We start from the raw sequence: 144,179 nt of genomic DNA, 5'->3' as shown, positions 1-144,179 counted from the left end.
CACATTAGACTTTCTGCACATAAGTTGCTTGCAATTATAACAAGGTTATCTGGCAATTTTGGTTCTTATACAATAGTGATCTGTTATCACACTACAAACTCACATCAATCCAAGTGGTGCATGCTGCAAGCCCTCGAGTGTGTTAAAAGTGTTTCTGACATGCTGTAACACAGCTGCCCTCAGCAGCTGTGACAATCTGAACATTTCAGTAGCTCATGATCAGAACCTTTATTTTGAAAAGCATTTCAGCACAGCAGTGTTGAAAATGGCTCATCCCTTTCTGCTTATGTTTGGTTTTCACCAGCTACTGGTCACCTGGGTTTTTCAACTAGAAAATATTTTCTGCTGAATCATGACTCCTGTCACAATGTGTTAACTACCCAAATCTAGTCAACAAATACCACACTGAGAGGGGCTAGAAATAAATTTATACTGCTTGTATTAGAGGAATTACTTCCATATATATTACAACACTTATCTTTCAGCCAAACCAGGCTGCCACACAAAGGAAGGAGGTCAAAGGCTTCTCTTTTTTTTGGCTATGCTTTTCCTATTCTTTTTTTGCTTTCTTTTGTCCTTTTGTCCCATCACAAATCAATATGGAATGAGATCGGTTTGCTGGACAGAAAGCTGGCACCTGATGAAAATAAATTAAATGAATGTGGAAAGCAGAAAATGGAGTGAAATTTCTTACATGGTGAAATAATTCAGTGCTCATGAACTGCTATTTGACCACTTCAAAGAAAACAGCTAAAAAATTCACCACAGCTTTCAGAATCCATCATGATACCAGAGCAGAACATATAAAAACAAATAATGCAAAGAAAATATTGTTTTTCTTTGGCTGCATTAAACAAATGTTAGTGGTGGAACAGCAGTTACTGCATGAAGAGAGTTGTCATATCCACGTGATAAATAAAACACCCACCCACTCAGCCTGAAATACCCACAGGCCCACTTTTGAGCAACTGGTGCCATGTGCTCTGTATGCATGACTGCTCTGCAGTCAGGTTTCTTGTGTGCCATAATGATGCATATTAAAGATGGATATCATAAAAAGATTAAGGGGGTCTGTCATGTGCACTGTTTTGTGCCTGAGGGATTGGTTGGTGCAAACTGTTCAGGATCTCCACATTTTCCAGATGAGTCATTGAAAAGAAAGCTGTAATGAGAGCATCCAGCATGAAACTCAGAAACATGACTGAAGGCTGTGCTGACTTGCAAAGTGGATGGTGCTGGTTTGCACTGTTAAAAACTTCTTGTTCTGTGGAATCTTTTTTTTTTTTTTCCTGACAGTGAAGTCTGTCATTGCTGAGTAGCAACAGGCTCACACTTCCATAGCAAAAAGGTACCACCATAGCACCTGGATTCATTTCCACTCAATCACAGTCAATTTACATCTCACTAAGCCGTTTGAAAGCTTCCTTAAACACACATTTTTCATCTCATTGCAAACCTATAGTATTTGTTCAAATAATTTAACTTTGGAGACAGAAAGATTTAAAAGTGACCCTCACAGCTGATGTTCTTTAAGTTGCTTGGAGCTGGTTACTGCATAAAGCAAGCTGCTGAGCTGGATGTCAAGTCCCAATATCCCCAAAGATTAGTAGATGATCTGGGTCCCAAGTGCAAAATAAGCATTCAAATGTCATGTATTATTCAAAGCATCAGATATTTCAAGTATAAAAAGACATAGTTAGCTGCTTCTCTAACAAAAAGAATTTCCTATCTTATGAGCTGGAGATGATTTAAACAATTTAGAAGTGATTTATAAATCACTTGCAGTGATTTAAACAGAACTCTCCACAGCTCACCCACAGCCTTCTGAAATGTATAAACAGTATTTAATGTATGAGGCCATTTGTAAAGAAAAAAATCATTTCTTATGTTCAATAAAAAAAAATCATTTGTTCATCATTTATAAAAGTCATCCTAATTTCACAGAACAATGGAAGTAAAATCAGAACAATATGCTTCTATTTACAATGGAATATTTATAAATCCTTTCCCTGCTAAGTCATATTTGATGGGATTTTTTAGCTGTTTCACCTGTACTTTCAGAATGCAGTCTGCTCAGCATAGTGAGTGACTTTCTCCTAATTCAATAAGCTGTTCAACCAGAGCACTGACAACTGCCTTTGTGAAATCCAGTATGAATTGACTTGTGAAAGTCAATTAGAATTCAGTATTTGGTCAGAGATTCTTATGCACACAACATCCAGACACCTAGTCAGTCAGATTGTCTCAACATTGGTGCATGTAGATTTGTTTTACCTGCAATTTGTTTATTTACCTTATCACAGAATGAGATCCCTACCAACTTAGAGACAAATTAAATCCACTGCCCTTCAGCACCAGGGGTATATTATTCAGCCCTCTGCTACCATATTTTTAGCAGCCTGCTGGTTTCCTGCTTGTAGATAATTGTATTACAATGTGCCATAAACCCATAGCAGCAGAAGTGGTGTAAACCCACTGAAATATTTCTGTTTCCCTGCTTACTAAGGGATGAAAAATTAGTTTCTCCACTCCTCCTTGCAGTCCTTTGACATCAGCTACAGCCACTCCTTGTCACATCTTATGGACACACAATGAGCATGACATGGCTGGCACAGCTTCCAGAAGTGCAGACAAAAACTGCACAGGGGTTTTTGTTGTTTGGTAAGTAAATTACAGTGTAATTTACTTACCAGTCATGATGTGGATTACACAAAAAAACCAACTGAGGTGAAATTCTAGATTTCCATAGATAAGAAAAACAAAAACCAAACAAATGTAAAAAAAAAAAAAAAATTAAAAATAAAAATATATATATATATATGGATTGGAACTTAAAGTTATCAAGAGACTAGACAATTAAAAATAAGCAAACAACAAATCAATTCCAGGTACACCTTTGCAGGATTCGTGCCTGACAAGCTGTGAGACTGTATGTTCTTAGGCTATTCAAGTCTTCTTTTATTCTCTGGACTGCCCTGGTGAAGTCATCCCTATTACTGCCCTTGTCTTTTTTTGCTTTTGGGTTTGGCAATGGAAGTGCAGCCATTCTGACCACTGTGATAAACCCAAATCAGATGGAGATCCCTGAATGCACTGCTCGTGTGAGGGAGCAACAAGAGCAGCCCCACATTTGGACCATATTACCCAGGGTAGCTATAGAGGTTCTCCTGAAAGAACACCACAGCAAATGTTTCCTAAATACAGGGTTACTATCTGCAGGATTGTATCAATGATGTTCTTGAAACTCCATCTGTCTTCCTCTGGTGTCTCCTCCTCCTTTTGAGTCTGAGAGTGTAGTAGGAAACGCTGTATTATGTATTTTAACAGGATCTGGATACATGATATCTACCTGCAGAAATATGAATTACATGAAAGATGCGAAGAGCAGCTTTGGCACCTGCCTGAGAGTGTGGAGACTAACCCAAACCCCTGCAGCAGGGTGTGTTATTTGGGTTAGCTCTAATAAAAGTGCAGATAACCATGGCTTAAGGCTGTAGGAAAATCCCTCAATAGTGGTGGGTAAAAAACCACCCCCAGAATCCTCCAGTTCTAGTATGCTGATCATTGCCAGAAAGTTCTCTGCTTCCCTTGTTATCATTGGTTCCTTTCTGCTGCAATAATTTTGGTATTCTTAATCACCCTTCTTTACTGGATACCCTCCCTAAGTGAAGCAGCCTATCCTTCATAAATAATACCCAAGTGATACACTTGTAATCTGCAGGGAATCAGGACCAAGACCCCTCACTTATTACTGCATGTCTGATTATCCATGAACAAGGCCAACCAGCACCTTAAAGCTTGTGAGAGAATTGCAGAGACAGGTCCAGGAATCTGGTGTGCCTTCTGAAAATGCTATACCTTACTTACAGACCATAAGTGCTACCTATGTTTCCACACCTGATGCCAGAAAAATAATGAAATTATCATAAGTAGGACACACAGTATGGGGTTTGGTTCTCAGATTACTGTGAGTCCTGCATGGCTAAAGAATGTTTGAGTTGAATATTAAAGGAACAGCAATTGACTTTAAAGCCTAGAGTCAGTTTAGCTACCTCACTTTAGAGGAGCCAGCTATCAAAGCTGCAGGAGCTCCCAGGTACCCTCCAGGTGCCAGGGCAAAGCAGGGAGCTAAGTCACCTCAGCTGTTACTCAGGTGATTTAAATTATCATCACTTTTCACTACTTAGACCCAAACCACTCTCAGGTGGGGAGTTACCGGTTTACAAGGGTGTAGGTGGGGTCACTGGGATCTGATTAGAGACCAGGGCCAGCTGGGTCTGGCTCTCTGTGCCAGGTGCTCTATCTAGCTTTGATAAGCATAGACCTTTGTGGCTGTGGTGGGGTTTGTTTGTCCCCTCGAGAAGGCAGAGAAGTTGTGGAAGAATGCAGAGCTACCTTCATGCCCTTTGTCTTCCTTGTCTTGTGGCCAGTCCCATGCTGGTGTGGCTGGAATAGCTGCAGTGCAATGTGAGCCCCGGAGAGCTGAGCTGGAGTCGCTGCCACCCTTTGCTGTGTATGGAAAGCAGAAGGTAGGAGCATTAGTGTTCTGTTGTGTTTGATTTTGTTGTTGGTTAAGATTGTAGTAAATACTGAGCATGAGCTGGTATGCAGATTGTAACTTACAAAGATAGATGTGGATACTATTGCTCTGTGCCCTGTTTGTTTTTTCTAACTCACTAATTTACTGCAGTAGTTTTATAGTGTCTTTATTATTATTATAATATCTAAATATAGTGGGAGAACATATATGTTGTGGTTTTTTCCTTTTTTTTTTTTTTCTGATAATGAAATCATTGTTTTTAGTCTGCTGAAGTTGGTACCTCCTTCTGTTCTGGTATAGAACTATGGCTTTGTATACATAGCTTCTCTCTTTTCTGCTTAGGCTTTCTTATCTGCAGTTTTTGGTGGAAAAGCAACAAACATTTGAAAGGCTAAACCTCAATATAATTTTGACCCTCAATCCATATTTCCTTCTTCCAGTTTCTTAGTCTCTTTGTCCTGGGCACTCAGTGTACTTTTTTCCTCAAAGCTCTAATGGCTGTCTTGAATGCCTATGTTGTAAAAGGTAATCCCTGATCTATCTGCAATTCTCTGTCCAGTGGAAGGGAGGCAGGAATGGCACTGGAGACCTGGCAGTTTGTTCAGGAAGCAAATTTTATTGCAATAATGGTAATGTGGACAAGGCATGCAAGTCAAGGTGGAGCTCAAATATGCAAGTACTTGCAGTTTCCCTTCAGCACCTTAAAGGGTATGGTCTCTTCTTATTTCTGTCTCTTAATCCTCAGTCCTTGCCACACTCCTTCAAGATCTTTTGCATTGTAATCCTCTGTATTTTTTCCTCTCTTCTGCTTTCTGTGACTCTCTATACACAACAATTAGCTTGTCACATCCTGTCAGCTTGCTCACTCACCTGAGCAGTGATAATGATCTGTGGAAATTGTAGGTGCACAGTAGGCAAACGTGTCATGCTTCTGTGTGCCCTCTGCAGGCAGACCTGCTTCCCAAACCTTCAGTCAAACTTGGAAACGAGGCTTGTCACAATAATGCTTTGTTGTGGTTTATGCACTGATATAGCAACACTTCCATCTCAGCCTCCTGAAGCCACTGCTTAGCTGTGGTGAGAGAAGGAATAGGGAGAGGAGTGGGAAATGTGTGTTACACAAGCAGATGTAGGTGGGATTTAACTGGTTTAGGCACTGCATTTTGTTGACTTGATCATATTTTGAACATCTGAACATTTAACTATGAGATAGGACTATTTTGTTGCTACTTTAAATGATGTATTTACTAATATGTAATGCAGCCTCTTGGTGTTTTGCTCAGAAGCTGTCTCAAAAACACTGAAGTCCAATTGTAGCCTTCATAAACACAAGTTAATATCTTGCTTTTTGTTTAAAACAGAAGCTCCAAGAATCAATAAATTTTGTATTCAGTAATGTAGGCATTGTAAAAGAAGTGGTTCTCTCCTGTTGATGTGGCTAGCTTTTCTTGTCAAGCTGGAAAACATTTCTGGGAGCATTTCCCTGCTGCTCCTATATCTCTATCCTCTTGGAATCTGATGCTTCTACTATATTCTTCTAAAATTAGTCTTAAAACCTTCTCTAGGCCCTTTCATTTTGTAATTTAAACCTGTCACTTGGGGGGAGGGGCAAGTCTGATAAGGTTTATTTTCTTGTAGGACTCTCAAATTGCAGCCCTTTGTATTTAGCTGCGAAATCCTTAATCCCACCAACAAGATGCCTGAAGTGGACAATGGTAGAGAGTAAAAAGAAAAAAGTGATACACATACTATCAACTATTTTTAGTTCCTGACAGCCCAGTATTGCTCTTACCCAAGGTCTATTCATGTTTTTCTCTTTTTCTTGCAGCTCTCAGTTCTGTGATGACTGAGAAACAAAAATACAAAGTAAGGGTATCCAGAGTAGATGGACATGGTGAGAATTAAGGGGCAATTTGACCATACACTGCTCTGTATGATTGCCCTCCTCTGTGGAAGATTGTAGTGGTGTGATTGCAATCATTTCTGCTGGTCAGTGTTTTTAGTGTTAACATAGCTACCCAGGGAGCCAACCAGGTTTTATGACTGTCTTTGGAACTGAAAGAAAAAAAGAAAATGTATCTGATATTTTACTATAGCAGTTCCACATGCTATTGGTGGCATGTAACAACCAGATTTAATATCTTGTAGCTACTTGTGTTGCCATCTTAAGTTGTGCTAGTTGTGAGAGCTGTTTCTGTAGAAAGGTGATTTCTGTTATTGCTGTGTTGATTCTTCCTATAAAATGAAAAAAAAAAAGCAACAAAAACCCTAAGCTTCCCAGTTGCTTCTGGTTGTTTGTGTTTATATTTATACCCCTGTTCTGAAGATGCAATGTTAAGCAATACTGAGTAGATCTTGGATGTTTTAATTCTGTCGTCAAGATAGCCAAAAGATGCAAGAGCTCTATACAAGCAAGGGTGTGTTTGGATGGTGGACAGAGTATTCTTCTCTATAGTTAAAACTGGCCAAGTTCAAGCTTTTAAATTTACAGGCATTTTAAACTGGAAAAGCACAGTTTAGGGTTAGTCTTGAAATCCCCATACTACATTATGTTAACATCAAGGATATTTTACAAGCTCATTTTGGGAACTGGCTGCAATTAAATGTTGTGTGTCTTAAGAAGAGAAATAGGAGTTTATGTGAGAGGAAACAGAAGTCTAGAATTTTTCCACTACACGAGGTCCTGTACTGAAGCTGTTGTTGTGAAAAATGCAGCCAGGCCCATGAAACTTTTCAGTCTGAAGAAACTGCTGTGCAGCAGCAGGTGAATTTCAGTGTGCTTGAGCCAGTGCTGCTGCCAGCACTGCCTGTGCATCCTGGGACACCTCCCAGCTCCTGTCCCTTCACACTGCTTTCAGGTGGGGCTGGGCAAGGAGTTTGGGTCTATTAACTGGCTGCTGGTGAGAAACTGGCTCATTTTTGTGAGATGAGGTGATGGTGTGCACGTGTCTCCATGGCTTAGTCTCCTTTGTGAGCTTCTTACTTGAGCCAGAATTTGTGGAGTCTTTAAAGCTCTTTTTTTCCCTCTCTCCTATTAAGAGAAATGAGTTGTTGCAATCCCTGAAATGTTCAGTTTTCATCTTTATGCAAGATAGTGAGGAATACATTTTTTTTCATCCCTTAGGTAATTATTTGCTTTAGTATTGCACTACAGTGAGATAGGATTAATGTAGGTTACAAGTAGTAACAGAATATGAAATAAGACAACAATAAGCACAAGAGGAAAAGATAAAAATAGTCTCAGGAATTAACCTAATAGTTTGAGAATTGTGTGAATATATAAAATGCTTGCAAGTATGCTTAAATCTATTTTTCTTTATGACAAAGAATGTATTTTCAAGTATTATGCATACAGGATTCACCTGGGATGTAAGAACTTGAAGAATTTAAGTGTTGAGCATCAGGAATGAAATAATAAACTTTTGACTTAAGTTGTCAAGCTGAATAAACTATTAACTACCCCACAGCAATTACAATTATAGCTAATAGTGCAATGAAAACACAGTTGCCTTTTTTTTTTTTTCTCCTTAGCATTTTCTTCCTGGACCTGTCAAATTTTTCTGCCTTGTTCCTCAGTTTGCTTTCCAAACCATACTATGTCCTCAATAGATCTTGAGAACTGTCTCATGAGTAGATTTGAATAATCAGTTTCAAATAGAGGAAATTAAATGAAGAGTCACACTTCATCAGCTTGGGCTTCTTGATTGAAAGCTTTAGATATTCCAAGTAGACATTGCTGAATGTTTAACCTGGTCTGGCAGGCTCCAGGCTCTGAAAGGTGGGCAACTGAAACCTGTGTTTGCACAGAAAGGCAAGTTATGGGATAGCTAGGAATTGGCTCTGGCCAGCTTGTGTCCCAGGTGCCATCTTTAATAGTTGTTTTCTTCTTATATTACTAATAACCAGACTAATGGGCCAATCATATTTAGTGTTTGGGATTTTTTAATTTTTAGAATCATTTTAGTTTGTTTTTGCTTCTGTGTGGTTGTTTTAGTTTTGGCCACTTGTGCTGGCAGGTGGCTGTGAATGCATTGTAGTACCCTCAGCTGCTGCCAAGCTCTGCTTTGTGGGATCTTGGCCATACATAAGTGCTGCTTATAGTAAAAGAAATGTTACCATGACAAGAAAATGTACATCACAGTGTATTTGGCTCACATTGGTGATCAAGTGCTTATATAGCAGCAAAGCATAACTATGATCTAACCACATGTGAGGAGACATTTTTTACTTCTGCTATGTAAAACATTTGGGATTAAACTGATTTAAATAAATTGAGGGCAAATGCAGTGTGGGATCGTGCTATATTGAAAGCACTAGAATGTGTTCTGAGGCAGATACTGTGATGCTGACTGATAACTATAGGAGAATTTTCTCGATTAAGTATTTCTGTGTATCTTGGTTATATCTGATAAGCAGGGAAGTGCTGTCCCTAAATATAACCAAACTGTATTAACAAGAGGATTAGAATGATTTGATGTAGAAACTTTTCTCACTAAACTCTTAAAGAAGATTATGTTTGCTTAATCTTATAATTTAAGGGCTATGGAAATTTGGAAGAGATGAAATTGCCATTAATTTATTTAAATGCATATGTTGAGACAGAATGCATTATCAGAGAGGCTTAATATTGAAACTACTTCTAAAAGTCTGAATTTTCTATGTAGCATGGTCAAAGTATGATTTCTAATCTACAGTTCTTTGCAAAACACTCTGGATTGATCTGTTGAATTAGATGCATCACTAAATTCTTATCTTCCTCATTGACAGAAGGTTGGGGTGTGGGGGAAAAGGTCTTCAGAGACTTCTCTCTGCACAGAGTTTGCTTTCCATGTTGGGATTTATCTCTTGATGATTAACTGACTCTACAAATGAGCATGAGCAGTTACCAGAAATTGAGAACTACAGAGCTTCACAGTTTAGGGCTATCTCTGTCAATAGTACCATTTCAAAGAGATCACTTCAGTCAAAACATTGATATTTTTCATTTTTAGTCAAACATTGAGCTCTGTTGCTGTTCTGTTTGTTTTGTAAATAAATGGCATGCTCATTGCTGTAAATGCTCAGTTGTTTGATAGCTGTTTGTTAATCTTTTCACTGTTAATTTCAGTTCATGTGTCTCCATTAGAAGGGACTGCTGTACTGAGAACTGATCTCCTTGGCTTATTGAAAAGGTGCTTGACAGCACCCAGGCTCTCTTAGGGCATGAGGAGTGCCACTGGCTGGAGTCCACAGCCAGTTTGGGAGAGTGGAGCTTGACTCAAGCTGCCTATAGAGCTCAGGTTGGGTTCCCCTTAAATACTTCACTGGTTGGGGGTTTACAGCTGTAAAAACTGTGTTGATGGACTACTCAGATCCACAAACTAAGCAAATGGGAAACACTCCTACTTAGTTATGCCATCTTGTCCATTATAGGGAAAATTCACATTTTGTTTCAAACTGTTCCCATGCTTTGTTTCAGTGTATCAATCTTAGCATTTTGGGTTTGGGTCTACCCATTATTTAAATCAAGAGACACTATCAAAGTGTGAGGCAGTTACTTTCCTATATTTTATTTCTTTGTGTATCCTTGTTTTCTTCCTCAAACATGTCTTTATGAAATCTAGTAAAATAATTCAATTTAATTCAAGCAAAACCCCAATGGTTTATGCTGTACGCACTCCTTTGTGCTCAAGAACCTGTGAGATAGTATTTGTACAAAGCTGTAACTTGAGTTTTTCTGCCTGAGAGCAAAGATAGACTGGAATGTTTCCTGGGGAAGGGGGGACAAGTTACTCCATATAATTGAGGTCCTAATGCACTTCTATACCTGAGCAAGTCAAAACTGTTGTACTGGTGCTTAGTATTCTAGTAGCTTGATGAATCTAAGAATGTTTTAGGATTCTTCTCTTAAAATTACCTTGTTGTTGTTAGTAGCAAAAAAACCTGAAACCCAACACAAAAATCAAAAGCCATACCCCCCCAGCATAAGAACTCCCAGGTTTTTGTTGCAGACTTGTGTTCACCCTTCTCTTGGGATAAGCAGAAATTCTTGTTTGAGTACTGTAGGCACAGGATCTACAGTGTGCCTCTGGATGTTCTGGGGTGACTTTATGATCCTTGTATCCCCAAATTGTCTTTTCTGTTGGTGTTGAATACTGAATTCTGCAACTTTAAGACTGGTTTCAGTATACAAGCATCATAAAATTCCAATATTCCTTCTTGAGGTTTAACTCCTCTGCACCCTCCAAGCCTATCCAAGAAGTAAGTATGGGGTGGAGATTAAAAAAAAAAAAAAAAAAGACAGTAGTTGGATAGGAGCAGAGAGAGAAGAGTTTACTTTTTTAAGATGACAGACTTTGTTGTCTGTCTGCCCTTGTAGATCTCTTGAGGCTGTCAGTAAAGGAAGGGAAGTGATGGATTCAAGGAGAAAGAAATGGAGGAGCACCAGACCCTGCCAGAGCTTTGCCACACTCCTCTAGTGTAACTTCCAGTACAGGGCCATCAGCTAGTAGGGTTTTGAATACTTAGTTTGAAAGTGGCCGTAACAAACAACCTCCTCAGCAGAACACTGGCTCTTTAAAACCTTTATCTTATGAGTCTTTGAAGTAAATTCGGTGTAAACAAACTGGCAATGCAAAGCAAACCTGCAAAAACCCTTTACTGGGATGATGTGAGTTGTTTTGTTGTGGATTTTTTTTTTTTTTTACCCTCTGGCCATTAGCCACTGTAATCTCAAATCAGCTAAGGAGAATACAGAATACTCCTTTGGGGGAGTTGTGTTTGGCAAATTTACATCTTGGTGGCAAAGACTTTGAAAGTGAGCTCATAGGGTTTAAGTGGTCAAGTCTTGATGTCCTTTTCTGATTTTGTTTTGTGGGTTTTTTCTCTTTTGTTTTGTGATCTTTCTTTCCTTGAGCCTTTTATCATTAAATGACATGTTTTCAATGTATTTAAAATCTGCCTCTGGACTATGAATTTACCAGTAATCTCAACAGCAGTGTATGCAAAATGTCTTGATTTACAAATTTGAAAAATGTGACCTTTAGTCTCTTCCACATTTTCCTCTAAAATATGAATTTCATTGATTTTAAAAACTGTTTTCAGTAAGAATGAAAATAAGCATATCCCTGAACAATGAAAGATTATAAAAGGTTATAATGATTTTTTTATACAATTTTGAAACAGTTAAAAATATTCTAAGGCCATGTATCAAATTTTAGTTTGAGGCAATGCTTAATTGCTTGTAGCTTTCATCCAATTAGCACTTGTTTGCTCCTTGGTGTCTTCAATGGAATGACTGGCACTGCCAGTAGATGGTTTGGACATGCTGACAAAAAATGCTGCTTAAAAATATCTGAGTGAAATAATTTCTTATCCTTGTTGCAGGGCTTATGATTTTTTTGGCTTACAGGAAACAAAAGCAGCTTTGGGCTAAGTGCAATCTTTGTGTTTTAGAGAGAGCTCAGGAGATTGTCCTTTACAATTGAGGACAGGGAGAACATTGATTCTGAGGTGTTACACTCTTCTCAAGCTGTTGGTTTCTTTTTTGTAACAGCTCTCTCAAGTGAAATTTTTAATGAATTATTAATTTTGGAAGCTAGTACATCCTGACCTCTTCCTTTCTGTCTGTTTCAGTGCTGCCCTCATACAAAGACATCTGAGTGCAAAGCTGTTGGCTGTTTATTAGGAATGACTTCTCTTGCTCAGTGTTGTGAAGTCTGGAAAAACTCCCAGTTGCTTGTGTGCCACTTGAGTTTTTCTTTGGAAGCCTTGCTTACACTGGGGTAACCTTTGGTTTTACCAGGGGCACATCAAAACTGGGGAGGAATACGAGTTTTTAGATTTTACCATGTGTACTGTAAGGTTCACACTAATTGCCATCTAACTTAAAATAGTTTATTTAAAAGGCTTTCTTCCATCCTGACAGCTCATTAGTATATTGTGGTGGCTTGTTTTGTAAGCTGAAGAAAATGTTTCCCATAATATTCTTTCTCTGCTGACGGACCACATTTATTTCAAATTTATCCAGCGATGCCTTCATCTTTTTATATCTGAAATGTGGTCTCATCTAGGCCTGGAATATGACTATAAAATTTAAATAGATGTAGAAATTAAATCATCCAATTTTTAAGTAATGAGATAAGGAATAATTTACTCAAATGTGCAAAAAAGAAAAAAGTAACAGCAGTGATTTCTCTCAAAATTCTACTTATCAGGCCTCAATGCCTTGATGGGACACATTCCTGTGCTACCTTATTGGAGCCTCCATTTAAACATCTGTGACTGGGAAGATACATGGAATGGATGCTTGTAAGCAGAGAGATGCTCCATCAAAGGGTAAATCACAATTTTGAAGGCTTTTTTTATATCAGATTGGCTCCTGGTTTTTCCCAAACTCTCAGAAAGGCAAGTTCTGCATTTCCAACATGACTTTTCTGTGCTTGGATGTGAAAGGTCATTTGTCTCTCTTTTTCTCTCAATAAGTAAAAATGTATTCACATGTCAAATCTTTCATGTCAGGGAGAATTCAGATTGTGGACTCAAAAGCTTTTCTTGTCATGTTTCTAATTAGGTCTGTGACTCATTCTCATGAATAATATATCAAGCTGCATATTAACGTCTAATCCAGCTACATCATCAATTTACAGCAAACCTTGGCTGCAGTAGCTCCATAAAAGTCAGAGGCTGCAACATTTATCCAACAGCTGTTAGAACTTCTGCAATGTCTCTGGGTACTAAACTTGCAAAGCAAGTGATTAGATTCATGTTTGCAGTATGTGAGGGTGAATGAATTTGATTAAAATAATAAAAGTGGATTTCTAAAGAGGACTTTGAGGTTAAGGCCAAAAAAAGCCCTTTATCCTAGGTAAAAATTATTTTCCTTTATGATCTGAGGAGAGTATTTGTCCAAGTTCAGACCAAAGTGCTGTGTATGGTTAGATTAGATTGCTTTTCTTTGTAAGAAACTGATTTGTTTCCTATCTCTGAGTGAGGAAAAAAAAAAAAAAAAGCACCAGCTAATAAATTATTACAAAGGTTTTTAGCCTGAAATGAAATCACTTGTCACTTGACCTCAGTCTTGCAGAGTTTTTTGAAGGATTGTCCCAGCTCCCTCATTAATATGCTGGATGGGGCTGTTGTGGATGTAGCTGGTGGTTTTTGTTTGTGATCATGCTGACAGTTATTGTCAAACAGCCTCACTCCATCATGTGGTGCTCATCACCAATTAGTCATCTGACAGGTATAATTTCTCAGTGCTGTGGATCACTATTGTAACTGTAAATTATCTTTGAAAGTGTCTTTAAAATGTCATCTTTTCCTGCTGTCGTCTGGTTTCCATCACCTATTTCATGATAGGTTGCTGGCACTGGTGTGTGCTTCCTTCCCAGTTTATTTTATAGACAGAATGATCTATTCCTGCCACTCCCTTTCTGGCTTTGCCTGCTGCCCAACTCTTTTCTTCAATTTTTTACTGGGCTTACAGGAGGCTCCACTTGGTGACTGCTACTTTTGTGTCAGAGCAGGGAGAGAACACTTTTCATGCCTGGCTTCCAGTCTTTCCAAATGCTATTCCACTGCCACATCTGTTGACTTTGACACAGCAAGGGAGCCTTTGAAAAGGATACAGCTTGGATGGAGCTCCTGTCAGAGCACATCAGAACAATCAGCTTTGAGAGAGACAGGTACCATGTGCTCCACTCCTGGTGCATATGCATCCTCCCTGCTGCATCCATGCCACTGAGACAGGATGCTGTCTGTATCATGGCTCACACGGTCTGCACAGCCAGCAGGGATGGGACATGGCCATGCAGGAGGAGGATTTGGAACTTGGGCTGTTCCAGTTCATCTGGCCAGGCTGCTGGGTTTGATCTGAGTGTGTGTGTGTGTGTGGACAACTTCTAGTGAGCACTGGGTATGGCAATGGGAGATGTCAGGCTGAGCCTGCTTGTCTGCTTTGAATGGAGCAAAGCTGGCTTCCAGATAGCACCTGGCAGTAAATAGGAAATGCACAGCCAGCACAGGCTTAGTTAAAAAGTTTCTACGGGTATGACTTGACAATGGGCTGCTACCAAAAGACCATGGAACATGGAGGAGGATTTCTTGGAAGACAAAGTTCCTATGCATTTCAGAAACCAGAGAAATATTCCCCATAGAAATGGGCAAGTATTATGTCTGTGCCACAGGTTGCTACCTATGAGCATGTCTGGTATAAATAAACTTATAGTACTGCTTGGTTGTGCTAGACCAGGATTGCAAATTGCAGCAACTTTTAGTAGCTTTTAAATTTTTTTTTTCATTATGATTGCCTTATGTATTCTGAATAAGAGTGATTTCAGGGCATAATAAATGGGACAGTCATTTTTCTGTAGCTTTCTGTAAGATGCCCTTAAAATTTTATCTATTTCTAATGCAAGGTTAGGAAAAGAAAAAGGAGTGCAATCATGGACAAGGCATTTAGAATCAGAGCTTCACCTATGAAGCAAGGGTGAGATTTCTAATTTGCTAATGTGTTCTTGTCATAAGTATCAAAAATTAGAATATTCAGGTTGCATATGGTTTCACCCATCTGCATTGAAGTCTGACCTCCATCATGCTGTGCTTCTTCCTCTTCTGTCAATATTATTTAAAAGATTAGGTTAATTATGGGATTTCAACCTAAGAATCAGAGTGTTTTATACACCTGACAATGACCTCAGCATCACTGCAAAGTTGCAGTTAAGAACAAGGGTAACCATTTTAAGTTAAGGATCAAAAGTGGATAACAAAAAAATGTGCTGAAAAAATTGCTTCCTAAGTGTGAGGGAAAGCAGCACAACTTTGCAGCTTGTTTGCACACCTGTTCAGACTTGATACACCTTTAAAATGGGCCTATAATAAGCCCCAGGTGTTACACCTTATACAGTATGAGTTGAACTAATTAGCAAGCTGAAAGGTTTAGATTGTTCTTGCAATTAAAGACTTTCACATGGCTTTATGCTCCTCTCAACTTGTAGAGCTTGATGCAGTGGCTGTTTAGCAGATATAATTCTTTGCAGTAGAAATTTTGCATGAGCAGGGGTTGCTTCTTGAGTATTTTTATCTACTTATAAAAAAAATTCACATTGTTAGCTTGTTGTACTTTTAAACAAATGGGTGAATCAAGTTCATGAAGCTTAGGAAGAGAAATGACACTTTCAAGGTTGCCAGCAGTTCTGCATAAACAGCTGGTGATTTTAATTGATCAACAGCAAAGAAAAGAGTGCCTGTGTTTGACTCCCAGGAAAGGAACAGAATACACTGTCACATCCACAATTTAAATTAAAAACTGTGTGGCAGTTGAGTTTTCTATTTCAATGACATCTTAAACTGCATCATGTGTTATGTACTACACAGAAATTAGTAAATAAATTAGTTTAATGTGGTGCTGAACATGAAAGGTAAGATCAGTTTATTTTGACACAGTGATGATTACAAAATACAAATAAGTACTTTCCTTGGAACATTTAAGTAGAACTGCTTTGAATTGAGAACCACATCTTGCTGTGCCTTGTTGTCACTTCAGTTCTGAAATACATTTTGCTTACATCTTGCTGATTTCTGCCTGGCTCTATAGGCTGTGTTGATGCTTTTTTATTTTATTTATTTTTTTTTTTAAAACACAGTTTATTTTCTTGGTACCATTGTTATGTGTGCTGGGCTCTTTTTTCCTTATTCTGTCTCCATAAGCATTTTAGTCTCTTCACTTTGAGTGGCTGATTTAAGGAAATTGAGAGATTAGGATAGCAGACAACTGAGATGAATTGAAGTAGTTCATCTTTGTCAGAAAAATCCCATCTCTCTCAGCTGTCCCTCTTGCAAGAAAGAGGGGAACTGGACAGAGAGCTAAACTTCAGAGGCATACATTAGGAATAAGCAAAGTGAGAGTGTCTTGAACAAAGCTGGAAAAAAGGGGCACACTTTGGACTGAATTGATGAGAGAAGAGTGTTCTTCCTCAATAGAAATAACAAAAGCTGGTTTTGGAGAAAAAATGTGCTGAGTAGAGAAAGATCAGTATTTCAGTTTAAATGTTTCCAAATTGTTAAGCTGGGATTTGAAAAAAAAAGAATTGTGTAGGCTCAACTTGAGAGTTATTAAAATAGTTGAATACAAATAAACTAATGGGGGAAGCAGGAGAGTGAGAATATTATACTTGGTGTCTTTTTGCTTATTTCATACATTAATACAATAAAGAGATTTTCATCAGTATTGGTGCTACTAGGTAATGTATTTCAAAGAAGTATTGAGCTGGCCAGGATCAAAGTCACCTGTACATGCAGAGTTTCTAGCTAAGGAGCTATGGGAGGATATGGGTCTGATAGTCTGAAAAAGGCAGAATAACCTTCATTATCTGCAAGAGGCAGAACAGCCAGCATTGATCCCCCTTCAGCAGAAGGGGAAGGAACCAAGGTCATAACAAGGTGTGTTCTCTTGATCTGCTCAAAACTCAAGACTGGAAGAAATGATTGATAACATTAAAGGTAAAAGGTACTTGGTAGCTTGCTCCAGGAAAACCGAAGACTTGTAAGCATCGAAGGATAGGAGAATTTTTATCAGCTTATTCACTTTGAGGTCTTCAGAGGAACTGGGTGAGGTCATGTCCCAGCCCTGTGCAAACATGTCTCTCCTCAGAATGGCCTCTGAAGCAGCCTCTGGATGTCTTTGAGTCTAGCAGAGGGACAGTTTTGTAGGGGTGGGAAGGAGGAAGGACAGAGGGGAAGATGTTTCAGAGGTGTCTGACAGCTGCTCTGGGAGGGAGAGGAAAGCAAGCGATGGAAGTCGGGAATAGGCTTGTGGTCCAGCTTCTCCTTGGACTTGGAGTCACAAATGTGAACACCCAGACTTCCTCTGATGCAGCTCAGGAACAGCCTTTGAGCTGAATGTGGTGCCTAGAGGAGGTTTTACTTTGCCTGGGTGAAAGCAATACACTGTGGGGCATGTTCACCCACACTGCTCCCAGCCAGGCAAGGAAAGGTCCCAACCTCCTTGGGTACTGCACTTACACAAGGTACCTAAAACTAGGAAATTGAAGGGACAAACAAAAATCAGTTGATGATGTTTTTTAAATACAGCTGATCAGTTTTGCTAAGCTGTAGAAGCTTGAAATTTCTTTGGTTTAGAAAAGTACTGAACGCCCCATAATTCTACAATGCAGTGGGTATTGGTAGATGTTCTTGCCTGTTGTGGGGAAGATTGGAAGTAGGTGATTTTCAAGTCCTTTTCCAACTCAAACTGCTTTGTTCTGTGATGCGAAGCTTTATCTGTAACTCATTGTTCAGTGAGTAGTGCCTTAGCCGCAAACCCAAACTCGGAACATTTTGTTTTGCTGTTGTTGCACTGTTTCACTATGCAAGACCTGCAAGCCATCAGCATATGGCATGGCTATATTGTCCTATAAAGAAGGAAATAACTCTGTGAGACTTGTATTTGGATGGTGAAAGCTGGGGAAAAAAATAAAATCCCAGGAGTTACTCTTCTCAAACTAAAAGCCAAGGTGTTTGATATGATGTCAAAGGCTGTTGAAATATGTAATTCATTCCATCTGCTGCATGTGGTGCATGAGAACAGCACCTTGGTGCCAGCTGCATGTGCCTGAAACTGAGAGAGGAAAGCCTTGGCAATCATTCTGTTTGCTCTGCTGCTTGTGAGGGTGCAAGTGAGCCACAATTTTGCTTTTTAGTCCATGTGTCCTGGTTTGCCTGGCAGGCCAAGCTTAGGGGTATGTGTGCTGCTTGCACTTGAGCTTAGAAGGCTTTCCCTGCACTGCCAATATTGGACTTCTAAAAATTCATACCCATTCACCAAGCTTCTATTGCCATCTGTCTAGGAATTAGGTAGCTTTGGCTTTCTTATTCTGGGCTAAGTATAAGGATTTTTGCTCCTTTTGTTGTTGATTAGTTAGTCCAACCAAGTTCAGCTACTGGTTATTTAGAAGCTTTATTTAACAGTGAGTTTAGTGACCTAAACAAATATTTATGGAAAAAAGAGCTTGAACAACATAAATCCTCTAATGTTAGATTCCTAAATAAAGTACAAGGTTTACAAGCATAACCACCTAATCAAGCTTCAGCAGATCAATTAAAATAAATTATAATTTAGTCATTCCCCAGACTTTAGGGAAATTTACTCCGGTTTTCTGTAGTTCTTTACCATGTGTTACAGTGGCCCAAGAACAGTCAAATGGAAGTGAAACTTAGAATTTTCCCTCAATGTTTTATTGATATAAGTAGTAGCACTTTCCTGAGGGTTTATGTAAAACTTTCAAGTTACTGTTTAATAGAAGGATGAAAAGATTGAATATCAATAAAATGTTCCCTTTTTTCATTTATCAATCAATTATTAAGGAAATAGAAAATTAAACCCATAATAAATTATGTTCAGCCCACTTCCCCTTTCCTGTTATTTATGCAGAGTGGTGCCCGGAAGCTGTGCTGTCTTTAACCTGTAGCCAAATGGCTTTGTAGATAAGACAGTGAAAGATCATGTAGTGAGATACTAAAATAACTGTAAAAAACCCAACAGGATCAAAAATCAAAATGCCCAAATGCTTATAGACAACAAAATGATTGCATGTGATGGAGAGCAATGACTGCTGGTTTATTGTATCTTATTTATTTTCTTTTTCCCCCTGATCTTGTCCTCTACTGAGGAGAAATAAAAATTTAAATCTTAAACAATATTTGTACTCAAATATTGGCATAAAAATTGTCTCAAATCCATGTCTAATTTACAGGATTCAAGTTGCCTGCATCCTTTAATGTAGGAATCGAGGCCAAATCCATGTTAGTTGAATCTAAATTAGGAAGGAGGGTGTAATAGCACTTCATGGGTAATTGGGAGTTTTTAATCTGAAACCCTCAAAGGTATTTTGGATTTTGTCATTGAGGGGATGGCCACTAATTGTCATCTGGTGTTGTGACATCATGCATCCCAGTGTTGTTCAGTAGTGACTGACACAGCTGTCTGTGGGAATGGAGCTAACTGGAATGGAGAGTGGGACAATCCCACCTTCTTACAGAGAAGGCATCAACTGAAGGCCATGGGGGTCAGGCACAGATACTCCAATATCCAATTAGAATCCCTCTTATTTGTGCAATATTGAATTGGATATCCCTAACAGGTGGGGTGAGCAAAGTTAGAGAAGATGTTAGTGGATATGCTAAGAGGCCTGCCCATATGAGTTGTTCCCAAATTCTCTCTCCTGGTTGCTTGTTGTTTGCATATTCCTAATCCTGATTGGATCACTGCCCTCAGATCCACCCCCAGTTCTGCCATATATATTGTGGAATGCACCCATTTTTGAAGCCTTTTGTAGTTGACCCCCAGAAGCCCAAGGGTAAAGTGGGAATGAAAGGAAAACTGTACCACTGATGTTTATTTCATTGTTTAACTCCAGAGGCAATCTCTGGATTGCACATACTATGTTTATAATGTGGAATCCATTTTAACAAATTAGGAAACTATTACAGGTGGAGAGGTGAGGCTGTGTATCAGGAGGGAAGAATAATATTGAAGGAACATATGGATTGGTTTCCTCTTGTTTTTCCCCATTTAAAAAGCTTTAATTATCCATAGGCACAGAGTAAAAGACATTTGAAAACACCCCTTACAAGTACATAATTCTTGAATTATTTGGTTCCTATGATTTTAAAATTACATAGATTATTTCATAGAATAAGCAAATGCAGGTTGGCACACTGAAGATATAAGTAGACATAGTTTGAACCTATTTTTTTTGAGAAAACCCACCTTTACTGTTTACCCAGATCATATATATGTTATTCTTGGCTTATACTTACTGTGATTAGTGTAACATAGTGTTGAAATTTTGTGAACTTAATGTGTTATTAGAGTATGAAATTAGCTGCTTTGAAAAAAACAAAAACAAGAAACCACAAAAGTCAACTCTTTGCACCTGCAGTTTTGGGCTTCATAAACTCATGGCCTAGTAAAATACTGTGATTCTGAAGACAAAATTTTATCTAATGTTTCCTGTAAATAATTAGATTTACTTGGGTGTCTTGTTGCAACATCCTAGTCTCTTCCAAAATATAGAACACCCCACAATCTCCTTCCAGAATGGAAGGAAGTCAGGGAGTGAAGAAAGGTCTGTTTTCTGCTTGAATTGGTGAATTAGTATCCAAGTGCTTAAAAATTATAATATTTTTAAAAGATGGGAATAATGCTTTAAATTTTTTAGCTCAGGAAAATCATCCCACAGGGCCTCATTTAATTGCTAAGGGAGCACTGGAGTAAAAAAGAGAGAACCCCAGCAACCTATCTTTGGGAGGAAATTTCTTAATTCAGGTCTCTCCCTAATAGTGTGGATGGTAGGGAGACACTGGAACTGGCTCTAAAGGAACTGTGAGAACCTTTCATCACCTGCTTCCCTGTGATGGAGTGGGATAATTTTTTGGCCAGAACTTCCCTGGCTGCAGGATTCCCAAGGGCTGCCAGGGATGTGTGTAAGCAAATAGTGTGAATAATTTTAGCATTGTTTATGGTGGGGTGTGTATTTGTCTTTTTACCCTTGGGAATGTATCCATTATTTCAAATTAGTACATTGACTTATGAGCTGCAGATCTTTCTGTTTGCTGTTTGGTACAATGCTTACCAAATTATTTTCAGATCTTAAAAATAATCTACACAAAATGTCAATCTCTTCTAATATTTATCTAGCCTTACCCTTACTAGAACTATTTTTTGTGAAATAATAGACTTGAAATAGAAATCCCAGATGTATTTTCTGAATCCATAAATTGCTCATTGTGAAGAAAATGCTTTTTTTCTCTAAAAATGATGGATTGCTGGAACATAATGGCTTGTGCTGCTGTTATAGTTAAATTTTCTTTGAAATTACTGAATTTCATATGGTTTATAAGTAGGTACAGCCTCCATAAGGCTAGACAGACAAGAATAGTGCACATATACAGCTGAAATGGGGCAGCTGTAAAGAATTCTAATGTTACATAGCTCTTGTGCTTACTTTTATTCTTTTTATTCTGAAATGGAGTGAAAAATGCTGAATGCTCCCTTTTGCGGAGTATTAGACATAGTCATGATTAACAAACTTGAGCATTAACACTCTTTGCAGTTCTCTTCACATACACAAGTAAAAAATAATCAAAGTGCAGATGCTATTTTGTTTGCCTCCTACAATAAAGACTCAAAAATAGGATTGAATTGCAGTTATCTGCAATGACACGTGAGAAAAGGTGTTTGTCTTGAGCTAGACACTGAAAAGTCTGATTTTATAACAGTTGGAATTGTGACAATTGTAAATTGCAGAGACACTGGTTTCATCCTCTTCACAGGTAACATTGATTATTTTCATTTATTAAGAAATTGGATGGTTACTGAGCTGAACTGCTCCTGGCTCTTGCAAAGGAATTACTTGTTAATGGTCAGAGATTTCACTGCCAGGCAAATGAGCAGGGTGAAACATTCCATGACAGCTCCCAAGATCTGAGCTCATGCCCAACATGTGTGTGTTGGTAAAAGGTGAAGATTCTCACCTTTCTCTCACTGTTCAAGAGGTGTGGAATTTGGATTATTCATATGATGGTTTAAAAAATTTTCATCACACACTGCCTTGTACCAGCACCTTACAGAATCATTTATAGGGAACTCTACATCCACTGCAGCTTCATCCACTTTATTCTTATCAGAAAATATCAGTAAAACTCAAGTTGTCTTCATGTTTCTTCTGGGGGAATGTCTGATCTGGAGAGGTTGCAATGGAGATAATGGACACTGAACTGATCATAAGGTTGGTTTGGGCTGTGATGTCTACCACCAGTAGAGGTGGAAGCTTCATTTGTATGACCCACACAGTACAGTACAGGAATGCTGCACCTTGTAGTAACCTCTGAGGCATGTTGGTGTATATAACCCTTCACCCTTGGAGGGTGAATTATTAAAATGAATTTCTGATTTCAGGCATGCTTTGCCCTAAAATGCAAGATCTAGTTATTTCAAAGCAGGGCTTCTAGTCCCTTTGGAAAGGACTCAACTATTTATGGAGTAAATTCTAAAACCTCCAAGAACATAATTTAGTTATCACAGAAATCTGGTAGTAAACACTGAAGTTCTTTTTAGTGATGTTTTTAGTAATATAATTTATTGTCTCTCCTTTGTATATGAAGAGTTGTTCAGGATAGTAGCTACATATAAAAGTAGGGGAGGAGACAGAAATTGATTCTTGCATCTGTTTACCCCAGTAAATTTGGGGACTCAGCTTTGAGAACTGCTTATACTAAAGTGTAATGAAAAGTATTTAGCTTTCTTTGATTCCCATAAGACTGCTAATCTATGGTGATAGTGTGAATTTCACAAAAATAGTGTTACTTGGACGTATTTTTTCTCAGAATAGCTTTTGTATGTTACTTGTTATGTATCTATTTATCTAATGTAATTGAATTTCTGTGTATTTACCTTGTTTAGCATATGACAAATCATAACTGATTTCCAGTGTGTTCTGACAAGGAAAGCACTCATTATTGAAGAGTTTTGTAAGAGGAGTGTTTGCTGATGGACAATGATAAGAAAAAACCTGAAAATCAGTGCCTGGACTTTATCCATAAGTCAGAGTATAATCTTTGGGACATATTGTCAAAAGTAATTGGTTGTTTTTCTGTTTTAGGTGTTTCTTAACAAGAAGTACTGGCATCTTGAGGAAGATAATATTGATAAATGTAACTAGTGAGGGAGAGGTAGCTAAGTAAAAGGGCAGTGATTGGTAATGCACAGGAAATCAGATGACTTAGTGAAATTATCCCATTTCAATGCCCTAAATTTCTGCAGCTCTGAGGTCAAACACTTCAGCTCAAAAAAGTGTTCAAACATATTTTTATAAGTCTCTGACATATTTTTTAATATTTGAATGTTTGACTTAGTACTGCAATGTTGGCACTTGTGTTTTGGTGGGGTGCTGAGGGCAAATTCAAAAGACATGGAAACACACGAGGGTTTGTTAAGTCTGTTCTTCACCTTCTCCTGCATAGAATCATTTAGGTTGCAAAAGACTGAGCTCAATCATTAACCTGGAAGATCCATCACTAAACTAGGTCTATTAAATACCATAAATACATGTCTTTTACACACCTTGGCCCATGGAAAAGCATTCTTAAGGGCTTAGGAGAATCAAAAAGCACACTACTGTCTGCTGAGCTTTGCCTTGTATTTAAAAGGTCGTGTGGTCTCCTTTCACATTACAAGTTTGCCCTTTTGCAATCAGAGTTAATTGTTACACATAGTGGTGTATCTTTATCTTTTACATATGTTCTCATAATACTAAGTTAGTAGTTCTGTGGAAATACTATGCACAATCAGCTGTATGTCCCTTTGGAGTGTTGGAGAAATTAAGTAGGCAGAGTTAACCATGAAACCATCTTCCTTCTTGACATCATGTTTGTTTGACTCTGTCCTTGTCTCATTTCTGTTCAAGTGAAATATCCTGGAGCTGTTTCAGGGCAGCTTGTGCATTTTCTTCAGGATGTCATTCTTTCTATTGTTTAGTACCTGGCTTTGTGTTTCTTTTAGATTTTAATGTATCATCATAGCTCTTTCCTCCCCCTCTGCAGTCTTTCACAAATAATTGAAGCAAACGTGATAGGGTTTTGGCGAACCATCTGTTATGTTTGGTATCCATCCCCAGCAAAGACAGAGTGGTCTCATGATAAACAAGTAGACAGATTAAGGACTTTATGTTCTTAAACCTTGGAAAAAACAGCTTTTTCCTTTCTTTCCATTCCAAATGTGTTGGTTGGATAACATAATCACATTTAACATTTCAGTAATCGTGACAATTATGTCAGAAGTTCTGAGTAAATAAAATGTCTGATGATCAAAACCCCACAACCTCATGATAGTAGATATTCATAATGCAGGTCTTGGTGATTTAGTGACTTTTCTGGGTGAAGTGAAGCAGGAGAGTTTTTACAGTAAACAACAAACTTTTCTGCAATCAGCTTTAGCAGTGTTACCAGTTAGATGCAAGAGCAGGTATACTATCCAATTACTGTCTAAAATATTGTTTATTAATGCAAGTGGTACTCCTGGGGGGTTTGCATTTCAATCTTCTGTTATTGTTCAAGCTTTTAACACTATAAACAAAGACTGTTAAATCTTGGTGTTAAAAATTTTTTGATTTGTCAAAAAGAAAAATTCATATACTTTTAAATTGTTATGGCAAGCTTTTGAGTTTATTTTAACAGGTTGAGTTTGCATCATTAACTTCATCTTTCTCCTCAGCATCATTACATTACACACAGGGCAGTTGATCCCATGTCTGAAGGGATGATTGCTCAGGTAAGGAAATATTACATGGCATTTCCACAGGACTTGTAGCCAAGCCAGAAATGCAGCTTTAATCCACATGTTCCCCTGCTTGTGCTGGGAATCAGGCAAAGGGCAGGTTGTGCAGCTTTATCTCACCATGGAGGTAGAAGATAAGTTTGAAATTTCATTTCCAGTAATTTTTGTACTCTTCATCCTGAGTTTGTTTGTGCTCAACAACTTCATTTTACAGCCTGTAGATAAACATGACATTCTGTGTAAATAACTATGAGAGCCCAAGGGTGACAAATGGGAAAATCGCCACAGATTTTCACTCTAGATCTTCCTGCTCCCAGTTCTGATTGCTCTGCTGCTTCTGAATGCATTTTATGTTTCAAGGGAAGGGAAGTGGATGCCTGAAACTGGTGAAAATTACTCAATGGGTTGCATATTGTGTAAAACTTATGTTTGATATTATGTCATGAACCACAGATTTAGTAGCCAGCTGCAGGTTAGTAAAGCTAAAAAAGTACTTGTTAATTAGATATAAAGATCCCATGATATTTACAGTACCCTATGTGAAATGATGGGTCATTAGGAATGTCACCATAATTTAGATATTGGAAGGGAAAGCTTTCAAGTGTGACCTGCTGAGCATGTTATCCCTTTTTGCTTACATTTGTGTTTGTGATGATGCAGTATCTACTTCTCTCCTTGTAAAATGAGCTCCATTCCTGAGGTCTGCTCTGCTTGTCATGTTCTTAGTGCACCCTGGTTTCTGTTTACTTGCCGTGAATATTTCTCAAAGGTATGTGGAACATGCTTTGAGGCACGTGTGTGATTTCATACTTGGAATTCCTGGTTTTCACACACTCCATCTCATTTCTCCAACAGAACTGCAGCCCTGCGATTAATTCCCTTTCATCAGATGAATTATTCTGTTGGTTTGAATAAGTCTCTAAACACCATATGAGCCCTTGTTTTGCAAATCCAAGTTTTTTTAACTTTCTAAGCCCCTGGTACTTGGTCACTTTTTTTATCTTTTGGTAGCATCCTCAGTGTGTCACTTTGCATCTCCTTACTGCAAATCAATTCTTAAACTGATCTATCCATCCACCCAAACCACCATGACTCATTTCAACACCTCCTGATGAACTGCAAATGTAGAACAGACACTTTATAGGGCTGAAGCTTGTGTTGGCCTCTCTAAAAATCTCCATGCAGCCTTTTATTGGCTCTGCTGAGTGCTGTTGTAGCTTAATACATTGGTCTGGGACATGTCTGGTCCCAGTGTAGGCTGAGTTTGTCACTGCTGCAACATATTGTTTACTAATACTTGGCATTGCCAAGTAACATAATATCTAAAGTCTAAATAATTTAACCACAACAGAGCAGGTGCCATAAGACTCACTGCATTTTTTCAAGTCCATTTCTAGAACTGATGTGTCACCTTAGAAACATGGAGGGTTTTTATTTTTCTTTCCCTTAATGTTATACCTAAGCTGTACCCTGAGCTTGTCAGACTAATATGCTTCTCTTGTTTCTTCAGGGAATAGGTCAAGCCAACACCTGCAGGAAAGTCTCTTCAGATTTGTCAGAAAATATTCAGCAATCAGTTTCACTTTCTAGTTGATTTCTTGTATTGATTGTATTATTTCAGTATAACACCACGAATCTACCGCTTTGTGCTCTTTTTCAGGGGACTCATTTATTCTTAGCAGCTCCTTTTATTTTTTTTCCAAGTCTAGTGAACTACAGTATTTCTAAAACTTTTGAACACATGCAAAATAATGTCCAGAGTTACACTAAGAGGGCAAAGAAATTTTTCTTTTGTTACTCAACAGCAAGTTGAAGGGGAGGAAAGGTTCCAATAGTATCACAACTTACATGTGGCTTAAAAATTGGCTTTTGATTTTCATGTGTGCCTCAGTGTGTGAAAAGGCATAATTTTTTCCCTTTTACATTAGGCAGACTCTTATTTTGTAGCATCTGTGATCATGGTGAATTTTTGCAGGAATTTATCTATAATGGAGACCTAGAGAATTATTTTCTTAGTCAGTTAATTAGGTTATGGCTAAAGTTGTTTGCCATTGTATGAAATGTGCCTATCATAATCCCTAGGCACATGTACATAAATTTATACATAAAAATGACCTCGTTGCAAATGAAGGGAACTTGCCAGCCTTCCCTTTGCTTCTGCAGCCCTCCCTCAGGCAAAAGCCTGAATAAATAGATAAACCCTGCAGCATGCCCTGCAGGCTTGTAAATGTGGACTCTGCCAGCCTGATGGGGTGAGGGAGTTTGAGAGGACCTTGCCTCTGGTCTCTGTGTTTAGGGCTGATGGGGAGAGTAGATCAGCCCACCTGGACTTTAGGAACAGGACAGAGAATGAGTTAACATTTCAGGGGTTCATAACTCTAAGCAGCACCTTGGAAGTTGATGTTTTACACCATTAAAATGTGATGCTTCTGTAGGATTTGTAACTTTTATATTTTTTGCTGCTAATGGTGTGGCTGTCACAGCACCCAGCCTTTTTCAAACTTTTTTTCCCCACCTGAAATAGCAATTTAGCACTTTGGGGAAAAATGTCATCAGACCCAAATATAGAGAGGTGATGACTACTTTGCAAAATCAACATAATTTTAAACTTCAAGTCTGTATGTGGCATTTATGATTGAGTATTAGCATAAAAAGGAAACAAAATAAAGCCCTTATGGTTATTTCCCCTGGTAGTGAGTACAGTGCTAAAGTAGCAAAAGAAAATGAAGCTCTTAATAGTTGCAACATGAATAAACAGGCAAGTTTGTTTTCATTTTGGCTTGATGTCTTCTTGAAGAAAAAGTAAAAAAATAGAGCTCAACTCCTGCAATTAATCATAGTAGCAAAAAAAAAAAAAAAAAAAAAAATCACTGTTCTATGCTTACCATAAACTGCTTATGGTCTACATGTTTGGTTTTAATTAGGTTTTTTTTCATGTTGTTGGCTTAGTATCTAGCAGAAGACAAGGAAGGAATGTGATAGGGGAGACCCTTGCTGCACTGATTTAAAAGCTCAAATAAAATTTTTATTTGTATAAAATATCATATGGCAATATTATGATACTTATTCTGAGTGAGGAAATGAAAATTGAGTAATCACTCATTAGTGTAAATAAGTCTTTAATGAACTGAGGGGGAAGCAACTTAAGTAAGGCAGAAGGAAACCAAGAAAAAGTGGAAAGCAGTCCTTGATTATTTGAAGCATGACCTGTTGGATGTGTCTGCAGTGTGGTAAATAATCTCATGTGCTTTTGTTTGTAGTGGTATGGTCTGTGACAATGCCAGGGAAAGCTTCTTGACTGAACACAATTCCATTAATTTATCACAGTTATGCTAAAAGGTAATGCAACTTACTATCTATCAAATATGTATACAAATATTTATTGCAATGCAGTCTACTGATGGAAAAATATAACTAAGTAGAATAATATTGGGAGCTTAATAAAGAAAATTTAAATCAGAGTGCTTTGCATTGAAAGTGATAGGAGATTTACTGATTTCACTTATCTAGGAACAAGTTCTTTGTGGATGGTTGCTGTGCCTTTTGAGGTATTTGTGTGCTTAGTATCTGAAAGGAAATTGGATTTCACTTGATTATTCAGAACCAAATATTTGGTACAAAAGCATAAAAAATTAAGACCTTCAATGATTTCTTGAAATGCTTATTGAGGCAGACTGCACAGTATTTAGAGCATATGTTTAAAACAAAATAATTTTGTTCTAGTTTATTGCTATCAGGAGACACCTCAATTCTTTAATAAGCAATTTCCCTTGTGCACTTTAGAGAAAGAACAGTGCTTCTTGAGCACCAGAACATGACCACAGCAGGACAAGTACTCCTGGGTTTTGAAAAGGAGAGCTCTAAAGAGGCTTTCACAAAAGGCCATTTCTTCCAAAGGCTTAGGATGGAAACGAGGTAAATATTGAGATATGGAAACCATAACTCCAAGCTCAGCCTCATTTTTAAGATGAGAGTAAATCATTGGTGGTAGAAAGAGATGAGCCTTTACTGCTTCCAAAGTGCAGAATGCACTTTTATCAATTGGTGTAAAATGTAATGTGAAGTGACATGTAGTACTTGTTTGGCACAAAGAAATGGCAAAATACTGTCTTGATATTTCTGAGCAAGCTGAAAGCTGGAAAGCAGTTTATCCTTAATTAAGCAATGCAGAGTTAGTCATGAAGTGCTAATTATTTTATGGGCTGGCCATATGACTTTGGTGTGGAAGGTGACTTTGGATACTCCAAATGAGGGAAATACACTAGAAACACCAGACAAGTATTGTCACATATGCCATCTACTTGTCTTCCTTTTGATCCACAATTCAATACTGAGGGCTTCCATTCCAAGATTTTGAGCTTTTTTTTTAAAGTCTTGTTGGGTTTTGTTGGAGCAGTGAAACCTATCTGAGGTGAATTAATTTTGTTGCTGCCTTTAAAGTATCTTTTGCTTTCTCTGCTGAAAGTGTCTTAGTGTTTCATTGAAGCAAGAGTTGTACATGCAAATATGATGTGGTTGTTTGTGGGATATTTTTATGCATAATCAACAGAGTAGCATTACAATGCTCTTTATAGTACCAAGAGGATTTTTCATTTATGTAAAGTACTTCCGTTTCAAAACATGGATTGTTTTAAATGACCTTAGAAGCTTGAAATGGATTCCATGCTACATTTCTTACCTTGCTAGTGAAAAAGCTTTTAACTGTTCTCAGAAATGGATGGCAAGGTTTGGTATCATGCTATAAAAAATGATAGTGGTGCACTGATTCATATATTAATGCCTTTCGTGCTTTCCTGTCAAATAGGAGGAGAATAATGCATGAATACATGTATTCAGGTTCAGTTTCAGAATAGAAACATTTTCAGAACAAATTCTGATTTGGTCTCATAAAGAGCATTGGATATGGCAAGTAAATGCAGCTTCTCCAACACAATATTTTGAAATGTGTTCAATATTTATTCTAGTATTTTTAACTCAAGACTCAGTATTTATAATCCAAACCATACAATGCTGGTGTTTTTATCCTGCTGTTTCAGAAGCTTTGTTGATTCTTTTTTCTTATTTTTCTTTAGAGGATTGTTTTTAGATTTTTCCCTGAAAGCCTTTGTTTTCATAGGCAAAAACCTCTCTTCATACTATGCCTCAAATATATAGGGTTCATGATACTTGAGTTGGAATAGTTCAGCAGAATGGCCAAAGGTATTGCAATGAATGTGAGGAAGCAATAGGTGCAATTTGCTTTGTGTTTGCTGTTACTGAACTACTGCACCACTTTAATCTCATAAGGCTACAGGGTGGTGAATCAGATGGACTTTTCCAGGGTTTGTAGAATATTTCATGTGCAGCATTCAAAAGTGGCTCTGACAGTCAAGGAGAAAATTCAATGAAGCCATTTTATACATACACCTCCTTCCCCACCCCCCCCCCCCCCCGCCAAAAAAAAGCCCCAAAGAAGCACAACAGCAAACCAAAAACAAACCCTTCAAACAAGAAAATCAAACCCCATCCCAGAAACCATCACAGCCCCCAAGAATGTTCACCCCAGTTATGTGGGAAGGCATCCTTAAGGTTTTGGTGTCCGCAAATTGAAGTAGCATTGAACAGTTTGGAAGGAAAGAGAACAAACAAACAGTTCATCTGCACAGAGAATGCATCTGTGAGTAAGTAATTTAGTTTATAGTGTGGAAGAAAAAGGTGACTGAACAGTAATTAGTTTACTGCATTGTTTGTAATAATGTTATATGATTAACAGAGCATAAATGGAAGAAGATGAGTGAGGGATTTTGCATTAGTGCTGTGGATTGCCTCAGCTTTGATATAAACATGAGAGGATTATCTCTTTATTAACATGTCTGTTGGCAAAAGATGAAATGTTTCTGGTGTTGCTCTGTATAACTTCCAATTTCACAAATAAAGCAATGAAATACTCTTTTTCCAAGGGTCAAAGTTAGCAGAGGAAGAGCAGAAATCTGCTTTCTTGGGCAATGGCACCTGGGTCTGTGACAAGAGAGGAATACTGCTGATTTTTTTTTTTTTTTTTTTTTTCTTTAGGCAGTGGCCAGGCTACTGCTCAGCCTAGGAGGAACAGAGTATTTTCTTATTTCAGGGAGAGCAATGTGCTGTGGCAAAATGCACTAGGTAAGTAGATTAAAGACTTACTGAGAACTAGAACTCAATACCCCTTCCCTTCATGAAACTTGAAAATGTGGATGTGTTTTAAGTTCTTGGTAGAGGTTTAAAATTTAAATTTAAAACTGAAAACTCATATTTTGACACTTTTAGTTGATTGTATTTCTTATTTTTCTTTAACAGCTCTTGTTTATTGCTAACATTTTCTGCAGAAATTTGCCTATTGTCAGAAAGCTAAATAAAAAAAGGAATGTGTAGTTGGAATGATACTCCATTTAGCATCTTGTAGAGCTCAATATTATTGAATAACATGAAAACTGATGACCTGAGATATTCAAGTGCCTTTGTAAGCTTCTAGCTGAAGAACCAGAGAGGAGAGTCACAAAACCCTTCAGGCTGGGAGGGACCAAGCCAACATCCTGCTCAAAGTAGGTCAGCACGAGGCTCATCCGAGCTGTGTCCAGTTGGGTTTTGAAAGAAGCTCAGGATGGAGGTTGCACAACCTCTCTGGGCCTCTGCTTCTCTGCCTAATTACTTTTGTAGTGACTTTTTCCCCCCTGAACCATCAGAATAATCTTTTTCAATTAGTGCTTGCTGTCTCTCATTTTCCTGTTGTGCACCATGACAGAATTCATCTTGTCAGCCCCTCAGTACAGGATATTGCTGGAGAGCTGCTCTTAGGTCCCTCATAATGCTTTCTATTATTTTTTTTTTCCCCCAAATTCAGCAAGCCAAGTTGCCTCAGTATCTTCTCAAAGGACTTGTGCACTGACTGTTTTTACTTTATTACTACCATTAATGTGCAAGTTCTGGAGGATACAGTAATGGCTACAGTCAGTCTGACTAGAGCAGAGTAAAGAACAATTTCTAGCCTTGAACAACTGGCTGTGCTTCTGTTGGCACAGCTCAGGTTTGCTGCACTTCTCTGCATCAAATACTGCTCAGCTTCTCTCTGGTGGTGGAGTGGATGGCAACAGTGCTTTCTCCTTGGTGACTTTCTGCAGAAGGTGGTGAAGATATCAAAGAAGAGATGTTCTTTGTCTTCAAGAGGGATCCATTCCTTCCTTAGAGGAGGAGTAGTTCAGGGTTTAGTCTGAGTACTTGTGTGAGAGATCTGTGCTTCCTCACACCTTTGCCCTTTCCAAATGGGAAATAAGGGAAAGGAGTCTGTTAACAGTGAGTTTCATATTGGTCACACAGATAACAAATTTCCCAGGTTTAGGAAATGTGCTGAATAGCCATGGAGCTATTGGAAATTTCTCTTTAGGAAATTGTAACACCATATTTTGAGGACAGAGAGAGTAATGGACTTGAGTGTGTAAATTAGTAGTCTTGTATAAGGAAGGATAACATGCTAGTTAGTTATAGTTCTGACAATAGTCTGATTGTGCCTCTTCCATGCATTTAAACTGTCTGATAAGTAAGAGTTCTTCTTCACCAGATGGTCTGAAGTACATGACACATCATGTGAAAAGGGAAAGTCAATCCATGTACTTGCTTTTAACCTCTAGTCCAGTAGGTGTTGTCCTTTGGAATGTACCAGGAAGCACCTCCTCTTTAATGGTGAGGGTGGGTCAGCTCCCTGTGCACCTCTTGTGACTTCTGAACTGGAAGTCACTTCTGCAAGGTGCTTTTAGAGTCTTTACAGCAGCTTGTAGATGACTGCTGCCAGAGGTACTGCAGAACTCAGTAAGTTTGGTTACTGAAATTCCCTCAGTTCTTACATGGCATAACATTAGAGCAGTACACCTGCAAACACATAGAACACAGCTCACTGCAACAATGAAATGTGCTGTAATGCAGGCTGAAGAAAGTGTTTTTGGAATTCTTTTAGATACTATTTGTATGGGGTTTAAAAGGTCAAAGGTGGCTTTAGCTGAATCAAAGTATTGGCATTAGACAGAAAAGTGCTTAGTCTATTAAAAGTTCATATTGTGGATAAATGTCTTTAATGTCCAAAACGTAAATATTCAGTCAGACCCTGGTCCCTTGACTCTGATGTTGTCACTAAAACTTATTGTTTTCTGCAGCCATGTTTTCCTTTAAAACTGAAGAAGTCTTTTACTGACCTGTCAAAGCTGCACCACTTTTTTGTTGTGTCAAGTGACATTGTTTGTATGGAAAGAAGTCACTGTGCAGTGATAAGTAAAAAACCAGCAAAACTTTTGGCTCAGATGTGTTTAATGTACTTTTTATTCTTGAAATAATTCAAGATGGGGATGAAAAACTCCAAAATGCATAGTTGAGAGAGTATCATACCTGCCATTAATAGCTAAGATGACCTAGTGGTTGCTGAACTTGCTCAGTCTAAATATGGCTCTTGGCATAAAATACACTTTGTCCTTGGAGTCCTTTATGAACTCATATGTCTTGCACTCACCTGACTGAATTTCATGAAATGTGAACTGAGAACTCCCAGATGTTTCAGGGGGGCTGAAGCATATGCTTCTTCTGAAGTTGGTGTAGATTCAGGAGGGAATGACAACCCCAGCTCCAGTGCCATAATACTTTAGAGTGTAAGGAAAACATCACATCTGTTTAACATGTCAGGTGCAGGTAATTTTAAATAGATTTAGCAGCAATATAAGAGCTAACTCACTTTTGGAGTAAAACACATCAAGTGGAATAACCAGGATCTGTTGGATGAGGTAGAGATATGTTAATATCTGTTGTGTATGTCCTAATAAGGCTGAGGATTTTATTTTTTTCCTTTGGCTACTCATATGCTTATATTCCATGTAATTGCATATTGTTGTCTTCTTGAGGGCTTGATAAATGCCAGATACTCCTGAGGAAGGAGAAAAAGCAGCAGAAAATTAGAGTGGGCAGATCCTTCCTGGAGAAGGTGTAAATTCTGGCTGTGCCTTGGCATGCAGAACTCCTCTGTTTTGTGTGAATACCCAGTGTTGATAGTGAAGCTCTGCCCATAGCTCAGGGCAGGGTGTCCCTTGGCTTCTGCTACCCAGCTGCAGCACTGGAGGGTGCCTGGGGGAAGTGATCAGGCACCTCCACTGTCTCCTCTCCTTGTTCAGTCCTGCGTGCTCTGAGCCTCCTCAGTCCTCTGTCTGTCTCTAGGCACATCTGCTGACTCTGCTTACCACAGCACGAGTCCATGACTAAACTTCTGTCTTTTTTGTTATCTGCCTTTAATGTAATTCTTTATTTGTGCAGCTCCTGTTTAGAGACAGCAAATCTATTAAAATCCCAAGGAAGTAATGAGGGAGTTTGTGCTTAAAGGTAAAGCTGGGTGGCTATGCACAATTAGCTCAATGCAATACTTGTCTTGTAAAACTGAGTAATGATGAGTCCAATTTGAAGGACTCATTTGCTACCAAATGCCTTCAGAGATAGAACTATGAGAAAATGTACATCCCTCTGTGCCTGTTTAATGATTATTGAACCCAAATTCACTACCTCTGTTTTGAGAAAAAACACTCCTGGTTTTAGCTGTGAGGTTTCTGCCTTGTCAAGTCCAAGTTGATGGAATATTGAATTGTAACAGGAACAGAACTATAAGTTCCTGAGCAGAAATATTTTCATGGCTATTTTATGTTTGAATGAACTGCTCAATTTTTTTCTGTTTTTCCTGGCTGAACCAACATTTTAGAATTCTGTTTTATTTCCTGAGTGTGGCTACAGACCTGGCTCCTGGAAGCTCTCTTTCATTCATTAGGACTCAGTGAAGGGCCACCATTTACATGTGTCAAGTAACTAATTTAGGTTTGTTGTATTATATGTGACTCCTCTTGGTGAAATCACCTTGGCAATTTGATGTTGATACTTTTGGTTTTATTTAAATTTGTGGCACTGTATAACTGAGAGCGGAAAGAAAAATAAAAGCTTTATTAAAGTTCTTGGTTATATGTTTGTGAAAAGTCTACGCAAACAATTTGATATTACAAACTAAAAGAAATTTTAATGCTTTTTCTAATGATATAGTGTTGAAAAAACACTACAAAATCAAATATGAACTGCTTACCAGTCCTGTCTACTGCAAGCTCTTCCTTGCTTTTCAAACAATACACCTCTGTATAGCTACAATTAAATTTTAGTGCAAACTCAAAAGTTATAGGGAAAGGCTCATTGTCATTGCTAGTAATTTATGGTGTCAAACCTTTAATGTGTTTTATAGGTACAGGATGGCTCATTTACTGTTCCCATGATCCCTTTGTGATGGATCTTTACAGATGTTTAGAATAACTTATGCTCTTGATTAGAAAGATGTTACCATTCAGATTTTTCCTTTGCTATACCTCATAAGCTTTGAAATAAGCTGTTTACAGTTATGTTTAGGTACAATTCTAGAGAAGAGTATTTGGGAATTAGCTTGTGATGATATAGCATGAAAATAAAAGCTCTTATTTGATCAGGTAAGGATGCTAGAGAGCTTTGGTTGTGCATCTTAAAAATACACCTTGCTGGAGGTATGTTTTCAGGAGAAAGTGTTCTAATGCAGGGTGACATCAGGGACAAATGCAATTCTGTCTTGTAAGCCTTCCAAATTCTGTGGGAGAAATTGTGATTGTTGCAAAACCAGTTAAGAGGGAACAATTACAGGCAGCAGGTCTCTCCACTGCAGAAGTGTGAGTACCTCTTCCTGTGTGTACAACTGGATGGGTGAGTGTGCTGGTTTTCAACTCCTTCCTCTGTTTTTCTGTGCAAGGAAAGCTGTGCTGATCTGAGGCTGGGAGCCGGAGGAGCCCCTCTCTGGATTTTGGGAAGCAGGCACAGCAGAGCTGCCTGCCCTGAAGCTCAGAGACAGGCTAGACTGTCTGTAAAAATGCTTTCCTATCTGGTCTTGATGGGTCCCATCTGAGCAAAGCAGAGCAAGAAGGGAGAGATGACTGACTTATTGGGAAATGTCTGGGGACAAAATTGGGCGCTTTGTCTGTATTTCATACTTCAGTGACATGCAGAGACACATTTTCAGCTTTCAGCTGCTGCCCTGGTCCAAAGTAGAGGAGTCTGCAGGTTTAGTCTGATCTAGAATCAGTGTTTCTTCTCACACCTTGACAAGTGCTGGCAAATATAAAACTGTAGCATTAATAAAAGTGTGTCTAGTAGACAGTGGAAAAGGAACAGAGAATGGAGGTTCACTCACACTATTTTAAACTTCACTGTGTGTTATAAAAGTGAAATGCATTGGATATATGTCTGCAGAAATGCTGTAAGGAAATGAAAGAAAGATAGATATATTCACCACATATTTCTATCCTAATGTTAAAAGATGAGGAAAGATAATAGTATATGGAAAACAGCACATAATAGGTGTTATGTGACTATATAAATGCAAACAGTCCTTCCTTTCTCTCTTTTTCTTTGTCCATTTTGACATTAAAATATCTGTAGCCCTTTAGGCTCATAGCCAGCCTGTACTGTTGATTGGATTTTGCTAATTGGTGCTAACCATCATATCTTGGTTTCCTGTGCATTTATGCTGGTGGGACCAGCACTGCATCATCTGATTTAACTTCCTGTGCTCATGCAGTAGATGTTAATCTGGAACATTTTACTTGTTTCATGGGAAAAAAATATTGCAGAGTGAGACATCTTTTCCCTTTGCCTGTCTCCAGTTTTGAGGTGGGGGGAAAAAGACAAAAAAAGACTCATTTAGTGATAGTCCACACATTTGGTAACAAAGTTAGCACATCTCTGATTTGATGCAAGTCCTGGTTCATGGCTCTGGAATGTCTGTTGTTCTTTGGATGCAATTTGGGAAGCCATGTAGCTTTCTTTTTTACACACTGCTCTGTCAGTAAGCAGGTGGCTTCACTGACAGCTTTGTTTGTGGATATGCAATCAGGCCTGAAGGAATGTGGGAAAGCCACAAGAGAAGATTTCTTGTCAACTGTCAAGGCTTGTCAAAGTAAAATTAGCAAGTGGAGAGAAATATGGAATTATTTATATTTAGACAAAAGAATGAAATGCAGAAAAAAGAAAGATGTATTGATATATGTAAGAGCACAAATAGGAAGATGGGTATATTTCTGCAAAGCACTGAGGGAAGAAAGATGTGAAGTGAAGCTTGTAAGTGGCTCACAAAGCCATCTGCTGACAGGGGAGGCTTTGAGGGCTGACTTTTTTCCAAGATCAACTAGTGCCAAGTGTCCTTGAGAATACCTATATATTGTCTCCATGGATTCAGAATGACAGGAAAGCTCTTTGTTTAAAATTGCAACCTCAGATAATAAAGCCTTCAGTGATGCCATTATTGAAGTGGGAGGTTCTCCATAGGCTTCTGTCAGGGCAAGCCCATTAAAATTAGGGTAGAATAAGGCAAATAATCTAGGTTATCACTGCTGCCTTTTTTTAGTATTTCAGAGGTATGATATTAATGGGAATCTACATTAGGAATTGTAAAGAAAAAAAACCAAAAATATGAAAATCAAGGGACACTGCCACGAGTACTGAGGTGTTCTTGAGCTGATTGCAAGATAATGTCTTAAGCCTGAAACCTTACAAAGATAAGAAAGCAGAATGGAAATTTCATATCCTTGCAGGGTTTTTTTTTAACTGAAAAGTAATTTTCATGGAATGACTTAATGTTCCCATGTAAAATATTGAAGTTTAGCATATAACCCTGGCCCAGCCAGGACACTTTTGGCTATCCTCTGGAACTGCTGTCCTGCTGTAGAGAACTGAGTGAACAGTGCCAACTATTGGTAGATAAATTGAGAGCATTACTCCCACAACATGTGTATTAACATGCCATATGCCAGGAGCTAACATATTTAAGCTTAGAAAATTGCCATAGAGGATGAGAGAAAATACAGTAAGAAGTGTTACCAACTGCATTATTGCCTAAGCTACATAAATCTTAGAAGTCAATATTTTATGTGGTGTAATTCCACATGATGCAATTAAAAGTAACAGGAGGAAGAAAATATTTCTATACATAGGAAGCTTCTGGTTAAGGCTGGTGGCATAGGACACCTGTATTGCAGTTTGGAAATGACAGTGCACTTTAAATGGAATAACTGTGGGAACAGATGCTCACACATTAAGCTCTCAGCCTTACATACAGCTGAAGTTTACTTTCAGGCTTGGGAAGTTTATTTTCAGGTCTGCAGGGAATCTCAATGGGCTGTGTGACAAGTGGTCACCTTGCAGGAAGCAGGATAAATTTACATTTTACTTGTATTAATTCCAGGTGATTTATTTTATTTTTTTCTTTTGAATGTGCAATGGAAGTTGATGGAGGATACCAGGCTGATAGCTCTGAAAACAAAATACTTCTGTTTATCAAGTGTCTTCATGTTCCTCACTTGCAAAATGGAAAATATTCCATCTGTGGGAATGACTTTTCCTCCACAGGTTTTTTCTTTCTGATTTCTATTTATGACTAACCAGAAATGCACTTTTGATCTGCCTTTCTGCTCTCCTTTGCTTCTTGGAATTAGGAAATAGTCATATAAACTATTCTCATGGATGCTTCTGTGCATGTAGATTATATTCAAGGGGTTTAGTTTTGAGCCATTGTTTTCAGACCTAGTGTCAGTTCAAATTTTATATTCAGTTATTTGAATTGTTCTAGATGAATCTGATGAATTTCAGTGATTTAGAACTCACATATGCAGCTTTGGTTGCTTCAGAAATCCTAATTTTTTTCTCAAATAGCCAGGGCTAAAAAAGAGGTCAGTGACTCCCCCAGTAAGTGAGAAATGCTTGATTGGATAGCTGAACATTTTCTTTGAGTATGTGGAAACAAGAAGATATGGCAATATTGAGTATGAGAATGAATCTGTGTCAAATATCTTGAATTACAGGCTTATGAAGAGAAGATAATTAGTGGAGTCAACTTCTCAGTGAACTTGGGCTGTTAGCGAATGAAAATTTGCTGAAGAAATGAATAACAGTCCTATAATGCTAAAAATCCTATTGTACCCTGAGCACAAGCAATGTCTTCCTCCAAAATCCTATTGTATATAGGTAGAGGGAATTCAAAAGAGTTGCCTGAAATAATTTTTTGTGAAGGGAAAAAAACTTAGAACAAATCACAAATGCAAGAGACTGTTGAGAATAAAATAGAAAAAATTCATTTGCAAATCTGATATCTGTATACCTTATAACATCTTCACAATTTATGGTACCTTTATAATTACAAATAATAGTACCATTTGGATACTACAGAGGAGTTTGAGGCAGAGTTCAGGGACAGGAATGTGAGATAAAACCAGCCACAATTTCTTGGTAATCTTTTTCCAGTGCAATGGTGTGCACTGCTTCAATCTTGCTGTACTAATTAATGTGTTTTGTAAAATATTCTGACACACTCTGAAAAATCTGGAAGTCAGGAGGCTTACAGATATCTCACATTAAAATATTTTGCAGATGTTGCTGACAAAATTAAATCATCTTTCCCATTTCTGAAACGTGTTTGTAGATGCTTTAATTAGGTCGTATTTTTCCCTGAGAATTTCATTTCCTATAAGACTTCTGTTCTACATAGTTAGATGTATTCTGTAGGCCATTAAAATATCTTGCAGTTAAAATGGATTATGAGCTTCTATTCTTAGAATGACTAGAGTAAATGTACTCTTTGCTGTCTTCTCTTTACCTGAATGATGGCAAGTACTTATTTTTGTTCTGGGGTCATTGCTCATCACTGTTTCTATCACCTCACCCCTGTCATTTATATGGAATCAAACAGATAAATAACAAGTGTATATTTAGTTAAGACATTAATAAAAACTTCATCTCCTATAGATGAGCAACTCATCCTGCAGCTCAATTTCAGTTTCTTGTAGTGAGCTCTGTTAGGCTTTGAGCTTTTTCAGCTTCTCTTTCCTCCTTTCCTTAAAAACAAAACCCACCAAACTGACTTCAGAACAAATACACAAGAGTTAAACTGCTGTGATGCTGCTACCAGGCTTGTTCCAGAATTTTAAGTCTTGAAGTATTGGTAAGCATTAAGATTTAGCTTCGTCAGTCCTTTCTTCATTCCAATGTAGATTGTAGTTTTATCCTGGGTTCTCAAAAGCTTTTACACACAGTAGTTTGTGTTTTTTTCTTAACACCCTCGATGTGCTAAAGAGTATTTCTTCTGTAAGACCCCTCACTTTCACTGAATGGCACTTCCAGTTCAGCACTGCTTTTGTTCTCTAAGCCCACAAACCTATTTGTTATCACATTCAGTACCTGCATTTAAAATGTGTAGGACTTTATTTCCTTTCATAAGTATTTTTCCTGCCTTGGAGCTTATCCCTGAGAGTGTATCTGTATGAGTTTTCAGCCACCAAAAGCAGAGTTCACTGTTTTTGGAAAGAATAAAAAAAGTATCAAAGGGACCTGGTGCCCAGATTACAATACAGGTTTTCCATTACAAATTACATTTCTTGGGGAGGAATAGAGACAGTGTCACTTTAACACAGGTTGCTTGTACATCTTCCTTAGAGATTTTAGCAGTGTGTTATTTCTCTGCTTAGATGAGTTTCTTCAGACAAAGTACCATAAAGTTGAATTTATAGGATAATTCAGTCCAATTGTTTTGTTGTTTTGTTTAGTACTCATTAAAGCCTGCAAGTGTGTTAACTTTATTTTAATGTGAGAAGTATTTTTGGGTATCTTGTTAAATTAAAAGCTTGATTTGTCACTGTCTAACATTTATTTTCTACTTTAGTTTTTATTTTTTGAAATTCAAGTACATAGTAGAGGAACTATTGTGTTGTGGGGATTTTTTATTTCTGTGAAAGCACTACTATAAAAAACCACTGAGAATATCTAAGCTGTATTGTAACCTCCTGTTGGTAACTAAAATTTGTTTTTAAATATGGAATTTTCTGTAGTTGCAGTGAGTAGAATGATGTTATGATGCCTAGGAACAGTAATATGCAGTATTTCCACTGGACCTTCTTTGCCATCTTTTTGCCTGATTTTTCAGCTTTGGGGTGGGGTCTTTCTGGAGTTCTTCCTATTTAGCTGCAGCATTTGGTTTGGAAAAGTTTGAAATCCTCTTCCAATTTATTTTTTAAGGTTATGGATGAAGATGTTGATAGAAACCAGTACCTAGGTAATACCTCTGACTTGGCTTCATCCTGCACAGCAGTGGTTAAGCATTATGATTATTTGCTTTTGTTCCTTGAATTAGCACTCAGAAATGGCTGGTTCTTCCAGTCCAGTAGAACTTTTCTTCTTTTAATGATGTTTGAAACTGCAGCTGTGCTATGTTCATGGAATACCTTTCCTCACATGCTGCCAGACATTGCCATAGAGTTTTCAGGACTAGCAGGGTTTCCCCTCACAGAAACCATCCTGCACTTTCATAATAAACTGTGTTTATGAATCTGCTCAGTTGTTTTATTTTATCATAGATGTTATCTTTCTAGAGATGAAATTCAAACTTGCCAGGCTGTCTGAACCCCTTGTAGACCTTTCCTGCTTCTGAAATTTTCTTGGGAAAAGATATCAGATATCCTTTAGCAGGGTGACTGTGACAGTTTGTATAGCAAGGGGAAAAGCACAAAATATGATTTTGTTGAAAAAGCAATAAATCCTGGTTATTTTGGAAGGGCTGGTCAGTTGTGTATTTCCTGGGTTTTCAGATTTAAATGATGATGAACTCAAACTTCATGTGCCTTCTCACTGGACTTTGTCCCTTGAGCTGACTTAAACCAGTCTCTGAATTTTTCAATGTATTTATTCTGCAGACTGGTTGGAGGAAAAGAGGATAGCATGGAAGTCCAGTGTGAGTGTCAATCCTTTTTGAGGTTGTTCTGAAAAAAAATTTGAGAGATTCTTCATTAGAATACAGAAGTCCAAACGAATCTGTATTTGATTGTAGATTTATTTTACTGTTCTTGAAAGCTTTGTCAAGCTTTGTTACCCTTTTTCTTATTTCTTGATCGTTTCAGCTAAGTACAACACTTTTCCTATTTTATCTCCCTTGTTAGTTACAAAAGCAAACAAACCCAAATAAACAAAAACCCAGGGAAAACCCCAAACAAACAAAAACCAAACCAATCCCCTCAAGCCCCTCAGTATTTCTCCTTAAAAGAAGTTCTGCTGTGTCTGTACAGGAAGCTTATTTAGGATTACATTCTTTTCCAGTCTGTTCACTTTTGAGCTCTCTCCCTGGGGAAGCTTAGCCTCAGGCATTTATGGCACTGATACTGTGCTATGTGACATAAGGGAATTTTCCCCCCCTAACATTAATCCAGCTGTTAGGATTCAGGAGCCTGGGGTTTGCAGCAGTGCCTCATCCCCTGGTGGTTCTGGAGTTCACTTTTGCACTGGAAACTTGCAGGTGTAAGAGCACTGCAGGTCTGTACAAAACCTCTGGAGCTGCTGTTTGGGCAGCCCAGTCCCTCCAGGTGATCTGGTTCAATCTGTTAGAATCAAATGCTTCTTTCATCATTGTGCTCTTAGTAGTTTTCTGGTGCAGCAATATTTTAACATGTTAAACGGTGATCTGTGTTCTCTTGCTTTCATCACACAAATAATGTGTTGAAATATCTGGAAGCTAGCCAAATTTGCTTTGCAAATTTGTGATGAAAAGGAAAAAAGGTAAGTTTTTTTGTATTAGAATATGTAAAGTATAACCATTATGTATAAGTAGGTTTTTCTTAGCTTTTTCCAAGTGTATTTCATTATGTGTAGATTTGGCAGAAGATGCTTAAAAGTTTTTAAGTGTGATGGGCACTTACATATTCCTGAAACAGAACTGTACTTATGCATATGACCAGACTGTGAGCACTTGCCATACTCAAGTACACTGTTTCAGAAGCATTCAGCTACATTTGCTGTCAGTAGCATCCACAAACTTAGAAACAAAAACATACTTGAGTTTTGCACTGGTATTAGCAAAATGAAAAACCAGTGCCTGGAAGGCTTTGCTATTTAAACCAAGCCCTCAGTGAATATTGAGCATGTAATTAACTCCTGCACTTGTATCAGTTGTCTGGATTTCTGTGTGCTCAGGCAAGATCTCACCTGCTGATGTCAGAAATGTGCCCGAACAACAAGATTTTCTTGGTGTTTTCTGATCTCGAGTCTCTTGACAGAAAAGCAGGCGTCAAGTTCTTTCATGATGCACAATGGTCTAAAAGGAAAGAATACTTGGATATTTCACTATAAACAAAACCCTTAAAGCATTTTCTCAGTAGTGGCTCACAATCTGTAAGTGTTAATCCTGTTGATCTCTACTAGTGAGCTTTCAAAAGCACAAAAAGAAGTTTTGTGCCTCCTAAATGTTATTTTGGTTCAGATCTTAGAGTTAACGTCAAAAAAATCTGAGCTTTTCAGCACAGATAATTTCAAAAGGGCTCTTTGGTTCAAGTGCCCATTCAAGTCATTGCAAGTTCTATTGGCCTGTAAAGTGAGGAAGTCTTGCAGGTTAAACATTTAGTTTGAGCTTAGCTGGGCTTGACATTTCTGCTATATTGCACAGAAGCACGCTGAATTTGTAAAGCAAACCATGCTGGGGCTGCACTGAATCATGGTCTTTTATATTATATAACATAAAAAAACCTGGAACTCCATGGGAACCTCAGCCTGAGGTCTCTGTTCTGCCTCAGAACTTTACAAATTGCAGAATCCCTTCACTTCAGGGTTTGGTTTTGTTTTGTTGTTTTTTTTCATGGCAGATGCAGAAAAGAAAGGCTTGCTGTCTCTGGAACAATTTCTCCTCCTTTGTAAAAACTTGCAGAGCCATTGAGCATGGCATTTGAACAACAGAATTACTAGGCAATTATCTCAGTAACAGCCTGAGTGAAAATCATGGGGTTTTCCTTTTCTAAATGGAAATTTCACTATGGATGTAGGTGAGTGAAGTAGGAATATCTAAAGCAGTGTTAGGATAAGGATGGTCTTTCATTGCTTATCTATTCCATCTCCTAGGGATTCTGCAAATCTCAAAAAAACCTTTAGGATCTGGAAGCCAAATTACTCTGCCTGAAACAAGGCCTTTGAAATAAGTTGGACTGATTGTCATAGTAATTTGTGTTAAACTGCTCCTACATATTCGAGTTATAACTATTTCTCCAATTCTTTAATCTATCCAAGTGTAAAATGGTAAGTGATTCAGGCTGGAAAAGCCATGTATGAGATTTGAAATAGTTCCTCTTGGGCAAGTTTCCTAGGGGGTTTTACTCCTGTAACTGATACTTGTCTGTTGTTATAATTGTGTTTTTAAATATTTCAAATTTACATAATCATTATAGTGTTTCAGAAAGCAATTTGTCCTTCTTACAGATGGCCCTCAGGTACTGCTGCCACTGAAGTGGCAAAGCTGATGGTCTTGTCAACAAGGCAGCTGTCAGGACCAGGACAAAATAATTCCTCTTTCCAAAGGCAAGGTCTCTGCATGCAGCATTAACTGGTGATTTTAAAACAGATTTGTCAGCAAACTATCCCATCATTTAACCTGAAGATAGCACACAACAACTCCTTTTGTCCTGAGTGAGCTGCATTATGAGATGAATCCAACTTGTGTTCTTCTGAGTACACAAAGCACAGATAAGAGTAAATAAAGTGCAATTCAGTCTTTAAAGATTGTGTCTTGAAGAAAAACCGTGATGCGACTTAAAATTTTAACTTAAACTCAATCTTTTAAAAGTACTGGTTGAGCTGGAAATGCCCAAGGCTTCCTAATTCTTTGATTACACAATTTTCTCTCATTTATCATGCTTTTTAGTTCTTCATGCTTCTCAAAGAGAAAGCATGTATGTATGTAAATACCTAAGTGCAGTAATAACTTTTTTTTCCCCTTGCATTTGAAGTGACTATGGGTAATTCATTCTGTTCTGTTACATCCTGAAACTTAAATGCCTTTTTTAAGGTCTGTAGAAAGCAATTATAAAGCTGGTAACTTTGAACTATTGAACTGCATGCCCCAGTGCTGTTGGCAATACTAAAAACGGGAATATTAGATTAAATTTTTTCAAGCAGAAAGTTCTAATAACACAAGTAATAATATTCATTAACTTCTATTTACACCATTTTAATCTGAATCCACATTGTATGTTTATTTTTTTTTTCCCCCCTTAAAGGCCTGTTTCACAGTGTATGCTCATTCAGAGCTGTACAAACCATGGCTGAATGATCAGAGGGGCACTGCAGGGTTTGATTGGAAGGGATGGGGCACTGAGCATTGGGGTGGGCTGGCAGTGACAAGGCTGTGCTCTGTCACAGCACGTCCCTGGAAGGATTCAGGGATGAGGCATCCCAGCCTTGCTGGGGCTGCCTGGGCTTGTGCAGCAGGAGATGAGTGGTCCTTCAGCTACCCAAGGTGTTTGCCCCCAGCTCCCCTGGAAGTTTGGCAGCCAAGTTGCTCAGATGAGGAAAAATAGGGTTTGTGATGGGAGATAAAATCTGTCGAGCAGGGTAGTGAAAATGACATCTTGAGATTTCAGTAAGTTCTTGACTTCCCAAGTTGTTGGAGTCTGTGAGCAGTCTGGTTTCTGTCGAGTGCAAAGTGCTCAGGTCTGTCCTGGAATGAGTTAAAACCTTTCTGAGTGCCAGGGCTTTGGGCATGGTGCCTGCCAGGAAAGTCTCTCTGCTCAGGAACTGGTAACAGTGCAGGATTTGCAAAAGGGAAGACAAAAGACTTAAATGCTGCTTTCTTGGCATCCTTCAAGAGAAATCAGCAGGGGAAGAAGAGCAGCACTGCAGATGTGAGCAGAGATAGGGGGATCCAGGTGAAACCTGCAGCTCCTTTATTAGCAGAAGCCGATATGTGTGTATTGTATAGCTGCATGAAAAGAGTGAGTACCATGGTACTGAGATGTGATCTTATTAATTTTGCTTTCTTAATAGGTTGGTTAGAAAATGGCTCATGCTTTTTGCTTGGCTACTTAGCACCAGTATTGTCACAGCTTAGGTTGCTCACAGTAATGGAGATTCATGTGGGATAAAGTAAATGAAGCTGCTTTTCACTGCCATTATCATTATTAAAAAAAGGCTTTTCAGTGATCCTGCTATCAGTGCTGCAGATCAGCACACCCCTAAAAAGTGATCAAAGCAAAATGTCCTGGAGAACTGTCTGACCAAAGCACTCTTCTATTAACTGCTAATAAAAAAATAAAAAAATGTTTGCAATTGTCATTAGTAAGGCTTCTGCTTTAATAATGGTATTATAACTTAACGTGATTTTTTTTCCCCCTCATTCTTTTTTGAATTTCTTTTTCTACTGGCTGTAGTGATTATAGCTGCTGCAATTACAGCTACAGCCATGTCACTTGGTTGCTGTGCTTGCTCTGGTTCCAACAAGTCTGATTTCTTGCCTGCAAGGAGTGGCTTGAAAGATTGCTTCAGACTGCAGATGATATCACTGTCTTGCTTTTTGCATCACAGGCTGCATTTTTTTATCACATTGGTAGGTGCAATTCTCTGATTTAGGTGGTGCCATTTAAAAACCAAAAAATCACATAGCCAGAGCCTGGCTAGGTTTTTTTTTTTTTTTTTTTTGTTTTGTTTTTTTTTTTTTGGTGCCTCTAGATAACAATGCCTCTCTTAATGTCAAAGATTTCAGCTGTGCCATTCATTGCCATTTTCTTTCATTCATTGGATGCTGTGGTAAGAACTTGCATCCATTTCATAGTATTTTGCACTGTTTCTCTGTCCTGTAATGCACAGTTTCTGAGTAATAGCTGCATGGGTGGCTTTGCTGCACATCTAATGCCTTGTGGTGTGCTGCATTTCTGGGTGTGTGAGCTTGCTGGCCACTTGTCTGACTCCCATGTGCTCATCAAGGGCTGGTAAATACTTTGGGTTTTAGTCGGTTCTTATTTTTCATTTTTGCTTTGGGTTCAGCCCCATTGAGATTTCATCCTTCACTGTCATCTCCATCTGTGAAAATAGTTTTTTCCTGTCAAACATGCCCAGGTTACTCACCCATTCAGTGCCTCAGGGAGTCCCTGTTTTCTTTTTTAGACTTTTTTTTTCTTTTCCCCCCACGGAGGTACTTTACTTTGGGAAGCAATAGGTTTCAACCAGCTCTCCAGCTGTCTTGCTTTTTTACTCAGTGCTGTAAAATAAGCATCTGACTGACTGCAGCCTCCTCACCTGAATCAGCACTGCCAGCCACCAAGCTCCTTATTTCAAACTAGGTGAATAGCAGATTTCTTCACTTATTACTCAAGCCATCACAGGGTTTTGTCTGTTTAACCACTTGCTTTTGTTCTTTAACACCATGCATTTTCATAAAATAGACTATTAGCAGTAACAGAAATAGAATCAAAAGAGAAAGCATCTCAGACCTTGGGATTCAAGCCTGAGATTTCTCTAAGTAGCTTTGCTAAGGAGGAGCAATCATTTATTTTTATACCTGTTCTTCAGAGACACTGCATCCTGCTGTGTGTAGCTATTATGTGATAGTCACAAATAAGTCAAGGAAGAAAATTCCTGCAGCTTGTCTTAAGGACAGCCTGGATCAAACCTTATTTTTCTTTGAAAATGCAAGCAGAAGTGTTGTGTGATGATGTGACAGCAAAAGTGACGTCTGAAAATTGTCATGGTAGATGTAGCAGAAATGGGTGTGAGACATCTTAGGAAAAATATTGTGGGGAACAAAGGATGTAGGGGAGGGTATGCTGAGTAAAAAGACTGGAAGTTTTAGTAAAGAGGGTGTTTGGTGTTCTCAAAGAAATGAGCTAGGATAAAAATGTTTGTGATGGGGCAAGTCATTCATGCACTGTGAGCAGCAATGGTTTGTAAACCTCCAGCTGTAATAGATGTGCACTTTTCTGGTGCTAATCTGCTAATCTGCTGTCCCCAATCATCCCTTGATATTGTGCCTAATGAAAGAGAAGGGAGACTGCATATTAATCCCATTTGCTTTTGGAAATTTGGTTATATTTCCTAATTCCTAGTGGGATAAAAATGAGGAACTGGTGAATAAATGGAAGTAAGACATGACAGTGAGGCTACACAGGAGTTATTTCTGGGGTTGATAAACTCTGAAAGAAGCAGGTGCTCAATAGGAAACAATAGCTGAGTAACAGAAGAAACTTTTGTTGTAGAATCCCACAGAAGTAGCTTTTTAGATTCAGAAAAGCAGATGCCAATGGTTTGGTGTTTGCTGTGGAAATGGAGTTGGTGTCCCAATTTGCTAGTAATGCTGAGATAAGAAAAAAAAATCTATTAGCTGCAGCTTGATGTCTTACTAAGAATCTCAGAAGACAAAATAAAGGATTTCAATATGTGAATTTTCAGATGCACAAGCATTTTCACTAGTTTCTGCAGGATTGCTCACTTGACATACCTTTGAAGTTAATAGGTTCTGTCTGTGGCACAAAGCACAGGAGTACAGCATCCAGGAGAGCCTCAGAGAATACATAGAAAACAATTGATAAATCCCAAAGAGGCGGGAAAAGACAATTGGCACAGACAGCAGTACAACTATTGCCCAGTTCTTCCATCCTATGGTTGAAGATCTGGTTTCTAGTGCTGGGAGCTGTCTCTCATGAGCAGCACCTGAATTTTCAAATCATGATAATACCACAATATCTGCAAAACCTGCTCAGAGTTCAAGAGGGAAGAGAGGGGGGGAAAAAAGGGAATGGAAGCTCATATCTGAACAGTAAGTTGGAAAGGAGTTTAGGAGCTGGATGAAGAGCATTAAAAAAAATCATTTTTCTAGAAATAACTTTGTTTTTACCAGATTTACCAAATGGATAAGTGATGTTATTTTGGCTTGTGAATGTATGATACAAACCCAACTGAAATTTTAGGCAAGTGGACCATAGCTTGAGTTGTGTCGAGTCCTATGAAGCATCAGTTGTGTTTTTATGAACTTCCATTATAATTAGTTAAAATTTTAACTCCTATGCATAAGTTTTTCTGCCTTGAGGATTTTTAGTGTGGCCAGATATTTCTGTCTCAATTTTTTTCATTCCACCATTGTGTGTGGTGATACAAATGACCAAATTTGCACTAGTTTGCCCTGGGAAATCATAAAAATGAATTGTGGACCTACAGCAGCTCCTTTGTTTCTTTCTCCCATTACACTTTATAATTAAACCCTGAGATACTCTTGAGTGAAACAAATATTTGACTGTTTCATCCCTTCATCTGAAGATCTTCCTCACTGACTGCAGAACTATAGTTTTACAAGAAGGAAGGAAAAATCAGTCTTCCCCACCAATAAGGGCTGCTAAGTTTGCAAGTTTAGGATTTAAGGTGCAGTGGTCCCACTATATTCAGTTCTAGTGGTCATGCGTTTTTTTTTTTTTATAAATTGAATTTTAGTGTTTGATGGGTTATTTCTTAAATATTTCAAGTTTCTTACCAATGCTAAGACAATTCAACTTAATTTCATTTCTGCCATCAAGAACTGCTGGGAGTATAAAATAGGATCTAAGAATCATTCTGCCTTGAAACTTTGCTAATATATATTCATAACCAAATGCTCCCAGGCCTTGGTCACATTTCATTAAAGATGTGGTTGCACAGTAAAGCTGCACACTACTCTAGTAAGGATCAGGCATGTCACTGAGCAAAATATTCTTGTAGCAACCCTTCACTGTTGCTCTCATCTCCATTTCCAAAGGGCCTGGCTTTTCCCCCAGAGAGCTGGAAGGGAAATGCAGCAATGTGATCCAATAAAATGTTGTGTTTTGGACAAATACAAGAGTACCTGATAAATGCTTCAAGGAGCAAAACACTTCTAAGTTTCCAAACTCCAGGTGACTGTCAGCTATCCTTACTAGCAACAGCAAACTTGAATTTTGAGATGTTGAATTTAGTCTTGGCTATGAACCTTTCAGCTGTGCAAGATAGTTCATCTTCAAATGGATTTTTTTTTTTTTTGTAACACTGCTTTATTCTTTATAGTATTTATAATTTGAATAGTGATGTTGATAAAAAGCATTTATCTTTAGTAGGATGTTACCATTAGGAGAGAGTGATAACAATGGGCTTTTGATCAATGAGCTTTATATTTTATTTTGGTTTTTTTTTTTTTTGTTCTGTGTCAGCCAGAGACCTGAAAGCTAACAGAATCTATATGTTAAATATGTGATTAAAATGCATCAAACATGATCTTAAGGGTTTGCCAGGCTACAGTGTAGTATTAAGCAAGGTATGTGGTGCTGTGGTTCATTGAGCTCTAATTATTTCAAACGGTTATTGATTGGACAAAATAAGACTCTGCTCTGGTTCTGTTAATAAATATTGGAGACTATAGGTTCAGTTGTTAAACAAGCTCTTTAAATGATTCTTGTCAGGTTCAGATAGGTAATTAAGGGAACTGAATCATTTCCAGGCATGATGGCAAAAGGAAGAAGCATCTTGGTGAGGGGTGGATGACACTGGGAAAACCTGATCTTTGAGGGATGTATCAGCAGAGCCCCACTGAATTCAGTGATACTGAACAGGGTTTCCATCAGTTTCAGATAGAGATTTATCAGCAATCACTAAAATAATTTGATTTGCTAAACTGCTTTCTTCCTTTCTGATTATTTTTTCCCTCTCTGTGTGTGTGGGTATAAATCACTAGAGGTCAAGTGCAACTTGACTTGCATTTGACTCTAAGTCAAGGATATACTTCCATTTTTCTCATGGTTTTGCCTGTTGATGAACCTATTGCCCTTTTTCTTTTTTAGCTCTTTCTTGAATAGCTTGAATACTGTCCTATTCTTAAACTATTGAATTAGTTTGCAGTCTTTTTGCATTGACACATGACCAAGAACTCTGTTGCTTCAGTATGGAAATACTGGGACAATTTGCTACAGATACTTTAGGGTGGTGGAAATATAGTCCAATATTAACATGAAGTAGCCATTTACAAATTAAATATCATTAACATTCCAGTAGCTGGACCTTACTACAGAAACCACTGAGCATCTCTTAACCTCAATCACTCTGTGCTGTGCAGAGGCTCAGGCAGATAAACCTTCACCATTTAACTCTTATTTTTGCCTTTTAAATAATTACTCTAATGATCTGTGATGTGCTCTGTCATACTTGGACTCCATACACAATTTTTTGAACCAAAGTATTTATGTTTCATTCTAAACCCCTTGTTGAATAAAGAGGATTAATGTTTGGGGATTTAATAGTCTCCAGTTTAGCTGAACTCAGTAAATCTGTCTCTGGGCTGACAAAGCATTTGAGTGCCAACTATTCTGGGACAGACAGAGTAATGACAGCATTGGATCTTTTTTCTTTATTATTGAGGAAGTACTGAAGAATTTAAATAGACAATGCAAAATCTTAACTGAATTATTAAAATAATTTGCTGTTGATGTGCACAACAAATATCACTCTAATGAAGTTTGGAAGCAATTTTAATGGAAAAAAAAAAAAAAACTAATGCCAGCAAGCTTTTTGATGTGAGAGTCATTGAATAAGATGACATAAACTTCATTAAAGAGAACGGGCACAGAAATGTTTTTATGCAGGAAAATTCCCCATATAGCAGTTATAGCCATAAGCCAAAACTGCAGAAATTAGTAAGCTCTATCCCCTTATAAACTGGTTCTTCAAATCTGTGCACCAGATTTTTCCCCACCAATGAACGGAGGATTAATGGGGAAATTCAAATAAAGGTGAGGGATCAAATAGAGAATGGAGAATAAGCACAACTGAGTGTGGCCAGTTGTGTTGGGACTGTTGTAGAAAAATTATTTGGGACAGGATTTTTTATAAACTCACTACCCTAAGTGTGGAATTGACCAACAGGCAATTCCTCAGTAATACATTTACAGTTCCTTTGTTGACCACAAGGGGTTTTAAATGGAGTATTGTTATTGCATATATTTCAGAGCAAAAACAAATGTATGAAGGTGCAGACCACTTTTGCACAAGGTAGTGTTTGAAAAGCAGTTGTTTTACTTTTTGTGGTTAATTTTTTAGCCAGTTTACCTGTTATATATTTCCTTGGTTGACTTATGCATAATTGTGGAGTGCAGATGAATATGTTCACACTGTGATGATCCAAGCTCACACCAATGTAAGGCTTGCATCAGTTTAAAATTAGAGGAAAGGCTATTTTAAGTGCTTCTGTAACAGAGCTGTTTTGTTTATTTCTGCAGAGTTTGAATTGCTAGTCTTGCCAACATCAGTGGCTGCTGATAACTGACATTAAATGCTACCTTCAGGAATTTTTTTTTTCTTCCAAGTATAAGAAATAATAATTACATAGGTCCAAAAGTGCATATTTTTTCCTGATATTAAGTCAAGGGAGAAAAATGGCTTCATGCTCTGCACAGAAAAAAGAACACTCAAATGGCAGGGTACTTTGCTATTAACTCATATGGTGCCAATCTTTTCTAATTTTAAAGGCTTGTTGGACAAGCAACATAACTAAAATCTTTTATTGTCTCAATATCTCTATTTTAAAATTATTTGGCATTGTATTAACTTGCTGGATTTAATTCTGCAGTATCCACACACCCCATCACAGAGAATTGGGGATTTCTGAGACAAGATTTCAAATTCAGGCTGTCACACCTCCTTTTAAAAAGTGATTGGGATTCTGGCAGGCTTGTAGGAATTTTGAGATAAGGAAATACAAAGTCCTGGGCCTCCAAGCAAATTTGATTTCCTTGTTCATTGGAATCAATAGCAAGAGTTACAATCTGCAGACTAAGTATATTGTGGTGTTATAAACTTAATGGCATCTAATTTTGCTAAGTACATACCAAAGCTGTAAAAATAAAGGGATAACTCACACAACTGTCAAGTGCCTCATAAATGGGTAGTGGGGAAGCTGCGCAGGCAGACAAATATTACCTAGCACAAAACAAAAGAGTTGAAAAATGAATTTTTTGAGGCTTGAGGAATGCAGCTCCCAGGCTCTTCCATAATCCTTCCTCACTCCCTGTGATTCTTCTGAAATTCTGCAAAAGAAAGAAAAATATTGTGATAGTAAGCATGCATTTCCTTACATAGGAGATGCAATTTTAGCTGAGCTTTCAGTGAATAAATTCCTTTTAATTGTTTAACTTAAAGACATTGCACTTTTGGTGGTTGGTGTTGTCAACAATGATAAGACTGAATTAGAAGCTCCATAAAATTTCTCAGTATATTGAGCTGAAGAGAAGATTCAATAGCATTAATGCAATATCTGCAGAGATTAAATACAACTTTTGCTATCCACAGGTGCTACAGTATGATCTTTGAGAAGTGTGTGGGATTTTGTGAATTTCTTTCCTCAGCCATTTCACTAATTATGACCATGCTGAATAAGCTTATTGCTTTCCTGGAGTTCATCTGGAAGTTAATTTCTGTTACTTGCTCTGTTTTGACTACCTGTACTTTTATTTCCCAGCTTTTAGTTAAGGAAATTGACTTACAGTGAGAGGCAGATAAGGGAAAAAAAAGATTTTTTTTTTTTTTTTCTTCATAATGGATGCATCTGAAGCTAAACAGAAATTAGGCATTTCAACTGATGTAACTTTAGAAGTTTATGTACTGGATATCTCTGGTTGTCTAAATGTGCCAGCTGTTGACAAGAAACAGGCAATTTTGGAGCAAGTGTGATTTTAAATGTCTACTTTGCACTGGTTTGTTCTTTTCCTTTTGTATTGTATTCAAAATAGTTACTCCTGTCTTAAAGGACATTTAAATAATACACCTTTGGATGAGCAAGCTGTGAAAGTAGAAATAGCTTTGAGCCAGTTGAAAAGATAAATAAGAAGCATGATGAAAATTATAACAAAATATTTTGAGCAAGAATGTGAAGGCTGGCTTGAAGTGCTTTGAAATAGAATAAAGCATCAAATGGCAATGAAAGGCTGCAACTGCACTGGGTTGGTTCTGGAATTCATTTAACTAAGGAAATTTGGAATGAAAAAGATAACGCTTAAAAATGGGAAGGAAATTTTTAAAGAGGTTTTGTGGGTTTATTAAACTTCAATCATGAGCCAATTAATGTGAAAAAGGTACAAGCTGTTTTTATTTTATTTGATAAAGCATCTAGCATTCTGTTTGCCCTCGGGGTGCAGTAGTGTGACAGGCTGCTTTGTTCACCACAAAATTTGCTTTTTCTCTCTGCTTTTACAACCTGTGATTAAAATACTTGCAGCACTAGCTTGTTTTAACAAAAGCTGTTTATAAACAGCCAGCAGTGCATTTCAGTGGTTGACTCCACCTGTGAAGAAGAAATATAAACAAGGAATTTTTTTCTTAAAATCAGCATTTTGGCATTAAAAGTTCTTTGTACTAGTAGGTTCATGAGGGGATACTTTAATTAGAGACTACAATAAAGTTGTTTAGGTTAGAGTTTTGGATTTAGATTTGCATTAGACCTTCAAATTTCTGTCCTGTCACATTTTTCTTTAGAAGAAAAAATATCTAAAAAAAATTAATCTGTTTTCTAACATCTACTGTTAATTTTTGCTGTTGCTTGCAGAGGTGTACTTTTAGCACAAGGTTGGGTTTGTTAAAGTTTCATACAATATGTAATAAAAAATTAATCGTTTTCAGAGGGAATTTAACCAAATATCTTCTGTAACCCTTAGAGAGATTCTTAGGGATGGGGAGAGCAGGTAAAATCTTGGATCAGCTGTTGAATTACCAAATTGAAGTCTTTCCACAATTAATTTGGTTTTACTAGTCTGGGAAATTTCTTCAACTTTTGAGAACTTACAATTTCTCAAGAAAAATAGATTTTCAGTAACAAATCTGGCAGACTTAGGAAATGGAGAATTGATAAAAAGTAAAAATTACCTTGTGTGTTGCATATTCTGAGGTACCTATTTATGTGTTTGTGAGATGCATCTTTAAAATGAATCTCCTGAAAAGAAACATCTTAATTTACTGTGTGCAGACCTCTTAGAATCTGTTTCTCATCTGCCTTGTTGTGGCAGAATTACTGGAGCATGGGTGTGGATTTAGTTCCTCTCTTGGTCTGTAAATAGCACCAGTGGGTATTGATGAACTAGAAAAAAAATGTGAGAGAAGGTTGTGTATATTCATTTAATATTTGGAGGTAGAAGGTAATTTATGGGTGAGAATTGTGACTGAATAAGCAAAAGGAAGCAAAGGTGGGTTCAGCCCTTAGGTTTGAATTTTTACTTGCTGCTTAGTGTGTTGAAAATAGTGCATGATGTTGAAATTTGTTGTGAAAAATTTTGGATATTTTAATGAATACATGTTATTCCTGGACTATCAATGAGCTTTGCATGTCTAGGGACCTATTAGCAAGGTACCTAAGGTTTGAAATTACACTTGTTTAGAAAAATAAATCAGAGCAACTATTTGAGATGGCAAGGGAGCCAAGAGCCACCATATGAATTAAAAATCTGATTAGAATGGTGCTGCAGGCAGCTGACTTAGCTAGTGACAGTTTGGGTGTGTGGGGTCAAAGATTAATGAACCAGATTGTTACAGGGTGGGAAACAGCTAGTTTTTAATTGAAATATACATTTCTAAATGAGATGTGGAGCACAAGGACAGCTTGGGTACCCACCCTGCTTTGTGCCTGTGAAATTCCTGCACTCTGGTGCATACAGGGAAGTTTTGCATACTGCCAGTTTTCTGATAGCAGCACAAAAGCATAATTATGCCTTCTAAAAATCACATGGCAAAAACGCAGCAGGAAATGCTAAGCCAAGGAAGAGGGGGATGCTTTGTGATTAAGGCAGATTTATTCATTATTGCTTTACAGACTCTGATAAACTGGAGGGTTTGGGCATTTAACTTAGGCTTTTAATTTGTTTACCTGCTCTCCAGAAATGAACAAGTTGAAATGCTGTGTGCTAAAACCAAGTAAGCAGAAACCAGGCAATTTAGGGTTAAAATGCAGTTCCTGCTCTAGAGGAGTTTCTACTGATAATTATGAAAAAGTGTTCTGCAAAAAGTGTGTTTTAGAGGAAGAACAGAATTCTGTAATTCTGCACAGATCAATTTTGGTACCTGATGATATATGTAAATTAACAGGTGTAGTAACTGATAGTGTAACCATCTCCAGATGAGTTAGTGTAAATTTAAAGGATTTAGATTTAAAAGAACTGCAAATATGTCTAAGGTTTAAAAAGCAAATTTGTGATGTGTTATGACCATTTAATTTACCCAGGAATTTGTAATCTGACATTTTGAGTGCATACTATGCCAGTTCAGTACTATTATTTCCTCAATAATTGAATTATTTTTTGATTGATTTAATTGTATCTTTGGCTTGTTTTTCCTTCTATCAGGGCATGTCAATAACAGCAACATTTATTTACTTTTTCACTCTCCTCTTCCACATATCTTCTACAAGAAATGTAAAGCGCTTTTCCAAATGCCTGTTGCTGTCTTCTGAAGTGTTTTTCACGTGTCCTATTTTTTTTGTGCAAAAATGAATTCTTTTTCTCCCAGACTAAACTTTTAGAAAATATTCTCCAGTAACTCAGACTTAGTTTCTTGATATTCTCAATTCCAGAACAGTAGTAAGAAAGAAACACATCAAATATACTCCTTTTTTCTTGCACAAAGAAAATCTCAATGATAAGCAGGTGGGGAAAAAAAAACCCAAAAAACCTCACCAACAACCTACAAAGAAAACTCTGTTTTGAAAATAAGTTTTGAGCCTTTTTAAACTTGGCTGCTGTGGCCCTGGAACAGGTGAAGAAAATTTTAGGCTTGCTATTTGATATTCAGTAGAGCATAAATCCCTTGAAGACTGTGAACCTCCTAAGCTCCTTTGATAAGAGGTGAAGTTTGGCTTGAGCATCATAAGCAATTAGAAGAAAGGATAATTATGTATCTTTCACCTCCTTTAATGATTTCTTCATGAAACCCATCCAGGCTTGTCATTTTCCACAGGAAACTGAACAAAAATCACCTGTGAGAAAGCAGCAGAATCAGCCTTGCCTGGTCCTTGTGAGTTGGCTGATGGAAAAGCAGCACATCTAAATTGTTAAAACTGCCCTTGCTTTGGGTGCTCTGAGTTGGATGCAGACTTCAGTTAAGATTTTCTGCTTCTGTGTATATGTCTGCACATCTGTGTGCTGTCTGTACATCAGCTGCTGCATCAGCTGTGTTCTCTTACAGCAAGAGCTAGCTTGAATGGACTTTGACCACTCAACTTGCTTTGCTTGTATGCATCTGCTGAACAATCCTTTCTGAAAAGGAATTAATAAAAAGGCCCCAATCAAACAAAATTTTGATGAAGACTTTATTCCTAATTAGGTAAATATGGATAAAAAACCTCACCCAAACCTAATAAGCACAATATAACTGAAATTGGCTACAACTTTTATTTATCTCAGTTAAATCCAGTGTAAAAGCTTTTAGGGTTCCTACTTCAGAGTGTGTTTACCTCTTAATAATTCTGAAAATATCTGTGTGTTAAAAAGAGATTTATGCATCAACTCTGAGAATGGATGCTTGGCAATGTTTTTACCAGCACAGGATGCGGCCAAAAAGTAACATTGAGGTAGCTCTGTGAGTTGTGAAAAATGGTGTTTCTGTGGCCTGTATGTGTATACTCTACATCTGGGGCTTTTATTTTGTTACTGGGGCTCTTCTTAATGAGCAAAATACCTCTATAATCTCACATTTTCTTAGGAATCATATAATAATTTGCAACTGCAGTGCAAGAGAACAAAAATATCTTCCATTTCTTTGGCACTGGCTTAATTCACAGGGGGGTGTTTCAAGAAACTATGTAATTGAGAATCATAAATGCAAATATGGGGAGAATTAAAAGCTGGACAGGTTAGTTACACCTGTCATGCCCACAGATGAGCATTTGGCATGAATATTTGATGGAGGGTTGTTTGCCAACCCTCTAAGAGTATTAGTGCCACAGCTGTTAGCAAAGGAAGTAGTTATCTATTCTCTGTGCTGCTGATTATTTTTCTTCTCTAGAGGAATGTTGGGAATTAACCCTGGGTGCTATTTCCACTGTTCACTCAACAGTATCCAATACAGTCCTGTCTTTAGGAAAATAGGTGTGTATGCAGGATTCCTTGCTTGATAATATTTTCTGTCTCCTGACAGAAGATTCTCCTGTATAGGTGGTTTCATGTATCAGACAGTCTAAAAGACATTTTAATAGCAGTATGTTTCCCCTTGTGTAGTAAAATAAGGCAAGGGTAGTGGCTATGGATGGAGTTGGAATGCAAAAACTGAGTGTCACTTATAATCATTATCATTGTTTGCATTCTGTGGGTTTGTTTTGTTTGTTTTGAAGTGTCAGTTTTCTGCACAGTTATCTTATTTCCAAAAGGTATGGAATTTAAAAAAGTCCAGTATTTTTTTGTCATTTTACAAATATTTTCTAAATTGGTTTGCTATACAAAATAGGCTGGCATCTAGCTGCAAGAAGGTTTGTTTGAAGAATTTGGGTAAGTTGGACAGACATGGACCCTGAGCTATGCTGTGTTATTCTTTAAGTAACATGAGTAGTGCTTGGAATAGGAGCAGTCCTGCTCCTCACTCCATAGGCTGCAGGGTTTTTGGGATGCTGGGCTTGGACTGTGTTGTCCTAGTGCTGCTGCACCTCCTCAGCAGGAACCCAGAAACTTGAGTCTTTGCTTGGAAAACAGATTTGTTTTATTTTCTCCTGACTCTCAAATTTCAGCATCTTGAGAAAGAAAGAACTTCTTGACTGGCTGTTGTTGGGTATAGGAACAGCTACTAACAAATCTCCCAGGACTGCTTGTTATAAGAGGAGGGCAAAATAGAGGGAAACATTTAAATAAATTCTGGAATTGTCAGTCCTGCTACAAGTTATTGGGGACAGCTGGTGGCTTGTTCTGGTGCACTCAAATGACTTTTTCCCAAAAAAAATCACATGGGAGGAAGGTGTAGCTGGGCACTGGAGCTGCTTTTCAGACAAGGCTTGGATGCTGAGGTTGAAAGGAGCCTGAGCAGGGAGCAGATGTGCTCTGTGCACCTTGCAGGGCTGGGCATTCCCCCCTGCCTGCTCTGGAGCTCTGCACCTTGCTGGCCCCAAAGCCAGGTTCTGGCAAGCCTGTCCTGATCTAAGGTTATCTCAGGGAAAAGCTGCACAGCTCAGTGCAAGCAGCCTGCATCTTTTTGAGTGCTGGCAGCACTTGTAATGCTCCAGCAACTATACTGCAAAGTTCTTCCTTCAATATTTTGTTCCATGGGGTCTCTTTAGTGCAAAATATTCCTTCCATGTGAGCTGATTTGTGCCTTGAACTTGTGTTTTATGCCTAATGCTCTAACAGACAATCACCTATCATTATTCATCTATTTTATTTAATTATTGATCCTTTCAACTTTACAAGACTTAATTAGAATTTGCTGTATTGAACGAAACAAAAAAAAAATTAAATTTGTTGAATTAGTAAATAACAGAGAATTAGAGGTAGTTTAGTGATTTAATTAACACAGCTTTATCCCAGCACACTAGTTAATGAAAGGCAAGCACTGGGCCATCTGGTACAGTTTCAGGAAATGTGGAAACAGAACTGCCTTATTTTCTACTTTGCTCTCATTTGTTATTTGCATTTTGATGAGTCCACTGGTTCTTCTCTTTCAGATGATTATTTACTTCCACTCTGAAGTCCTTTAAACACTATTGAAACCTTTAGGATAAAATGCCTTTTCTAGTGGTGAGGTGTTTCACATCTCTGTTCAATACCCTAAAAGTGGCACAATAACTGTGCTCTGTCCACAAGGTCTGTAGCCATCACCCCCATGCTACCTAATTAAAAGCTGCACATATTTGCTCAGTGGTGGTCAAACTTAATTTGCTCAGTCCAGTTATAAGTTACAAGGTGCCAGGGGACCTTATAGATTATGTATAGAGCAACTGTAGAATTTTTTTTTTTCTAAAACTAGTACATTTATCTTGAATTAAGAACTTCCAGGTTGCTAAAGATTTAGAATAACCTCAAAAGACCTTCCATGAGCTTACATTTGTTCTGCATTCTGTATTCTCCTCATTACAAAGTTCATTTTAAAATAAGTGGCTTTTATGCAATCTTTAGAGAAAAAATAGATTAATCATGAAGTTTGAAAGTTATTTTAACAATAACATTGGGTAAATATTTTCATGTTGAAATGGATGTCTAGGGAATTGAGGTTTCTGAATTATGGATGTTTGAAATTTTCACTTAAGTAATTCAGAATGTCACTAGAAATGTGCTTGCACTGTCTGCCAAGAATTAATCAGTGATATTTGAATTAAAGGGGAAATAAAAAAAAACAAACCAAAACTAAAGATACCAAATAAAAACCCAACCAAAATAACAAACAAACAGAACAAACGTGTTTCTGCTCCTGTACTTTACTGAAAAAAATGAAAACATATGTTCTCCTGAAGGACTCACTTTTCCCAGTAAGTGTTGCTTAAAAACCATGACTATTGTGTTATCTACTGAAAAAGGTCATGCTGTATCATTTATCAGCATTAGGATGCGAGTAAAAATGAAAGGTAGTAAAAGAGCTAATATTTATTTTGGTGTGTTGAATAATTTGTTTTGGCCATCAAGAACCTCTCATTTGTATCAATATACTCCTTTTATCAATATATTCTTGAGGGTATTCAAATGCCCAGGTGTTTTCTTGAATACCTGAGTAGGAAGAATTAGGATTAATGTTCTGAAGTAAGTAACTTCAGTTATTCTGTGAGACTGTACATGTTCAGAAAGACTTGATTCTAAGTAGTCAGTGATTGTCATCACTTCAGCTTGGAAATCTGAGCACAACCTTCAAATTGTGGCTGACAGTAATTACAGCCTTGTTGTTTCACCTGTGGGAGACTTTTGGCTCCACTGCTTACTTGATGTTCACACAAACATGGAATCATTTAGCTTGGAAAAGATATTTGTGATTCTCAAGTTCATCCATTAAGTTGACACTGCCAAGTCCACCACTAAACCATGTTTGAGTACCACATCTACACATCTTTTAAATAGCTCCAGGTGACACTATTTCTTCCTCCTCATCAGATTTGCACTCCAGACCTTTCACCAGCTCTGTTGCTTTTCTCATTGCTCTCTCCAGCAATGTCTTTGTCAAGTGAAGGGCCCAGAGCTGGGCACAGCACTCAAGATGCAGCATCAAGTGCTCAATGATTCCTTTGTCCAGATCATTGATAAAGATATCAAACATTGGGGCAGAACATATGGCAGCTGTTTTGTCGAACAAAATTAGATTTTTGACAGTAAAATATGATTATTAGTACAGTCTTGCTGAAAAAATAAAGGGAGTTGAAAAACTCACAGATGCCATTGGCTTGATGGGAAGGTTGTGTCTCTCTTCTCACAAATTTATTAGAGATTTGGCAAAGATGGAAGTCAGGAAAGAACTTGAAGAATGGAACTGTCCACTGTGATGGGACAATTGAACATCATTTAGCAGGAGCTTGTTAGTGTCAATCAGATTCCTAGCTTATCTTCAAGAACATGTTATTCCCTAACTTAAACCCTGGTGTTTTTTTCACTATAAAATTCAGATTGGGAAATGGCTTTATTTAAGCCTAAATATAGCTTTAAAGCCATTGCCTGCTTGGTGGGAGTGAAACAGAAGTTATTTGCCTTTTGAATCAGTTCTAATTATATTTTCCCTTGAAAACCTTTGCCATTGGATTGGTTCTGCAATTAAACAGTGCAGCTGAAAAAATGTCTGCTTTCTACCCCAGAAATCATTCACTAAGGGAAGTTTCATATTTTTTGGTTTTTTTGTGTTTTTTTTTTAAAGCTGCTAATCATGTCGACATTGTTTGCCACAGGCTCTGTCTTTCTGGCACGTTGCATAGCATTGCTTCAAACATAGTGGATGAGATGTGCACAAACAGCTTTCCATCCAGAAACACTGCTGTAGTTCAGTTCTTATTTGTCTTGATTTCATCTTTTATAGCTCTTCTAGTCCTGTGCTGAATAGCTGTTGGTGTTTGGAGCTCATCAGGTACCTGCTGGGCTGAATGTTTGAGTTTCATTTGATGCACATCTTCTACACCCTGTGGCCCTTTGCAGAGAGGAGGCAGCTGGCAGATTCACTTCTGACTGGACTTAAATGCAGATAGGCTCAAATTAGGAAGGCTGCTCCAACGAGTCTGCCTCGTGCATCTGACCCCAGTGATCATCCTTGGAGTAGAGAAGTTCAAGTGACATCTCTAGAAATGCACATTGTGTCAGAATTGACTCAGCACTGAGTGCTTTTTTCCACACTCCGCTCCTCCTGCCTGTGCAGACACAGCCCCTGCCAGCAGGATAGCAATAGGAGATTTCACTTGTCTCAGCTGAGGTTGTAAGAGTCACTCTGAATAGTTTTGCCTAAAAGCCAAGTCTGTGCAGAGCAGGCTCGAGGCTCTGTGGTTCCACTCTGTGTGTGGAGCAGCATGTGTGGGCTTTACTGTTCAATGCTCAGGGATGCTCCTCTTCTCACTGAACACAAATGCTCCACAGAGCTATAAAATGTGCATAGTCCTTTACCCATCAATGGCAAGTTATTTGGGATCAGTGCTTTCAGTACTTCCCAGAAGCCACATAATTTTCCTTGATAATCACTGTTTAACTGCTATGCTTCCCTACACAAATTTAATTTCAATTTTTTTCCCCCACAGTTGTAGTAATTTGAAATGTGTGACTGTAATTAGCTAAAATACTAACTGTGAATTGAGTTTGACACCATTCTTTCAGCACCACTTTAATGAAGAATTAAATATTCTTCATCCTTTCTGAAGTCTAACTTTAGTGCTGCAGCTAACCATCAATCAAAGGTTTTTTGTCTCCTTTCCATTACCTTTCCAGTCATATTCTTTTAGGCTTCTTTCACCATTTCAGTATCCAGGAGCCTGGCAGCTAGACACTAACTGATGCAGCTCACATCTGTTGTGTCTGGCTCCTTCCTTCTATTCCCAAGGTGATAATTGCATCATCTTTGTAGTATTTTATTTGGTTGCCCTTTTTTATTATTATTTTTATGTATATGTTCCTATTAAAGCAAATGAAAAATGAATCATTGGAAAGACTTTTCTTTAGTAGCTGAATATTTTACCCATGCTGTGGCCAAAAGAAATTGAATAGCAGAGAACCTTAGTGTCTTTATGTCCTGTATGCAGTCAGTGAAGAGAGGGAGAACCTGCAGTTTAATTTAGAGCACCAATAACTTATTCTGTGCATAAGCAGCACTTCAACAGTCAGACTAAACTGTGAGGAGAAAATAAGTATGCTGTAATTTCTGTATTTTGAATCAGCTTTGGATAAGTGTCTCACTCTGATATTGATGTGGCTTAGATAGCTATGGTGACCACATGGTCAGACAATGTGAAGATCCTTGTTTTTTAAGTTGAAAAAAACCCAGAATTTTCCATAATTTCTTTCTCCTGATGGGGTATTTTAATTTCCTTACTACTTGTTGGTAGTTTTCATTTGTATTCACAATAGAGGTGTAATCTCATAGGTGAAATGTCTAAGCTGGTACACTTGTCTCTGATATCTCTTGTCCTCCATCATGAGATATAACTTTTTGTGAATCTGTGTATCTAACCATAAGGAAAAAAGATGTGCTCTGATTGTGATGACTAATATCACTAAAATGAGAATTATTATTCACATTAGGAGCTTCAGCAAGTGCAGAGCATTGCTCCCTGTTGGGGTTATTTGGTTTGAAGTGCTGTTGGATGAGGGGCATTATCAGCTAAGAGGCAGAAGGAAATACAAAAATGTCAGTATTGTTTTAAATTTTAAAGTATTGTTCTTAAGATTCTAGAAAGTCTGTGAGGAAAAGAAATTTGAGAGTCTGATAATGTGAATAGCTTTGAAGAGAGAGATATTACTAAAAAAGCAAAAAAGACTACACTCAGGAAAATCAAGGTAGATTTGGGAAGGTACCTGTGACCTGTGTTGGTTATTAACTATTAAAAATGGAATAAAAAAATTTAAAATGATGGTTTATTTGGAGTAGTTTTTTTCCTATGTCTTGCATAGCTGAAGCTTCAATCATAATGTCTGTCTGCATGGAAATATATTCTAAAGGAAATATGCACCTCACCCAATATCCTGCCACATTTTTTGCACATTGACTGTGGGTTTTTAGTTAATAAATATTTGCACATGCATATGCCAGAGTGCAGACTAAGAATTTTCTGATTGTGGTTAGCAATAATCAGCTTTTGTATATGTAGTAATTTTTCATCTATGTGTTTGGGTTGCAGAAATGATTTTTTAAAGTTAATAGAAGTAGAGGGGTTTTTTAATTATTATTTCTAGACATATTTATCTGAGCAATTTTTCATTGGTTGGGTAGGGTTTTTTGCCCCCCCCCCTTTTTTTTTTTTTTTTTTTTTTTTAAAAAAAAAAAAAAAACTTCAATTATTGTTGTTTGTTGGTTTGGGGATTTTTTGTTTGCTTTGTACTGAAGAATTCCTGCAGCTTGAATCTCTTGGACATCCTTAACACTGAGCATAATGGACAATAATTGGTGTAGCAATTAGCTTTGTCTTTTTCTTTGACAATATTATTCCCATCTAAGAATGATTTTCTTTCCCTGTTGATGAAAAAGACATTTATCTCTCTTCAAGGAAACAACCTCTTGGCCAAACATTACTGTATGCTACAAGCCTGCTCCCATGTCCTCAATGAATTTTTTAAAATTAGATGATGAGGATTAAATGGAACCAGAGAAACTCTGGAAGGGAAATTCTGCACCCATCTAAGAGAAACTGTACCCAAGATGTGCCACTGTCATAGGGAAGGGCTCTTGATACTAATTAGTGGCATCTCCAGCTCTGCTAAGTCAAGCCTACACTTGGGTGTCCTTCAGCCCCTGATGTCCTGACCAATTTCAAGACATGTTGATTCTTTTCTGTAAGTAATAGCTGAAATATATTTCAGCTTCTCTATGTTTTTACCCATTTTCCTTCTATGTGTGTGTGTGACTGCATCTCATAGCAAGGCTTGCTCCAGGGGATAATTAATATACTTCATGTCTTTTAATATCTTGCCCAGTCACTCTTTCTATGTGTGCTTTCCACAGTGAGTCTTTGTGCTCCCCTATTGGAGCAGGCACTTTAATTTTAGCAGGAAAAAAGCAAGCACAGTTTTCCATATGTTTCAAAGAAAATGCTTGTCAGGTTAGCAATTTTAAAGAAATATGTCAATACTTGAGGATGTTCACTTTAAATATTCAGTGTGTTGGGGTTGTGTGTCTTCATACTGTAATTCCTACATTGATTTTATATGATTCAGCATTCTGATTTCGTTTGTTGTCACAACTTTACTTTCATACTTTAAACTTGGTTTTACTGTTTTGCAAAAACGGAAGACCAAGTCCCTTTTTTTTTCCCAAACCTTAGGCTTTATAACTATTTTCTATGACTGATTGTGCCATCTTGTTTACAAGACCTAGGATGCTGACAGAGATCTCTTTTGCAGTTGTAAAGAATCGAGTGTACATTCAGCTTGAAATGTCCACAGCAGTTTTTAGTGTTATGTATGTTTAGACAACAAGCCATTCCTTCAGTTTTTTATTCAAAAATTGCAGGTTCTCCTTTACATCTTTTTCTTATGGTGTTGCTGTGGGGTTTTTTTATTATTATTTTCATGATAGAGCTTTGAGAGTTCTGAAAGCAAAATACAACTGCTTGAGCAGAACTGTTTACTAAAGCATTGTGTATGTTTATCCAGTTATGTTTACTTTGAGATGGGAAATTAGATGAAGGTGAACAGGATATTCTACCAAATCCCCTCCTCTTATAGTTTTGTTTGTAGATTACCTGTAAATTGTTGAGCCAGGTATTATTTCTACTGTCTGATGGTATATTCACCAACAATATTATAGGGAGTGAAATCTTTAACATATTCAATAAAGCTTCCACAGAAATTTTTATATGGGGTATTAAAACAAAATTTGATATGGAGAATTAAAACAAGATTTTGAAGTGTTTATCAGAGTAATAATTAAAATTAAACCTCAAAATGGCCTTGAGTGATGGTTAATAGACCTATTTTTGGGGAATATTTTACTTCATATTAGTAAAAAAATGAAAATATTCATGCCAAGGGTATAACTACTTTCAAGTACTGCGAAGTTGATTAATTTATTGCAGGACCAACCAACTCTATGAAACAGAAAAGGAAATATTTAAAACTGTGTGGATACAGCTGTATTTTTGCTCTTCTTAATAATGACCAGTAGGTTTCTTTCCTATATTTCTAATATTGTCACTTAAGTAAAATTGATGGAGCCCTGCTTCTTAAATCTTGTATAATTGGGCCATTCATTTCAAACACAAGGTATTCTGGAAAAGAATTCCAGTCCAAACAGAACAACAACAGCAGTTTAACTCCTATTATCAAGTACTTCTATTATATTACCTGGGTAGCTGGTAATTAAAGAAAAGCTTGTAGTCACTACCAACATCTCTGGGTTCTTTTGACATCCAATCCCACCTCATTTCTTCACTGGTGAGATACTCCTAAAAAAGAAGAAATTAGAAGCAAATAGAACATAACCTTATTGGCTATATCTAGCCATAGATTACTCAAGACTTTTAAAACTTCCCCTATCTACCTGTAACCTTTGCACCCAGTCTTGGCTCCCTCCCTTACTGTGCTTTCAGTAGAGTACACTTTATTCCTCAAAAAAAATGGACTCACAATGGTAAGTCTTAAAGGTTTTCTCATGTGTTTAAACACCAGTACAACTCTATTCTTTATTTTTTTTTCATGGAAATTGGTAGCTACATTGTTTAATATTCAAAAAATGAAAATGAGGAAGACATCTTCCTGAAGTATGGTTGAGGGGGTTTTTTTGAGCTATTTTTATTACATTTTTAGATATCTGTTTGAAGTGTTGTTTGTCAAAATCTTCTGGTAGACAGAAATCCCTATGATTTTGAAGAGTTCCTCTGAGGCTTATTTGCCAAAGTTGAAGAGAGTTTAATTTCTTGCTTGTGTAACCATCCTGATAAAAATATAAATTTTCATTTAGAGGCATAAAATAGCTTTAGACAAGGGAAGCCAAAAACTGAAGTGCTGTAACCTGAAATGCAAAAAATAATTTCGCATATAGTCCCAAGAAGTTTCATTATTTGCTCCATGATTTTTCTTCATTGTTATATGCATAGAGATATGGCAAAACTCTGTTTGATGAACTTCTCAGCTGAATGTCCTTTAAAGTTTCAAAATTCTAACCACTTTTACTGGATAAATAGTTAAGGTAAATATGTTTTTATTTTCCAATCATTTCCTTACAACTCTGAATGTTTTTCTGGAGGGAGTCTCTGCTGTTTTAGCATTTGTTCATTCCCAAAGTCATCCAGATTAATCTAATTCCTCGCGCTTGATCTGCTGCAAGTGCCCTCTTCTCTTACTGCTTTGTTTTGCTCAGACTGGATCTTCCAAGGTTATTTCCTCACTTGCATTTCATGGATGTTCCTGTGCAAACTTGTACTGGATTTCTTTAATTTGAGGAGGGGTGTGATGTGGTTTTTGAAAGAAGTTTTTTAGTTTGAGGCTGACTCTCTGCAAACCTGAGCCTTTCCTAGAGAGCTGCTTTGACAATAATCATGTTGCCAGGTCAGTGGGAATTTAGATTAAAGAAATGGGAATCTGGAGGGTCTGATATTGGTGGTAGAAGTTAGAGGGGCAGCTCCCTAAGCAGGGATGTGTTGCCAAGCCTGGTGAATAACTTCTGAAGTGACACAAAGGTCTTCCCCTTGCAGTGCATTTTTGGACTATTTACAGGATCTGAAGTATTCATTATCCAAAACTGTTTATTGTAGCTATGCAATTAAGTCACTACGGCTCATGAATTGGTTCTTGCTGATTTTAATAGAAGGCATTTCAAGATGGGGTTACCTGCTGTTTTATTCTCTGTTGACAGGCCTAAATTAACCTCCAAATTCAGATTTCTGCTGGCTATAACCACAACTCTAAATTTATTGGGCAGTTTCAGTAAATATTTTGTACTCTTTGCTGAAAATCCACAGCTTCAGCAAGCATTTCTGCTAGTAATTAATTTACTAGAACATGCCAAAAGCAAATACAAAAGGGGTGCAAAACTGAAGTCAAAGCAAATGTGCTTTAAAATTCAAATAAATACTCGTAGATAAGATTTTGCAGCATTGGTTCAATTCAGTGGCAGTTCATTGGGGTCTGTTTTGTTTTCCTGCCTTAGCTACTGGAAGCATCATTTGTGTTTATAATTTTTAAAAACAGCCAGTGCTGTTTCACCTCTGTTTAAGGTGAAGCAGACTTCTGATTTAGCTTTGACTCAGCCAAAATATTTCCCTGGTCTTCTGTAATCACCTACTGCCATCAGAGAACATAAAAACACATCTGAGAATCACTACAAAAACAGTAAAATAATTTGCTAATGTAAAATCATTTCTGCCAGCAGAGAGACTTAAACTAGGACAACTTTGATCTTAGGATAAATTATGTCTCAAATTGCTTTAGATCTTCTGCAGATAGTATGAGAGCAAAGAATATGCACCTTCATCTTGATTTTTCATTACCTTTTTTAATTTTTTGAGATATATTGAAACTGATTCTTTCCTTTCTGTTATCCCATATTATGGGTAGCATTTCAGTAAAGGGTTCTTTCATCTGTCACTTAGCCCACATACATCATAGTTTATCCTTTACTGATTTATTCTGCAGTTGTAGTCTTAAAATTAGGACAACTACTTGAGATTTTACAGGAATTTTGGGTTTTAAAGGGTTAAAAAAACCCACTATAGAAATTATAATTCTGCTGGATAAACAAAGCTTTATGTTAAATTACTAGGTCTAGTAAACTTTTGGTAGCTGATTTCTAGGAAGAGATTCTGTATAAATTCTCTTTCCCTGGCTCCCATTCTCTTTTTATTGTCTCTTGTGCTGAGTGATTTGTTTTGATGATTATAGATACTTTGTATTGCTTAGACTGCAGCTTTATTTTACATGCAAATATTATCAGATTCCGTGTCTTCATTAAGCTTTAATAAGGCTTTACGAACACAGTGCATAAAAGACAATATTGAATCAACAAAGCCTGTATAATGATGATTGAAATACAAAATTCAGGAAGAGTGATGGTGAAAGCAGCTCAAGTACTAGCAGTACTGGTAAGCATGCAGAGCTCTAAGTTTATTTTTAAGTTCTAATAGTTACAAAGTATGAAGAGTCTGGAAGAAAAAAAGTGAGAGGATGATAACGTTGCTTTTTCAGTCAGTGGCATACTTGAAAGTAAATGCTAATGATATTCACTTATAGGTAGTGCATGTCATTTCTTTTAGTGTTTTTAAGATGATAAAATAATCATAAAAAGATACTCAGCTTGTGGGTTTTGGCATGTGATGAAAAATGTGAGTAAAAAGTGCCATGCTGTTGCAAAAAGGCAGAGACAATGATTAATCTTGAATAAGCCTTGGCAAGTGTGATGGGATGTTCTAGATAAACACTCCAAGGAAATCAGCATGGAGGGGTAAAAACCTGTTAATACCCCAGGTCTGTTCAGATGTGAACAGTTAATATTTCACCTAAATGAGTTATAGAAAGAAAATTTTTGGACTGTAGTGTTAGAATATTGGGGAAGAAAAAAGCCATTCTGAATTTTGTCTTAAGTGATACACAAGGTCTGCTTCAAGGTGAATTAAAGACCCATCCATATAAGTGTTCCTAATTCTAATTGTTTTATGTTGCACTGATTTTATGTAGCAAACTGAATGAATCCAGTAGACAAATACTTAATGTAGAGAAGCAGAACTGTATCTATAGCTATTTTTTTAAAAAAGGTAGTTAGTAGAATAATTGTACTAATTGTGTGAAAAGCAAGATCTATAAAATTATCTCCAGTTTTAGAAAGTGTTTTATTAAAAGCCCAGGTAAACCACCACATTTATAGGAGAAAGAAAACAAGGCGAACCAAACTAAAGAAAGCCATCAAAGGGCCCCAGCTCCTGGGAGCATGACTGCAAGGAGGCTATCATAGGGGAAGGCTTAAAAAATTTCTTTTAAAAAGCACAAAGCTTGTCCAAATGAGAACTAGAAAGGCCATAAATCACAACAGGTCAAATGGAGACAGGAAATAGAGTATTAAAAACTTGCAAGGGGTGGTCAGGCTTCTAGTTCAAAAGTTCTTAAATCAAAAGCTGGAAGTCAGGTAGGGCATAAGTGGGACCACTTAATGACCAAACTGTAAGGAAGGGCTCTGGCATTAGAAAGTTGTAATAGAGAGGTTCAGTTAATTCCTTTCATGGCTGTTTGAAGACATCAGAGATGTTTCTGCACCTGAGCCATGATTTCTGGCAAACAGGGTGGAGGCCAGATGAATTCAGTGGGTTTGTGTAAATACACAGCAAGAATGTTCACCAAAACAAACAGATGTGGCAGCTGTCAGTCACTCAGCAGGTCAGGTGGAATATTAACCCTGGAGGAACTGCAGAGGGAAAATAAGGGTGGATGTCAAGGCTTCCACCAGCCCAGGGCTGCAGGGACACACTGGAATTCCCTGTCACTCCCACACAAGGCACTCTGTGGGGAATTGCAGCTCAAGTTTGGTTTCTGAAGCTGGGAGAAAGACAGGGTCTGTCACAAGATGATTTTTAGTGAAGGAGGTCACGTTATTATTTAAGCCAAACCCTAAATGAAACTCCCAAGCTTGTGAATAGGCTGGGGCAGCTGCTGGGAATCTCTTGTTGGATTCAATGTGCACACAGTGAGTCAAGTGGGTGGACAAGCCTTTCTTTTGTCCAGCCACAAATCCTTCATATTTGTAATTGTGTATCCTCTTTTCTCTTCCTTTGGTAGTTTGGGTTTTTGGTTTTTTGTTTGGTTTTTTTTTTTTTTTTAATTTTTGGGGAAGGAGGCAAGGAGACTAAGCAAGACCACAAAGTCAAATATTAGTGTGTGAATGCACTTTTTTTCCTATTTAAAAATCGAAGTTGTGTATGAAATATTAAATGCTCTAGTGATAGTGCCTTGCTGATGGAACAGAATCCAAAATATTAGACACCTGCCTGCATACAATGAAAACACCACCAACAAAGTTACCTTGGGGATGGTTCACTGCTGAAATTTCCCACTGCCCAAGCAATTCCAGTCAATAGGATAATCTCTGAGAATTGACAGACTACCTGCACATTTGTATAAAATAAATACTCCATAGAGCAGGCAAATCAGGGAGAAGGTCAAGGCATGAATGGTGTGAAGTCAAAACCAGTAAGGAGAGATGAAAAAATCAAGCTGTGCTGTGAGAGTATCCTTTATTTACATGTCTTCTGTATTTGACAAAAAAAAAAAGTGTTGATGTGCAGTATCTGAGTCCAGTTGTTTGGGTTTTTTCATACTTTAATGGTGTTCAGCCCCCTTTGAAGGTGTTAAAAACTGTTGTGCTGGGACATGTCAAGGCTTGGTATGCATGGTTGTTCTGTGTAACTGAAGACTTACATTTCTACAGAGCTGCATCCAGTTTTCCCATGTGTCATGGTGTGATTTGGGCTTGCCAATTTTAATATATTTAATTTCTTGTAGAGACAAGGCAGGCTCACAACTTAAAAAGGTACAAGAATTAATTTATTAATAACACAAAAATTATTCAGAATAAGATTCCTAGATTATTCCCTCCTCCCTTCATTCCACATTTCTTACCAACAACATACAGAGAACACTTCAGTCAGTTATCTACCCAAAAAATCAGTTCACTTAAGAGAGAAAAGTTCCTTTTTTAGTTATGGCTTAGGGGGTGTCTTCACCTTCACAGTCTGCATCTACCCAGAACCTACAGAACAATGAATTTTCCTCTCATTCCCACAGTCTTTGCAGAGCCGATTATGATGAACACATGGGGTACTACTTTTAAAGGCAGGCTGCTGAAAAACAAAATCCTCTTCATCTTCTCTATCAAATGTCTCTGTTCATATTCCAGTCCCAAAACAGAGAGCTCAATTTCCCGAGGCAAAAAAAAACCCCAAAAACTTCATCTCAAGCACCCATCCTCCCCAAGTGTATTTGACAGTTTAAAGAAATTTTAGTGAGGTCATAATCCTCTCATAGCCCCACAAAAAAGATTTTCAGCTACTCATCAGTTGAATCTTTCCAATCTCTTCCCATCAGGAACTTCATTCTGCCGACTTCCGTGGACTCCATGCTTTATTCCTTCTCATGTAGGGGAGCTCAGGAGATCAAGTATCTTATCCAGGCATTAAAAGAATTAAAATTGTATCCAGATCATGAAGAAACCACGCGGTAAGCTGCAGGCCTCTTCTGGCACATGGAGAGCTGATCTGGGTCAGGGCTGAGGGTAAATAGCTTTTCATTGGTTTCCCGAGCTGTCAATCACCGAATCAGCTCTCTGATTGGTGCCAGCAGCTCACAGGGGAAGCTCCCAGAGACGGGAGAGTCCCTCCCCCTCCCCAGCCTCATGGAGCCTTCCCTGAGGGGAATCCCCGAGCACCTGAAACCAGCACACCACCTTAACTGAGCGCACACACAAAGGTACATAATTTCATCTGTTCCTGAAGAAACATACAAATGGTTTGAATAAACATCCCACTCCAATACAGCTTTGGTGGTTTAAACCTATTATAACTTTGATGAAATTGAATAATTCAGTCCATTTTCACTGAGACCAGAGTACTGTCCTCCTTTTCCTGTAGCAAGCTACAAGGATAGACTATCCATAAACCTTTGGCTGATTTGCAGTGTAAGTTGTTTTAAAAAACTTTTACGGAAACAGAGGAAATGATGTTGTCCTTAACACTGTGAGGGGATTTTTCAGGCTAGCAGCCAGTCCTGGCACTGTGTTGTTAAATATAATATCCTTGAAGGTGTCATTGCCCAGGAATGCCCTGAGTGTCTGCTGTAGGTAACAGTGGCACACATCAGAGCCTGGCTTCATTTGCAGAGTGAGTGAGAAATAGGGTTTCAATAGACAAGAGAAATTTTTCACTTGCAAAAACTGCCTTTTGGTGGCAATAGCTAAAGGCTTGGGATGAAATCTCTGTCCACTCTTACTGTGAGGTGAAAAAACTCTTTGGCCATCCTTGCCTGGAAGCACAAAAGACTGTCATGTGCCACATCCACCTGGAATGTGTGCTCCATGTAGAAAACCTGTCATCAGTCTAAGAGCAACAACCTGCTCATGCAGGTGTGATTAAGCACTGAAATATCAGTGAGGACACGTGTATGTCAAATATGGTTTGCAATAAAAGAAGAATTTTAGAAGCTTCAAGTTTTACCAGTTTTGTTGCACTTGCTGTATATAAATATGGAAAAACTAAACAATACTAAAAATAGTTGGCAATTTGGTTTCATGCCTTTATTTGGATAAAGGAAACATGCTACTGAACAAATGCTCTGGGAACATTACTTCTGCAGCCATTGGTTAGGTTCTAGCTTGTTTTATGCATTTGATAGTCATTTATTTCTTTAAAATGACTCAGACTTTTTCCACCTTAGCTGTATCCCTGTCCAAATGTTATATATTGCAGAAATATATCTTGTGAACTGGCTCCGACCTCTCATCTTTAGAAGTTTGATTTCTCAGGAAAACTGAAAGCATCTTCAGAAGTAGTCTCAAATGTATCTGTACGTCAGGGGAATTATTGAGTTTAAAAATCTAAAGTGTATTTTAGGAAGTTTCTGAGCTACCAAAATCTTTGAATATGTAATATATAGAGAGGGAGGGAGACAGTTTTTTGGTTTGTTTTTTTTTTGTGGCTCTTCCATTACCTGTGTGACTACTATCACTTCTCTCTTTTGTTTTAGATAAGAAAATTATTTAACTCCTTCCTAAATCCTTTTGACGTACACTATTTTAGCAAAATTTATATTCACAAAGAAATAATTGTAGTCTGTATTAACTGAACAACTGAAGGGACTCTTAAGTTTTGTATTTGATAATTTGTAGCCATAAACTTGATTTGGATCCCAAGTCATACACTTGACTTGTCAAATGTCAGACTGTTGGTGGAATATGTTTGTATTGGAGCTGCAAATGGAACCATGTGCCACCTCTACTCTGAGCTGTAAAACTGTGCCATTTGTTGTGACATTAATGCCAGAGTGTAGCCCCAACTTTCACTATATCTGACAATCCTTATGTGCTGATTCTCTCTCCATGGCTTGCTGAACTATTTCATTTATTTGTTCCTGGTTGAGAAAAAAGGATGCAATCTTAAATAATGGCAAAGACACATCTGCCTAAAAAAAAAAAAAAAAAAAATCTTCTAAGTGAGGAATATATCTGAGAAGAGATGAAGGTGCCTCACATCAGGCTTGATTAAACTGAGGCTGGCATGATCATGTTCATAGGTTCTTCTTGTCTGTACTCTCAAGAAGAAAATTCTATAGTAGACTTTATGCACCCTATTTTGAGAGGTTAAATGTGAAGCACAGTCTGTCTGAAAGAAGGTGAGCAAAAAAAGGTGCATAAATAAACATCAGGGAGGGCCCTGAGAGCAGCAGGGAAGCTCCATATCCAAAGGTAAGGAGCCTGTGGGTGCAGTCTCACCATGAGAAGCTGCTTCACACATCAGGGCTGGGTGAGCAATTCTTACACAGCCCATGGGTTTGGAATGGGTGGATCCAGTGTTGGGATAAACTTGGAGGAGCCTTGTGTCAGCCAGCTCAGCTTTTTCATTTCGTGAATTCTCTTGTAACGCTATAATGGTGGTAAAGCCTTAGATCTCAGATCTCTGTGTAAAATACCTGAATTTATTTTTTTTGTGAGATAGATGAGTCCAGTAGCTCATTTGTGCAAGTTTTCCAGTTTGTGTCTTATGCAGCCTGTCAGAAATGAGAATAATTTCAAAGAGACATATATTGAGCTGTTCTTTATACTATCAGTTCTCTGAACACAGAGATTAATAAAGTGTCAGGACTGATTTAAGATTGTTCTGCTGAGTGAGGTGGTGGGAAAATGTAGGGGAAAAGTTGGTTACTCCATTGTTTTCACATAACAAAGAAGTTGAAAAAAATCTATAGGAGTATTTTCAGATTAAATACCTAATCCTGTACCTAACATTTAATTTGGTCATTGCACATGATGAATAAATTGCTATAATCAAAATGCAAAATGCTCATTCTTTCAGGACCAGACTTTGAACAGATGTGCCTGTGCATTGAGACAATGTTTCTACAGATCTTGGACGAAATTATGTGAAAATCTTTCTCATTGAGGACAATGACAGAGTTACCATTGACTGCAGCAACCTGATTCAGCAAAGGATTTAAATGCATATAATCATAGGAAAAATGATCTGATGAATCATGACCCTTTCTGTGAAAATTTGCCTAATGAAACTGTGTGAAATTAACTTTACTCACAAAGCACACCTGTTCTGCTGGGGAGGTGGCTATAAATATCTTTGTGCCACCTGCCCCAGCTATGAGAGCTCCTATAAATCATATAATTCCCTCTGACAACTGGTACCACCTTGAGGGCACCTTTTTCTATTTGTGTTCTTTCTGAAAATTTGTATTTGCATAAATAGAAATTTGTATGACAGTAAATTTCCCACCAGATTTCTTTTTTCCCCCCAAATCTGAAAAAGTTTAGCTGATTTGTAGTTTCACCTCTCCTATTACAGTTCCATGGACAGAGCTTCCAGTCTCCAAACCCAGTACCCCATGCATCAGTGAAGGAGCAGAACTCCCCTTCTTCTCCAGGCAGAATGTGAGTCAAGAGTGTGATGCTGCTGAGAGAAAGGTAAGTACCTTACTAGGCTATATAAAGAGTGCAAAAAATGCATGAGGTGATCCCATGTAAAAATACAATGATTTTCCTTCAAGAAGGATTTAGGTTTATTGGTTGTTTGGCCAAGGAAGGACAACCCAGAATATGGTGATTGAAAGAACTGCAGTTTAGATAATCTTTAGAAGAAAATCATGGGGGAAAGCAGTGTAACTGTTTTCAGTTATGTGCAAGGCTGTTGTAGTGAGGAAAGAAGTTTGGATGTAATCTGTGAGAAAAACATCCTGTTGCTTCTGTGGAATGTGAGCTATGTAAAGTGGTGCATGGATACACATGTGAAAAATACAGATATGAATACCACAGTAGAAGTTTCCATTGCAGTGCACCTATTACTCTGTTTCCACATAATGATGATATGGTTTTTCTTTATTCCATCTATATTTAATACACGTTTCTACCAGCAATTAAAACCATAGGAATTGAATTTCAAATTTTACTTCACCTGCAGTTAATGCGCTCTGACTTTATAAAAAAATTTTAGAGCAGTGGAAACTGTGAATGTTTTCCTTTTTTAAATTTGTGATAGTGTGTTTTTATTTCATTGTGTGTACTTCCTGATAAATTGACTGTACTGACATAAATCCAGTTGTAGAAAATGGTTGCTTTGGGGGGCCATGTACAACAACATCATCAAGTCTATCTCTGTGCAAAAGGAGGATTCCTTTAGTGTTAAGTCATTAGTTAAGTATAATTTTATTTAATAGCTTTTCATGTAGAAGGAGTAAATGAGGCATTTAAATCAAAAGTAACAGTGATTGTTCTGTGCTGCTGTTCTTACCACAGACCTAAGAAACCCTGGTTGGACTTCAAACCTTGTATTAATCCTTCATAGACTGAGTTCAAAACTCCCTTTGAAAATTTGAAAGGGAAGGACTCACAGATTTCAGAATGACTAATATTGTGCTTAAGGGAGGAATTCTTTAATGAGGTAGGAAAAGACTGTATACTGTCTCCCAGGTAGTGTGCCCATTAATTTATTTGCAAGATGCTGATCCATGGAGAGGATTAATTTAGGCTTAACTGGCAGCCACAGCTTAGACCAATTTGCTCACCCTGGTTCACCTGTGTTCTCCCGAGAGCTGGGTCTGGAGGACACTGTCACCCTCCTGGGTGGGATATGAGATTTTTGGTACCAAGGCTGAGGAAGGTGGAGTGCTAAGAGCTGTGGAGGGTTTTATTCCATACTGAAAGTCCAGACTGTGTTCTGTGAGTAGAAAATGCTGTCCATTGTTGTTTATTGTTACTAAGGAAAATTAAATGCTGCCCTCACTGATTTTTCCTTTGTGTCTGTGATGGGAAAAGTGGCACTGTAAAGGATGTGTTAATACCTTTCCTGTTATAATCAAAGCTTTTCAGGATCTCCAAGATTCACTTGAAAAATCCCCAAATGCCTACTCTTTCTTCACCTCAGTGTTTATCTTCAGGGAAAGTTGCTGCAAGAAATCTTGACTGGGACGCTGTCACTTGTGTTTGCCTTCTAGAGCTAAACCTGCTAATGTTCACAACATGCTTAGCTGAACTTGGGACCTGTGTTCTCCAGTGGTTACACATCAAAGAGAATATTTTTAAAAGATTTTGCCTGGTACAGTGGCAAAGTTTTGCTTGGACAGATGGGCCCTTAATTTTTAGTTCTGAGCTGGATTTGAAGACCAGCCCTGTAAATCAATATTGCAATACGGTGTTTTTGTAACAAAGAATGTGATATCTAAGAAATTTAGTTTTTTCTTCTTTCTGGTTTGTTAAAACTCTAAAGCAGAGTATTGATTGTCAGAACCCCCCTGCAGCACACATTCTATCACAACTTGAAGAGTTTGCAGTAGAAATAATCTTCTCTGTGTCCCATCTTACTGTCTTACCCCCAAGCTAGGAAGCTGTTTCTACCCTGCAGATGGGCAGAAAGGAAAATATCACACTAAATGATCTGTTCCTGATGCTTTTAGTAGGCAAGCAAGAGATGCTTCTAGAACTGAGAGCTGCTTCTCTCCAGCAGCTCCTTCAGCTTGTGTCCCTGCAGACCATCAGTATTCAAATTGCTTCATTTTCCTGTGTTTTCTCAGGGATGCCTCACTTCACACCATTATGGAGCTCAGTTTATTTCTCTATAAACTATCATCACTCTTTTTAGCATTCGTGGTGCTTGCCCACTATGGCTGCCATTGTCACAAATTGTCATTGTCAACTCCCTCTCTGGCCATGTAGGGCACTCTGCAGGGCTGGACTCTCCCAGTTTGCCCAGTAACAGAGGGACTGGGGACAGAGGAGTCAGAGCAAAGCCCTCTGTGCCCTGGGGAAGGCAGCTGGAGCTACCTGGGGTGGCCTTTTGTTGAGTGAATGAATTGTATAGGATTCTGTCTAAATGCCACATGAAATGGCATTATGTGATTAATTAGATTATCTCCAGTGCTGGTAATGTGATTTCTTAAGAGTAATTTTTCCCTCTTCAGTTTGGTCTTTCTACTGTTCATTTTTCTTCAGCTCATCCCAAAACAGTTTGGAAAGGTACATTTCAGTGTTGTTATCCTATTGGCTTGAGAGGATAAACATTGCCACCATTGTAACTGTCTAAAAAGGTCTTTCTTTAATTCCTCTGGCAATGGTGATGCCTGAAAAGTCAGGAGGAAGGCAGCTTACAGCAAAAACTAGAAATGGTTGGAAAGATGAGAAAGCATTTTTTTTTTTTTTTTTTATGTGCTGTGTTTTAAATTTCCTTCAATTGCCTCAATAGCATCTGGACTCCAATTCTCCAGAAGCTGAAGGGGAGCTTTACTCTGATATTGGTGGATTGTTTGTTGGTATCAAGACTTTAAGGAAATCCCTTTGTTATCTTCTATACTCTGATTCTAGCTGTTTAGCTAACTGTGTCTGAAGAAATCTTGAAGATTTGCAGTATTTTGGCAACTCATCTTAGATCTCACAATGCCTAATCATCTTTAGAAAGTTTCTTGTCCTGGAGTCAGAAAATAATGCATGAACCTCAGTTGTAATTAAAAAAATAAAAAGTTGCTTCCTCTTGAGAATACTCAGAGGAGCATGCATAGGTGAACAGATTAAAAAAGCCCAAATGATTAAACAAGTGGGGAAAAAAATAATCCTGAAGTCAATCTTCCATCCTGTGCAGAAGCAGACTCAGGATAGTGAAAGTTTATATTTCATTCTGGAAAAAGATGGAAATTACCTGGCCATGCATGTATTTCTGTGTATATTCTCTAGGCCATTTCTTTTCATGATGTATTGACAGCCATCCTTTTTCAGCTTGGAACCATTTCTGTTCTCTGCAGTGATAAATACATCTGCATAAAGCACTTTAGTCTGGGTGAAGTCACCTCTTCACTTGGTGCTAAAATATGCCCAAAATCTTTGAGAAGAGGAAATTGCATGTATTTTATATGTACAATGCAAGCTCCAGGTTCTTAACTTTCTCTTATCTCTCCTTTATTGTCTCTGTCATCTTTTTCACAGAACTTGCCTGATTTTTCTCTTGACAAAATTGAGATTTTTTTTTTTTTTTTGCTGATCAAAACATTGTCATAGCATTTCCCAGGTTCCTACAACTAAAGACTTTTTGGCTTCGACACAATATTAGATCTTTGAAAGTTTATCTAAGTCATTGGTTTGTAAGCGAAGGTGATCTTCTATACCTCTGAGATTCAATTTGAATTTCATAAAGATACGTATTGCTTAATTATATTTATTTGCTTAGATTATAAATAATTAAAGAGTGCCTGTCCAAGTCTCCTGGTGCCTCAACACATCAATAACAATTCCATCCCCACAGTGTTGAATTAATTATTCTAACAGGAACTCAGCCAGACTACCTTGAGTGGAGACTTTTCAATTTCATCATTACTTTGAGAAACAAATCCATGGCTTTGTGCATAAATCTTATCAAACAGTACCTTCTGTGCACTGCTGCTTCTTTCCTGTTCCTCTCCTCTAAAACTGACAAGACACTTTTACAGTTGACTCCTTATGTTTTGTCTTGCTCCAAGCTGGTTAGGACTTTGGCAATAATTTTCTCAGAAAGCTTCTAGTTCTCTGAAAACACATCTAACTAAAAATAAACTTTAATGCTTTCCTCAGTTTTCAAATTATTGAGTAGTAAAGATTGTATTTGATGCTTTAAGTGCAAATCCTTTACTTATTGTTTGAAAAAAGGTGGGTTTTTTTTTTTTACAATCTTAGTTTTGAATGTAAGCCAACCAAAGACAAATGTAAAGCTAATTGAAATATTTGAATTATTAGATGGCAGTTAATTGATCAAGTCTTTACTTGAAAAATGCTTCCAATCTCTCCTTTTCCTCTGAATCAGGACAAAGCAGTGAAAAAGAAGCTTCCCTGTCATATTTTCATACATTGTTTGTTTCATTATGAAAAGTCATTAAGGAATGTTATCAGAGTTCTCTGTGTGTATAACCTTGCAGATTAATGGTAATGTAGTGATGGGTAACTCTGAGAATATGTAACACTGCCCACAGGGTTTATGGGAATAATTAAATTTGTTGTTCCGTTCACGTGCTCATTTTTGTGAGCAGCTCTTGCCAGAGCAATAAGGAGGGGTTTTAGGTTGTTAGTTTTTGGTTTTGTTGGTGTTTCAGGACAGATTATTGTAATAGGCAGTTTTGTTTTTGTGATTGAATTCTGTACAGGTGATAACATCCATTCTGCATTTCATTTCTTCCTATTACTAAAAAAAAAAAAAAAATAAAAATTCCCAAACCCAACCAAACTGAAAATGAAACAAAACAAATAAACAAATTGAAGGTTTTTAAGCATCTCTTGCAGTGCAAATGAGGAAAATATTCACATGTTCTGTGCTGACATGTAAATGCATTAAGCTCTTTTGCTTTTCTCTGTTTTGTTTAAACAATAATACTTAAATAGCAATATTCCTCTCAGTAATTAACTGACATTTAAATGTCTTGCAAGGGTATTTTATGTTGTGTCAAATATAATTCACAAACATTTTTTTAAATTAAGCCTTTCTGAAAGCTCATCTAATTCTCATATTTTATTTTTAATTTCCTTCTTTAGGATAAAGTCTATTCCATGTACAGCCAACAGACTAATGTACCTTCAATTTTGCTTTTTTTTTTTTTAAATTCATATGCATTCACAAATCAAAATAATAGCACACATTCCCAAAAAATATTAATCTTTTTCCTCCCCTATTTCTTCCTTTCTTTGGTCGTAATATGCAAGCAATATTTCTTTAGAAATAAGCTAAATAAAAAGTAGAATATTAAAAAGCATGAAGATTAAACACCAAGAATTCAATAATAGTAATCATATAATAAATGGTATCCTCATAATATCTGCTGTTGGTTTTGAACAAAATGAATCATACAGCATAATTCTTATGGAAGCCTTTAATTATGGATGTGCTTTTTGTACTTCAAAACTGAAATGTTCTATGACTGTAGGGGGAAAAATTAGGCTGAAGCTTTTATGAAAGTTCAGGATGAAAATAAAAATAAAATGGTATCTTAAAGTGAGAGTGCAAAGTTTGGGTTATTATCTCTTACAGGGCTACTGAGCTCCTCCCACCATCAGAGCACACCAAGAATTTCTGAAACTTTGACAATTACAGGCTCTATATAATCATTAATGTCGTATGAATAAATAAAACCTAATTAATTCAACACTAATGAGGGGGATGAGTTTTAGAGTGCTCATCACTGAAAGCTGAATTCCCTCACAGTTCTATCAGAGTAATTCATTGTTCTTACACAAATTACTTTTTAAACTCTGTAGTGGTCTTGAACAGCACAGTATTGCAGGATTTAGTGAAATTCATTACAAAATAGTATATAATCAATAATAGAAACTTGATAAGGTTTTTTTTGCCCCCTGGCACTTATTATTGTAGCATATGTTAAAGATAACTTCACTGGCAAATAAGAATGGTATTTGTATGTGTGCTTGATACATTTGGAATTAGCCAAAATAACAGGATAAAAAAGGGATTAAGAAGATCTCTGTTAGAAAGGCAAGTGCATATTTATGGAAGGAAGACTAAATTGAGCCTTGCTCACATCCAGGACGATGTTTAAATAATCCTGAAATACTTAAATCACTTCAAAGCATTTTTTATCTTTTATTAAGTTCCTTTTCAAGAACCTCCTGAGTTCCCCTTGGTTTTTCTCTTCCCTTCTACCATAATGCACATCATGCATCAGCTTCTCTGTGAAGTTTTTCAATCTTTTACCATAGATTTTTTCTGACAGCTCACCTCTGCCATTTTTGTGGAAAGAAAAAAATCTGGAGCTCATACTACCGAGTTTAGAGGGACAGGATAATCCTGCCACCTCCAGAGCAAAACTCTCACTCAGGTTCTCAAGTGCTATCCAGGCATGATTCAACCTGTAGGGTACAGGTTTTGCCATGAGTGTCCTCCTGGGGAGGGATCTTTATTCCAACACATCTATAGTAGGATTTGGATTAAACTGCAAGGAAAGTAAATACTGTGCTTAGAGAGATCTATGTTTTAGTGCCATGCTGCTATTCTGGCTATAGAAGATGCACTTTCAAGTTTTTGAACATTTTCAGGTGCATTTAATGCATGATAATTAGATTCATTTAATTGGAATTATCAGCTCTCATCTTTGCATGTGTTTTGTTTTTAGAGTTACAGTGAAAGCACTGCACTTGTTATATTTTTCCACAGCTTGGGCACATCACAGGGACAAAATTCAAGTTTAGTCAGTGTTCTACACTTTTCTAGTATCAGCAGTTACAGTTATACAAATTTGTATGTTGTAAAAGTTGCATCATTTTATCAATTTATGGTTCAGAGCTTAATTTTTTCAGAATAAGTACTTTTGAATCAAATAACCCTCCAAAATGAAAAATCAGCAGTTAAACCCAGACTAAACCTACTTATAATAAGGTATGGGATAAAATTTATTAATATACCTAAGTAATGGTATATTCTTCAGGTAAATTAATTAAAATATATATGTGAGAGCTAGAATGAGCTGTGAGAACAGAAAAAAACATAACTTGAGAAGTTCATTTTGGAGGAGATATTAATGAAAACCGGATGACATGTAGCAGAGGAAATGAGAGGCTGGTGCACAGGGGCACGAATTAATGCTGGAGGATGTATCACATAACTTAATCAAATAGGCTGTAACGGGAAGATGCAACTGTGGTTTCCTTAATGACCAATGGGTGATGTAATCAAATGCTTAAATGCACATTGTCAGGTTCTGGTGAGCTTCTATCAAAGCAGGGTTGGGGTATCACTTTCCCAGGAGCTCAGGCTGATAACACATCCTCTCTCAAGTGAGCGGAAGGAGTTAGGGGCACACAGGTTTCTGTAATGTTTTTGTGACAGGAAATAAGCTTCCTTTATCATTCTGTAATGTAAATATCATGTTTCCTGAGGATATATATACTTTTAGGCACAAAGGTGTGAATCTTGCCAAACTGGGGCATGAGACTGAGCCCAAGCTGCTGCAGCTGGAACCCAACAGAGCTGCAAGAAACTCTCAGGTGTTAGTGACCAACAGCTGCAGCTCCATTGGTACTGGAAAACCATGGATTAACTAATTTGAGGCAGTGTGGGAAGGCTGAACGTGCACTCACAAGTCTGAGTGAAGGCCAGCTCTCCTTCAGTTCACTGTACTGAATAGCTTGGCTAATGTTGGGCTCGTAGAACTTTAATTTCTATTTCAGCATTGTGCACTGTGCCAGTGTGTGTTTTTTATTGGAGCAAATCCCAAGTGTTGAAGCTAATGGAGCAGTCACCTCTGCAGCAGCAGGTTCAGATGCCAAGTGAAAAAAAACGAACCAAAACAAAAAAAACCAGCCAGGGGTTTGGTTTTATACTACGGGGACACCAGGGCTGCCTGCACTGCCCAGGCTGGAGCATCTTCTAAGTGCTCAAAAGTCTTCCTCCTTGCTGTCTTCATTACACAGTGCAAGCTAGAAGACTCTTTTTCACCAAATCACAGTGGTTTAGCAGCAGTTTCATAGCAGGGGTATAAGCTGTGAATATAAGAACCAAACAGAGTCAAAATTAAGACTGAGCTCGCTGATAATCCTGGGCTTTGCATTTTAATGCATATTGCTGGTTGAGTGCTAGATTGTGTTTTTATGACAGAGCAGATTAGGAAATAATTTGCATGTGAATCTCTCCAAGTCTGTGCAGTTTCCCTGGTAACAAATGTGGAACCAAGTTCTAAAATCTGCTTGTTGCTATTAAAGTGTGTGTGTATGTGGGGAAGTAGGTGTTCATATAAGTTTTTATTAAAGAGAAAAAATAGAACTGCAAAGTTTAGCAAGTTTCTTGATTTATATAAAATGGGTAAAGTATAAAAAAGAAAGTATTTTTCCTCCTTCCTTGTCTCTGCTTGCTCAGTTTGCTGGTTCACTCTAACTCTTTCTAGGCTATTTTGACTAGACTTAAAGGGTGACCATGAAGTAAATTGTAACTTTAGTTGCCTTAAAATTTATGCAATGTATGTATGCAGGGAAATTCTAAATAAATAAAAAGGAGATTTCCTCTCAGTAGGAAAGAATACCTCTTGTTCAGCAATGTAATTTTTAAAAAATGTTAAAATCATAAAATAGGTTCTATAATAAATAAAAGTAATTATTGCTCAGCTTCTGTCTTAGAGGCAAGCTAAGCTACTTTTGCTGCTGAATAGAGTTTTACTTCATTTTACCAGACTGAAGTGATTTTTCATGTCATGCTGGGGTTTATTCCTTTAATGAGCCATACAATAATCAGGAATAAAAAGAGAAAAATTGTATTTGAATACAGAGGACCTGAGTTACTGGAATTTCATCAGCATGAATAAGCTTTATCTTCTTTTTAGTGTTGTATCATTGAAAGCTGTGGCACAAATAAGGAGGGTCCTATTGTGTGTCAGGTTTTGTGGCAGAAATTCCCAAGTACTGCAGGAGATGGGTTGTGGATTCAAATTTAACTCCAAGTCAAGCACACCTTTATTCAAAACTCATTTTCCTTTCTTTCTGATTTTACAAGTTTGTGGATGTGCTAAGTGGCTAACAAGAAAATTCGTGGGAAAGGGAGTTGTATCTCTTCCTCTGGCAGGAGGGACGTCATGCAAATGGCAGGAGTTTGCATCATTTTGAAGGGCACAGTGAAATTTTCCTTTCTCTAGATTGTAATTACATTTCCAGTTCCCTGCCAGCATATGCTGATTGCCTTCTGCAGCTTCCTTGGGGCCTTGTCAATCCATTGATTAAAGAAACATTCTTTAAGTGGATTTGTACAGCATTTGAATATCTGATACCATTTGATTAGGGCTGGATGTTGATATGACCCTCAGTAAATAGCTATTTCTAACTCTTCTGATTTTTGGTTTGATGGATCTTGTGACATAAAGAATTTCTCTTGAATTCTGGACTTTCAAGTGGTTACCTGAGAGATTCAGTTGACACTCATGAATGAGAATTCTGTCTCCTGTGGTTGCAGAAAAAAAACCTGAGTGTTTCCAGTGCAAGGCCCAGAAGCTAAAAGGCAACAAAAACTGATTATTTTTTAAAAAAAACATTGAAATAATAAATGTTATGCTAGTTGCTCCTCCATCTTGCTGGGTCTAGCCTGACCAAGTTTCTGTTCTCACTGGTATTTTTGACAACATGTGTGGTTATCCAGCTTATTTTTCATGTCCCTGTATTTGAGGCAGTTCCTTGGGGATTACCTCACCTCTCAGGCTGAAAGAAAGAACCAGATTTCCTCCAAGGGGTGCAGTAACCTCTCAGCCCCCATCAAGGGCAGGGGGATAATGCCTGTTCTTTAGAGGTTTTGCTGAATCGTGACTAAAGTTCTTAGGATCAAATTCATGCAGGGAAACATTAAGTGGAAATCTTATTTGCAGGCACTGAGTAATACATCCTCCTGAGAGTGACCTTTGGTAACTTCAGATGCTTTTCACTCAAACTGCTGTGTGACTGCTGAGTATTCACTTTGCAATGGGCAAAATACAAAAATGGAGTGATAGGGTAATAAAATGAAAGCTGTGTGTATGGTGAATATAATGTGTTCTTTTATATTCCTGTTTACAAAAAAAAAAAATTGTCTGCTAAATTAATGGAATTTTAAGACTGGTTTTGCTACTGCTACAAAAAGATGCATCTGATTGTTTTTAAAAAGCCCTTATGATATTTTCAAGATGTAAAAAAAATAAATTACTGTGATTAATTATTCTAGTGAATACTTATTAGTCAATTATTGCTAGTATTTGTAGCATTTAGGGGAAATATTAATTAGCTTAACTATTCTCAAGTGTGTTCATAATTAGAACACACTATCAATTTATGCCTATTTTGAAGAAAATAGTGAAATATTTTTCCCAAGTTTCTTAAATATGTACATTTCCTTAACTCAGATTAATTTTTTTCTTGGAACTCAACTTTTTAATTAAAAACTTTCCACAGGTGATAGACAAGGAAGTTTTTTAGATTAAAGATGTCTCAACCATGTAGGTTTATGCAGATCAAAGGGACAATTTCCCTGTGTAGCATATGCTGCAACATTATGAGAAATTTTTTTAAGAACTCTTTTCCATAAACAAATAAATGTGTACATGCTCACATGAATAAAAGGTGGCAGTGACTTATGGTGTACTGTATAAATTTGAGATTATTCACAATCATTCCTACCCATAGTCAGAACATTGTGACATTTATAACCTGAATTTCAGCTAATGTGGATCCTGACTTTTGAATATGATTGAGCAAGTAACAGAAATCCAGGCTGAAAAATTCCCAAAAATGTGCCAAGTCCTTCTGAATTAATACTGGTTTTGTATGATTTCGATATACTTTTAGGAAAGGGTTATGAAGGCACAACAAAGGACAAAGTTCTTAAATTTGTATAAGATTTGCAGGAAGGACAAGCAGCAAGGAATGTTTACTAAAGGGATTTGGATTTGTTAGGCTGAAATGTATTTGGAGTTCATGGGGAAATAACAGCTAAATAACACAATAACATAATGACTTTGTTTAAAAAAAAACTTCCCTGTATTAAAGTTTATAATATGGTAATTTTTACATACCTGGCCCTTGTCAAGATAGCAACAAGAAGCTGAGACTATAGAAACACTCAATAAGTGAAAAGTGTTAATGTAAATATAAATAAATTTATAGTAGGAATTGCTCTAGATGTGCATGCAAAATGATCTTTCAAAGCAACCCATATTTCCACATAATTTCTATATGTAAAGCCTTGATCATTAGATACAAATTAAAAAAAAAAAAAAGTGTATGCACATGATTTGTACATGCCTAAGTAAGGGAAGGTGTTAGTAAAAAACTGTTTTGTATTTTGGAAGAATCTTTTGTCTTAATAACACTAGAGAGTCAGAACTTTGATTTTATTTGTCATTTGATTAAAAAATGAGACCCTGTTCATTACAGCATAAGATTTCAGGTGAAAAAATATACCTAGAAAAATGGGGAGGGGGGGTTGGGTTTTTTTCCTAAATCGTGCATTTTTAAGTAAAATCACAAAATCTGAGTAGTTACTGAGGTAAAAATCCCCCCTCTGTCTACAACTCCTCAGGGCACAGCAATCTTTCATGCACTAACAAAATGCTGAAAATGAGTGAGCAGCGTCAAAAAGTTAATATCATACCCAAATGGCAAACCCTTAATTGCAAATATATTTTTAAGGGTAGATGTTACTGGGAGAAATCAGTTCCATTGTTTTTGTTGGCTCCCATTGCAAACCTCCTGTTAAATACACTGAGGTGGTGCTTTTGTGATAATTTTACTCCTGAAATGCAAAGTGCTATCAAAAAACCGAAAATTATAGCACACGAGGAAACATTTGGACTCCCAATTTGCAGTCAAAACTCTTAAATAAAATCCAAATAGATTCCTAAATGGTGAACTGTCCTAAGGCAGACATAGCAAAGTTACAGATATAAAATGTTCTTGGATGTATGAAAAAAAACAAGTCTTTTATTCTCTGCCCCCTGTATTTGTTGCAGGATGCTGTTCTGGAAAAAGTTTTTGTGAGGGATGTGGTTTAAATGTCTTTGCTGTGGTACCTTTCAACAGTTGTCCTTGTTGACTACTTTTTTTTCTGTGAATTTATTTTGATAGTTTACCCACAAGAACTGCAAACTTTTAAACCCACTGCAGTAACTTTTGGGAAACATTTTCTTGGTTTGTGACTGTGCTTCAAAAATCTGAAAAGTAATTATGACTACCATTACAAAATAAGCTTTAATAATGAAAGTAAGAACATAAGGCTCCTGATACCATCATTTGGTTTAATTGTGTGCTGATTAAGTTATCTCCTTGTCTGTGGGCATTTGCAAGTGTGGATAACAGGATGGTGATGGGAAAATGGGGAGAAACCTGCCCTTGTTTGTAGTAAAGCAGTCATAGCAAAAAAGGCCACTGTTCCTTGGCCTGGCAGTTCTGCATCTTGAAAATATGCTTAATGTAGTGTACAGATCAAAATAAAGGAGGTATGTAAGCATACCCATTTACATTTGATGTGTAAATATCTGAAACACTTTAATTTTTTAGTTATTTATACTTCTGCCAGAGTTAGAACACTGACAAACACAAACTACTTTCACCTGTATTTATCACCAGTCAGTATTCCTTTTAATATAAAAAGTCAATATTAACTGTTTTAATCCTTTATTACTTCTTAAAAAAAAAAAGAGGTATTATGAGTGCCATCAAAATTATGTGTTTGTTCTGTTTCTGGTGATGCAAAATCATTGAATTAAAAAAAAAATACTAAAAGTAAGCTATTGAAGCCTAATAGTCTGAGTTCTGTGTCCCCAGGCAAGGGAATAAGAAGTTTAACTGGACAAAAAAAGTGTTTATGACTAATGTTAGTCTGAAAAGCCAAGTGGCCTGCATAGGTAGATCTGTGCATAAAATGTGTTTCACTGGGAAAGCTTTCTGTATTGGGTTAGTATTTGTAGCTAATAGATCTTCAGATGAGAAAAACATCCAGCTACTCTTTTAGATAAGTAGGTGCAAAATCAGTGGCAGGTGTTTGTCCTTTGTCATGGTTTCATTTTAACCTCAGATGTTATTTCACATCTCTTACTGATGTCCTCTCATTGTGATATTTAGTGTTACAGACAATACTATGATTATTATGTTATGTTTATTTACCTATTATGTACTCAGTAACGTGTTTATGTTGCTTTGAATCCACTATTCACTTTGTTCAATTTCCAAGAGCCCAGGCAAACTTCCCAAGGGTTGGTAGCTATCCTTGAAGATCTGTGCTGCTGATTCAGCTTATCCTTGCAAAGAAAGAAAAGATGCCTCCCCAGAAGGATTATGCTGCCCCTCTAAACAGCAAAGTAGAGAAACAAAGAGCTCTTCCAAGAGCAGGAGTTGGGTTTACACACAGAGGCAGATCAGAGGGTGTCCCTGAAGAAGGGCTGGGTTGGTACATGCTTGTTTACATCAGTACTGATAATTCTTTGGGCTATTTATTGAAACAACAACAAAACAAATCATTCATACAGATAGTGTGTGTTTAATGACTCACTCTGTGCCTCATGAGCAGGTGACTGACACAGGCTCCTTATGCTTGCACAAGACACCCTGTACCACCAGTGTATAATTGGGGATGACTGCCATTCTCCTTCCTCTGGCTGAATTGGGATAATAAGCTTTCAGAGAGCTTGGATTTGAGCACATTGACATGAGCAGTTGCACCAGGATTTCAGAAATCTCAAGATGTGGGGGACTATGTCAGAATGACGTGGCTTGTGTGATGTTCTTCAGCTTCTTTGTCTCCTGATGTCCCTGCTGGGCTGTGCTGTGGTCACAGCAACTGGGTAGCTCAACAGAACAAATCCCAGGCCTTTCTGATATTTTGTGAGTTTTTTGACTGTAGTGATGAACATGGCATTCAAGTAGCTCAGCTGAAGTGACTGCAGAAACAGTCTCTTGATGCAATTTTTCATGCTTTGTGCTTGGCTAAACCTGTTGGATGGCAGCCCACAGATCTGAGCAGCTCATGGAAAGCATCAGAAATTCAGACATTTGAGTGCAGTCCATCTGCAGCTCTTTGAGCTCCATTTCACACTGTGGTGAAGTTTGGGCTGTGAGCAGTGAAATGCAGCATGTTGGGGCTGCTGGAGCAGCCTGGCATACGTTTGGGCTCTAAACTCGCTGTGTGTTTACTGACAGGGGTCACTTCTACACTTTAGCTCATGTGTAAACAATTTTTAGGAGAGCAGCTTGTCCAAAGCAGTCTTAGGAAAGCTTTTGGGGACATTTTGGGATAAAAGCTGTGGGAGGACTCCTCATCAGAACTTTTTATTGATGGGCCCACACAGGCAAGTAATCTATGCAAGTGATATATGCGTGTGATTTATCACTGAAAGTTTTAGAGAATTTAATTGAATTACTCTGTTTCAGCTATTTAATTTTGGATCATGGAACTTGCTTTCCTACCAGCTGATTCCAAATCCATTTTCATCACTTAATCAGTCCTGGCACAGAGCTGTGTAACAGAAATTGCTGTCATTCTTCTCAGCACCACCATCAGCTGTGGGGTTAGATTTTCTGTTTTGTCTAAAATCAAGAAGAGACCTGTCTCCCACTTTTCAAATGGTCTGATTTTGTTATATGTTGAGTGGATGACATCTTGCTTTTTGACTGCATTTTATTTTCCAAATGCCAGCTGATGCAGGTTCCTGTCAAATTGCCCATTAGATTCAGCAATTTTCTTGCCTGGTAAAGGGTGTGACTGCATCTGGCTGCTTGTAAACACAGCAGCACACATCTGCCTTGAGCTGCATTTCCTTGATCTCTGGGCACAAACAATGCCCTACAGTTGTACCTTGGGGAGCATGCTGCTCCCAGCACCCTTTTTGGAAAAAAAAAAAAAATTTCCCAGGCAGATTTTAGGGAATGGACAAAACTTGCTTGAGCTCATATATTCTCTTGAACAGGTACCTCCCCATCACTATTTATCATTGTTGTTTATTTAGTGTCAGATGTAATTCCCATGATTGAAAGCATGGCAAGGTGTATTAACTGGCTGCTTCACGTGTAAATATTTTGGGAACTGCCACCTCCATCTGTGAGATCATACAGTCTTTTTGTCCTGTATTTTAAAATGGAACAGTTTGGAATATTTAAATTATGGGTCAAAAACTGAATAAATGAAGAAGCAGAGTACTCAGTCTGTCTTCCTAATGAGCCTTCATTACAACAGAAGCTGAGCTGCCAATTACTGGCCACTTCTTCTGGCTACTCATTAACTGTGTTTCAGCCTGAACCTCCTATGATTTGGCCCATGGCCAGATCAAATTCAAATTTCCCCCATGTCCAGAATAATACTGTCACTATTTTGATAGGCAAGTAAGCTGGAAGTTTCATAAATCCACAGCAAATACTAATTTGGGTATGACAAAAGGGCATCTGTTCTTCTTGCTGCCAAGAAATTGCAGAAGTGACTGTATTTAACAGTAGTAGATGACTTTCACTTTATTTAGCTTGAATTGTGACACTGAATAAAATATTTATTGGATAGCTACCATCATGCTACCCCTCAGAGCAGTTTTAGAGAAGTAACATGTGCACCAGCTATAGCCCTATACTGCTTCTCTTATTTGCTTTCAAGAGTTCATTGCAGTCCATGAAAACTGTTTCTTTATGTGCTTTGGAAATGCAGAGGAAAACATAGTGCTGTGTCCTTTAGACTGTGATATTTCAGGGATTTAAAAAAATCTTTTAGTATCACGGTACGAGCATAACTGTATGATATAGACCTGATTTCAGTCTGATCTTGGTACAGAAATTTCAAACTCATTTTGGAGTCTGGTACTGCATGTGAGTAGACTCAATGAAGTTGTTTTGCATTTGTCATAGCCTCTGTCTGAGGAACACTGTTCCTTGAAAGATTAACTCTTGTGAATTCACATTTCAGACTATGCAAATATCAGCTAGACTCCAAAATAATTTTTCAGAATTTTTCCTCAATTCTAGCATAATTCATTTTGAAAAAGGTGTTGTGACATTAGCAAATAAGAAATTCTGAATAAGTAAAACACATAGGCTTTCTTAATATTTATTCACTGTAGATATGTTAAAAACTAGGGCTGTATTTTCCTTTATTGATGTTTTATTTTGTTTTTCAGCAATATTTCCCATTTTGAAGACAAATGCATTGTTTTGAGTTCACAGGGTGCATGTTAAACTTGTGGTATCAGGAGCTACACAAGTTTCAGCTTATTCCATATTCCATCTGTTTTGTGGAGTCCAACAGAAAGATATCAGTGGTGTCTGTTGTACTGTTAGTGGCTCCTTGGAGAGCACCAGAATTTTATATTCAATAACTGGATCAAGGACTCATCTCTTACTGGAGATCATACATCCAAATTCTCATTTACATGGTGTCTTTATGTGAACTGCTTACCTGGGCAATCCTGGCCACCAGGGTACAGAGCACACTGGGCTTTAGTTAAGTCTTGTATAGTGTAGGATAATGAGTTGCTAGATTACTTGTGTGTTAAAAATAAATAAATATTTATATATGTTAAGCAACTTTTTTTTTAAACTGAGGTGAGAAATTCTTTAGAGGAACACTTTGAGGGACGTTCTTAATTTGTCCAGTGAAATAAGCATTCTCTTGGAAGTTCAGAAGTTGAGACATTGCTGGAAGAAGATGGATTTTTCCCTTCTTTTCTCTGATGAGATATGATACCTTTCACTATGTCTGACAAAAGCTTCTCTTAATATTTTTGGATTGGGGTTTTGAGTCAGCAACTTCTACAAAGCTAAAGAGATTCTGTTTATGGGAAGCTATGCTGTCATGCATTGCATCCCTCCTAGCCCTCACTTTCTTCACATGTGATTTGCAGTTATGCTAAGCCTGTGTTCTGCCAGCTACCATTCTGACTTACCTAAAATAAGGCAAGACATTTGTGCAAGGAATAAAAAGATCATAAGGCATTCTGTCAGTTTTATTGGTTTCTCCCATGAGTTGCACTGCTCTCCAGACCTCAGAAGCCCTTATTTATCCCAGAAACCTTGGAATTTACAGACTGACTTTGCTAAAGCACTGCTGAACTTTAGAATCCTCATAAGAATGCTGGAAATCTTCAGAAAAGCCTTCTATGATATCAGCAAATATCTCCCATGAGAAGCCTTCCAGCACACTGAAAAGTGTTGAGCAGAGATAAACGAGTGTGTGATTCTCATTTAGAATTCTTCCTTGAAAAACACAGTCTGTGAAGCTTTATTTGTCCTGGTGTGACACATTATTCTTACTTTTTAAGCTCCTGTCAGACAGAATGTTTGGCTTTTAAAGGTTATTTTTAATCTTTTAATGTTTGATCCAGTCATTAATGGCTTTCAACTAGAAGATCCTTTATTTTCAATAAGGGAGACATGTTTTCATTATGAAACACTGGCACAGGCTGCCCAGGGGAGCTGTGGCTGCCCCATCCCTAGAAGTTTTGGAGCTCTGAGCAACCTGTTCTCATGGAAGGTGTCTCTGCCCACAGCAGGGGATTGGAATTAGGTGATCCATTTAATGAGTCTGATTTCTGACTACTGTTTGTAGCAAATCCTTGTTGTTTGGAAAAAAAGTGGGAGGGTCTGAAATATCTTCCTTCCATCTTGTGGAGTTTTTCAGCAATGCTCAGTCCTAAGAGATCTCTGCTTTTAACATTTATGTTAGAATGGCCTTTCCAGCCATATTTAGTGGCTTTCAATGTGGCAGAGCCAAGTTCACAAGGTGATGGCAGTGAGCTCCACTGGCTTTTCCATTTTGCAGCCTGTATGCCGTGATCTTACATGAAAAAGAAGACTGAATAAAGAAAAGAATTTTAAGCTGAGTAATTAGTATTCTCCACGTATTTTAGATAGTTCCCTGCTAGCATTTTAAAAAATGTAATGCTTAGGGGAATATGGCTTAGTGGTGGCCTTGGCAGTGTTAAGTTAATGGTTGGACTTGACAAACTTAGAATAATTTAGGTTGGAAAGGACCTTTGTGTTTTCATACTTTGATCTTAGCACTTTCTCTTCCCATGTGCTGATTCAGTACAGCCTTGGATTCAGCAGTTAATGATGATCTGCTGGACTTTGGGTTTATTTACTCTTTTGTTTTGGGCACTGCTGTTGTGCTAGTGCAGGAAATGCTCCATGGCAAACCAGGCAGCTGCTAACACCAGTTTCAAGAAGGTTTGAGGGACATGGTGGAAGCAAGGATAACAAGATGATTTTGTCTTCTCAGGTTGTAAATAAAAATGAAAGGCAAATATGTGAAGTGGCACTGAGAGGTAGAAAATGTTTCATATTTAATTAAGATTTTAATTTTTAATTATTTCTGTCTGTGAATGACAGCATTGTTGTCAATAACTATATAAGTGGACTTGAAATTTGCCTTAAATTTACTCCATTAATTTTTCCAAGAAGATAATTGTTTAAATGGAATAATACTAAAAGCATTCCATTTTACCAGAGTTTCTCATATTGCTTTGGTCCATAACCTTCCATAATGATTTTAATTCTAAAATCTCCATTTCATATGTTGCTCCTTCATGTTTTAAGTTGTGTTTGAGTATTCTTTTCAATTCATCCCCAACTATGGCTTATAACACTTCTGGCTTACTTGAGGAGTTAATCAGAGAGACAGCTGAAAAGCAGTCAGGGAAAATTAACTGAACCTGAGAAACTGTGCAAAGTGGGAATTAGCAGGTAATTTAACCATCAGGGGCCACTGCTGAGCACAGTTCAACCAGAAACTTCTAGTCTTCTAAGAGAGAAAGCACTTCTGAGCATCTCATATAAGAAGTGTATAAAACTGGGGTACTTTTCAAGTCACTTCTAAATAAAATGAGATAGATACATATTTCCCTGAGTGTGATAAGAGGAGCACAGCAGTGAATAGAATGCTGTAATAAAACAGCATTTCAGAAAGGAAAGCAGAATGTAAACTTACCCTCTCAATACATAACCCACTGTACCTAAAAGAGTTCAACCTGAATTCAGGCAGCACTTTAGGAAAAATTAGTTCACTTTATGATTTTATTTTGGTCCACCTACTGCTGTTTTCCTTAAATGACTACATTGAACAAGGAGGTAATTCGGAGCTGAGGAAATGGTAGGTGAGGAACCCTTAATTTTCACAATTGTTTTCTGAGAGTTTTGCCATTAATTATATTGCCAGAATACAAAGGCATCAAAATCATACTTTCTGGATGATAAATTTCTTTGTTTATTTTATTGAAGCAATACTTGTGCTTTCTATGTATTGTAAAACTTAAGTGATTATGAATATTGGTTCCTCATGTTCTTTATTTTCCATGTTTGTAAAGACAAAATTTCAAAACTTTTCAGCTTTCTTTCATTTGAACACCATGTTCCTAAATGCTCATTCTATTTCTACATAATTGCAAGCTACAATATCTATAATTTCCCTAATGAACTAGAGACAGTATGAACAGCTCCTGCTTGGAAAGGTTTGGATGATGCAGTAAAACCTTCTATCCTTCCACAGCAAAGGTGTATTGTAAGAGAATTAGTTAATCAAGTTTGAAAGCCTGATGCCTTTTTAGGTGTCTCACTTATTACAAAGCACAGAAAAAGCTAGGCAAACAAATACTTGGTAGGTACAGAACAAAGGTGAAGCAGTGAAGGGATGGGGAGGGAAAGAGTTGCATTATATAGGATGGAATGAAAAAATCCCACAGCTGTTGCTAACCTAGGCTGGAAATCCTGTGGTGCAGATCCACTCCAGTACAGCTCTGCTGTCTCTGGCCCTGTGGCAATTTGCCAAGAATAAGCAATGGTTGTTTGCTCTGAGGTGCATGAACCAGGAGCTTTGACAAACTGGTGGAGAATGCAATTGGGTTTTCTTGGAATTCATGGATAACTGTAGGCTGCAGTTCGCTGTGCCACTGTACTCATCAAGAGGGTACAATTTAAATACAGTTTAAATACATTAAATAATTTCTGATTTCTAATTCTAAACGATCCCCTGCTTTCTTCTAAACTCCAAAAGAATCAGTTTGGAGCTGAAGTGATTTCTTCTTGGTCATTATTGTATGTGTTTTCACAGTGTGAAATTTCCCTCTTAGTGTGAGATAGTGTTACTGACTTTGGGGTTCATTTGTGAACGAATCAGCAACTGCAATTGGGGATTTATTAAAGAACACTGAAATTAAGGTTTTGTGTGCTTGTTTGCCATGGACATGGATGAAGTGGAGATAAGTGATACTTTTCTGTGATACTCAAGTATTTGTGGGGGCTGGGCATGGGAATAGGTTCTGTCACCAGATACTGTAGGTTTTGAAATTCTTTGTAATATAGCAACTGTTGAGTTGCTGTAAAAAGATAAAAATCTGAGTTTAAAATTAAGAGAAAAAATATTTTCTTACTAGAGGCATAAATGCACAGAATTAATATTGTCGGAAGAATTGTAGTGCTGTTTTCAGGGTGAGTCACCATGAGAGATGAATACTTTGGAAAGTATTGTTGATTTTTAATAGACAGAACTTTTTTCACATCTTATGTAACACAACTGCTGATGATGCTCATTTTCCTTTCATGTTAGTTCAAAGCAGGACTGGTGCATCTTCACATTTCACAGTGGAAATAGAGGTTATTAGTTAATTGTAGCAATTATTTTGCAACCAAGTTTTGCTGTGTTATCTAATGTATGAAATAGAGTGGTGAATAGTATGTTTTCCTAAAAAATTTCAGTCATCAAGTAAAAGCAGTGAATTTTAAGGAGAATTCTTCAAAAATCCTTCAGAGTGGTTTGTCATGGGAGTTTTTATGTTCAGAGAATTGACATGGGTAACTGTTCCCACACACTTAAACTGGTGTGCATTTTTAGTTCAGATTCACTTATTTTTACATTATGTCAGATATAAACTATTAAAGAAGCTGTTAGAATAGGAAAAAAAATTTGATTTCTTAATTATGGGCACAGAGAGGAGCTTGGCCTTTGTTGATCCATTGCACCAACGTGAGACTGACCTTGTCTTTTTGGGAGCCTTAGAGGTTTTCAAAAACAACTTCTCCTTTGCCTTTATATTTGTGATCGAGAGACCCTTTCTGATCTCTTCCTCATTGAGTTGCATTAAGTTTTGGGATGCTGAACAGGAAAAATGTCATCTCTTTTTGCAATTAGTCTATATTTCTATTTCTATTTTGGAGAACACAGTCTGTTTTCCCAGTGAATTGCTAAGGAATTTTTAAAATCTGGAGTATTTTCTTAATTTTTAAAGGTGGGAAATTTATAGGGGGAAGAGGAAGGACTCTTTGCTGTTTCCTAACTCTATAATTAGTAGTCTGAAATTAATAAAAACTGTATTTTTCCATATATGCATTTCTTCTGTTATGCAAGGCTGCTACCTCATATATCAACAAAATTACCATTAGCTACTATTTTAGATGTAGTTACATGAAAAAATAAGAACTGTGAAAAATCTTAAGACAGCATTCTGCAATGCTCAATTTTAGAAGCTCACTTTTAAAACCAAGTTTATACCATATAAATATCATATGCGATCTCAATAGTTTATAATTTCTCTATAACCTGTTATACCTTATGTAGATTTTATGCTAATTGTCCTCTAGGAATTCCAGATATAGATGTTTTATATTTTATTACAACATTAGTAGAATTTTAAAATATGTCTAAAGTAATTAGAGGTGCATCTGGCCTTTACTTGATCAAATTTAAAACTATTATTTTAAACTCCCAAATACACTAAGAGTTCTGCTAGCAGACTCGTAATAGATTAATATTCATCCTTTTTTAATCCCAATGCACGAGTAGAATCAAGTTTCAAATTAAGTCAATGTGCAAAATTGCTTGTTCATGTCAATGTTTATGAATCTCTAAACATTTGTTAAAAATTTATGTATTAATCTCCCAGCATGTGGATACAAATGTACATTTGTCTGGTGGGGTTTTTAACTTTTAAAAATGAGAATTTTATTTTTTATTGCTTCCTGTTACAATACTCGAAATGCAAGCATGCTGTAGGCAAATTTTATTTAGATGTTAAAGTGAAAAGAGGTGGAGAGAGTATCCATTATGTATGGTCTCTCTGATAAGCTCAATTTTGTCAAACATCAAGAACTCTGAGTCTTTCATGTCCTCTACAGAAAAGTGATTTACTTTGTGAATTGAGACTTGTACGTTTCCCCAGCCCTAAAATAAGCTTTGCCCAATAGATCATTGCTTTTCAGTAGTTTCTGACACTCCCCAGCTCCATCTCTAACACTTCTCAAGGTTATAAAAATGAACCTCCCCACCCCCAAATCTCTCTTGATAAAGAATTCTGATATTCTTAGAGTGTGACAGGAATTTGAGATGCCCGTTTCAGATGTCAGCCCGATCTATGAGTTTGATTTAGATTTCAGTCTTGGTTCAGCTCCTGAACTTTAATTCATGTGTTAAGGCCATCTTAGTTTGCATGATTTATAACTGTCTGTTTGTTTATGTATTATAGTTATAAGTGTGTGGCATGATTTTAGTCATTAAAATGCTCTAAACACCTTTAGACCCACACTCCTTTTCACAGTGGAAGTTTCTCAGATAAGTGTGCTGCTGCAGATGGATCTGAGGTGAGTTTTCTGGCAGGGGCTGTTCTAGGGAATATTGCAGGAACTTGCACCAATGCTGCTTTAGACACCTCCTTCTCATCTTCACATTTTGAACCTCTTTAGATTTTATTCTTTCCTATTGTTTATTATATTTAGCTCTAAAATAGCTTGTGTGGCTAAAATCTAATTAGGCTGTTTGAAGGAAGTTTTCTCTCATGTCTGAATTTCCACCTGTGCATAGCCATGGAACACCAGCTCTACCATTTGCTGTTGAATTGCAATTTTACCCCAAGAGAAGCATTAGCATTCTTTGACAATAACCTGGATGCAATTCTCTGCCATGATAGGAACTGTGTGTGTGTCAGAAGTGATTGGTGGCCATTATAATCTGTATTTTGGGGAGGTGCCAGCACTCTGGGGGTTATTTTGTCATGGTTCAGCAGCATATTGTGGAGTCTGCCTTTCTGACTTGTCCTGCATAGCTTCAGTCATGTCAGGTCACTGATTCTTTGTGTGACACCTTCTTTCAGTTAAAAAAAAAAAAAAAAAAACAAACAAAAAAAGGCATTGAGTATTGGTTCTCTTTGAAAGCATCAAATCACCCTTCTAAGATATTTCATTTTTGACATTCAGAAACTCAATTACTTTTACTATGAAAAAAATCCCCACAACTTGCTATGCAATCAAATTATTTAAAATAATGCAAGCAAAACACATGGTTTATAAACCAACAAAAAGCTGCAGCAATAGAAATTTATCTGAATTGGTAATTCTGCTCATTTTTCAAATAAGATGTCAAAATTGGACATTGTTAAACATAAATTGCATTTTTGTTTTTGCTTTATCTAGTTATGTTAAGAATGTCAGAGAACTTAAAATTTTCTAAGCTTCAGTACTGTTTCACAAAAGGTAGCAAGCTGATAACTAATCTGTTTTATTGTTCATTCTGGGTTAATCAAAAATGTAATTATCACTTTTAATTAGAACAGAAAAAGTGTCTGCTACTAGCTCATAAAAATTGCTTTTTTCTGCCTCGTCACCACAGGTTATGAAAGACAAAGAAAGCTTTCAGAGTAATAACAAGGAGACCATCTAGCCTCAAATTACTCATAATTGGACTTAATATTTGAGAGTGCATCTAAATATATTGGAAGCTGAAAGCTGTGAATTTGTATTCTAATTTAATTTTAAAGCATGAAATTTAGCAGTACCTAGAAAAACACATTTTCCCCCATCATCTTCTCAAGCTGTTTCATGGTTCTGTTCTAAATTCCATGTTAATTCCATGGAGACAAGTCAACAAGCAGGCTTATGCACATCTGAAAAAACAAGCTTAGCAGTCAAGGACCCTAGAAGTGTAGAATTGTAATTATTATACCCTGGATTTGGGTAGATGGGTATGATCAATAAATATCTGTAGAATAAATATGGATGAAGCAATAAGAATTCTAAGAAACAAAATTCACATTTGGATTTATTTTATCTATTATAAAATAGCACAGGAGGCAAAAAGAAGGAATGTAAACCAGAAGTGAGTGGTTATAATGATTTGACAGGAGAAATCAAACAGTACTGGGAGAAATCTATGGTTGTCACAGTGCAACAAAAGCCTGGGATTATTTTGAAGAAAAATCCTGGCAGTGCATTTTTAATATTAGAAAAGGAACAATTGCTGGTCCTCTAATTATTCCTATTTTGCATCTTGGGAGTACTTCTATGAATACAGCATACTTTTCGTTTGTGTAGTACTTAAAGAAAATGTTAAACAAACCTGCACATTAAGTGTTGGGAGCAGTAATTTTCATTGAGATGTATTGAAGAGTTTTGAAGGAGCTGAATTAGGATCTGTCCAGGCCATTAGTGATGTTTTTTAGAAAGCCTGGAGGCATCAGCAGAGATATTTCCAAATTGTGTAAGCAGAACAACCCTGGTGATTTTATGGTAGCCAGCCCTGCATTGTTCATTGAGGGAAAGGGTGGGATTGGAAATATGTAACTAGAAACAGGGATAAAATATTTTTTTGTTGGATGTCCAAACAAGCAAAATACTGTATCATTCTTTCTCCTACAACAAATACTTGGAGTAAGATTAAAAAATAAGTAGAGAGCACTGAAATGAATTTCTAAAGTGCCATTTAGCTTTGGTCTGAGTTTTATTAGACTTGAAGAAGTCAGAATATGCAAAATGACCACCTAATCACCAAAAGAAATAAAACCTGATTAATTCATTAGTGTTCATTACAAAAGAAGATGTTCCCAGGAAAGTCCTTATAATGTGATTTCAAAAATGAATTTTTACAGCTTTGCTCAGTGACCTGGAAATATCAAAGAATTAATACTGTAATTGTGCAGATGATTTGAGAGAAAAATAATGAAGGGAACAGTTTGATTTAGAGCTCTTGATAATCTGGTCATAAGTAAACAATATGTAGCTCAGCATGGGCATGCAGGTACAGAGATTTCAGACCAGAATAAAAAGTGGTGGGAGAGGGATACCAGAAAGAGAGGACCCCCAACTTTTTGAACTAAAAGATGGTATATCCCTAAAAATCATCTCCTTAATTTCATGTATTCAAGGTTTTTAATTATTCAGGTTGTTGTTCCATAATTTGGAATGCCTTTTCTACCTTTGTTTGATTACTTTACTTTTTGATCAGAGTACTTCTGTAGGTAAGCTCTTCTCTCGATTGAAATGCAGTGCCTGGTGGATTTAAAATGCACTAGTATGGCATTACTTAGAACCCAAAGGGTACCTGCCTCACTTTCAGAGATGACTCAAAAGTAACTTGTGAAAAAGCAGAGCCATTGATAGCAGCCATGCCAAGGTGTTAAATGTAGGTAACTTCAAAAAAGGGTTGATTCAGATTTTATCCTCAATGTATAATTTCTATGCTCTCTGTGTCTTGATACCTGGTCTAATTATTTCTGTAAGTGTTTAAAAAATCCATTATAACACTAATTAGCACGTTACTCCTTAATTAGCCAGTAGCTAGTCAAATATTTGTCTCTGTCTCAAAGTGGAGATTCCACTGGGGACTAACCAAATTCCATACTTTATGAATAGACTTCTAGCTTGCCCTCCAAGGAGATGATTGCAAACCAGTCATGGATTTCAGGGAGCATTTGGAAAATGTCTAGGTGCTGCATGGCTGCTGAGGATCTACCAATCCCAATTCATATAAAAGGAAGTAAATTATGTGAGTTCTCTGAAAAAACAAGTGTTTTTCAAGGCCTTTGAACATGCAGACCACACAAGTGCTTGAGTGTAGAGTGGGTCTGTGCATCTGACAGGCAGACCTGTGTGAAGTGCCTAGTTAATTTTCAGTTGTATTTAGTATATTTGATAAAGATGAGAATTATAGTGCTGAGATTTTGTCCCTTTGAGAAGCTGTTTTTTATTTGTGCTGGTGTATTCTTTGAAGGAGGGGCATGCCCAGTAATCTGGCTGCAATTATTGCCTGGAGTGAGAAGTGACTTTAAGGCTGTGGATTTTGCTGGTCCCTATTTTATCACCCCTTAGAAAGCTGCTTTGTTACATGTGAAACATCCTCATAGTTCTCAGAAGCTGTGCCCAGTGATCAGAGGGTGCCTTAGCCATACTCATCCACACTCTCCCAAAGTTAAGCTGTGAGCCAAAGGAAGTCAAGGTTGGCAGGTATAGCCATTCATGACTGTAAACTAGCTGGAACTGTAAATTTAGTTGCTTTTTGTGTCATCTCCACTGGGATTTATCTTTTAAGATCTCCCAGACTGTGGAATGGCTGCCCTTCTGCAGTACAAGTTTAAAGCTAGGCAAGGGAGAAGGATAAACCCCAGTCTCACTCATGCCTTGTCCCAAAGGAAGCTCTTACAGCTGGGTGAACCAAATTTGCCTGCAGTGTTTAGTGTCAGGTTTCCCAGATGAAGAGAAGATCAAAGCTGAGAGAGATTAGGACACACTGGTTAGAGGGGAAAATTGCAGTTTAGCTGTGCTGCTATTTTTGAAACTTGTCATATTTGCCTTCTGTCAGGTGAGCTGAGCTCTGATGTGTTGTGAAACATGGATGTGTTGGAGCTCTGTGGATGGATGTGGCAGCATAATGCCACAGAAGGAATGTATTAGCCTCATTTCCCACTGGGTCCTGATTAAAATGAAAAATCCAAGGATTTTGCAAATGGATCAATGGTAGTTTCATGGGAGAAATGCCATAGACAGGAAACAGTGTTCTTTTTATCTTCCTTTAAAATAATGATAACAACACTACACTTGCAGTTCTGTCACAAATACAAGGCCCACGCTGGCTTTCTATAAACACATTTTTTTCCCCTTTCCTGCCTCCCTGTGCCTTCTTTCTTTCTCTCAGTAAGTCTCCATGCCATGTGTGCCTTCACCAACCTGTTTTCACTGGCATTAGACCCCAAAGCATCTCTAACACTCATACTGTATTTTACCTTTTTACCTTCTGCCTTTTATTTCTAAAATACTTCCAAAAATTGTCTCAATCTTTTTCTTTTCATCATAAAAGCTAAATTTTCTTTTTTCTTCAAAAACATGTACAAGGAGGCTTTATAAAAAAAGTCTATAGATACTGTAAATATTTTAGAGTATTAGGTGTTGACTGATTTATCAGTGGTGTTTGTATACACAGTAGTTGTTTTTGTTTGGCTGCAGCTAGAAACTGGCCTGTCAAAAGCAATAAAAACTAAAGGTGTGTGGCCATTGTCAATATCCCATTGCACCAGTGATTTTGTAAAACAAAGGGGTAGTCCTGGCCTGAAGATTTTAAAAGTCAGGTGTGTTTTTTATATACAGGTGTTGATTGTATGTGTACATTTAAAATTCAATTTCAAGCTTAGTTCTTGTGTATGACTGGACATGAATTTTGTAATATGTTATTTATTCACTTTCTCCAAACAACCCTTAAATGTATCAGTATAAACTGGAGATGCCAACATTAAATAAATATTGGTAAATGCCCAATCCTGCACACATCTGTCATTGACTACCTTTTGTTTTTACAAATTTGTATGTCTGCATGTGCCTTTTCCCTCTTGAATTAAAGAAAATGCATATTCCTTAAAATGGTGTAGTTGTGTGATCAGGTTTTGTTGTTTTTACTTAAAACCTTGAGAGAAGAAAAGAGAAGTATTTCTGAAAATGGGAATAAACTTTGTTTGAGATACATCGAACTTTACATGACTCTTAGCTTTGATTTCATTAGAGTTGAATCTGATAAAAACTTTGAGGTAAGAACCATAATGTCTGCAGCAGTAGCTAATAAGCACAGAAATATTATGTATACTGTGGAACCAGATCTATGCTTCTTTGCTTTCTTTTCATATTTTTATCTACCTGTAACAAAAGCTGGTATGTGATTCACAAAAAGTTCTCATTATTAAAGCCAGAGGTATCTTGCTGCTTAGAAATCTAGCATATACTTGCCTGAAATAAAATATGAACCCTATTCATTTAATATCACCATGTAGACCTGAAATTGTTAGCAGAAGACTTATTTAGCATTGATATATTATTCTTATCCAGTCCCAAGTAACAAAATGACCTGTGGAAAAAGGAGCTCTTGAGAAATTATTTCGTTCTGTAAATTAGTTTAAATTAGCATCATTCTGCAGCTCCCAAAGTTAAAGGATAAGATGCAGAATATATCTGGCAATGCAACCAATAAACCCTTGTTTTTGGAGTTCAAGTGCCTGAAAGCTTAGGTTCAAAATGAAAAAAACAATAAAAGTTATTTATGTATACTCTTGAGGTCTAATTAGGTTTAGTATTTCACATGTACGTGTATATTTACAAGCCAGATATTGTAATGTTTATGGAAATTGACACTTAACTTTGAATTGCTTCTATTTGCATATGCAAATTAGCAAAGCAATTCAGTGTGAATGGATTTTAGAGACCTGTCAACAGTTGTTTATAGGGAGAGGCAAGGAAACCTAGAAACAAATCCTTGTGAATTAATGGCTTTGTTTGGCTGCAAGCATTGGAAATGTTCGTGACCTGGGCAGGCTTCAGGGTCCCACCGTGCAGCAGCTGCAAATTCAGGCCAAGAAGGAGATTTAATTGTGCCCCATGAACCACTTTGAGGGACAGCAGGCACTTGCTCACCCAGCCTTGTCCTCTGCATGTGTGTCCTTGCTGAAAGGAGCCCCCAGCCTTGAGCTGGCAGTGCTGGTGTAGCACACAGAGCACAGCAGCACTGAGCAGAGGGGTCCCTGCAGCAAGAACAAAAGGAGGAGGCAGAGTTTAAAGGGGCACAAGGCATGGCAGCAAGGGTTTTGAATATTCTAGGCTCCTGGTACAAGATGGAAAGTGAGCAGGGTCCAGCCTGCCAGTTGCTCACGTTTACTCTTGTGCACGCAATCTCGCATACACGTTTTTCATGAGCTGCAATTCTGGAACATAAATCAGCATTGGAGAGAGCTGATGTGGATACTGTGCAGTCTCTGCACTCTTTCTTGGAGAAGTTAATGAGAATAAGCTGTTCTAATTTGTGTCAGTATACTCCACTGTTATTGTTCTCTCTGTAACAAAAGAAGAACAAAAGGCATAGAAGTCAGGAGTGATGAAGTGCATAAATTTGAGGGATGTTACAAAGAGATCATTTCATAACAGAGCCATCAAAATCCACTAATTGAGCTTGTTATAAATATATCAAGATCAGATACTGAAGACAAAACAGTGCATATTTTCTTGTCAGTATCTCAGGTGTGTGCAAAACAGGGATTCAGGAGGAAGAGCAAAGAAACATCATCACAGCACTTTTCTCCCTTCAGAGGTGCTGCAGTGGATTCTGAAATGGAGATCCAGGGCTCTCCATGCAGTGAGAAACTGGGGCTATCACATCTTTGCATGTCTGAATCCGCATCTGTGTAGTGGTGCTGTTCCTCTTTCCTGCAGGAGTGCTCCATAAAACAGCTTTCTGTATCAGTGAACAGTAGTGGGTCAGCTGTCAAGGTTGTGAGGAATGAGCCCACAGTTCTGTGGGACCCCCATGGCTTTGCTGTGCGTTATGAAGTGTGCCTGGTGTGCCTCTTCACACCTAATACTATTTTTTAGGACACAGAACTTGGACACAAGCCCTTTTCTGCCATGTGAAAACGCAAGTGGGGAAAAATGACAATTTGCACACTATTTTTCATGTGTTCCACACATCCACATCAGGGTCAGAAAATATTTGGTACCTTATATTAGAAAGAAATTACTTTACTTTCCCCCTTGTGTTTCACTCTGTCATTTTATAAGGTCAACTGTGCTAATACTTCCATCAGCCAATGGTACTTGGAGTGTGAACAGGGCAATGGCAATTGGGAAAACAAAGCCCAACACTGATAGCCAGGACACTGCTTCACTGAGTACCTTGCCTTTGGAAATCTGGAAACTGAACAGCTGCAGGTTTTATCCTGCTGCAAACTGTGGTCATCAGTGCTACAGAGAGCTCAGCACAAAGGCAAAAGGTGCAGGAGCACCTCAGGATTCCTAGCTAGATTTAGCTCATGTGTGGTACATTACTTTTATTTCTAATGAAGATTGCTGAAGTTAAATGAAACAACAGCAATTGTGTTGTCTGAATCAATCTAAATCTGATTCCTGAGAGCTTAGTAAACCTTAAAGATTAATTATTTTATCCAGTGCTGTTTCTTAATTTCCTTTTTTGGATTTGGCTTTTGTTTTGTATCTGTCACCAGACACTCGTTACCTAAATGAGTAAACATGACAGATAAATACACACAGAACCAAAGACATGTATATGTTTTATATACATGTTTGCTTCACTTAAATACATGAATATTCAGGCTGAAATGTACAATCAACTCTCAAGATTTAGTCAAACGAGAGAAGCCACTTAGAGCAGCATTAGTGAAAAGTTTTAAGCCCATCTTTAGTATTGCCAAAAAGAAAATGTTGACTTCAGTAAATGTATCTGTGTTCATGAAAATATACTGGGTCTTTTTGGGAAATCAGAACTGATCAGAGGTTCATCACTGGTGGTAGAGCAGTTCAGGAGGGACAAGTGGTGGCACAACTGCTGGTGAGAAGAGAAGCATGCTTTAGGACCTTGTATCTGAATGGGAAAAGACTGATATTTGTGGATGCTCAGTATTTTGCCAAAAATGTGCTAGGAAGCTGTTCAGGCATCTGCAGTGTCTGTGTCAAGGCAGGGTGTGTGCTGCTCTCAGGAAAATCTCCTTTGAGATCTTATATCTATTAAAGCCAAGTAGAGTCTTTTCCCACCTTAGCAGATCTGCTGGGGAAAATTTTATTGTCATGACAATTTATAGATTCTGTGTGAACTGATTTTTTTTTTTTTTTTAAACATCAGTTCGGTCCAAATTATCTCTTTTTTATTCTTTCCTGAGGGGAGGAGGAGAGTGTATAGGGTCCAATAAAGCAGGTTGTGTTAGATGTGCCAGAGTTACTGGAGACAGTTAACTGCTCAGGAAGGAAAGACTATTTATCCTTCTTATTCTCCCCTTGCCCTGAGTGCTGATATGAGTTCATCATCTAGTCCTGCCCTTTCTCAGCTGCTCCTTCCCCACAGGCACGTGGACCATGATGGGGAAATCTTTATAGAGCTCCTTGGGCTTTGCTTCAGCCCATTCTCCCACCTTTACATCTACAAAATGGGTGGAAGTTCATTGGAAGATGCAAAATAACCTAAAAAGTGTGTTCTGTGGTGTATAGAATTTTTTTTTTTCTGGACTGTGTCCCTTAGGGTTCAAGAAGGGAAACTTCTCTTTTTTTGACTGATCTCAATGTTGTCCCCATGAGCCAACTTGCCATGTCTAAACTAGGGCTTTTTTACAGGGTGTAGGTGAAAATGTCACTTTTCATGTGGAAAGCAGTTTGCAAGGCTCAGTTCAGCCAGTTGAACGCAGGCAGAGTTGAAGAGCATGTCTGGGTCTTTAAGGCGTGAATTTGACTTGGCAGCTTCTTCATTCCTCCAGATGCTCTTTCCCTTCTCCAGGAGGAGCTGTGTAATTTGAAATAGGACTCTTGCCTTAAAAGCTGCAAAGAGCCAAGTGGGGGAAAAAAAATTATTAAAGCTATGTAGTAGGAGGAGCAATCTAGTATTTCTTTCATTTTGATTTTTTCCTTCCCTGAATAAAGAATATTGAAGGACTGAATTCATCCTGTTATGTTGATCTGCATGAAAAGAAATGTAAATGAGATCCAGATGTGTTTTCTCCTCTAACAGTTTCATTCACTATGCTTTAGATATGGGAAAATGAAATGTATTCCGTAATAGGTTGGAGGAGAATAGAGCAAAATTATAATTTTATAATATTCCCTAGGAATTCATAGAGGCCTAACGAATTAACTAGGAAACTCTGATGTCTAATGAACTCTGCATGGGGAAATATTTAATTTTGCACTGACTGCCATAAGGCAACTGCACGGTAGGTTATTTAATCATCAGCTGTAGAAATAAAACAGCAGTAGAAAATAGACCTGTCCCCAGCATTGTAGAGAAAGGTTTAACTGAGCTCCCCCTTCAGTTTTTGTTGGAGGGGTTGTAAGTTGCTCTTCTGGAGAGCCAAAACTTTTGGGAAACACATGCCTGGAAACTCTGAACATAAGAGCACAGCTTCATGTAGCACAGAGGGGGAAATGGAAACACCTCTATAGATGCAGCCCTGCTCTGTTTGAAGCCATTCACTGTAGCTCTTAAGTTATTTTGAATAACATAATTGTGCTAAAAGAGCACAACTGTGAATTGTTGTTTGTTCAGTGTACTGTAAATATAATTTGCAGTCAGTATAAACCAAGGTCATGGCCTGTCCTGCAGTGGTAGAGAAATACAGACATAACAGGTTGTGTCTTACACAGTGAAATTCCTGTTCTTATGTCAGGTGGCTTGGAGAAATGCAGGGTTTAATTGTGACTAACAGAGATGCAAATGGCTCAATGCACCCCACACCTTTTTCATTTATGGCAGTGTTTTCCCAGCTGCCAGTCCACTAACAAAGATTTGCTCCTGCCCATGCACTGCCCAGGAACAGCAGCCAAGGAGCAGCCAGTCCCTTCTTGCAGCCAAAAATTCACCTTTTCATAAGTGAATCTTCTACTTTATGATACAAGAGGATATCAAACTATAACTTATCTTTTGCTTATTCCAGGCTTCATCAGCCATAAATGCTGGGTTCCATCTCCTCATATATCCATTTTGTCCCATTGCTTTTCCTAAGAGTTTGGTCATTTCAGCAACTTTAACCAGTCTGAACCAAGAAACCAGATTTAAATCCTATTTATTTTTCCCCAGACATAGACTCAGTCTTGCAAAATTTCTGTTCTGCTTAATAGAATCAGTCTTGATTAAACAGACTAAGGAAAATGCAATAGAATCATAGAGTATCCTGAGTGAAAAGGGACCCACAAGGATCTGTGATTTCCAGCTCCCAGCCCTGCACAGAAAAACCCCAATTCTGTAGCCTCAAACTCTGAAGCCTCCTGCAAGATAGAGAAATGAAACCAGGTTCATTCTCCTCCTTTATAGAGGGTGAGCTTATGTTTATCTCCTGTCTTGCAGCTGACTGCACAAGTCACTGAACAACTAGAAGGGTTTAGTTTTAGTTCATTTTTTTAAACTCTTCTTCCCCAGGCTCCATCTCCCCTGAGATAAATTGAAAAGAAAACCAGGAAAAAAATTTTATTGCAGAGTAGGAGGTAATAATGGTGAAATGTTAACATATTTTGAAAAATACAGTTCTTTTCAGGTAGCTTGTCCATTAATACATCACATCAAGCAATAAATGCTGTACACCATAGAGTTGTGCTCTCATTTGAAGCACTCTTGCAGTACACTGGATTTTTGGTAATGTGTTTATTCACTCTATCCTCATTATAGAAATAATCAACAAAATGGATCTGTGCTCTTTCAAATCCCTGCAGAAGTCAGTCATCTCTCCAAACATATGGCCTGTTTACCTTCCCAAAAGCAAAATGTCTTCATAATATCAAAACCCAAAGACCCTTCTCTGTTCCAGTGCAGCAGACCTGGAAATCATGGAGGTTTTGCTGTTATTTTGGTCCCCAACTGCTGCTTGAGAGCAGAAGGCCAGAGCTCTAAGCAGGATCCATAGGGCTGTCGAGGCACCATGCTACACTGCTTCTGACATTATTTTTTAATGAGAGGGAGGAAAAAAAAATCTGACCTTGTAGGGACTTGCACCAGAAACCTCTGGCTGATTGCCAGCCAGAAGAGCATTTTAGGAGCAAATGTGCCCATGCTTAGGACAAATGAACAAGGCTGATTGTTCTTCCCCACTGTTGCAGAATCATCAGGGACTTGCTCCCCAGAGATTTCTGGTTTTACACTTCTGTCCTTGGTTGAAACATTGCACCTATGCTAGGAAAACTGATGCTGAATGGCTTGGAAACAATCCTCTTTCTCCACCCAAAGCCATATTTTATCAATATCACTTATCACAGGAGCCTGTGTTGCTGTCAGCATCCTTTCTGAGATTTCAGATGCAGTGGTAGCAGTCTTACACAACAGGAGGAAAAGGGGTTATGTGTCATAAATTTGCTCAGCAAATCCCCATTGTAGTTAGAACCATAACAAAGGGAGTGAAACAACATTTGTAAGAAATGCTGGGAGATCATAATAAGGGAAAATGTGTTTAGATTGCAGACAAAAACCTGTTTTCTGGTGCTCACATTTATCCTGACTTAGAAACTTTTCAGAAAGGAGGCTTCTCAGCAATCTCTGCAATATTATCAGAACCCTGATTGCATTGTTTTATCAGGTCTGTGGTAATTAAAGTGATGTTCTTTCTTTTCTTCCTCTTTTCCCTATATTCCTCACCACCTTATTTTCAGAATTAGCTCCATTTGATGTGGCTACTTCTTTGTTTACATAAGAGAGAAGAGAGTGGTCATAGAAAATCTGTATTATATGTGGTTAACAACAAGGTTTTCATCTCTCAACCAGCTATTTGTTTTTTGTTTAGCAAGTTCTTTGAATCTAAATAATGTGGGCTGCAAGTGAAATTGCACATATCTCCAGTGCCCAAATAATCAGTCATTTAGAGATTTTAATGCTGGAAATTCACTAAATAAGGCTGTTATGCTTCAATATTTTGTGTGAGGCAATGATAAATGAAAGCAATGAGCACTGCTGTTATTTGAAAATAAGTTCAGTACTCATTACAGTCTTGCAGAGTTTGTAAAGTTACTGTGTTATTAACCTTCCAGTACAGATTGCTTTTCTAAAAATACCCTTTTCTGTGTGAAGGCCTATTCTCTCTCTTTTTTTTTTTTTTTTTTTTTTTCTTTGGCTAAGTTAACCTCAAAATATAATACAGATCCTAATAAACTTCTTAAAAGTGTAATTTCTCCCAGTTTTCTTTTTATTTTTTTTTTCCCCATAGTACTACTAAAAAGGAACTAAAATTGCCAAGTGTTTATTTAAATTTTTTGTGCATCCCACATGTGCACGTACCCCATGAAAGTCTACCCACGGCAGTGACAATCAACCTGACAACATAATCAGTCAAACTTTACCCAGGGATTGTTTCTTAGGTAACCAAACAGGGTGGCAGAAATGAATTGTAGAGTACAGAAATAAGCCCCACGTTTATTCAGCGTGGCATTCCCATTGTTTTCCAGCCAAGCCTGGGAATGCTGTGTTGGTGCAGTGCAGAGGTGAAGCACATCTGCTGTGCAGGCTATGAGTGTGAGGGAGGTTCAGCCTGGTACCAGCACAAAGCCTGGGGGGGCCCCAAAAATAGAAAAATAGGATTCCATCATCTGGGTGTGGGTGGTGTGTGAGCTCTGTGCCCAGGCTTTGTAGTAGAACAGGTTTGGCTGTTGAGGAGCCACAGCCAGAAGGAAAACACCCCTTCTCAAGCCTCTTTTTTTTCTTGCTGGTTTTATTGCTCTTCTGTACTCACATTTGAAAATTTCTTCTTGAATGTTTGTTGCTGATGCAACAAACTTTCTCAGGGAGAAGAGCTAGAGCTCTACGTGCTCCTGATCAGGCTGGAAGATGAATTGTCATCTTCATGCTGAAGTCAGCATGAGTGAAAATGTCATCAGTGCCATCATCCATTGCTGCAGTTAGTTTGTCTAATTCTTTTGTGACTGGCTTTCTAAAGTAGATTTTGTAGTATTTTTTTAGTCTTTTATCATTTGAGTTTTTTTAGCTTTATTGTATAACTTAGGGGTTGCATATTTACCTACACTAAAAAAGCACAAAAACACAACAAAACCACACACATCAAAGAAAACCAAACAAAAAACCAAGCCAGACCAAAACCCCAAAAAACAACAACAACAACAAAAAAAAACCCAAAATCCCAACAAACAACAACAACAACCATTGGATAAGATCTTGTTTTTGCCAAGATACTGTTGTGGGGAACAGACCAGCATAAAGTGCTGCTGCTAGCCACAAGTAAGACAGCCTGTTTGCTAAATTGCAGCCAAGCATGTAAATCTATGGATTAAACCACCTAGCTATTGGCCTAAAGGCATAAACACAAATTAATGACTGGTGAGGCACATTAGTAACTGTTCCAATGGACAGGAGCATTTTTGGCTGTACAGACCTACCAGGGAGTTGGGCTGGATGGCCATTTACCATGGGGATTCAATAAAATTGGCTATCTGGAGCTGTAGGGGGGAGTGAGCTGGTGTGCTTGGAGAGAAAAACTGACAGCTAAGAGTGTCAGGGTGCTGAAGAACAGGACATTTCTGACGGGTGTAGGGGTGGGAAATGGCAGAGAGGATAAATATATTAAAGTCTTGGAGGCAGCAGCTTGGTTTGCTCTCCTCTTCCTGCCTTGCTGGGGATATACTCTAATTCCTGTGCTGGACATGGGCTGCTGTCACCTCATTTCTCCTTAGCAGTCTGCAAAAAAATAGCAGCCCCTTTCAAAAAGTTTTGCCAAAGCCATGTTGCTATATGAAAAAGAAAATAAAAAAAAATATGCCGATGTGCACATGAAAAATCATTCTGGAAAGAGAACATTACTGACTGGAGTTAAATATCCAGCTATTGCTGAGATTTTATAGCTTCATTCAGTTTATTTTCATGGCAAGAGACTCTCACTTTTATTTTTCTTGTCTCAGCTCTACATCCATAGCTGACTGTAGGTATTCTGCTGCTTTTTATGCAACCAAAACTGTTTTTATTTTTGGGGTGTTATTCTCCCCCAGCTGGCCTTCCTGACCTATCTTTTTATTTTCCTTTTTGATGGTTTTGTTTGCAAATAAGTTAAGTTTGCCCTGTACTGTGCTGTGAGCATTCAGCTTGACTGATATCCAAATTGGAGCACTCACAGCAAAAATATAAAGGTGCTATAAACATTTTAAATTGCTTTGACTCTGAAAAGTGTTTTGAAATTATTCCACTGCCTCAAACCTTTTATGTGTACTTTATTCTGAACCTTCCTAGATGGGGCATTGGACTGTAACATACAGATTTCCATAAGGCTTCTTCTGTAACTTTATAAATTCTTTAGATAGTTTCAGTTTTGAAATAGTAATGAAAATCATACAGAAAGCTAATAAAAAAAAACTCAGAGTTTTTGGTGCAAGAAAAAAGGATAGCTTCTACCATTTTACCTATATAATATCCTGACAGGAGAGCAACATTTTTGTCCAGAGACACGGCAGATTCATTCCCTGAAAGAAATCCACTGATATAAGTGAAAGAATTCACCCTTCTGTTCCTGAATCCCAAAGGATTCAGTATTGGCACTTAACTTTTATTCTCTAAGAAATTTTTTTCTTTTATTAATAGAGTGCCAGACATTATGTGAAGGCACAAAGGATATTGCTGCTAGTTTGATTTTAATTAATTCTTTATCAGTCAGGCACATAAATCCTTTAAATATAGCTTTTCATAACTTCCCAAGGATTAGAGCATTGCTGTGCTACCTAAAAAAACTCTTGAGGACCAGCTGGCCAGAAAAAAATTCTAACTTTGAAGCATGCACACTCTTGCAGGACAATCAGTAGACCCCACAACAGTAATGAGGAATAAAGGAGGAAAAAGAGAACAAAAGAATGTGTGCATGTGATTCTTCATCTCAGAGAACCCAATGAATCTCCAGTGTACCAATTCTTGTGCTGTGAATAAGATTGACAGCAGAAGAGCTTTGTGCAAGTGAGAGACTCTTTCTGAAATGTGTGCAAGAAAGAGGCAGTTTGGAATTTAAACTGAAGCACATTTGGGGCATTTCTGTCAGATGATTTGCTCTCTCACTGGCAGGGAAATAAGCAGGATAAATACCATGTAGGGGCTAATTAAGCTGTGTTCTCCCAGAAAAGGCAGTCTCAGACCATGTACCAGGTGGTTAGGACAGTTATAAACTTGAGAGGGCAGAACAGAATGTCAGGCAGAGAAAACAGCCAAAAATGTTTTGCATGTTTATAAGTCCAGGGATCTGTACAAGGGTGTGCTGTGCCATTTTAGACTGATTTGGTTTTGCATGTTTTGTTGCTATGGTGTACCTTAGCTTAAATAGACTCTGTTATTTTGTCATGAGAAAAGAATGTGTGCTCCTCATCCTGAGCCTTCTTTTCTAACCTTTTTTAGTTTTAGTCTCTACTTTCTGATAATTAAGGCAGAGACTTGAGATAAGAAGGAAAGGAAGTGATGAGAGCACTGGAAAAAACTCCAGACTCTTAGAACATGGGGAGCAGGATCCTGCCAAAGATATGTGGCTGCAATAAAACCCCACCTTGCCTCATTAGATATGCCAAGTATTTTACATATATACTGGGTTTTTTTTCAGTGCTCCAAGAAGTACTTTATAGTAGGAGACCCTCTCCATGGAGTCTTGGAGAGAGGTTTTGGTTTATTCATAGCCAGGTCTGAAGCACTATAAAGGAAAAACCTTACAGAATTAGCAAAAGGAGGAGATAGGAAAAAATGAGAAGATCTAAAAATATTTTTTAATTTAATTTGTAACAAAAGAACAAGTATTATACCCAAACATATCAGCATCTCAGAAATGCACAGAGCAAGTCCTGAATGAAAAAGTGTGGTTGGTTGTGTGGTGCTGTGTTCACCACTGGGATGAAAAAAGCCTTGACCTGCTTACTGAGAGAATTCATTTATAATTCAGACCAGAAGCTGGATGCAGATTTGGAGAACTGTTGCTCTTTCTGTCATTCTAAAGCTAAAGCAAGATTCTGCCTGATGCAAGTGCATAAGTAAAAGGCACTTTAGTATGAAGACAGATGTTTGCCTCAAAGTTACAGACCAAGATTTCCTTTCTTGTGGTACTTTATAAAATTTAATAAAATAATGACTGGTCTAATGGAAACCCATAAAAAGCCTGAATTCAAACTGCTTGGAGTTGCATGGGGAATGAACCCACCATGCTCTGTGATTTTCTGGTGTAGCTGATAGAAGTTGAAATGCTGCCTTGGCTTGAAAATTCTGTATTACTGTAGCAGAAGTGTATGAGTTCCAAGTAAATCAGGGCAGATTTCCCATAGCTCCCATTTAAAACAAAAATAAAATATGTTGTGCAATTCTTTGACATAAAAATCAAATGCAATGCTTCAGAAAAATTATAAGGCAAAAGTGTTCTATGTCAAAATGAAGCAGTTAATTTGGGAAGAAGCAGCACTTAAAAAATATAGCCCTCCTTTTTGTTGTCCTAATTGGATGGTTTTATAATGACAGATGAAAGCCACTGTGAAAGTAACACACAAATGGTGTTTTACAACCTGCTTAGTGTTTCAGCAAAAGATTTTCTTTGTGTCAACCAATGAATCATAGATTGCTGCACATAGCAAGCAGCAATAACTTCTTTTTAAGATGCGTTGACATTCTCGTTGTTATTTCTTTTAAATTAATATGGGGTGCTGGAAGACATTTCAGGTGTTACTGAACTTTACTGCTTGTGCTAATTGTTTATGTTCTTTTTACAAATTGAACAAGGGCTTGTTAGAAGGAAGGGCTGTGAGAGATGAATGGTGAATGAACACACAACACAACAATGCATTTGCATAAAAGCAGGTCATAATAACTGGAGATATGCAGGGAAAGTCTGTAATTTGTATTGCTGTTTGAATGCTTAATAATAATGTGAAAAATTGGCCTGATCTGAAATGAAATATTCTTTGCTTAGATCTTTTTCTAAAATTACTGTCGCTAAATGTAGTCTCAAAACACTATTTCAGAACAAGAAAACAGAAAAATTCTATTTGGAAAACAAATATTTTTAGTTCCCTTATCTCCTTTTTTTTTTTTTTTTTTTTTGCCACTAAAAGCTGTGCCAAGCTTAAGCTGTGCTCTTGGAGTGTGAGGCATCTTTTATTTTTTAATCAAATGATTTGTCTTAAAGATTTTCATCCAGCTAATAATGCACATGACCAGAACAGACCTTTTGCATTCAAACTTCTCATGGTAGGAGTTAAATTTCTGGTTAAATTTTGGACTACAGAGCAAGGAGCTTCAGATCTTGGGTTTTGTGAAATTCTATCTCCCACATGTTCTATCCCTTTAGTTCAGAGGACTGAGGAATTAATTATTTTTTTTTTTTTTTGGACAGAATATATGAATTAAAACAATAAAAAGTTCATTGCAGTAGCAGGCTGCTCTGAGGCTTACTGAAATTTGGTTTGGGGTGGGTTACTGTGAGGTATCACACACTAGTCCCTCTCTAGCTGTTGGTGACCTTGGCTTTGCCCTGTTCCTTTGTCTCTAAGAGCAAGCAGCCCTGGAAGAATCTGTCCCACACTGTATCACAGTGGTGTAAAATAGTAAACTCTTGTCTGGCAAGCAAGTGGAAGGGCAAGGGTTTCTCTGGATTGTATTTGCTACCAAAGTGCCACCCTGCAGCAAAGGATGGGAGAGGCACACACCACTTAAAGCTGTAGCTTTCTCACACACTCCTTACAGCTGTGTTGGACAAATCCTGCATTGATCCTGGCAGGCATCACCAGTTTTAAGCCTGCTTTCTACCAGTCTAGCATAGGAAAGTGTCTGGAAGGCATCCAAAAATCTGAACAGTTGTTTCCATTGAAGACCTGTAATATCCAGATGCTTTTGACTCTGAATTTAATGGCATATTTGTATTTGAAAAAAATCAATAAAGTTTTTGAACTGAAAAGAGAGATCCAATGCAACCAGTTCTGTCACTTTTAAGGACAGCTTATGTAATTTTTTGTGACACAGACATCAGGCTATAGAAACCAACCTACATCTTCCTGTGAAACAAGATTTAACTTAGTAAACCTCACTGGAGCAGCTCAAGGAAAGGTGCAGTGAGAGAGCAGAGAGGAGAGCTGGTGAAACAACCTGCTACTCATCAGCCTAGAAGGCCAATAAGATCTGATAGGTTTCTGCAATAAAACCACCCTAAACCTCCCTATGGATTTTCATACAATAGAAATCTAAAGGGCACATCAGTCATAGAGCAGGAGAGACACCGAGGGAAAACGTCCTGCTCCCATACTTGAGCTAGATTGCTGCTTCAGATAAAATAGCCATCCTGCAAGGTTCATAAAGAATAAAGCTTTTCACTCTTTGAGGGCCACTCCAAGGTCTGTGCAGCATTTAAGTTGTACTATGATGAGGCCATAAACGGGGCACTAGTTGTAAATTATTTCTTATTGCTATTATTACCTTTGAGATGCTGTAATACATAATGATCTGTCACCCACATTTATAAAATGCTTGTACTGGAATAGGCAGACCTTCATTCCTTTTTGGAATAGTCCTGCTGACTTCTCTCATGTCTATAGTTATAACAAAGATTCAACTAGGTTTTCACTCCACTTTCTGCATTTGTTTGATTATCTGGAGCCTGGGATTCCAGGTAAAATACCTAGGGTATTTTGGCTGTTTTTATTGTATTCTGAAAAGCACATGTTGTTCATTGGCACCAGCTGAGTCCTCCCATTGCTGTGCCTTTGTGCTGGAGCACACAGCCACCTGAGCACATCCCTTAGAAATATTTAGAAAGCTCAGACTGGGTGTTCACAATGCAAGCTGGTGGCTTATTCCATTCCAAAAAGCAAAGTTGTTCTTGTTCCCTGTATCAGGAAAGGCTCCTCTCCCAGAGGCAGCGAGAGGTGTCAGTAAGGCTCATCCTGTCCCCTCCCTGGGAAGTGGCAGGACAGGACTCTGCACAGATACACCTTTCTAGCTCTTTGACCTGAGTCTAGAATTTCTTTGAATTACTTTCTTCCTTGGCTCTTGGACCATTTCTGTGCTACAATATTGTGCATGATTAGTTGTACATAGTGTGTTATTGGAGCCATGTAGAAAATACAATGCTGTAGTGATATGAAAGGTATATGCAGAATATTCTTCAAACAAAGATTTTCATATTGTGTTAATCATTCTGAGCAAGTCTTGATTACTTGAATCCTACTTTAGTCTGAAATTCAAAACTCATGAAATACCTACTAGAATTGTTAATTTGATACCGCACAAAATCCTTTCTTTAATTTTAAATAGGAAGCACTAAAACTTGCATATGGATTGTTCTTTTGTTGAACTAAAGTGTAACTTTGTAGAACAGAGAACAGTGTGATATATTTAAGATTGTAACTGCTGTCCTCAAAACATCCAAAAGAGAATGGCTTTATTTTCATGTTTAGGTCCATGCAAAATGCAAATAAGATCTAATATTTTGCCTGCTGAAATAAGTGAACTTTTTTTCAGTGTATTTTATGAAAGCACATTTGTTTTCTGTTTTGTTAAGGTGATTATGAACTGGCATGAAAAACAGGATTGTATCTCTATGTCCATCAATGGTAAATTGTGCACAATTTTTTTTAATGGATATGGGACTGTAAATACTAAAGATAATGGTGAATCAGTGTTCACTTAGAAATGTTGCCTTTTTTCCTAAATACAAGCAATTAAAGACTCTCTCTCCACCAAGCAGCCTTCAGTTCAAAGACAATGTAGGCAGTGTGTGTATGTTTAACTGCTTGTTCTATTTATAAATTCTATTTAAGGACCCTCATGATATTTATAAAGAAGAAATTCTAGCAACTGGTAAATGCACCTTAACAGCCAATTAATGATTAACAATGTATGGCCTTTATAACTTCCTGACCATAAAATTTAATTTACTCTCTGCAACATTACTCTATCTGTGCCTCCCAAAAACAGCTTCTTCTGTGAGGAAAGGAAGGTGAACAGCAAAAGCATCTCCAGACTCTGCAGCTGTTTTCCCTCTTGGAGTCTGGGATGCCTGGAAAAAACTGGATGAGCTTTCAGGCACACCCTACTGTTATGAAAGAATAGCATTAAGCTTCATGGCTAATGGAAGTTGAGAACAAATTGCATGTGAGTTTAAGTGGATGTTTTAGAGAGAAAAAAAGGTGCTGCATACTGAATAATTAAGGGGAGGAAAGCAAAGCTATAGGGAAAGTTGTAAGGTTTGTACAGGAGAGAAAACAGGTAAGTTATCTCCTAAAGAACATTGAAGGGATTGTGGGGAAAGGACCAGGATAGGTGAGATTATAAATGTCCAAAAGAATAATATCACTCCTGAGTCCATGATTTTGGTTTCCAACAGAAGCAGAAAAATTCTTGTGTATCTGACAGCTTGTCTACTCTTCAGCTGCATTTGTTGATCTAAGGGAAGATACTCTCTTTCCCTGCAGACTGATGCAATCCTGTCCCAAGGCTATGATGGCTGCAAGAGCATTATCAGTGGGTTTAGACTATCCTTCTGCCCAGCAGAGAAGCTGGCAGGTTCTTCTCATGTCTTTTCTAAGACACTGACCATGTGCAGCTCAAATGCATGCCATGTTAGCCCTAATGCTTCCTGTTTGCCCACTGCAGCCTTGCAAATCCTGGGGGCGTGTGTGTGCCCCAAGGTGCTTTCCAGTATCAATGTGATGCTAAAGGGGGGGTGTGTTCCCCAGGACTGGGCACAGACTGACAGACATCTACTGGCAGGCTCTCCTGCTGGCCTGTTTATTAGCCATTTAAAAAAAAAACCCATACCAAAAATCCCCAGCACATTGCCTCTGATGCACCTTTTCCTCCCAGGGAAGAGCTTAGATCCTTTTAGAAGTGCTTTTCCATCTTATTCCATATTGCGCATAAAATTGAAAATGTATGTTTTTCAATCAGCCCTTCACAACATGCCATTAATTGTTTGAAGCAAAGTGGTAAATTTTCTTTTGTAGAGTGAAGAAGGCAAATGTCACTTCACCCCAGGATGCTTGTGCTAAGTGCAAGATGTAGTGCAGAAATGTGATCTGTGCTGCCAGGAGCTCAGTGAAGTGTTATATTTTCAAAAACTGTATCTTGCTGGTGTAGACATTATGTGAATATCATTGCATATGTGTGAGACTAGACAGATAAGAGATAAGGCTGTCCTAGCTATACCCATGTCTTAGCTTAAAAATAAAATTATTGTATTGATCTGCTCTCACAGGAAAAATGTACATCGTTTTTGAAGTATTCCTAGTGAATACGCTATAAATCTCATTTTTCTGTTCTTTCCTCTGCCCTTAGGCAGAGACAGAAATCAATGGTTTTCATCATTTCAGCATTGTATAATTTCATAATTCATGATGTATGATTTATTCAAACACACATCGAACTTTTGTTTATCAACTTGAATGCAAACAAAACTAATAACTTCTGTCGCTTTTATCTTCATTGTAAACCGGTCGAGCCAAACATAGGAAGTCATTTGAAAATGCTGCAGGTGTTCTTAGTCTTCTGAATTTTCTGATGGGTAGACCAAATTACTAAGTCACTGTCCTGGACTGTACAGACTTGTTTTACCAGTCCCTCTTGACCAAAAATCCAAATATATGCTGAGCATTCAGTCCACTAAAAAGTTTTGCCTGAAAGAAGGTAACACAAACTTGCCTGAGCAAACCTTTTATTCTTCTGGTTCTAAATAGCCCCATGTTTCAGTACTGCTCACTGCTCTGCAGAGACTACTACATGATTTATAACTAATATTTTTAATGTAATCTTACCTAATGGTTATTTCCAGGTTCTGGGCTGTCTTCTGCTAGTATGTAATTAATTCTCATTGTTCAATTAATTCTCTCTGCCTCTCAAGGAAGGGGCAACTGAGGTAAAAAAAAAATTAAACATGTAGAGAGAGCCCAAACAAGAAGACGTCCCCAAAAAACCCCTGAGTGTTGGTGTCATGTGGCATTAGGTCAGCACCAGGGACAGGAAGGCTTTCCATTTTCAGTTCTTTGGGGGGTTGTTTTTCAGGATACAATTTCTGAGTGGGTGAATTCAGTACGTTTTTGCATCTCAGAATACCTAAGCCACTTGAACCCTGAATATCTTAGAATTGGTCTTGCCATGGATCTCGTGGCTGATGGGTTTGTGTTTGGTGCCATGGAACAACTTCAGTGTGAACAATGTGGTGCTGGAGCTAACAGGTTTGGGGGTTTGTTCACCTTACCTCTGAAATGCAAGAGGCTCTATCATCTAGCAGAATATTTCAGGTTAATTTTCTCTGTTATTTATCTGGAGATATGAATGGTCTCATCTCTCCACTTCATTTGTAAGTGGAGTAAAAGCATATTTGGATGTGGCTGTTCTTCACTCTCCTTGTAGAATCTGTTTTGCTTTCAGCATCAGTAATATCTTGCTATGCATCATATGCACATTCTTCAAACTTCTAGGAATATAATTGATAAAACAATTTGTACCCAGTAATTACAATATCTATAAGTAGTTTATTGTGTAAAATTTACTTTAATCATCTCTAATAGACACTGATAAGCAATTGTCTTTACTAATATAATCACAGTTTAAATTTTTCTTTCATATGTAGTATTATATTTTGTTAATTGCTGGTAGTTCTTGTCCAATTCTTCTTTCGTTTGTATCCAAAGTCATTTTAGATAACTGCTATCATAATGTTAATTGAAAAGACTGTTTAACACTGTCAAAGGTGAGGCAACCTATATTCCTCAAATGAGAAACAAGATTGATGCTATTTCTTCACATATAACACTACTAATGGGGGGGAAAAAATACTTATATTCTATTTGCCATTTTCTGCTATTGCTTCTCCTAGCACTGAATTCTGCTCCTGGGGGGATGTTTGTGGCATGTGATTATGTGAGAGAGGAGGCTGTAGCAGCCCAAAGCTGTCAGAATTCTGGGGAGTGGAAGAAGGATCCAGGAGTAGTCAGCATTGCTGCTCAACCCTGGAATTGTGCAGTGATTTCTCTGTGGCCTGGCTGCCTCAGGAGGCTCATGGCATTCCAAAGGCATGGAGCCAGGAGTCAAGGAGCTCCTTGGGAACCTCTCTTCTCATGGGCTGCATCCTCAAATGCCAGGCACAGGGAAGGCAGGGAGTGGGGACAGGGAGAAACCAGAGTGTCTTTGTTTGCCATCCTCTCTCTGCCCAGCTCAGCTCTGCCCATCACAATTCCCAATTCCATCACAGGTAGCAATTCCACCAGGTGCTTCAGTTCCCTTTGCAGCATCAGCTTTTGGAGATGTGACAGTGTTCCAGGTCATTGAATGAATCATAAAATAGAGAGATGCTGCCTTGTGTAATGCAGCTTTTGAATGGCAACAGCCTCCTCCAGGTTTAAAAATTTAACAAATCACTTGGTAAAATTAAATCCATTTATGAGGCAAAATAACGCTGTATCTAATGCACACATTGTACTATTTTTTTTCCACAAATAGAGTAGAAATATTTCATTACTGTGGGTAGAGAAAATACAATATTTTCTCTGCTTGTGTTCAAATGCAAACACAAAGAGAAGATACAACCAGGAATGAACTCATGCTGTATTCTCCCTTTAATCAGCTTAAAATCAATTACATGATGTATTTAACAACCACTACTGCTACTGAAATGAATGAGAGCTGTGACTGTGTGCATGGTACCAAGGCCATGACAAGAACAGTAGATGAAGGTTCATTTTGTGACTTAACTGCAACGGCCAAATTATATCTGACCATTTAGATATATTAATTGCTTTAGTTTTAAAGATGTGCCAGATTAGGGGTAAAATTTGGAGCCAGCAGAATCCTGCTCAATACTTTACAGGTTTTTGTGCCTGAGCTTGGCTGCTTGGCACAACAGCAGTGGAACAGCTGATGCACTAATGGGCATCATCATGATCATGTTGCTTTTGTCCATTGCAACTTCTTTTTACCTCTCCTTTCACACTTGGCACAAAGATGATCTGCAGGGCTTCCTTCTATAATTTCCCAACTTCTGTAATATGACATTGAAGTCTAAAAAGAAACTACTTAGGAACATACTCAGCTTGAAATCTGCGTCTGGTTGTTTTGGGGTTTTGTTTTCAATTTTCCATCTTTCTTACTATAAATATTGAAAAAGTAGTAATTCTATAGTAATAGGTTTTACTTAATCTGTTCTTAGTTCCAGGATATAGAAAAGTGTACTGTATAGAACATGTAAAGTTCTGGAACACACTGAAAGAAAGAGCTATGGGGTTCTTGTTTGGCAATGCTGTGCCATAGTAGAATATCTGAAGGGTATTTTTAATAGCACAGGCTAGAACTAATATTTCTTTTCTACCTGTAGCAAATGTATTGCTGGTGATACATGCTGTAGGCTTCGTGTGTGTGTGTTTATATAAACGTGCATATATTGTATAGTTAACAGCAGATCTAGAGAGATTTGGAAAGATGTTTGGAGGGAACAAACTGAAGTCAGTGAAGGCAGCAGCAGGGAGCAGGGCTCAGGTGAGGCTGAGGAGCTCTGTTGTTTGGAGATGAGTGGCTCTCAGTCTCCCTCTTGGTGCAGCCCCAGGAAGGAGCTTTACCATGCTCCCAGACCCAGGAATGCTGTGCCATGTCCTCCCTCACCTGGTGCAACCTTGCCACATGCCCCAGCTTCTCCTGGGGCCCTTCACCACTGGTGTTTGTCATGTTCTGGGGGTGCAGGAGAGAGCTGCCAGGTCATAAGTACAGCCCTTAGACTGCAAATCTCATTTGGTGAAGCAGAGGAAGAATCAAGGTGTTCAGAGGGTGGGTTAACACACAGAGACTGAAACCAGAGCTCCTGAATGACCGTAAAATGTAAGTCTGGGCTTCAGAAGATTTGTTTTCAGCACGTGGATCCTCACGTGTTGCCTCAGGCAATTTATTTCAGTGCTTGGCATCCTGTCTCCTACTTTTGTCAAATGGAAATAACACATCTTTTCATGTTTGCATCTCATCCTTTGCTTTGTGGTAATAGTCTTGGGGACTTTCTCATCCTGTGCTGAAGAATAATCCCTGCAGCATAATAGATTGTCATCTTTGTGTTCAGACGGTGATAATTGTGGTACTTGGGTAATAATTTCTGTCTCTGTAGTTTTGTTATTTGTGTATGCTCCTGCAACCTGGCTGTCCTTATAAAACATCATGAATTTTATAACAGGGTTAGCTCTGTAAGGCAAATATGTAATGGATTTTTGCAAATCTAAAGAAATTAAATGTTGTGACTTTATGAATTGTAACATTAGCAAATGTTTTTGTCTATTTAATTTTTCTTTCTTCCCTTGACCAGTGGACATTTGTTCTTTAGTTTTGCTTTCTAAAGTTAAAACATATGAGTTTTTAATGCTAAGTTAAAACTGTTTAGTAGTAAGAATGCCACATTTACTTCCCCTTGGAAGACACTTCAATCATTTTGCTTGCCAGTGTTCTTGGAGGTACATAGCAAATATTTAATTGCTTTGATCAAGTGTTGCATTTAGCACATCATAACACAAGCTCTATTAAAAAAAATACTGAAAGTATTGGAAATAAAAGAATAAATTTAAAATAGTGCATTATAAATATAATACAGTAGATCTGTAAAAAGAAAAGTGAATCCACTGTAGCTTTTTTTTTACATGTAGGCCATGACTTCTGTTGGGAGTCCCATTGGCCTGTGGCCAATTTTGGACTGCCCAGTGCAAGCAGGGCTTTGATATAACTGGGTGAGCCCAGCTGAGGGTTTTCAGTGCAGTCAGGGATCTGAAGAATGCAGTGCTTGAGGACAGCTTTGGTCAGCTTTAGGAACATAAGGGAGGACACACTTCTGTTGTCAGCTCCCCAACAGGACAGTCTAGAAAACACAGAGACAGGCTCTTCCCATAAGTGCACATGCTGAGGAAAAAAAGACAATGGAGATAGGAAATTCTGATAAGATTTTTAAAAAATACAGTCAGTATGAGGAGGAGCAGGCACTGAAAGATGCTTTTCACGGAGGTGGGAGTGATGAGTTGAACTCTTGAGGGTTCAGTTGTCTGGATCCATCCCAGAGCAGCCTCATCTAAGGGGCCCTGCTTGGAGCATGGGGTTGGACTAAATGACTTCTGGAGGCCCTTCCAGATTCTGTGATGCATATATGAAATTTGATGAGTTTAAAGATGTAATAAACCAATAATTTTAGAAAACTTGACTGAAGCCAGAATGAAAGTAATAAACCCAACTGGGAAGGAGTATGTTATATACATTGTTTGAAGTAGGTCATAGAATCAGAATTAATTAATAAATCATAGGAGAGTTTATCCATGGACACCAACATTTACTGAACAGAGCAGCAGAAACATCTGGGATTCTCCCTGGGACTCCAAAAATGTCTTGTCTTTCCCATCACTTGTAGAAAGAATGATGTATATCTGGGCACTTAAAACCTGTATTTAAGCATGCAATTTGGAAAACCTCTGTCAAAGATTGCTGTTCATTTATTAAATGAGTTTCCTGGCACTCCCATCTTTCTTCTGTAAAAAGCTGATTCCTGAATTTAAAATGCTGTCTTTGATATAATGGGATGGTTCAGTTCTGTTGACTGAAAAATATCAGAGCTCTCTATATACTCTTCAGAATTTCACAGCCATTAAATGTTCAAAATATTCTTTTATCAATCATCCATGTAATGGCATTAGTTATCTGTATAATGATAGATGGATGTGCAAGCCCATATTGTAAGTATTCTTGTGAAATTTCATTTTGAGAAAAGTATTTGCAGAATGCTCAACAGAAGAATACCATTATTTAAAAAAAGATAAATGCACAAAAGCAGCAATCTTTGATATCAGCAAAAATGCATCCTAAATGTGCTTTGCAATAGCCCAATTTTAAATCTTTCAATATTTTTGCATTTTGTTTCAAATATAAAATATATACTGGAAACTAAACAGATTTTATAGCCCAATTCCATTATTTAAATCACTCTGAGCTCTGATGCTGAAAGCTACAATTCTGTCTGGAACCAAATTGTAAGGATGAGTTATAATTCCCTAATGGAAACACTGACTAATCTCAGAGTATATAGATGCTAATGGTGCCATGTAATGCATTAGCAAACATGTTACTGATAAATAGGAATGAAATATGATTGGGCAGTCTCGAGGATCATCTCAGAAAAGATCTCAATTATCAAGTGTTGCAGAAGGAGCTAATTAGGTTTTTCTCTCACAAAGGCTCTGAGCCATGTGCAAGGGAAAGAGGAGAAGAACTGTGAGCCTTTTGCTTTTGAAGAAACAGCCAAACAAGGTCTCTGCATCAAAGTTCAGAAATCCCTATGATGCCAATGGTCTAGGAGGAGCCCTCAGCCTCTGAAATTGCCAGTGTTTTGTTGGCTGAAGGCAGCATTCATCTCACACCTCTGAGTCTCAGCCAGCAGCAAAGCCCATGGGGGCTTGCTAGTCCCCCTGGCTGTCCCAGGTGGCACCCACAGAATCTTCACAGGGACACATCTGTCCTCCCGTCTGCTCCCCTCCACCAGGGAGGATCAGATCTGCTCCTCTGCACTCCCCAAAGACAGAGAGATTCCCTACCTGTATTGTCCTGCAAGTGAAAATGCAAATAATCAGTGGCTCTCTCTGAAAAATGCAGTTATAGTGACAGCTCCCATGCTGCCTACACGTACAAATGGCATAAGCATGGCTGATGGTGCACAACAAAACAGTGATGCAGCTGGAAGGAAATTCTTCTTCTCATCACATCTCTACATAAGACACACAACATTATGGACAAAGAACAGTGGCTTGCCATGGGTATAGACTGATTATGCTTAACTTTCCACTTAAAGTATAGATTTAACTTTTTTTTTTTTTTTTTTTTGAGTGTATTTCATACTTACACAAGTGTTTTTTGGGAAATAATCTGCTTAGAAGTGAAATGCTATTACAATTAAAATTGCAACTTCATCTATCAGATTTTTAATTATTTCTGATTTAAACATTGTTAAATTTAGGATAAAAAACAATGGCCAGCATTCATTGCAGGTTTGGGAAAAAAATTGTTCTTAAAGCCTGTAGTCGAGGGAGAGTTTTGTAAGGGAGTAAACGTTCCTGTTGAGAGCAGATTCCTTTTGAAATCACAAATTTACAGCAAAACTGACCCAGAAGTGACAGAGTAAGGCTAATGCCAAGCAGATTCACTGTTCTTGTTACAATTATATATATATGATATTTTGCAATTGACATTTACAGTAAGTTTTGGTGTCTTCCTGTATACAAACTTGCTTACTTTATCCTTACTCTTATTTTTTGCACTTTGTGATTTCCAGCAATAGGAATGTAAAGTTGTAGTAATATTGAAGTCTTTTGTTAAGTATCAGTAGGAGTTCTAGTTTTGACTTTCCTTGACTTTCCTGAGCACTGCTTAGTTGAGAAGAAGGAAAAAGACAAATTTCACTCCTCAGATGCTAAAAATATTCAAAATGGGAAGAAAAAAGAAAAAAAAATCAGGGTCTGGCAAAAAGGATCTATACCTATTTAGCTGCATCAGTTCTGATGACCAAATATAAGAACATTAAAGATAAAGAAATTTAGACTATACAAGCAAATTATAAATTTAAGGATTTTTTTTTTTTGTATTGGCCTTGGTAAGGCTTTAAAAGGCAGTTGTGGATTCACCAGGGATTTCACTGATCAAGAAAGGCATGTTGAGAAGATTGCTGGTTTTCCAGATGAAATGTTAGTCAGAGTCTGAACAGCAGAGCATGTGTGTGGTAGCAGGTAAGAGGCAGCAGTGATGGTAACGAGGGCTGACAGCAGAAGGATCAATCTGGGGTGTTCCAGAAGATAAAGGGCAAAGATGAGAAAGTGGAGAATCAATGTGAGGCACAGGAAGGAGCAGAATCTGAGCCCTTTCCCACGCTTGCTTCAGCAGCATGAGAGCAGGAGCAGCAGGAGAATTGGATCCTGGGCTGTGATGGTGCCATGATGTCAATAACTGGAAGGACAGCTTGTCAGAGGTGATAGGACAAACTCTGTCATTTTACACAGGGAGGGAGGGAGGGCTGGGAAAGATGGATGTGAAAAGTGTCTGACAGGGTGAAAAGAGAAGGCTGGTGAAGCTGAATTGAAATAGGTGATGAGCAAAAGGAAATAACTAAGGAGTGAAAGAGATTTGGAGCAAAAGTGTAATGGTACCCTGAAGAGAAGGAAATTTCAGAAGAAATTTTTAAAAGGGGTGTAAAAGTGAGGTCAGAATACCTGACCTGCCAGGGTCACTGTAGAAAATGAAGGCTCTTAGTAAGACTGAAAGTGCAGAGTTCTGCAAAGGGTGAGAGGAGCCAGAAGCCATCAAGTGGTGTGGAAGAATGGAGGGGAACCAAGAGGAAAGGCTGGGGACTGAGGGGACCTAAATCTGGACTCCAAGCTGGATCCAAAGGTTGTGCAGAAAGCTGGGAGCACAGAGGGGAAAGGCAGCTGTTGTCTCCTTGGACCAGACAGTGAGTGCAACTTGAAGAAGACCCTAGAGATCTATTCTCCAAAACAAAAAAATTCCCTAGGGCGTATTCATAGACCAGAAATGGAGTGCAGTGCTAATTAGATCCATTGAAGACAGTAGTCTTTCTCTGAGCTGTGTTATGTGTTTTCAATTTCCTTAGAAGTTTTTTTCTTCTCTGATACAGGCTTTGCATTGTGTTCCTGACTCCTGGCATGCAATCATTATCCCAGATAGACAGAAATTAGTTTTAAAATGTGAGTTGCTCTATGTGTAGAATATCTTCAGCTAATAAATGCTGCCTTAAATTTCTTCCATTTTATTTCTTTCTTCAGTTCATTTTAAGTGTCACTTCTTCAATACATCTTGACATTTAATATGAAGCATTTCATCTACTAGAAATACATCCGAGTTTTCAGCTCAAGAGTCCAATTAAGAAAATGCTCCCATGTGCATGCATTTTCCTTTATTGAACTTCAAACTCCCTGCAATGTCAGGTGCTATGCAAGTTTAAAATCAAGGCTTTTGCAAAAAAGGTATTTCTAATCTAAATTATCACCTTGCCTTCTCACTCTGTTTCCCCACCTTCAAAAAATGAGATACAACAAACTGCTGTCTTTTAGTTACTATATTGTTCAACTTTAGCTTAGGACCTTTTTTTTTTTTGCAGTTGTTTGCATATGCATCACAAATGACTGTGTGTTGATAAGTGTTGATATCCTTTTGCTTTCATGTTTAAAAACTTAAATAGGGTAATGGCAATTAAAAATGTAATACTGTTTATTGTATATGTAGAAAAACCTCCTTTGTTGTTTGTTATTTTATTGTTTGAAGTTGATACTCAAGCAAATGACAGGTGCTGAGCAGTAATGGACAAAGATTTTTCTCTTTTTCCTCAGAATGCTGTAATACAAATTAAGCAAGAAATAAGCTTCATGTACAAACACATGAGCAAGCACACTGTTGGTTTTTTCTGAAGCTATTCAGGCCATTTCTCAGGAGCTGAAAAGTCTCATTTGTAGGGTTGTGTTTTCCAAGTTATTTTATGGAGCATTATGCTATCTGGAATATTGTGATTTAAACTGAAAAGTGTGTGTGTGTGTGACTTTTTATGAATGGATGAATGCAAAAGGTTTTCAGTAGAGGAATCTCTGTTTCCAGAGGCATGAACCTGCAGCCTCATTGAAATGCCCTTGATCCTGTGACCAGAGTGAGTTTATGGAAGGATGGCTTTGCACTTGGGAAGGGAGAAAAGTGAAAGGATGGTGATTAGTTTATATGCAATACAACATTTTTATGAAGGTTTGATTTTGAAAAGCATTCTTCAAAGTTTAGTTTTCTTCTCCACTGGGTGACATATTTTCTGCAGAAACTCACATCTCCAACAATCTCACAAGTAGAAAAACTGCATCCATGACACATAAGGTCTGGGATTAGGAGGCTTCATCCTGAGGTAGTTAAGGATCTTAATACCAGGATTTAGGATATAGCAGTTAGAAGAGGGCATGAGCAGAAGACCAGAGAGAGGCCAGCTCTGAAGCCCTTCTTTAGAAATAAAGACTGTATTTACTGTAAACGTTTCAGCTATGTTTAGTTGAATTCAAAAGTTCAACTTTAAATCCATATTGACTGCTGTTCATAAAGGTGTTTCAAGCCCAAGCTGGCTGAGTCTCTGGGCATGTAGTAGGGCCAGGGATAACAGAGCTGTTGCCTGGCTCTCCTTTTCCCTGAAGGACTGCAGCTTAGTGATGTATATGGATTTTCAGGAGGGTCACTCTCTGAGGCTTTAGGACATTGCTGTGGCACTGGGCTTTGCACTGCTTAGACCTGAGGTGCCAGGCTGGAGTTCTTAGAGACAATGACATTTACAGGTAAATGACACAACTGTGAGCAGCTCCCATTTACTCAGGTGCAGCCTTTGCCTCACTCACAGTCCCAGCCTCACCAGCAATTCATTACAGTCAACTTTTGTGGGCACTGCAGTCATCTTTAACCAATTATAATTTTCCTCACATATTTAACTGCATTTTGCCCATGTAATTTATTAAATCTTTTTTTCACCCATTTTATTCAAGGCTGAGAGTTAAACATCATATACTTAATGGCTATGAAATAAAACCATTGAACTTATGTGGGAGGTTTAAAATTACTTTATTGAACTTTTGCTAGTCCCTATCTGTTTAGTTATACATTGATGTGGAATTCACCATACTTGCCTATTTATGTCTTTCACTGGAGACTTACTGATTTCTACTCAGAAACCAGAGTATGATATAAATCTGTGATCATATAGTAAAAATAAAAAAAAAAAATCAAAACCAATTTATATCCAGTAAAACTTTCTAATGCATACCTATTCAGAGCACAGCTTAGTGACCAGCCATTTAGATCTGTAGGTGTTCTTTCTATCTATTAAAATTATAATCCCTCATAACATTGCATCATTCTGATGAGGTATATGAATTGGAGACCATTCCAACCAAGCCTAGATTTCCAGAGAGTGGCCATGGGGATTTTATAGTATATTGGGCATTTGGAAGTTTTTCTAGTGGTTGCCAGCTGCTCAGGACTTTCAGCAATTTGGCTTAAGGCAGACAACTTCATGGCACCAAAAGTTCAGAGCATGTTGAAACAGTCTGAAATGGCATTGATGGAGCTAACAGAACAGTGTGGAGACCACTTCAGCTATTCAAACCCAGACAGGAATGAGTGCCAAATGAATCAGGATGGAATTTGATTTTCCTTATTACTCTGTGAGTGATAATGGAGCTGAAAAACAAGCAGATTTCTTCTGTGGGCCATCTCCAATGAGTGTAGCAGTGCTGGTGATGTTTTCACGTGCAGCAGCCCCTCTGTTGGCAGCCTGGAGTTGCAAGGACACTCTTTGAAGTTCCTCTGCAGCTCACTGCCATCAGGGTCCATGCTTTCCTCCCTGCTGGGCTGCTTCATGGAAAGCTGCTGCTCAGGAATGGTGTTAGCAGTTGTTCCAGACAGGATGATTAATCTGTCTTGCAGGATCCCTGCTTGCAGCACTCTCCCTGGTTTATTTTGCAAGTAAGGAAAATGTCTGATCTGACACATTGGCTGCTTCATATGTCTGTGCTCAGTTGTTCCCACTGGTTCTTGCCTGCATTTGGTGTTCCATGAAGGTCTGGGAGGCTCAGGGGCTCTGCTCTCTCAAGCAGGCTGGAGCATTTCCATCCACGTTCAGTGTCTTGAATTCTCATTAGAGTGGGAGACCAGTTTCTGATTATCTGTTTGCTTACAAGTCTGGCTGCTCAGGCTGCAGAGAGAGATGTCTTTTACTGCCATTTGTATAGAGCTGTGAGAACAGTGTGTTTGCAGGGAGGGGGAAGAAGTGAAATAAGTGCAAGTGAAGTCTATTGTACATTTGGGAGCCTTAGCTGATGGCTGTGAAACAAAAAAGAAGCAGGTGAACTTGTCTTCCTCAGACCAAACCATCTCTCCTCCCTGGAAAGGAATCAGAGAGGAGGTGGGATTTCTCAGGAAGGCAGCTGGGTGAGGGCTTAAGGCAAGCAGACAAAGCTTGATTTCTTTCAGTGAGCCTACAGAGATCAGAGTCTTTCAGAACACTGTGAATAAGGCTGCAGAGATGTTGTGTTTGAGGTTTTTCCTTGCTTCTGTGTGCTGAAACTGAGTCAAACATTTTTTCCTCTAATTCCACTCAGTTATTTATTTAAAAATTTGTAGTTGTACCAATCTAGTCTTCTTAAATGGAAGTTGGAAATATCACAGCAGTATGGATAATGTGTACCCTGAACCTATTGGTGCTAAGTAAGATGCAAGTCAAGGAGAACTTCTTAACATCAGGTGTCACAATGTTTGTGTTGGTACCAGCAAAGTGTTGCCAGGTTTGAGCAATCAAACATCCTGAAGTATTGATTGCACATTAAAAAAATATTTGGGGCACTGAGAAAAGATTCTGATATTTCCTCTAGCATGCAACACAAGATGGCTGGCAGTAATTAACCATTGTAACTCCTTAAATATCTAAATGGGGAAAAAAAAATAATACCCCCAACACCAGATGAAAAATATCTATAAGAAAAAATGCATGCACAATTCTAACTTGACAACAATTGAGGGGTTGACAGTGTCTTGATTCTCATCCCTGCAGCTGTTTCTTTATCTTCAGCAATACACTGAGTAATGGGTATCAATTGGCAAAATAAATGATGCTGACTTGTGATTAATTTGAGTCATATTTGCATTTGAAAGACACCAAAATCTTGTGGAAAAACTGGATGGAGGACTCAAGATCTTAACAGTCTTAAACTTAAAACAGAAGAAGAAAGTAAATTTGTAAGTACTGGAATTTGACACTATAAAAAGCCATCAATAGATTCCCATTGTATGTAAGAAGAGAGATGGAAATACTCAATAGTAATGCATAAATTACTTTTCCTTTGAATTTCTTAGTACATACCCTTTTCATTCTTTTTAATTGACTTTCAGTGAATCATCCAAACTAAAGAATTGTCTCAAATTCTTCAAATTCTGCTGTTGGTTTCTGTGGCTGAGGACTGTAGTGCATGATTTATGATTCTGGTTTTAAAATAATCAGAGAACTCACTGTTTTCATTTTTGTCTCTTTAAAATTTTTTATTTGTTTTAATAGTTCAAATCCATCTCTAAGCCAGTAGAAATTGTTTCTAAAGCAGACTTGTTTGCCTTGAAGCTTCTCTCAGTTCTTTTCACTTTCATTCAAACAATTTATTTACCTTGACCTAATGTACCTGTCATTTCTGCAAGATTCTGCTCTTGATGCTTCAAAGAATGGACTCTGTAGTAAATCTGTAAGAAAATAATTGGGTTTGGAGTTTCATTTTTTGCTAAATACATAAAGTTGAAATATATTTCTGCCTGGGCATTGCCTTTTCACTAGCACAATGTGATGTAGTGATTTCTCTCTGACTGATGCATACTGGCCTGTGCATAAATTTAATTCACATTGTGCTGTTGAGGCTTGTAGCCTGAAAACTGAGTTTTCTGTAGTTACAGATATATTATTAAAAAGAAGAGGCCAAATTATGTCCTCATTCACATTTAGGAGATCTGTGAAATGTTAAATGACTTGGAGGATGTAACTTGTGAAAGAACTGGCGCTTAATGGAAGACAAAATATAAATTAAAAATTGCTTTTCAGTTCTTAATGGAGCCACCAGACATAGAGGAAATTGTGTTACAAAAAAAACCCTCTGGCAGAGCCACTTGGTGATACCATTAATGTTCAAGTTCAGGATCCCCCCTCCCAAAGAAGATGGGGAAAAAATTGGTAAAGCCCTGCCATGACCAGGTTGGTGTGCAAGACTCACCTGTCCTGCAAAGCTTTCCCCAGTAAGTGGAGCAGAAGAATGACCCTGCAGGGCTACAAGCAGTCAACCAAGGCACAGAGTAAGGCAGAGATTGGATTGTCCCTCTTGGAAGGATTTCACAGTCGTGCCTCAGGCTGTAAGAGCACCCAACAGCTGTAAGGGATAAGAGATTGATGATGGAATGGTGGAAGGGATTGCAGAAGTGTGCAGATATTTAACATCACTGTCATTATGTATGAAAAGTATTGCTGATATCTTCTGAGCAGTGACTTAGAGGTATTTTCCACCCATAATCTCCAAAATCAAAGCATTTACAATATAAAACATCTTATGTGGCAAATATAGGTAAATAACTACTTTGGTATTGCCTATAATATTTGAAAATCCTAATATAATGAATTAAAAATAGGCTGTTGTTTGAATATAAACAGTTTAATTAATCCATATTTCTCATGTAGAGCACTGTATAAAATTTTCTTTTCAGACAAACATTTTGAAGCACTGGATGCACACCTTTATGTTATTTTGTATTTGTTGTTTTCTCTGTGTTGTATGGTTTGAAATCCACATGGCTCTTGCAGGGGTTTTTTGTTTTCTTTGCAAAGTGTATAACTAAGAGACAAACATGGGTGTTCCTGTGGTTCAGCAAAATGGGCTGTTTTGCTAAGTGCAGGTCTGCAGTTGGAAATAACTAGAAGGAAGGTGTGCGTCCTCAGCATTATCCTCTTTTCTATTGCTGTTGTGAAGCTGCATCAAAGAGTGACCTTTATACTTTTATCTGATGTGCATTTGGGAAAAAGCCATCTCTCATGCTGCTGTAAGGCAGGGATCCTGAGAGATGCACAAAGGGAAATGCTCGAGTTTCCTCATGAGCCCCATCCATCCCCCACTGTTTCCAGGGAATGTCAAAAACAAAAGCCAGCAGTGCTGGGGCTCAGCTTTTGATGCTCTGCTCTCTGTGAATGTGCTCAGTCACCTGCCAGGTGGATCAAATGCCTCACAGAGCCCAGCACTGCTCCAGCAGGGACTTGCACCACCCCAAAAATAGGAGTGAAAGGGTTGTTGGTGAGAATCCCTCCGTGGAAAATGGCATTAGTGAACAAGTGTGTTTCAGAGCTGTGCCCACACGTGGCTGTTCCCACCCCTCTGCTGTGTGCCAGCAGAATTCTGACTGGGTCAAGGAGGCTGGCTGAAAATCCCACTTGTGTTCAGGGCTGTGCTGCAGCATCCTGAGTTATGGTAAGGCAGCAGGCTCTGTGCTGTCTGACATTGTTCATGATAGGTCAGCAAGGCCTACACACACTTTATCTCATCTCTAGGATGTGCAGACACACAGACCTTTTACTGGCCATCTGGCAGGGAGAATATTTTCCTTCCTTCATGTCTGCATAAATGGTGGTTTATTTTAGTTCTGTCTCTGAAGTTATGAGCATGATAATGCCTTTTCTTTTTTTTTTTTTAATTTTTTGTCTGATTCTGAATGAAAGTCCATCTTCTTGTCTTCAGAAAGTGTTTTATTTTAAAATTTTTTACTTAAATTCTGCCATTCCTTCCTTTGAAGTCTTTCTGCTCTTGAGCAGCTCAGGCCTTTCTTGTTTAGCCTTTTCCCATCTGGTAGATTTTTATAATTCACTGAAGATTTTTATAGCTGTTTGATGAATTTAGTGCATTCTCGAACTTATGTGGCAGAACACATTCCTCAGAATGTACCTTTTGAAGTGTTCCATATGATCCAGTTTAGCATCTCTGTCTTCCTTTACTTACATCTTTTCCTTTAAGCTAGCCATGGATTTTATTATCCACACACATTTATAAAGGTCTTTTTCTCCAGCACTGTGTTCTTTTTGCTCTCTGTGGAAGTTCTGAGATGGGCTAAAATCAGAGTTCCTTGTTGAATTAACGCTTCATGTGTAGTTTAGCCAAAATTATTGTCATGTCAGTTAAAGCCTCATGCAGGAAATGTCTTTTTAGAGTGAAACATGATCAAAAGGCCATGCTGCAGGCAAGGAGCTGCTCCTGTAGCTCCTACCCTAGACTTACTTGTAGATTTAGCAGAAGATGAAAGTTGCAACTATCTAACTAAGCAGCAGGCAGTTTCCTTTCTGTTTGGGTATGGGCTTGCTGAACAATGAGAAGCACCTCTGAAACACACAATAATGGCAGTTTCCCTCAGTCCTTGAAGCAATAAAGCTCCTAATAAAGTGAAACAAGAATCCACGGATGGTATTTTTTTTTCCTTCCCATTAAAGTATTTAGGACCTTGTATTAATAACTTTCCATTTCTCATGCTATTTCATGCACTGACACCCAGGTGCACTCTATTTCCTTTCCTGAAAGCTATCTCAAAGGTGTAGTCATAGCTGTCATTTCAGATATAAATTTTCTCTGTAGAGAGACACAGAACTTTTCCGCCTGGCTTCAAAATTTCCCAGCAGGGAAAGGCTTTCTTGTAGCAGCCATGAGCTGTTATTCAACAGCAAGGGGATTTCTGAGTGTGGCACCCTGCTGAATAAAGGTGTTTCTGTGCTCAGCACACTTGTCATCAATCATTTTCACAATCTACAGATTACTTTTTTTTTTATACCCTGCTTCTTCCTTGCTACTTGAGCAAAGCAGTCTTTAGCAGAGACAAAATGACTGAATCCTGCTCTTTGTGCCTTGCCAGAAACTTTTACTGTACTGTGACTAACAAGAATAAAGCCACATTGAAAGTTACAAAATCTACCCCCAGAATGCCCAGCAATTCCTGAGGATATAGATGAGCTTCACCTGAGGATATAAATTACTTTATTCTTTTTTCCCTAGCTCTTTTTCAACAGTAATTTGACAGCTATATCCACTGATTAAGGTAGGATAGTTATTAAAGTTATGAACTATATCATAGACTATGAAATAAAATGAAAAGGATTGCTCAGGCACAGCAGTCTAGAGAAAATGAACCACATGCAGGCCTCTGTATTGGCAGACTATAGATACAGAAATATTGATTCTAAAGCCCACTGAAGGGATGGTTGGGATGACCCTGAAGTTTGGGACTCTCTCAGTTTCACCTAATTCTTTATGTTGGTGATACCTTCAGCTTCTGCACACCTTTACCTGTACATTTTTGGCTTTTTAAAACTATACTGCATAACTCATTCCACCCAAATCCGCCGCACCTTTTTTAACACTGAGTGCCAGAACATATTTAGCTCCATTTTCAGGGGTCTTTCATTTAAATATTAACAATTATATTTGTTTCCTCCAGCTATCAATGGCATATTGGAGGATGACATTCTGCTCTCTATGCAGCTGATAGTTTCAAAGCTATCAAATGCTCAAATTATCTTAAATTCATTTAACTTTTTATTGACCTGTGGTGTTAGATCAGATGCAGATCCTTGCCTTGCTGCTTTCAACTAAGAAAAAACCCCTGCATACCTTTCATTATATTATTCTTGTTTGAATGCCCAGTTTGTTTTAAGGTAAACCACCCTATTGGAGTATTTTTTACTTTTGTGATTTTCTTTCATATCAGCTTTAAGAAAACTGGAGGTGTTTTCAATATCAAAGAAGCTCTTCCTTCAGTGTCTTTTTCTTGGATGTGGGACTCACTTGCTATGCTGTAAAGCAAGAAGCCCTGTCAGTCTCCAGCCAAATGAGACACAGCAATGACTCCCAGATGATCAGGCAGTTGTCCCACACACTGCAGGCTTTACTCTTCATTTAGCAATTAAACAAATTGTTCGTGTTATCTGTTGTAACTTGAGAAGCATATCAAATCAATATGGTCTCTTCTGTTAAATACATGTTCACTGAAAACAGCCCAGTTTAATACAACACATTTCTACTACTTAGATCTTGTATTTTTAGAGTATTATTGAATGGATTAATTGCAGCTAATTACTTAAACATGCTGTTGAAGTGTTGTAAAGTCTGTTTATTCCTGCACCCATCAACAGAACCAGTGAGTAACTTCAATTTACTAGCTAAGAGTTGAACAGGAAAGATTAATTTAAAGTTATTTGTTTATTCCTCTTAATAAAAAAGCAGGAAGCAATGTTAAATATTAACAGGTGGTATTTTCTAGTAAGCATGTAGAAATAATTTCTCATCTGTTTCAGAAATAATTTTCCTGCACAGAGACAAGAAATGAACACTTCAGGGCTTGGCCATAGTGTGGCTGTGGCAGCCTATAACTTACAGGAGCAGCAGGGCTTCTATATGACACCTCTTTCAAGCATATCTATGTCTAATATCTGCTTCTATATGATTAACATTCCTCAAAATGGAAGTAACTTAGTATTTAATTTCTGAATTTATAAGCCTAATTAAAACCACAAATCCCAGAAGAGTATGTATTTGCTCTATTCTCTGACTTTCCCTTGAAAATTATTTGTAATGGGTTTCTTTTTATTACTACCATATCAAAAACATCATTCAAAAAAAATAGAAAAGCTCAATAACCCCAATTCAGGTTAAGAATTTCATAATGTCAGAAGTAGGTTTTCTGACCCAGAAAAAGATATTTTGGTTTGCTACAACTAATTTTGCCCAAGAATTCGGAGTTAGATCCTTGAAGCAATAGATCAACTCAATGCATATTATTTCTTTTTAAGATGAGAGAAAAACAAATTGAAGCACAAGAAGTACCTGATCTCTGTCAACTTTATCTGTTTGAAATTATCTACATATAGAGAGAATTTCCTTGATTGCTTTTCTGTGAAGAAGCATTATGTGGCTCAGTTGGGTGAAATCTAATGACAAAGTAGTCCTGCATAGAGGAGTTCTTGTGTTATGACAGCTGGGAAAAAAGAGAAAACCAGCCACTGATGAAGAAAATGAATTTATTGATTACTCAGTAGGGCAACAGGGAGAATATGTTTAAAATCAGATGACAGCAAGCAGTACAGGCTGTTAAACCAGACATGTTTTCATATCGCTCATTCAAAGGCCAAGAGAGATGCCCTCAATGTTTATTCTCCTGATTTTATTTCTATCTGGAAGCATTCTTCAAATCAATTATTGATGGGGTTTTTCCACGTTTTCATGTTTTCTTATAAACTGCTACTAGTATCTTAATTCTAAACAACTTGGTTTTAATACTCAATAAAAAGAAACAAAGTGTATGCACGACATTAGAAAGAAGGACAGTGGCAAGATCACTACACTGGACCCCTCTGTGCACTGCTTTACAAACCCATAAAATGAAATATGTTCTTCCTCTTCAAGAAGAGCTTGAAGTCTAATTCTAATAGTAGTAAGATTGTAATTTTGGACATATTTTATATGTGTTTGTGGGTTTTTTTTTTCCCCCAGTGAGAAAGACCAACTATCCTGAAGTCTGTAACTCCTTTGGAAATAGGTTGATAAATAATTTATTTGGAACAATTCCACTCTATTGCCTTTATATTTCCTTATATTGTGAAAAATTGTAGCTGTGTAAGACAGTTTGAAAGCATTTGGATTGGCTGTAAAGTCCAGCTACCTGCCCTTTTTAGGGCTGGGATGTAGAATCTGAGTATTCTGGTATGGATAAGATGGGTATTCTTGTTCTGACTCCAGCAAAGACTATTGACCAATCATTTGTTTGACTGTTCATAAAGAGGATGTAGAATAACTGACATTTTTTTGTGCCAGAAGACCAACATTTTTTTCTTATTTCTACCAGATGTTTCTTCTGTTCCTGTTCCCTTGATAAGCTGCAGGAAAATAATTTTTAAAGAACTAGTGATTAAAGGGCATTAAGTATTTTAATAATCTGACAAGGTAGTTTGATAGTGTATTAGAGCAAAGTTGCATAGCTTGTCCCATAGACCTCAACATATTTCAAAGGCTATAAATACATTAATTGATGCAATAAATGAATCTGCTACTAGAGGCATGGAGAGCACAGCATGTTGCTGTTAAGGATATTCATTTTGTTGTTCTATCTCTGGCAATTATTTTAGGAACAGACAGTTTCTTTAGTACTAGATTTAATACACTTGGACTCCAAGAGATAAAATATCTTACTGGAACTCACACCCAGTGCTGGCCTCCATGGATTATTTGTCCTTTTGTGTATTTGAAGTAGTATGTTAATTATGGTAGCAAAAGAATATAGAGGCTTAAAATTGACTAACCCAGAGATGTAACATTCAGAAATTATATCTCCTCTGTAATAACTTACTTTTGAATAAAATTCATCATAGTGGGTGTTACAAGATGCCTTCAAATTTCATATTTGAGAGATGATAATTGCTTGGCACAGGTGAAAAAAAAAATAAAAAAGAAAAAGAAATCCTCTTCCAGAGCTAAATTGGTAGAGCTGGAAACAGATAAGAAGAGGGAAATGAAAAGCACAGAGTTATTGAATGAGTAGCTAAACTTTAAAAAAGAAAACTAAAAGAAGCTCTGCATATCTAAAGCATGAGAATATTTATGAATGCAAAATGCTGCCCTAGGCCAGCGGCCAAGCACGGTGCAGCAGCAGACACACCAGAGAGGTGATGGATTCAAATGGTTTCCTTAGGAAGAGGAGAAAAGTGATATTTTAATCACTCTGTGTGCTCAAAATGAGATTTGGCTTATGGAGCAAATGGAAGCTGTTTCTGTAAATTCAAAATGGAGAAAGTATGGAGAATCTGGAGTAGAAACAATTATCCCAGTGGGAGAAAGATAAGTGTGTGCATAGTCATTAGATGTCACTTCCATAGAGAACTCTCATCTGTCACCTCTGGGTAGAACAAGCATCCATGTAGACAGCTGATAAGATTTATTTCACCTTCTATTTCAACAAATAGGGGAGAAAGTTACATTTTCTTTCTGTCTGAAGTATTGCATTACGTTCTTAGCATTTGTTTTCTTTGTTGATTTTGATGCATGCTTCAAATTGCAAGAGGCTGCAAATGCTTCTGTTTGAGATCTAGTTTATCAAAACCATCAGTCAGAGGAGCTGTTTCTCAAGAGAGTCAGTTAAACAGGCCTCTGCTAAGACCACACAGTAGGGCATAAAAAGTTTTCCTTGTGAGCTTCTCACTGCATTTCACTTTCATGGAGAATGAAGTGGCATCCTGTGCTTGCAGCTTGGAGGAGGCTGTGTGCTGGAAATGGCTGTTTCACACTGGGTGCTGAAGGGGTCCCTTCAACTTATAAAAGTGCTCTGTTCCAAGGAAAAATATGCATAATTCTTCTTGTAATTCAGGTGATTGGCTTTAAGTACTGGTACTTATCAGTGTTCATTTTATTAAACAATTGAGTTACATATGCAAAGCTGTTCTATTGTTAATTCAGTATTGGTTTTGCACTTCCTGTAGCTGAATCTCTTCTGTACTAATACCAGCATACCCTTTGGGTATCTCCTGCTCATCTCCTGTCATTAAAATTAAAACAACAAACTCCTTTTCTTAAGCTAGTACCTTTTGGCAGTGTGGCAAAGAAGAGGTTAAGAATTTTATTTAGGCTGGGTGAGATACTGTGATTGACAGGTGAGGGGAGCTTCCTAGAGGGACACATTAATCCACCTGAAAGAGGCTGCTTGGCTGAAACTGCAGTCTGGAATTAAAAACTCCAGAACAAAACACGCTTTTCCTCTCAACTGTAATGAACCCTGAGCCCATGCAGTGTCCCAGGGGTGTGATTATCTCAGAAAAACTGTTTCCCCAGTTCTGTCTTGTTGCATAAATAATCATCTCTTTGATGCAAAGGATAACTATGGCAATGACGTAAGTTGAATATGTTCTCCAGCAGTCTGACTTGCAAGGGAATAAACAATTTTTTGATATTCAGAGTTCTTAAACCACTTCCTCTGGTTTCTAGGAAGCTTTAAGTATTCAATACAAAAATAATCTAAATTTCATGAATAAGAAATCAGGTCTCTTTCCCTCTTTCATAGTTTTATTGTTTCTTAAGCTTTTTTTTTTATTTTTTTTTTCCGTAAATCGCTGCATTCGAAACACTAATTATTACTGCCAACACATAGCTCCAAAGCTTTACCTCAGTTATCATTTTAAAGGGAGAAAGTGTTGTCATGAATGTGTTAGAGACAAATATGTCAAAAAAACAGTGTGATTCAGAAATAAGGTAATTCCCTTGGGTAGAAATCACCTCAGTATAGGGAGAGGATATAGAAGGTGAGTCCATCCATCAGGACAGTGCTCCAAGGAATGTAGATACATGTCCCTGTTGGGCATTTGGTCACTCAGAATTCTGCTGCTGCCACAGTATACAAGCAGCAAAATGTAAAGGGCCCCACTTGTTTCACAGTTTTACTGCTGTGGCTCGATCTTGTTGTTTCCAAACCAACTCCTTTAAGGCAGGATTGAGACCTCACTGGCTGCAGCACCCTGTTTACTGTGGTGGAGACAATCCCTAAATGAAATCCTAGAGCTGACTAAGCCTCTTGCCCACCCACCTCACAGAGATAAATTTCATCTGTTAGGAACTTGGAGAGAAATTACTCCAGTAGATCAGTTTTAGGCCTAGGGATTAAAAGTTAATGGTGGTGAAAAGAAATTTAGAAGTGAAAGGATGTCGCCTTTCAATAGTCTGTACTTTGTAATTTTATAAATTAATATTAATCCTCAAATCAATTACAGAGATGTTTAAGCTCATAATGAAATCATGTCCCTGCTATTGATTGTCTCATCACCTCTCTGACTCCCTTAGCTGCCTCCTTGTTTACAGTTTCAAGTGTCTGTGTTCTGGGTTTCCAGGAGAGTTTAAATCCCAAATGAAAACTTTCAGTGAGTATCACAGCATCTCATTGTCTCTGAGCTGTAGAGGTTTTGGTTCTGATGTTAATGCAAAAGGGGAAGGCACTGTGGGCTGCCTTCCCAACCCTACTTAATCCAGGAGAAATTCACAGGAGCTGCCCTGTGGTCTTGAGGCCAATTCTGTCCCATAACACACAGTGGCCAACATGAATTATGCTAAGAGAAGCCAGCCTTTGCTATTTCTCACTTGCTGTATTCTCTAAGTGCCCTTTCTTCTTAGATAACTGAGATATTTCTTCTTCCCCACAGCTGAGATAGTCTGTAATTTAATAGTAAAATCAAAGCTGGTGCATCCCAGTAATACAAATTGCACTTAAAGAGACCTTGAAATAAGCTATTCACAGAAATGTAAATCAGCAGCTTAGTCTTAGGAAAATAAGGCATTTTGGGGAGAAAACTAAAAGGCTTCAAGATAAATGGTTGACAATGACAGCTTTCTCTGTGTTTTATCCAGTGAAAGTCTTATGAACAATGTACTGATATGAAGAGAGTTAAATTATGGCATAAATTTTAATTTAATATATATATCTTTGTGATATTACTGGGACCCATTCACATTTGTGATACTGCAGCATTCATAGTTTTGCAGCTCACACAAAACACTACTAGTAGTTTGATGTTAGAGATTATTCCACTATTGGAATAAAGGTTTTAAAGGTCTTTTCCAACCAACATTGTTCTATAACTATTAGTTTTTCAAGTGATAGCATACACAAAGTATTTGCATTAGCCCTGTTGGTTTAAAAGTAATATTCAAACTGGATTATAAAATGAGGGAAAAAATGTTTTTGGAAAAAAAAATTGTGGCTAATTTGAATTGAGAAACAGACCAAAGGACCAGGAGGTCTCTAAATATATGAAGTAAGTGAATAGTATAAAATTATGCAGGCTGAATGATGGCAGACATGCTGAGATTTTGCAGAACATGGGAAGTTCTAGCTTAAGGAATAGCTGAGTGGCTGTGCTAGCTGGAGTTCCAACACTCCTAGGATAGTGGAAGGAGTTTGGATGGGTGGTGCTTTGGAGATGTCCAGTTCAACAACAATACCCAGAGACATTGGAAGGAGTCTTGGAAAACTGGGTAGCTGAGAGGTGGGAGAAGTGTAGAGCAGGCATGCCAAGAAAGAGAAAGAAAGAAAAAAAAAAATCCCAGAGAGTGTTCAGCAGTGGTGGGGGAGGCAGATGGGGAGGCTGGAAGAGCAGATGGTGGCGGTGAGAGAGAGCAGAGCAAGTTCCAAGTCTGAAACTGCAGCCTCACACAACATGTTATCGGATGTTCTGGCTTCTTCCTTTTTTTCTTCATGCTCAATAAGTGAAAAATTTGACTCCTCCACTCCCCCACGAAGGAAAGCATCCCCTACACTGTAAGGATGCAGTGTGCAAAGTGCTGGGGCTGTGTTCAGCTGGTTGGGAATCACGTGTGGCTTTCCCACGCACTGCTTGTGAGTGAGCTGGAAGAGAGAGCTCCAGTCGTGAGAGCTGTGCTCAGGTGTGCAAAACAGAAAGGACATGCCCAGTGCTGCCTCCAAAATGTCCAGAAACTACCAAATCCAGGCCTGGAAGTCTAAAGGGGGAAGGAAGCTGACAAGGCATTTCCACATACGAACTTTTTATATTTTTATAATGTTCTTTATAATTGCAATAGTATTTTTCATTCAGCTTTAGAAATCAGCAGTGGTATTTCAAAGACACATTGAAAGGTCTTAGAGTAATGTTCCTTACCCTAAATTGCTCCTCCCCATGAGTCAAAGTAGATGTGATGTGTTTTGGGGAAAACACTTGCCATCCAGTTTAGGCCAGACCAACAGACGACGGTGTGTATAAGGTGTTCTCCTCTCCTTATGAAATGCCAACAAAACTCATAGTTTGTGTTGCTTTTCCCGCTCCCCACAATGCCCTGAGTCCCATATGCCTCACTGCAGTGGCTAAAAAATACATGCATAATTCCTTCATGTTTTTGGAATAATTCACAAGTGTGTTTAAAGGATCATCAATAGCACTGGTAAATAGCAATAGGCTTATAGTATTTCTTGGACGAGTTACTTTTTTCAGCACAAATTCATTAAAAAAATCTAGCTTTCACTTTCTGCTTTCTAGCATCACTATCTACTTTCTAGGACAGATATATTCTGAGTATAAAAGTTTCTGATGGATCCACCTTTGACAAATAGAATTTAAGCTACTCAGTCTTCTTTTACCAATGTCACCAATATTTACCAAGGATGTAAGACATTCATTAGAGAAGAGGAAAGATACTGTCATCTATTTGAAATCATTATTTTTGTCTTTGTCCAATAAAAAATATACAAGCTGAATTTGTAAAAATGAGACAGTATCTATTGTGTTCTTCGTAAACGTGTTGTAATCAAGGACAGTCTGCTTTTGGACAAAACATCTCTTCCTCCAAAATGAGTAATTTGATTTCAAATGATCTGTCTTTAAATATTTGCTTCATGGATCA

General features: G+C 37.8%; 1 long non-coding RNA gene across 1 annotated transcript; it reads left to right on the top strand.

Annotated features, from left to right (window-relative positions):
- Positions 1-30,901: 30,901 nt before the first annotated feature.
- Positions 30,902-75,165, top strand: LOC306804463. The gene is made up of 3 exons (XR_013774884.1): positions 30,902-30,989; positions 72,362-72,452; positions 74,842-75,165. It is a non-coding gene; the product is annotated as an uncharacterized lncRNA (long non-coding RNA).
- Positions 75,166-144,179: the final 69,014 nt, after the last annotated feature.

This window comes from Erithacus rubecula (genome assembly GCF_903797595.1).
Source record: "Erithacus rubecula genome assembly, chromosome: 8".
NCBI lineage: Eukaryota > Metazoa > Chordata > Aves > Passeriformes > Muscicapidae > Erithacus > Erithacus rubecula.
This window is presented reverse-complemented; position numbering and strand designations above follow the sequence as displayed.